Raw genomic sequence first — 144179 nt, 5'->3', positions numbered from 1 at the left:
GTCAGCTAACTATCTGCCGGTGCTTAGGGAGGGCGGGGAAGCAGGAGTCGCCGTGTCTTTCAGGGTTATGCAATGAATAAGCATTTGCCTTTCAAGATAAATAAAAATTTTATGGAAAGACTTGCTGGCTCCTGGAATAGGCTGTGAGTTTAATGGGATGGTCAGGTCTCAGGAAGGTCCCCTGTAAACAGGACTGTGTGTTCACTGCATAATGAGTGGGGTGGTGATGGGCCTCATTCAGCATTCTTTATTAGAGCTCTGGTTCGTATTGATGGAAAGGGAGGTTTTGTCCCAGGAAGAAGAGCAGATTGGGGACAATCTGGGAAAATGAAGAAATACAGAGATGACTAACAAGGGAAACACCGCAGCCGCACCCTGTAAAACTCAGCTCCTGTAAAATCATGCACTAAATGCAATCTTATGGTTTATAAAATGCGCCCTTTTTATCTGAATCCCTATAGAGGGTCCAAAGCCAAGAATGGACACTTACAAAAACACCCTGGTGGATAAAAAGTCATAGAAAATTTGTGAGAGCTTGTAGACATCACCGTGGTGGTGTTATAGGGCAGCGAGTCCTGCAGACCTAGTGCGCTTTATGGAGACCAACGCAAGAAAAATTACTTTGGGCTGGTCAACCACGGGTGAAGCTTGGAAACCACGTTGGGCGCCAGCTGTTATAGGGCAGCCCAGATATTGAACGGGTTGCCTGGCTGTGGGTCCTCACCCGCGCGCTTAAAAGGGACTTATGAACACTCCACTGCAGGCACACACAAAAGGTTCATAAAAGGTTTATTTACAAGGGAAAAGGAAATAAGGAAAGTGTACAACTCAGGGAGAAAATAGGGAAATAAAGTCTTTCATACGTCCTACCCGATCCGCCGACCTGGAAACACAAAGACACTCTCCTTGCTGGCCAGACGCTGCGAGCTGGCGGAGAGCCAAAATGGGGGACCCCTCCAAAGCCCACGTGTCTGGCCTTATACCAACCTGGCTGCTTAACCCCACCCTCAGGTCCCAGCCACCTTCCCTTGGGTGGGGATGGGATCTGGAGTTCCCAGTGTCTTTGGCTTTGGCCTGGGGTGGGGGTGGAGTCCACAAAGCCTGCATGGGATTAGCTTTAGGACAGCCTTTTCCCCCTAACAGTGGGGAAAGTTGTGTAAGATAACGCAACTTTACAGGAGTCCATCTCTAAACTAAGTCTGTTTTGACCCTTGCACTCAACCCCACTAATGTGATGTTGGAGTTTTTTTTACTAAAAGAATAAAAGAGGAAGCCGTTGAAACTATAATCGATTCAGCAGCTCAATGCCATTCAGTGGTTACCTCAAGCAGATTGGAAACAAATCCATCTCTTAGCTTCTGAGCTAAAAGAACTGGCAGTAAGTCTCTAATTGTTTTGGAACAGAAAATGACATACCGGAGGGTGTTTTCTTTTCTTTTCTCAGAAAACCTTTCTGCACGGTTTGCAATCATTTCTCTTAATGAGGAAAATGAAACAAAACCAAACCTTGGTTGCAAGGCAGGTTGACTGCAGCACCCAGAGCTCCTGACAGGTCTTACCTCCCACCAGGGGGCGCTAGACTCTGCTCCCTGCCATCTGGCTTCCCTGCTGCCAGGTGTGGAAGCTTATGATGTCACACTTGCTGATGCAAATACCTTCGTCTTGAATTTTATGGATGAGACGCAGAAGGACATGGGGATGCACACTTTACCTACAGAAATAACTGTATTGTAATGGTTGTTGCAGGGTCGAACATTCCTTAGATTCCAGTGCTGAATTCCTCCTGTCCAAGTCATTGGTTGTTTTTTTTAATTATTTATTTTTTACATCATTGTTCATTTTAAACAATATTTGCTTCCCCCCATCCCCTCAGGTGTAGTCCCCATAGAGTTTCCTTCACCAATGTACCTGTGCACCATCACCTCAGTCCCCTGGGCTCCTGCCTCCCTCCCCATGATTACTCTCCCCACCCCTCCCATGCAGGATGTCTCTGGTTTATAATTGTCTGTTTTTGTTTTTGCGTGTTTTGTATTGCTATTGTTGTTGGTTTTTTGTTTTTTTGTTTTTTGTTTTAAGCTGATGTCTTATTTGGTTCCCCAAGTGTAGGGTAAAGAAAATGTCAGGCTTTTCTGCCCTCCCGCCATCAGAATAGATGATGGATCCTTGTCCTGAATGCATGCCTGATGGCGGGCACCTGGAGTAGGGTGTGGGCATAGGTAGATGGGATCCACCTGGGCTAAGACTGTGCTTTTAAGGGTGGCATCACGGGGACGCCAGTAGAAGTTGAAAGAGAAGTTGAGAAAGAAGTAGCAGAAGCCGAGAGAGAAGCAGAGAAGGCCAGAGAGCCCAGATAGAGTGAAGACTTGCTGGTGGCTGGGAGGCCTGCCAGCCTCCCGGCCCCCAGCACTCCTGCCTGCCATGTACCCACTAAATCCCAATAAAAGACCTGCAAAAAACCACTGAGGGCTCTGACTCCTCCTTCACCCGGTCTGCATGGGATCCTAGAAAACCTGCACTGTGTCCATTCCTGCCTTTCCACCAAGTCACTAGTTTTTATCATTAGCCCTTAGAGTTAGGAAGCTTTTTTAAAGTTTAATTATGACTGGAAGTGAGAAGGTAGGGGCTACCATGCTTGCTTCACCTAGTTAACTTCTGCGGGCCTGTGAACTGGTCATCCGATCCTGGTTCAATAATCTCGTCAGCTGTCCGCTTGACAGGAAACAGAGACTGCTGTACCAGACTGTGAATTCATTGTGGATATTACTTTGTATTTGCAAATAACTGAAGGCAGCATATGACAATGTGAAATATGTTTCTGTAATTGAATATAAGGTTTGTCAAAGCTCCAGAATAGTGAGACAAAGGGGTTCAAAAGCACAGTAAGAGAAAACAAAAGCGACATGTGGAAGGATGGGCAAGTTGTATTATTTTATACATTACATAAAATTATAGAGGAGGGCCTCCCCGGTGGCATAGCGGGTTGAGCGCTGCGCTGTGAAGCTGTCCGCAGACTCGGGAGCATGGGTTCGATTCCTGGCCAGCCAGGGAGAAACCCACATGGCGTGGCAGACCTCTCCTGCCTCACCCGCTGCTCCCCTCAGCAGTGTCTTCAGTTGTTCTGCTCCCTGCTCTGTCTCTGGCGAATTTTCTCACCCACCCGCACCTCTGACTCTACCCCAGTTCTTGTATAAATAAATAAATCTTTAAAAAAAAAAAAAAGGAAAGAAAAGAAACACAGTCTGTTTGCCACCACTCACATCCTCTTCTTCAATAGAAATTATTGGACTCATGCATTTAAGGTAATGTGGCCTCATCATAGGTTATAAGTTAGAATTTTACCTGTGCTGTGCTTATCATTTACTTGTATCTCCAACACGTGTAGATTATCTACCAGTATTGTAATGTGGCTTGTGCTGGATACTAGTGATGTTGGCACCCGATGACATGAAGTGTCCCTTCGTGGTTGCCACAATGATGAAGTTTGTAGAGAGTGTGCGGAGTCCTTGGGTTCACTCTGGGAAAGGTGTCTCCAGAGCTCCCGCTTCAGCGGCACTGGGAGAGTTTCCCAGGTGCATTTCTCCACGAGACAGAGACATTAGTTATATATATATATTTTTTTTAAAGATGTATTTATTTATTTATACAAGCACTGGGTACAGTCAGAAGCGCGGGAGGGTGAGAGAATTCACCAGAACCAGAGAGGAGAGCAGAGCAGGCAGAAGGACCGAAGCACACTGCTGAGGGGAGCAGCGGGCGGCAGGAGAGGTCTGTGCGCCATGTGGGACCCTCGCTGGTGGCCGGGGATCGAGCAGTCGCTGCAGAAGCTGCGGGCAGCTTCGCAGCCCAGCACTCAACCGCTGCGCCACCCACCGGGGAGGCCCCAGACATTGGTTAGAGTTAAAAAGCAGGTTTATTAGGGAAAGCAAAAGGGACAGGTTTGCTGAGAGAGGATGCAGGTGGGCGGCCTTGCATGGATGCAGGTGGGCGGCCTTGAGGAGAGCGGCCTCTGCTGAGGGAGGTCAGTGAAGAGAAGTCCCAGCCAGTGCAGATCATGGGCAGCCAGAAAGCTGCTGTCCTGCAGAGGGAGAGAGTTGGTGAAAAGAGGCACCTGCAAAGTCACAGGTGGGCACTGGGAGTGCTGCCCCTGAGCCAGTGCAGAGACTGCCCTGATACAGTCCTTTTCTCTTCCAGAGGGGTCACTCCTCCATGGAGGGGCTGCTCGTTGCTGCTGTTGGGTAACAGGCAAAACTAGACAGAGACCAGAGATTCCAGGGTGGGCCCAATCTCCATATCTTTCCCCTCAGGCCCGTGCTCCACTTCCAATAGCATCTGATCCTGCTTGGGTCTCAGGATGCCTCCTGATAAGGCATTGGTGCCTAAGGGTCACGACCTCTACAGCTGGGTTAAAGGTCATGTTATTCCCCACGACCCCCACCTCCTTGTGTGAGTCAGGGTTTAGTCTTGTGAGGCCTCCTTTCCAGTTTTTCTATTCTTGTCCTCCATCACTAGCATCATAGCTCTGAACAAGACGTAACATTTTTGCTCTCAGAGTTGATGCTTCATCATTGCATGAAGAGATAGAAAATTCTGTATCACTTTTATACTCAAGTAAATGTTGATTGGGCAGCTCTTCTAATATCCGCACATTTTCTTTAAATGAATATCATCAAAAATAGAAAAATACCCTCCTTGTCAACATCCTTTCAGAGATCTGTAAATAACCTGTCTCATGGCAAATAATTTCAAAACCCCTCCCCATATTTCCGAAGCCCAATGACAACAAAATAGGTTGGTTTTAGTAACACTTTGAAGTGACTAATATAGTCCCTGGGAAAATTCAGAAGTTTTTCTATAAGCAGAGAAACAGGTACATCTCTAGGTGCGGTCCTCGGAGTGGAATTTCCTTCTGAAAAGGCAGCTATTGAGCTGTGCCCAGGAGTCAGTGAATTTCCTCAGAAAAATGCATCTAACTAGAATAGAAACACTTACAGTTTGATTGCTCTCTCCAAGAAGGACACAGCACCCTTTATGGAAGTGGGGGGTGCTTGCTGGCTACAGTCTCCACTGAAATAGAATAGGAGGTGGAGTCTAACAGGAAAGGCTTTCAAGCCAGGGTCCCACTGGATTTGGGACTTTTCACAATTCTCACTGGCCCAGGGAACAGACAGATACTTCACATCCTAATCACACAGTAATTTCGAGAAAGCCTGATTAGGAAGATAGCATGAACTCAGAGGGATTGGCCCAATTCCAGCCAATTCTATAGGCCCCCAAGGAAGGCACAAGAGCTAGTGCTATTTGGACAAAACTCTCAGGAGATATTTGTTTAGAAACAATTCATATTGACATTGTTTCATATTAATGGGAGAGGGTATAGTTAGAAGAAGTGGTTTTAAGTGTCCTGTAATACATCTTTGAAGTTAAGAATCAATTTTAGGAAACTGGGGGCAGAGTGATAGCTACACCAATTCCTAATATTTAGCATATGGAACCTGATCTTATTCTTTATTTCATTCTTCACTTTTTAGACACCCAGATTTTTCTCCGCTATAGTCTAACATGCATGTGTAAATTCACAAAAGTTAGAATAAATGTTCTTACAGAATTGCAATTGAAAACTAACTTTCTTTGTAGTATTTTGAGCTTTGGCTTTGACACATCTATAATTTCTGTCATAATTACACTGAAAAGCATCTATTATTTGATTATTTTAAAGATTAAGGAAAATATAATTTATGGAAAGTATCCCCAGAAAAAAATATCATAACCTCAAAAGGTAAAATATACCTTTCATTCTCTGGACAAAGGATTATTGAATACAGTCTATAAATAAAAATACAAAGGCTTAAAGAACATGGTGAAACCTTATTAATATTATGCATTTAAAGAGAGAGGCAATATGCTAATAACTAGCTGTGGTTTCAAATCAAATCAGAAATACAGAGAAGAAAAGGAGGGCTGGGGGGGATAGGGCATAAATAAAAGGGAAAGAGAGAAAGATCTCACACCTGCAACTTCTTACTCATAAACTCTTAGGGAAATAATCCGATTACAAAAAGGTGTGAATGCGAAACTATACTCAGGTGAGCATACAGGAGACACTTCAGGTGACTGTTGAGGCCAGTCTCTGGGTATCCTGTGTGCCTCCAGCAATGGGTGTGAGGACGGACACCCCTGAGTCTTCATCCCCTCATTTACATGATAAGAACATGTTTACACTCGTGCAATTAGATTACCCAAGGAATTAAAAATAATTTATATGCTATCAGACACAAAGGTGCTCTCTACTAATATTCTTATTATTAATATATAATTATACCCAAATTTTAAATTGAAGTCCCAGATTTCAAGTTTATGGCTCAATATAGTCGCATTGCTAAGCTCATACAAAAATCATTGCAAAATCACATTGCAAAGATTTGGAATGGAAAAATAAGCCTTTGCTCAGAAAAAAAATTTTGAAGTTGTGTGCACATAAAGAAAAGCAATTTATTTACTGAGGCTAAAACAGTGAGAAAGACAAATATTCATATTGAACTAAAATATAAAAAATTGTTTGATTTTGAGAGGACTGAGAAAGTGAGCTCTCTAGATATATGAGGCGAGTTCTAGGATCTGTGAATTAAAGTGCAGGTTAAATTCTGAAACTTATTTTTTATTGTTTTATTGCAAATCATCTTTGTTGAGGTAAGGTTGTTTTGTGTCTTTGTACCTGTGTTGGTGAGGCGGAGTGAGAGGATTCACTAAAGACATAGCGGGGAGCAGAACAGACAGACTGACTGAAATACACTGCTGAGGGGAGCAGCGGGCGAGTCAGGAGAGGTCTTCTGTGCCATGTGGGTAGCTCCCTGGCCGGGGAACAAACTCTTGCTGCTGAGGCTGCGGATTGCTTCATAGTGCTGTGCTTAACCCCTTGTTCCACCAGGGAGGCCCTGTATTACTTCTTTGGAGAAGTTGCTATTTAGCTTTTCTGCCCATTGTAAATTGGGTTAATTATTATCTTTATTGAGATCCATGAGTTCTTTATATTTTTTTAGTATCAGCCCTTAGTTGTGTTATGTGAAAATATTTCTCCCATTCAGTAGGTTAAGTATCTATTTTACTGTTAAGTGAAGCAATTCAAAAGGGGACAATTAATACCAGATGATTTCATTCATATGTGGAAGAAAGTAAATGATCAAAAATCAAAACAAAGCAGCAAACTTCAGATTCTTGACAATAAAAAGGTGGTTATCAGCGGGGCAGGGGGAAGGTGAGGGGAATGGGGAGACGGGGAGCAACTGGATGTACCTGATGAGGTGTTAGCAATTTGGTGGTGGACATGATATGGCAAATATTTGAAGAAGTGTGAATTTGTACTCTAAAGCTTACCCGATGTTGTAAACCAATGTGACCACATTTTTTTTTTTTTAAAGAGTGGTTTATTTCTTGCAAAATCCAGGGATAAAGTAGATGGTTGTCTAGTCAAAGTATGATTACTCAAAGTAAAAACCACATCTTGGGCTCAAGGAACTAGGAGTTCTTGTGAAATAACCAATGTAGAGTTGGCAACTTACTTTCAAAGGTGAGTTTGAGTATAAAATACTACGAACCACAATAGGAAGTCTCCTAAGTAACATATAAGGACAATCTCATGTGCAATTCTCACTGAAATTTGGATTCTATAATGCAAATCGCTTTCTTTGTTAGAACTTAGTAATTCATCTAAGTCATATAGACTAAAATTGAATCTTGGCACGTTGTCTAAGATATTTGAGCTCTGAGTAGGCAGGCCGTGCACAGTAACAAGCCCAACTTAGACATGGATGCTCTTTCTACCTATCAAGAAGATTACAGGAAATCTTACACAGATGTTGTTTGTCAGGTACATTCTTTAACTGTTCTGCTCCTATTGAGGTCATGATTATGAATTTTGCATGACAGGAAATGGGGTAGAATGTTCTCTTTCAACAAGAAAACAGTAAATCACCTAAGTTAATTTGAATTTATACAATTCATGATTTCAATATATAATTTCTTTTCAAGGCATGGGGTTTGAAGGAGAGGATGGGACAGGAATGAATAGAATCCTATGAAAGCAGAATCAAAGATGCAAAAGTACCCCATTGTGGATATAGTTTCTTTTATTGGGGAGTATAGACATCACTTGGACTCGAGGGCCATGTCCATGTCTGCTATTGCTCTTGGAACAGCGTCTGCCTAACATTTTTGATAACAAGTGAACAGAGAGGTGTGTATTGAGGCAGAAAGTGACAACACAGTCTATCTTGGAATTCTCCTCCTGGGTGCATTTTTGGTTCTAAATAATAATGAGAGTAGAGGTGTTGTGATATTTCCTTGTTCAAGTACTGAAGAAGACAGAAACCTGTGTGCAGAAAAAATAATATATAAAATTATAAAAATGGTTTTTGAAGCTGAGGGAGAGAAAAAGATGGTAACTAATAGAAAACACCATCTCTGGTCTACTTATAACTAGAGAAGTTTGTGAAACTCCTCCAAACCTATTTCCTTGAGAGCTCATTTGGAGGTTCAAGCAGGGAAGCGTGGCTACTCCAAATCCTTGTATTCCCTTAACTCAAGAATCGTCCATCTCTATTCCAGGAAGGTGCAGCTTCATGATGGAGGCACATGGAGCTGTGAGGGTGGAAGGGGACACTTCTAGCCAGCTAGATCAGCCAAATCAATGCTGATGATCAAGGAGGTGACAGATGTCACAGTCAGCTCACCCTCACATTCAGCCAAACCTACTGTCTTTGAACATATTCAATTCCTAAGCATGTCCATAAGAAACAATCTCTCAGCTTGTTTCAGACTGACAAGGCAATGTTTGCTTTGAGGTAACCCATGGGTTTGGAAATAGCTTCGTCAGCCAATAACTGGCCTAAATTGATAAATCTTAGACAGAAGTCAACAACTCAATGGAATAACAAAGAAGAGTCAGCTTGGGTGGTGATGAACAAAGGAAGGTTGGAAGAAGTCAAGCTCATCTGACTTCAAAAAACTTTGCAGATTTTTTTTTTCCATCTGGCCTGGTCAAATTTTTTTCAGTCTACCTCATTGTCAAAATATTTATGGGCCTAAGCCTACTCTAGCATCTCTAGTTGACTTAAAAAAATATAACACTTCCAAGCAGACACTTTTATGTCAGTGAAGGAAGAGTAATAAACTCAAGTCATACACTCAAGGCTGAGGGAGAGAAAAAGGCGGTAACTGATAGAAAATACCATCTCTGGTCTACTTATCACTAGAGAAATGCTTCACATCATGTGGATAAGAATAAGCTGATTATTGTGGCATGGGGTCTAGAAAGAAATTCCATCCTTCTATTTTCTTCATTGTTAATTCTTTCTAGACACTTGACAGCTTGGAGGGTGCCCAGTTATAGTGGAGACCATTTGCAAAAAAATAAATTTTAGCAGCAGGATCAATAACAAATTGAGGTGCAGAAACCTCACCACTCACATATACATGATAAACCCTGGAGCCAATTTGGGAGAGGGTTTTCATGTTAAATTGCTTCTTTCCACACTGCACAATATGATGCCTGCATGTTGAGTACCCAAACATCTAAGACCCTCAAAGTGACCCTTAAGTACCTCTCAAATTTTCCTTTTCCCATTTTCTTCTTCCTCCTTTTTAATAATGGCAGGTCTAGTGTCTAAGTTAAGTGGCATCAAGTGCACCCCAAAGCTAGTCCAGGTATTAAATGGTACTTGCTGGACCAGAGACCATCATATAACAAATAGGTATATTGTTTGAGAGAATTTGAGCATAAAAAATAAACAAAAAGAGGAAAAGACGCTCACTGTTCAACACAGTAGGACCTGACATTACTAATTTGAAACTGAAGATTGCTAAGAATATTCTTTTTACTCCAAGCAGGAAACTGGGTTGACAATTATTATGTCCTCAATTTGCAGTGGTGAAGGCATTGAGTGGAGCAGGCTTGGAGGTGATAATTACTGCCAAAACATTTTAAGTTACTCTGCATAGTTACTGCCAAAACATTTAAAGCTAAATTTTTTAGTTCATAATGTTTCTAATTTCATATAAGGACGCAGTGGCCTAGCAGGCAAAAGGAAGTGGTAAGGCTCCTTTCACTTTTGCAGAGTTGAGAAGAGTATGGAATCTGTAGTTATTTTATCTATTATCTTCATCCAACCAAGAACAAATTCTATTTGAGTTTGACCCATGTGGTAATTGTACAATGAATTTCAGTGTTGGCTTAACTATATTCTTCACAATGAACATGTTTAATGGCTTCTTTTTAAAAAAATGTTTGTCAAATATTAAAGTTCCCCTATTATAGTAATTATACTAAAATCTGAATATAGGTGGTCTTATAACTTAATGATAATCGAGATAGTTCATGGGGTTATATAATAACTAACGACATCTTGGTCTATTGAAATTTCTGCGTGGTTAGCATTTAACCAGAAATGGAGAGGAGAGAATGGAGATGGTTTTCCCATTTATAGCTTATTTTAAAATATTTACAATATATTAGCTCACTTACCTACTTTAGTATGTGGAGTAGACTAATTGAATCTTTCCTTAATAATTTCATAAAAGTGTATAATTCCTCATTTAACTGCATATTCCATTATTGAAGGTATGAGATTGAATTTTCCCTGACTCCAGAATTAGTTTGATTTGCTTTTCATTTTGTTGTTGCTGTTTTTATTTTTTTTTTCTTATCTTCTCTTTGTCTATTTAAATCCCTAAGGGCTTACACAGCAAGTTAAACCTGAGGTTGCATTCCAATTGGCAGCTAACCCACCCCCTTAAAAGACCTATTTGGAATGAGGTTGCATCTGAGAGGCAACAGAGATAGAAGAACTTTGGGGTAAGCTGATCTTTTAATTTGGTTCATCTTTTTGTTGTAGTGATGTGATTCCAGTGACCAAGAAGTAGTAGGATGTAGTCATAAACAATTATTTGACTACTTAGTATTGTGTTTGCTAATTTCCCTTTGGGGCTACCACACATTTGTGACTATTTGTCAAAGACTGAGTCTCTCACTTCACAAGGAATGTGAATTCATGCATATATGCGCCAGTTCTCATATGTCCCATCTATGTCATTATCATAAATGTCAAACACAGAAGCAAGACTGGCTTAGTGTGAGTTCCGGTCACTGCCTTCAATGCACCTAAATTTTCTGTATCCTTGCTCCTCAGCCCGAAAACCTTCAGTGGAGAGAAAAAAAAAAAAAATGCACTACTTCCATCTTGGAAGTCACTGAAATAAGTCAGCTAAATCTTTTATTTCTTGGGGTAATTCAAAGTATGCATGACTGTGTATGTGTGTGTGTGTTTGTGTGTGTCCAGGTGTTTGCAGGGGTCAAATGCTATGCATCAGTACTAAATTCTTATGAGACTGTGTGTATTTTTCTCATTTTATGTATTATCTTTGTAAATATACTTACATTTAATAAATAATAAGTTAATTCATATGCCAATGCTCAAATTCTCTGTTTATAGTACACTTTTCAGACTTATGTAACTGGAAAGTAAAAAATACTATCATGTACTTTTAATACACTTGAAGTGTTCCCGTGGTCAACTTTATAATTTATAACAGCTAGAGTTTATGAGAAGAATCTTCACCACATTATTTTTTTTAAACTTGAGAGCTGTGGAAGTGTAGTTCACATTCTACAGGAATGAATAGCCATTCAAGGAAGACTTGGGGTCTCTCTCCCACCCACCTGATTCCATCATGTAAATTCCACCAGGTGGCAAAAGGAGTGGGTTGGGTTGTGAATGACTTGTGCATGCATCTTGCTGCCACTTGGTATTCTTGATTGATTAAAAAAATGGCTCTGGTGTTTGTTTTCCTTTTAAGTGTTGGTGTTCGACAGAAAAAAATAATAGGGTAACTTCACCCCAATATAATCAACTTCAACTAAAAGGATCAACTTGCCTCAGGCTGTCAATTCTGATGATTGTCCAGTGACTCCTTCGCGAGAATGAGCACATAGAAAACTAGACTGAAATAGGAATGAGACATCTGATGACCTCAAGCACACTGTCGGAAAGAGGGCACTCTTGTATGTAATGTCTGAGACTCTGATCTCTCTCAACTTTCCCTCCCCAATCACCAACCACATCACCATTAGTTCCACCCTTTCCTCCTCATCCAGCTCGATTCACAAAATGCCATGCTTTTGTAGTTCTCAAACCCTCTACTCAGAATGCTCTGAAAATGTCTATTTGAACATGAAGTGGGATTTCATAGCACTAATCAAGCTCTACTGCCCCCAGTGGTGGAACTCAGTAATACAGCTGTTCCCCTAGGTTTTGGTGAGGACCTGTCGTAATAAATATTTACATAAGTGACAGGAATGTTCATGTTTACAAAGGCAAGTCATGCACCATGTACCACACAGGTCTGGAGCCTCTCTGTGAGGCAATGCCGTTAATTCAACTTTCGATTTTCTAGTTCCTCAACCAAATTTTCCTTTCCTAATGATTGCATTTGGCTGAAATTTGATAAACATTCCCTTAAATAATTTAATAAATAGTTATCTATTCCAGACTACACTTGGAAGACTATATGAGAGAAATTAAATGACATTACCCCTTCAGTGACTTGAAAAACCACATAGCATATGCTCCTTATTTTTAGGGAAAAAAAAAGAGGAAAAGGAAACATGGATATTTTAGTTCCTTTGAGCAAAGTGAAGAGGAAAATTAGCCAAGTAATGACAGTCACCAGGTACTTTCTGCTTACTTACGTTGAAGAACATAACCTGAGTGATTGCAATTGGCCTTCACCCACTGTACAGGAATTATTTATGATATAAAATGAATTAAAGAAAAAGATGTTAACACATTTTTTTTCATTTTAGAATAAACACAATAATAAACCAATTTCAAACAAAATATCAAAACACAAAACAGTTTGTGTTTTAAACCTTCTATTTCTGACCTCAGACTTATTAGTTATGGTTCACCATATCCATAATACTAAGTGCATAAAACCAGGAGACTAAAACTAGTAAAGGAAAAAGAATGCTACAGCTGATTACTGTATCCAAATCCTCAAAATAATAATGTCCATTTTAAACTTTATCAAAAACATCAAATCTAAAACATTATCTCAAATTTAGTATGATTTTCCTTTTTCACATAGTTCTAATACTAGAGTGATCAGTTAAAGTCAATGTAACACTAGTAAAAGCTTTAGAGGAAGAACTGCAAAAGATATAAATATTCAATTAATCACCACATTATAATATTATATGACTCTTACAATTATTTTTTTAAAAGATCCTTAGAGAAGAAATCAGAAGGAGAAGATAACTGAAAACTGAAAAGTAAAAATAAAATATGTAACTGAGGAGACACAGTCCTATAGTAGGCATGGTATGCGATTAAGAGCAAAATGAAAACATTGGTTTTAGGGGGGAAAAAGAGGTACTTCTTTGCTCTTACCAGAAAGACTGCTACAGAGCATGGGTATTTCAGAGCACTATGGAAAGAAACTAGTATATGATTTATCTAAAACACTTCATTAACCCACTGTCCAATGAAATTTGCTTTCCACTATTTCACCAGAAAATAATCTGGTAGTACCATAAATAGCCCCCAACATTTATAAGGTGAATTACTTACATTCAAAATAAATGTAAACTTAGAGGTGTTATGGAAAATAATTTTATAATTTAGATAATAAGTTTAATTGAACAGAGGAAAGACATTAAGAAAACTAGCACTTCTTTTATCCACTAAAGTTTACTCCATGATGTTTTAAAAACTGGCAAGATGGAAGCAACACAAAGCATATTTATGTAGAATTTCAAAGTTCACAAAATACACTTAAATAAGTCTCGGTTCACTCTTAAAACACTATTTCCATTTAAATTCCACTGTCCAGAAATGACACAGAACTGAGGCCACTAGAGAGGCCGGGAATAGGGACCAGTGGTCAGAGAGCCCAATGATAAAGGGGTGTGGGTGCTTCGGGGGGAGTTTGGTCTGACATCTGCCCTGCAGTGCATGGGCGCCAGGGGAGCGCACTAATAAAGGCCGCCTCCATGCTCCTGTATCACACACCAAGTGATCATTAGAATGAGTTAAAAACTGGTGGTGGCGGAGAAGCGAGACGAGATGTCATCCCAACTGCTCTCACAACACGTATATCCCTTCAGAGCTTGTCTATCTCTGACTCCAGAGAAAATAGTCCAAGGGTTAGGGGAGGCAGCAGTGGATGGAGGAGCCCAACACACAGTCACACCCACCTTTGCAGAGCACACTTACCTGGTGCAGAAGAGCTGGAGAGTCACAATGGAATGTGACACCTTAGTTCTCATAAAGATCCTCAGGGCTGGTGGGAGTGCAAACTGGTCCAACCACTATGGAAAGCTGTGTGGAGATTCTTCAACCGCTAAAGATGGAGCTTCCATGTGATCCAGCAATTCCACTCCTAGGTATTTACCCAAAGGACACAGAAACATTAATTCCAAAGAACACCTGCATCCCTATGTTTATAGCAGCACTATTTACAATAGCTAAACTATGAAAACAACCCAAATGCCCAAAAATAGATGACTGGATCAAGAAGATGTGGTCCATATACACCATGGAATATTACTCAGCATTCAAAAAAGATAAACTCATGCCATTTGCAGCAACATGGATGGAGCTGGAAGGGATCATGCTCAGAGAAATAAGCCAGAAAGAAAAAGAGAAACATCAGACGGTCTCACTCATAGCAGGAATTTAGAAAACCTAAATAAGGAACCAGGAAAAACACTAATTCTAATAAAGTAAAAATCAAAATCAACAAGCAACTATAAACCAGAGACACACTACAGGGGGATGGGGAGGGAGTAGGATCAAAACAAGGGGGGATGGGAATTGTATGGGGACTATAACCAAGATGAAAATGCATAATTGTGCAAAAATGAAAAATGATGTAAATATATATAAAGTAAAATAAAAGTTCTTATAATAAATAAATAAATAAATAAATAAATAAATAAATAAATAAATAAACCAGTGAGCAGATGTGACACTTCAGAGGTCATGTACTGAACTCCTGACCCCCAGTACTGCAAAACGGGGCTGTATTTGGTGTCAGGGTCTTTAGAGAGGTCATTCTTTGAAAATGAAGTCACCAGGCTGGACCCTTGCCCTATAGGATGACAACTTAGAATAATAGGAAATTAGGACAGAGCAAATTTCGGGAAAAAAAAAGACCATGTGAAGACTTAGGGAGAAGAGAGTCATCTACAAGCCAGGGAGAGAGTCCTCAGAAGAAACCCATTCTGCAGCCGCACTCCGACCTCTAGCCCTGGGGTCTGTGAGATGAATTTCTGTTGCTGTGGTGCTTTGTTCTACAGCCTTAACAAGTTGATCGGAGAAACAGGCTCTTCCCACACAGCACTGTGGTCAAGAACTACATGTGCTCCTCTTGGAGTCCTAAGGATGGTGTCTTTGAAGTCTCTTCCCACCTTTTGTGGTTTCTCTTGATGTATAAGCATGAGAATTGCATGGAATAAGAATTGAGTCATATCACTTAGCTGAGTGGCCAGACGTGGCAGCCTTGGGCTCCAGCACCTTCTCCTTTCTGCGGGACGTCATATCTGGTTAAGTGTTCAATGAAGCTGGCCTGTCTTATAGATGACACCAGATTCTAGTGTAGAAATATGGAGATGGGTGAACCCAACTACAGTCTCCAGCACCTATACTAGAACCCTAGTTAAGCAGAGAAATCCTTCACTGCAGTGATGGTCTAGAAATGATTTGGGGCAGCAAGGGGCACTAACACTGGCCAAGAACACTGTCCGTATAGTTTACTGGTCACCTTCTGAGCTCTTCAACCACGTGCACAATTGCAAGACCACTCAGGTTCAGAGAACAATAAAGGGATTTACTTAACAAACCAGGGAAAAACAGAGTCACTACGACCACAAATGGCCTTTAACCTCACCTGAAGCCATGTCCAGGCTTATAAAGTCCTAGACAATAGGACTCCAAGATGGCGTCTTCCTGCCATTGAAAGCACATGGCAGCCAGACTTCAGGCCAGATCCAATCCACGAAGACAGCAGGAGACCCAACAGGAGATTCTCATGGAGCTACCGAGATGCCCCAGCACAGCACCAGACAAGCAACACTCAAAACAGCAGCTGCAGTGGCCAAGCTGCTCTGCAAACGGCCATACTCACAGCTCAGCGAGGCACCTGCTCTGGGTCTTAGCCTTCCCTGCAGCAAAACAGGAACAGTTTCAGTCACTCAGCTGCTTGCAAAGTTCCAAAGTTTTCCTCTCTGAGGTGGGCTGCTGGAAGCCTCTCCATTTCCTTCAGAGGCCCGCAACAGCCTTCTGGAAGATCCACATGGTGGGGGCAGAAATCGCTGACCCCAGAATGACTGAAGACCCCAAAATGCTGAAATCCCGAAGCTGAACCTGAACACTGGATGTGGGAACAGTTTCTCCTAGCTCGTGTTTTCTTGTCTCATGTGGTCTGGCTCTCCTGTCCCCTCACACCTCTAGAAGCAGCACCGTCCAGCCTCTCTTCCTTCACATGCCTTGGGCGAGCCATCCTTTTTCTGCTGGAACATGTAATGGGCAAAGGGCTCATTTAAGTGTTTGATACATTTTTTCACTTTTTCCCCATAATTTTAAAGGCCCCACTAGCACTGTGCAAGAATTCAAATATCTTGGTAGCTTTCTTAACACTGGACATTGTTAGCTGTTAACGTGATAGGAAAATAGAACATAAGACATGACATTCTTGGATTACTAAGGAGGATAGGTGTTAAGTGTGTGTGTGTGTGTGTGCATGAGAGAGAGAGTGAGAGAGAGAATATGTGTGCATACACCTTTACAGATCAAATGGCTAGAGAGTAAAGTATCTAAAAAGCATGAGCCGGGGACTAGTGTTCGAATTTCAACAATGTGATGGAAGCAAGACCTTCTTCTTGTTTTCAAATACGCTTAGCCTTTTAGAAAATATCTCACGTGAGCTAGAGTTAATAATGCTTGAAGTGAGCTGATGGCCTTCGACCGCTGAGCCCCTTCTGAGTTCAGCCCGTGATGGTTGCTGTCCAGCCACTCCGCAGGACAGAGAGAAACCTGCACATTTCACAACATCTGACCTAGAAAGCAAACTCCTCCTTCTGTGTTGAGTTACTGGGGCATGTGTCTGGCAAGTTTTTTTCCATTTTACTTTCTTCACAGACTGATGAATATGAAGATCTATGTTATTTCTTGGGTATTATCCTCATCAGAGAGCGATTTTTACAATGCCAGATGAAGATTTAACATTTTCCTATGATAAAAGCCAATTCTGTTGGCCAAGAGCATCCTGACTAATAAGAGAAATGGAATCCCACGTCCACGTCTCAATCAATTCACATGCCCATATTTATCGCCTTTTCTGAACTCCCTTGTCAGCCAATTGCCTTTTGTTTTCCTTACGTCATCCGAAAGAACTGGAAACACCATCCGAAATTAAACATCTCCCTTAATATAATACCACTGAGCACATTATTTCTCTTAGCAGAGGAAACTTCATGGGAGTTTTAAAAGGCTAGGGGTCTGGAGGCACATAGAGGAAATGGAATATTTCGTGGAAGATGAGGTGCATGAGCCTCGGAAGTAGCTCATTTGTACCGCAGGTAATGGTGTGAGAGAAAGGTAATGCCAGCGCCTTTGAGGGGCTCAATGAAGTGGAAAAAGTGAAGAAGGAACTTGTGATATTTTCTGCAAATGTGTAAAATGTGCAATATAAGGACTGAGGCAGGGAACAGCCTGGAGGGTGGAAAGTGCTTGCTCGGCATGTGGATCTGGTGTTATTCACTCACCTTCCTGGCATCTGGGTCTCCCGATGAGTTGTTGGGTCGATGTGTGACCTGCCTCTCCTGCCCTCCTCCGGATCCCCAACCTGGGTTGCTGAGACATCTGTGGAGGTTAGAGGCACGACTGGGGTTTGTGGACAGAATGCAACAAACAAGCCTGTGCAGAAAGTTACCTGTAGGTGCCCCTGCCACATGGTTCTTCTGAAAGCTGGGCAGCCAGAGCTGAGGGAGCAAAGTCTTCAGTGAGATGATTTGGAGACTCATGAATATGGAATGGAGAGGAAATTCACAAATATTTCCATGCATTTGTTTGCAAGAAAGATAATGCACTGAAATACCATCGCACATTTGCCAAGGACGTGGAGATGTTTAAAAACACATCCGAGTTTCTATGTTTATTTGGTAAACTTGATTTTTAAATGCTTTGTCTAACACTTAAGAGACAATCTGTCACTAAAGCAAAGTATCGTTGAAACAACAAGAGCAGAAAATCCTTTTCCCCTCCCCCAAACAGTGGCAGGGCTGCCTCACAGAAGCCTCAGGCCAGTTCAGAGGAGGGCAGAAGGCCCTATGCTTGGTGACAGTCACCAGCGTGACGGGAACTGGCCACGGATACTCCGCCCTTGGGCTCCTTTGGGAGAGTGTCAAGTCCTGTCAGCTCATCATTCAGGTAATTAGCAAAAGATATTATTTCCCTGTTCCAGCTGCTTGCATTTTTGCTAATAACTGGAGCAGTGAATGATGTCCCTGAGTCCTTAATCTCTGGCTGCATAACTGGGCATGCCTCAGGGGAAAAGCAGGGGGTTAGATCATGGAGGCCTTGTCTACTTCTGGGTGAGGGGCCATGTGACTCTCAGAGACCACCCCCACCACCACCCAGCCCTGGGGCAGGACGGGGCTCGCTGGACCTGAGCTTCATGAAGCCAGAGTGGCTCAGACTCTGATCTGAAACCCACACCCTGAACCCAGTGCCCTCTGCAAGGGCCAGGCCCAGGAACCATGATGCTTTTCAAAGGGATACGTGTAGTCATTTGCTCAATAAAGCAACTTGAAGAAATTACCTTATTGTGGTGGGTTGGATGTTTAAAAAAAAAAAAAAAAACCCTTGCAGCCCTCTTATGAATATTAGATTATGGATTTCTCCAAACAGGGACCTTGTCTGCACCTTCGCTCTGCTACGCACGCTGTGCCACACTCCATTAAGTCCAGGTGGCAACTTGGAGCATCTCAAACCAGTGAAGAAAAGACTGAATCTGGAGGAGAGACATGCCTTTGCATTTTGAAATGAGTGTTAAATGATCTCCTCCACTCTAAAGCCTCCTCACTTTTTTTTTTTTTTTTTTTTTTGAGCCGGTGAGATGAATCTCAGTAGGAGAAAAAAAAAAAAAAAAAAAAAAAGGTTTGCATCTGCCTAAGTGTTCGTTCATTCATTTACACCCTGTGTGTTACTGGCTTTTATTAATGCCTGGTGGACACCAGCTCTGCGCGGCAACCAGTATATGTCTGTGGGGTCAAATGTTCTCATGTTTTCCCAATGCAGATACATTAATATAAGTTAGTGGTAATTAACATTTGCTGCTAGTTTCAGTGACATTTCAGAGATTTCATTATTAATAAATGATGAGAGGAAGTGGTTATTTAAGAAACCAAATTCATTCTACTGATGCTACATGTTTTTACTAAAAATTCATTTTGCTGAAGATCCATAGTCTTTGTTTTCTTCCAAGGCCTAATCAGTAATAGAACTGGGGCTACAACTTAGGTTTTTAGATATAGATTTTTTTTCCACTGTCCTTTCTATTTTTCATGACATGGGAATGGAACTACTATTAACATCCCCAAAAAAGCTATTTTAGTTTTCAGAAAAGATTCTCTTAAATGTGTCCATGTTGCGATTAAAATGTGGTAGGGATGGGCCTCTCTGGAGGCACAAGGGGTTGAGCACCGAACTATGAAGCAATCCACAGCCTCTGCAGCACAAGTTCGATCCCCGGCCAGCCAGGGAGAAACCCACATGGAGCAGCAGACCTCTCCTGTCTCCCCGATGCTCCCCTCAGCAGTGTATTTCAGTCAGTCTGCCTGTTCTGCTCCCCACTCTGTCTCTGGTGAATCCTCTCACACACCCCCTGCACCTCTGGCCTGTACCCCAACTCTCGTGTGCATAAATAAATAAGTAAATCTAAAATAAAATAAAATAAAATAAAATAAAATAAAATAAAATAAAATAAAATAAAATAAAATGTGGTAGGGTTTAGAAAACTCATGTGCCTATTACAAAGCAAAGCTGTTCAATGTCTGGAACAGAGAAATAAAGTCCAATGTGACAAATGCAATTCAAGGATTGCTTTAGATAATATAGTACTCATGCAATGTTTAATAAATTTAACTTACTTGAGGCATAAACCTCTATAGATTTTTATTTGCATTTCAACTTTTCTGAAAATTAAACTGTCCCAAAGTGACATTCTCTTCATCAGAGAACACAACTAATCCAATGGACAAAGTTCATGGTTACACGTTGTACAAAATATAATCTATTTACATATAGTATATTTATATAGGAAATTAGATAACATCTACTCTATGTGGATTTTCCTAAACTCCCCTTTCCAATAAAACATCTAATGAAGCTGACACATTGTTGACATCCACCGTATTAGACAAGCACCTTCTGTCTGGGTGCACGTGCTAAGTGGGCAACTTGGCTTATACTTCATGTCTGGTCTTTGGGCAGCCGAGCTGGATCAGCTTTGGAACTTGACATTTTTACAAAGATCAATGTTTTCATCACTTTATTCGGTAGATGAGGGTAAGGAGGTTTCCAGAGTTTAAGAATTGGCCAGAGTCACAGACTTGGCTGGCTCCTGGGTCTTGTGTATCAGTGCTCTGCCTCACCCCGATCAACGGTCTGTTTGCCCTCAGCACCTGGGAGAAAAAAGCCTGGAAATAGCAGATGCTGATTTCCATTATATGTAAGTGTATATATACTTGTGTGTGTGCATGTATGTGTGTGTGTGTGTTTGTGTATCTCCCACCAGGGTGGTGGACACTATTGTGAATAGAAATTCATAATTTAGAAATATATGAACTTTCTACCCCGTATACTTTAAAAATATATAAATGATAAACATAAATAACTTTGAATACATAGATAATAGTAAAACATCAAAGTTAGGAATCAGTATGTATGTTTTATTTATTTATTTTTTGCATAGGGGAACAGGGGTGCAGGCCAGTGGTGTTGAGTGGGGGTGAGAGGATTCACCAAAGACAATGGGGAGCAGAACAGGCAGACTGACTGGAATACACTGCTAAGGGGAGCAGCAGGTGAGACAGGAGAGGTCTGCTGTGCCACTGAGTATCTCCTTGGCCGAGGATCGAACTCAGGCTGCAGCAGTGATAGGGCTGAGACATAACCTCTAGGCCACCAGGAAGATTTTGAATTAAATACCATTTATTGTTAATTCATAAAATACCATATATATACATAACATTTTAATAATAAGGTAATCTAATTTAATATTGAAAATGACTTTCTTTAACAACAAGCTACTGAGTTACCAATTCTTTGCTGAATAACTCTTTTAGAGTTGGTACAAACCATTTACAGCAAACCAGTAGGTCACCAAAACATAGAAGTCAATTTGGCTGGTTGAAAATAAATTCACTGTGTCCCTCTACTTTTCGCTTTTTGCTGTGTGTGTGCATGTGGGTGCACGCGTGATGTGTGTGATAGTGACATGTCATTAAATGATTTAATACTCTATCAAAACTGATACAGAAATGACATAAACCCCAAGGATTTAAATATTTAAAATGTATGTCATTGCATAAAATTTCTGGCAGTCATTTTGTTGACATTTATTAACCTAGGCATTTAAAAAAAATCCATATATACTTATATATATTTCCATTCCATGATTCTCTCTCCTGGCTCTCTGGAGATTTCCCACCCTATTTAGTCCAGATTAACATTTGCTAGTATTCAGGCCCAGATTTTTCATGTGAAAGATGCCAGCCAGTTGAATATAATACTCACACCTTAGAATATTGCCTACGAGCATGTACAAGAGAACTTGATTATGTTGAACAGAAATGCCATTTCATTTTAAGAACTACATTATTTTTCCAGATTGCATTTTGGCGTCACTCTTTCATGCTGAGTGAAAATATTTATTATATGTGTTGATGTTTGATTTATATGGGTAAATATTTACACTAGGTAAGCTGATTTTGGTGTAAGGGATCAGATACACGTATGTAGTGCCAGAGCAGAAAAAAAAAAATTGCAGGAGATGAAAAAAGGCCCATAGAAGAATGAATTATGATAACCTGAAGTCACCCTCTAGTAACAGGCCTCAAATATAGGCAGAAAGAAGGGACTTCCATGCAAGTGTGGAAGGGTTGAGTTTCCATGCCTGCTGCTACTTGCAGGTAACAGGTGTATCAGGTGAAAGTGTCAAGGGGTCACTTAAGAAACATGCCCTATAAGCATGGATTGTGGACATAGCTGGTAATTTTGGGCAAAGTATAGCAGGCTTAGACATGGGGTGCTGAGTACACAAGTATATCAGATATCCTTGAGCCTCTGTAGCAGACACACCAAAGCTGTATACCCTGAGGCTCTAATTTCTCTGTGGATGCTGGGGTGATTCCTACCTGGAGGCAGTCTTCCATGCCAGGTGGTAGAATGAAACTCCATGGCCATGACTGATGTTGGGAAAAAGCAGGCTGGCAGCTCTCCTGAGATGTGACAGGTGCCCACGAGAACCCCAACAGGCTCTTTTTGGTCTGTCATCCTGCTGAAATGTCCAACATTAGAGATTTATTTCATCGGTTCTTGAAAGAGTACCCTGATAAAGGGACAATCTAGTGGACAATCTAGTGGAAGGAGGGGTAGAAAAGGAAAAGCTGAAACTCAATCGGAATTCTCAAATAATAGCAGGGTGGGGCTCGCTCTCCAAGCCAAGACAGAGAAAAGAGAGAAAAACTCATCCCCAACTCATGTGAGATGCCAGATAGAAAACTGGTGGGTGGCACAGGCTGGACAATACGTATTAAGTGACCCCATGGCTAGGTCATGGTCGTAAGGGGACGGGAGATGGGGTAGCAGCGTGAACTTTCACAAGGACTGACTTTGCAAGACTTGATCAGTTTGATCTCTCCAAAGAGATTTTATAACTTGCTTAGGAGGGTTTTCTTTTCACATCCTTGAAACTATTCAGATGGCAAAATACTGCTAGAAATGTCTTGGCTGCAGTATCAAGCAAGACATACAACACACTCTTTCATTTTCTGTAATGAAATAGAAGGGGGATTTAAAAGCATCCTCCAACATTTAATAGAGAGGAAAATGGCCAGCAATGCCCACTAGGTGGCGAGGGTGCCCTGTACTGTCCAGACCACCTAGTTAAGGTGGAGCCTCTAGCATCTTTCCATCAAGGATCCCATCGCATCGCTTTGTGGCCAGGCAGGTGTCTGAAATCATTTCTCAGACGCTGGAGAAGAGTTTGCAATTATTAGAGAGTAAGTCACTTTGCGGATTAGATGTCTGCCCCAAACACTAACCAGTAAGAAGGCTACTGATTAGATCGTATGTGTTTTAATACCTCCCTGCACTGTGACGTTGCTTTTCAGCTGAATTCTCTGCTGCAGTTGCTGTCCTGACTCCCAGCAATCTGGAATTAAGAGCTGCTTCAGGGGCTACGCTTTATTTTCTGTAAATTTCCTACCTATTGAGCACTGCTCATCAACCAAGCCCACCTGAGATCCTCTTCCCTTGGCACTTTACAAGCCTTTGTTCTCTTTACGGTCCTCTTATGTGTAGTAGCACGAGTTAAGCTCTGCACGAGGAGGATTAATAATTCCAGGGTTGAAAGAGCAGTTCAATGAGTGCAAGTATGTGGCTAATGTTCCCTAACACTGAGGTTTCTCCCTTAGAAAACCTCTCACTTATAACCCTTTTTCCCCCCAGGGGGGAAGGCGTGGGGAGGGTGTGCTCTCCATTAATTTGGTGTGAATTTTTAGTAGTGATGTGTAGATTTTATTTACAGAGCATTTTCTTCCTATTTGACGCACTTATAAGGAATGTTTTCTTCCCATCTTTAATGAACTCTAGTCCATAAATTTATATCTTCAATTCTTTGATGTATTTGATTTGTTAACATTTAATTATAGAAAATAATTACGAACGGGACATAATCCTTGTCTCCTGGGGCTGAGATATTTATAACCTTATGTCAGTCAATTATTAAATTAAAATATCTTCATATAAGTTTGCTGAACAACGTATAGACAGAAAAGAGAATTTTTAGTCTTAAAACAGTTCCCCTAAAATGCCAGCTTGTTCAGGTAAGTACTGTCACTGCCTTTCTATTTGACAAATCTTCACAAGGGGTCTTGACAGATTCTGTCAATTGCACAGTTATGTGATAACCCGCATTAATTTAACCATCAGCTTTTTTTTTTTCTTTCAGGATGGTGTTCTTAGGAATAACGTCAGACCATAAGCAGAGTCTTCTTTCCACGCCCCAGCCACCCATGTTGGCAAGCCCTGCAGACAGGGGTCAGAATCTTCTAGATGGTCTCTGCCTTCGAAGGCTCCCAGTGCCATGACGAATGTGGGACAGTTAGGATTCTTGCAACACCACTGAGAGCAGGGTGGTTTTGCACAGATTAAGTCTTCGGGTGCTGGTACGGGTGGGATAAAACTGGTGCAGTTTGATGAAGAACTAAATGAGATAATACAAGGTGGAAGAATTCCAAGGGACAAGGGTGGAGGACATGGGTGCCCTGGTGGTGGAGGTGTTGACATGCATCTGAAGAGGTGGGCCTCTAAATTTCTAGATCGTATACAGTGTTGTAAACCAATGTTACTTCAATAAAAATTTTTAAAAAGGAAAAAAAAACCTACAAAAATAAAATACATGCATTTAAGTTGTGCTTGGTAGAGAGCAACTTCTGGATCATAGTTGCATTATGAGATTTAGCTATGATGATGGAAAATTACTATAATAAATTACTAAGAGGCAGGCTTGTCACCGCTGCATTTTAAGTTTAGCAAAATTTTTAGGTGAAATGAATTTAAAACATTTTAGAAACTTATTTTGGATTTTTAATGGTAAAATCAATGTGGTATACACCCATATTATTACTCGATGATGCACCGGGAAGCTTATACAATATTATAATGCAATGTTACTTTGATAAATAAGAAAAACAGATTAAAAAATTAATTCATGTTGCAATATGCATAATTTCTGTGGTTTTTTTTTTAATTCCAAAGGAACAGAAAAAAGCCTTTTGATATATGAAGCATGTCCTTAAAATTCATAAGGGCATTATGATTTCCCCAATATTTCCCTACTTCAGTCTTTTAAAACTTCTCTCAACATATCAAAAATAGTACAAAGGGAAATTTTAAACATATATTTTTAACATCTTTCAAAAATATAGAATCTTTTAAATCTTTTCAAAGTTTTTTTTATAAGTAACTTTTTTTCATTTTTCTTTTTTTAAAAATATTTATTTATTTATTTAGAAACAATATTTGCTTCCCCCCAACCCCTCAGGTGCAGTCCCCATAGAATTTCCTTCCTCAAGGTACCTGTGCACCATCGCCACAGTCCCTTGTGCTCCTCCATTCCTCCCTCTGATCCCTCTCCCTCCTCATCCCCTGCTGGATTCTTTGGTTTATAATTTCCGTTTTTGCTTTGTTGTGCTTGGTATTGTTATTATTTTTTACACTGATGTTTTATTTGGTTCCCCTATATTCCTGCTATAAGGGAAATCATCCGATATTTTTCTTTTTCCTTCTGGCTTATTTCACTGAACCTAATTCCTTTTAGCTCCATCCATGTTGCTGCGATTGCATGAGTTTATCTTTTTGATTGCTGAATAATATTCCATTATATATATATATATATATATATATATATATATATATCACATCTTCTTGATTCAGTCATGTATTTCTGGGCATTTGGGTTATTTCCAGGTTTTACCCATTGCAAATAGTGCTGCAATAAACATAGGTGTACAGGTGCTCTTTTAAATCACTGTTTTTGTGTCCTTTGGGTAGATCACTAAGAGTGGAATTGCTGGGTCATATGGTAGCTCCATTTTTAGTCGACTGAGGAACCTCCAGACAGTGGTTGGACCAGCTTGCACTCCCACCAGCAATGCAGGAGAGTTCCTTTTTCACCACATCCTCACCAACATTTGTTGTTGCTTGTTTCTTTGTTTTTTTTTTTTTTCCTTAAAAATATGGAACGCTTGAAGAATTTGCGTGTCATCCTTGTGCAGGGGCCATGCTAATCTTCTCTGTATTGTTCCAATTGTAGTATATATGATGCCGAAGCAAACACTGTTGCTTCTTTTTTTGATATGTGCCAATCTTGATAAGTAACTTTTAAAGAAATTATGATTAAATAACACAAGATACGTTAAAAAAAGATATTAATAATAAAATAGATTTGATAAAACTTTATTATTACATAAATAAGGATTTATTAGAGGGTAAAACGCACATCTAGAATACACTCCAGAAACAAATTAGAATTCTGGTTTGTCAATAAAGACATCATTAAATTCATTACTTGGTATACATGCATTACATGATTATAGATTTTCTGATGCTGGAGATTTATTCAGATTTGCCTTCCTGGTCTCAGCAACCACTTACTGAATGCTATTTAAAATAAAACAAAGTGTTAGATTTTGTTTGTAGAGTTTTTCAATGATAATTTTTTCATAATTGTTTTAATTTCAATTAAAAAAGGTATGCATATTATGAAAACATGCTTAAAATATGTAGTTCAACTATACATATAATTTAACTTGACTTACTGAACTGTTTATTGTTGAATTTTTGTACTAAGTAGTTTATGATACTTAAAAAGAAATATTATCTGTTGTTCATGTTCAGAATTAAAAATAAAAAATGTTCGGGTCTCCCTGATGGCCTAAGAGTTAAGTCTCAGTGCAGTCACAGCTATGGCCTGAGTCTCAGTGCAGTCACAGCTATCCCAGGCCAGGGAGCTACCCACATGGCACAGCAGACCTCCCCTGCCTTGCCTGCTGCTCACCTCAGCAGTGTATTTCTGTCAATCTGCCTGTTCTGCTCCCCACTCAGAATGTGGTGAATCCACTCACTCCCCCAACACCTCTGGCCTGCACCCCAGTTCTTCTATGCATAAATAAATAAATAAATCTTTTACAAGTAAAATAAATAAAAAAAAATGTTGATTTGTATATCTGGTCCACTGACTTCTTTATCTATTCTGTTTTTCTGGGATCTATTGATATATAAACATTTGCTTGTCCCTCTATTTCTTCCTAGTTTTCTGAATAGCATTTATTTATCACATGATCTCCATGACAAATGGCATTCATAACTGTAATCTACAAGGATAGCCCATCAGATGTAATAAAATATAAGCCACATGCAATCCTGATATCTACAGTGAAAACGTTTAGCATTTATAGACAAGCTGACCCCCTAAATACACAAATCTGTACACTTGGATATTGTCTGGTATGATTCTTGGTATTGATGTCTAACTCTTACACAGAGAGAAGAAGTAAAAACTAGTGTGTTAAAAGAGTGAAAGAACATCAAGGGGTGCAGAAGAAAAATTTCCATTCCTGATAGTTTTTATGATTTTATTTCCAGGATCCTGAAGCGGGCTGTATTTCCCTTTCTCTTGGGTTCCATAAATACTCTCTATATCCATTGAGTAACAATATTTCTCTGTTTTTGCAAACTTATGTGTGTTTCTTATATATGTATATAGTCAAGTAATATTTCTTAGGAATATGCTGTGCTATTAGAAGCACATAGTATCCCTAAAATAAACCACGATAAAAGCACATATCACAAAGCTCATGAAATATCAATTTATTTTAATGATTATGTTGCAATCGGACTGAAAATAATTCAGGAATCAGAATTCAACTCTTCCTTCTCTTTCATGTAATTATGCACTACAAAAAATGTCACTGTTGAAAATATTATTTAACAAATAATAATCAAACTAACTTAAAGACATAAGTTACTTAGATCATTCTGTGGAATTAGGTATTTGTTTTTTATAGACAGATTTGATTCTATTAAATCCATATAAGGATAAATACTTATGAAGGATTAATGATTAATGCAACTTATTAAATAAAAGATAATTTTACTGATCACACTCAGTATTGATATCCATATATAAAATTTGTTGGCACAAATAATGCTTTTTACTTGCATCCTGGATAATAGAGATAAATTTCTTTTGACCCAGTGTGGGTAGGCAATAGCTTTTCCAAATCAAAGGGGATCTAAAAATCAAACAAGGAAGTCTAAATACCAACTACATTTTGATATCTTTTACAGGCAGAAACAACTTGTAGACTCTGAGGCTACTATGCACCTAAGAACACAATAATTCTGTGCATTTTTTTTTTCAGATTCTCATGTTTCCTAAGTCAAACTAGGTTTGGAAACTTTAAAGATTATTTTTATTTTTAAGACTCTTGAAGTAAACATTTCAACATTTATTAATCAAATTAATTACAGAGACAGTTTTCATTGGTGATTAAACTGTGGCTTCAGGAAAATATGCTGATATGCATGTAAATCTGAACAAACAGAGAATGTATTCATGGGGGTGGCAGAAGGTGGCTTAAGTCATGCACAGTTTCCATTTTTGTACATGAAAATGGCCAAGATATATGGTTCAACATAAGACTATATATTCTGATCTATGATTGTAACTTTGGATGTGAACAAGGCCTGGGGTCATCTGGACGAAGGAAAACCAGGTATGTTTACAGGAAGTATCAATGGTATAGGATACTTCTTTCAAGATTTCTTTTAACTTTACAGATGTGTTGTATATAGCTTTTAAACATTTATAGTTTAACGAAATTATTGATGACTTTCTAGTATTACTTGAATGCTATTCTTACAGCTTCTGATGTGCTATTGTAAGAGTGACTCAAAGTCCCCCAGTCAGAACAGGTAGTAACTGATCCACAGTAGACTTTGTGCTTGTACAAACTTTTTTTTTTAACATAATCTACATTATTTATAAAGAATAATTTAAAATTGCATCTAGGTAATTGTTAACCTCTATTCATTTAAACAATTTCATCTCTATCTGTACCTATATTGATACCTAGATATAGATATTTGAATTCCTGGCCAACAAACTACTTTAGAAGCTGCAAATATTCCAGCAGTTTGTTATTACAGAGAAGGTACAGTTGTTATAAATGATTGTTAGTGGTTGGCAGAAATGCATTATTAATTCAGTGGATCGTACTTTTCAATATTAATTATCCATGGCATGGTTTCTCAGATCCAGTCTCATTAATCTCAGGCCCTAGGCCAGTATGCTAATTTGAAGTCAATGTAAGAATTAGTAAATATTTGTTCCTTGGTAATACAGTGATGAAACTATGAACTACATTATATCATACCCAAAGATCATTATTATGTAAGGTATGAATTGGCTAAACTTAACCACCTCAAAGAGACTTTATTTTTCCATAGAACCTATGACACCCTAATAATTAAGAATATGCATTTGATTATTAAAATAAATCAGGAAGTGTTCTTCTGTTTCCTTGCTTCTTCCATGCTTTCCTCCTTGATCATTTGTGTTTTAATCCAGCAATGTTATTCCATTAATTCTCCATGACTGAACAATTTGCATTATGAAATACAATGAACAATGGATGGACCAGGATCTTTGTTAATGAAGAATCACACTATTTGTGGCAAGGAAATGAACAGGGAAAATCCCCTGCCTTTTTGGGTGGGATGTTTGTGGCAAGTTTCCCAGGAAGGATTGAAGTGTATATGTCATGACCTGGTTCTTGGGACTTAGGCAGAAAGGACAGTTATGTCAGTGATTCTTTGTGAATCCTTTTCCCACATAAATTTGAAAAAGTGTTTCTTGGAAACTGTTAGTTCTTCTGCATAGTACACATTACTTACCCTGCAATTTCAATCTTAGAGTTTCCTCCCCCGATTCTATTAGAGCTTCCTAGTTTGACAGACTCAACTCTGCTAAGGGTTAGGAGGATGTTAACACACCAGCCCTGGAAGATGATCTATTAACACTTCATATTAACCAGCTACAACTCTAGGGGAGTCTGTTGTAGAGAAGATTCTAAGTTGGGAGTTGGGTATATTTAGATGAGTGGGTCTATGGGGGTCCATCACTGATTTTTTTTAAGTACACACCTTTTCAAATAATAAAATCTTATTTCATTATAGAGTCATATCACTTCTTTGGCTTATGGTTTTATTTCTATATCTCTGAGCCCATCTCTCTTACTTTGTCTGTATAAGAAGCCATTGTTCCTTCTTTCTTGCTTGCTTTTATTTATCCCTCAACAGGAGTGACACGTTTCAGGAGCTGATTTCCTGGACTCCTTCTAGGATCTGCGGTTTCCTAACCCCCAAGAGTCCTCCTCAAGGGTTTATATATTGAGTTTCCCCTTTTTGATTTTTAATCTTAATTTTCCCAATGGTGATTCAAAATGATCAAATACTTTTGTCAAGTCTGTGTTACTGGATCACATTTCAACATTCCTTCTACTCTCTTTAATATTTTTCCTGTTACATGATGGAATCAGATTGGGAGTTGGAACTAAAAACTTTTGTTATATCCTGCGCTTTGGTGACTTGGGGAAGTTATTGAACCTGTGTGAGCTTTAGTGTCTTCATCTGTAAAATATGCATCCAATCTCAGTTCCTCAGTTTTGCTGTATCAAGTCAACCCATGAAAACACACTTCTTGTCCCACAGTGAACCAGGAATTTATTCCATTTTCCTTCCTTATGGAGGCTATTGGTGCTACTAACATTTGATAGACACACCTATTGAAAGGCACAGTCTACTTGTCATCCGTGTGCTTTCTCACCAAAACATGAGTTCAGCAAAGGTTATAGCTTTAGTTTAACTACTATCCTTAGTAATGATTCCAGTTCTTCCTCTATAAATGACCCCTCCCTTCTATTCATCTACATATGACACAACAACTCCCTGAGAATACTTTCAATTTTGCTTCTCCCTACTTGTATTCCCACATGATAGCTAGAATGATTATGTATGCAATATGATCTGATATCATATATTATTATAATTATAAAAATGTATTTATAGCTTAATAGAATTTATTATGCATACACGGTTTATCTATATATGCTACTTTGTGTGCATAATAAAAATTTATTAAGCCATAAATGTATTTCTATAGTTATAAAATTTCTACTCAACAACTTTGCTAATTACAAAATAAGAAAAGATATAACTGTGGGGAGAGACATCTCTTAAGAATAATTGATATTCCTTAATCTCTAGCTATTTCTTAAAAATCAGTAAGAAAACAATAATGATTGCAATAGCTAAATGGACACAGAACATGAACAAGCTGTTCTCAGCCAAAGACATCTAACAGCCAATGAAGCCATCCCATAATGCAGAATCAATTTGCAATTTAGTGAAATTGAAATTAAAAAATAAAAGAGTTTTTATTATACATATGGATTAGCAAAGAGGAAATGTTTAACAATGCCTGTAGCATGTTGAGGGTATGGAGTAGATAGCATAAGTCTCAAGTCTGTATATTTTTACTTGATTCATAAGGCCCTGACCTGGACTTTCCTGTTCTTCAGTCTGTGTCCAGCATCTTTCCACCTACTCCAGCCACGATGGTCATTACTGCATTTATCTAATAAGATATATCATTGTCAGTCTCCACACAGGCTTTTTCTCCTGCCAAACCATGTTTTCTCTTTCAATTCAATTTGTTAGAACATCCACCACTGACTTTTCCTTAATTGTAAATATTCCCTGGCATTGGCCCGTTGTCTTCAGTAGACCCGCCGGATGGACCTGGCACATATTCCCATAGTAGCTCTCACCTCTCACTTATATGACATGTGGTCAGTGAATATTGAATTTTAGCCACTCCTGCCAGATCATGAGTTTTGTTTTAGCTCACTTTTGTATCCCATCATCTAAGAAAGAAAGTCTAGGATATAGTGGTTAATACATAGCTGATTTGTTAACTATTAATATTTGAATATTTTAACAAATAATACTTGCTAATTCAGAGTCCAATGTCCCAAATATCCCAAATTGGGATTGTCTGAATATCAGATCATTTAGTTCTTCACCACTCATAGGCTGCTTTTTTTCTAATTGCAATAACCTTCTCAAATTGGTATTCTAAATATATAACTAGTCACCTTGTTTTGTTGGCAACAATACAAGGAGATTGGTAAGGCATAGCTTTGTAAATGCATGTGCAGGAATCAATCACTGGTTTTCAAAGTACCAATTATAAATTTAGGAGCCAGCTTAATTTTCATTTTCTAAGCCTATGAATTAGGTGTGCTGTGAGCATTGAGAACAGGAAGACACTGTATTAGTAAAGTTTTAATGGTTAAAGACAAGAGTGAGCAGATAGCAAAGGAAAGAGGAGGAGAGCATGGAGTCAGAGAACAGGGGGTGACTGCCGGGGACCAGCCTCTGGCAAAACGTCGTGTCAGGGGTTCCTGAAAGGATGAGACGGCGTCGGCGAAAACGAAAGAACTGAAACTTAAGGGCTGAGGGGGAGGGAAATGAGGAGACACCGACACTTGGTGAGGTGTTAGTATCTTCTGCCGAGAGACTCAGCAGGTCTTTCTTTATTCATTATTAGTAATAATAATAAGGAATACATTATCATGTGTAAAGCAAAAGCAATTAGTATATTATGTTTCCCATAGACTACTGGCCCCTACAGGTCTCAGCTAGACGGCAGCTTTCAAGGTTAACAGATAATAAACCAAACCTAACATTAAAGCTACTTATTTTTTCATTTAGACAATTATTTAAAACAGTGAATAACGGCCAGTGCATCCCTATCAGCTAAAGCCTAAGCATCAAAGGACTATTCTATTCACATGACCTTCAGCCGGAGACCAGCTGCTGTTCAGCTATCAGAACTTTTTCTACCTAGAAACTCCTTAACTCAAATAGCTTCATATTAAAAACTTTCCCAAGAAACTTCAAGAGAAAACAAAATAGAAGGACCTACTATAATTATTGTATTGTAATGCTTGTCAGGTATGCTCACTAAGTTGTCTTCCATTGTCAAGTAGGCCAAATCGTTTAATAATTAGTTTCTAATTTTCCATGCCGTTTATTTGCAATATACTGATGCATATAATATAGTGCCTAATGTACTTTTTTGGAAAAATTTTTCTTATTTATGACCAAGAACAAAAAGTGAAGGAATGTTAAATCTTCAACCCCACGGTGTGAGGCACAAGGAATCTTCAGCCCCACGGTGTGAGGCCCTTTGGCTTCGGCCCCACGGGTGTGAGGCCCTTTGGGCTTTGCTGCTTGCCAGTGTCTTATCTGGCCGGGGCATCAAGGCCTCCTGCAGCAGGTGACAATTAAGATTGTCTTTTATGAGGTCTCTTAGGCATGAGGAGGTTTGATTCAAGGGATGTCATTCTATTATGAGGATGTATCAAAATTGCAAAATGACTGGACCCAATTCTGTAACACTAACAAGAAGTAGTGCTCGTTAAGAATGAGAATTATCGGGCCTCCCCGGTTGGCGCAGCAGTTGAGCGCTGGGTTGCGAAGCTGCCCGCGGCCTCTGCGGCGCCGGTTCGATCCCCAGCTGCTCCCTGGCCACCGGAGGAGGGTCCCACATGGCGCACAGACCTCTCCTGCCGCCCGCTGCTCCCCTCAGCAGTGTCCTTCGGTCCTTCTGCCTGCTCTGCTCCCCGCTCTGGCTCTGGTGAATTCTCTCACCCTCCCGTGCTTCTGACTGTACCCAGTGCATGTATAAACAAAACAAACAAACAAATAAATAAATAAATAAAACATGCCTCTATAAAAAAAAAAAAAGAATGAGAATTATCCTCCAAAATAATAAATTTCTTTGGAAATTGGTTTTTCTGATATGGAAGTATTAAGTAGAAGTTGAGTGATATTTGCTTGGGTTATTCCAGAAAGGATTCTGTCTTTGGTGAGAGGTGGGACTCCATTCTTTCCACACTTGCCAATTTTGAGATTAATAAGTCCAGAGATATGTCAAGCCACTGGAATCCATTTGCTGTGATTAGAAAGGTTGTACAAGCAAAATTCCATCTCAGGGTCAGAAAAGCTTCCTTGTAATAAAGATCTAGTTGATAGGATTAACAGCGCTCTGTGCCAAAAATGACAACCAGTCTGAGGAGAACTTATTACAGACCAAAGTCTGTAAAATTTCAATAAAGGCACAAATTTTCAATAAAGACAAATCAGAATACATGATCATTCAATATCTGTGTTTGTAGCAACAGATGTTCTAAGTTGGTATGATTCCATTTCACAAGTCATCTTAATTGTAAAGTATGCTTATTTTCTGCCCCTTAATCTTATTTTAAAACCAAATAGCAAAGATACATATTTTCAAAATCTTTTGTAATTAGAAATGAAAACTTTATCAAACAATCAGCCATAATTAATATTTAAGGTGTCAGTGGAATTAGAATTGTTATCAGATATATGTAACATATTTTGTTCTGTTGGCTACTGTTATGCAAAGAATCTAGGTGGTTTTTTCACTAAACAGAGAGGACATGTATGTTTCCTATGAAACAGAGACTATGTGACCTGCCACATACACTTGGCGGGAACCTCGAGACAGTCTCTGCAACAGGTAAACAGAGAATACAGAAAACTGCTCCATTTGCCTGCTGCTCAGGAGAGCCAGCCCTTATATTAAGGGACTGGAGGAATAGCTACATGAGGGTTTTAAATTTTAAAATTGGTGGATGATTCTAAGTAACAATTCAGAGGTCAGTTAGCTGTGAGCTAATTGACTTCGCTTTTCTCGAAAACATTGAAGGTCAAAGATGTTTGGTGGCTAAAATATGGCAATATCCCTGCCATTTATACACTTGTTTACTATGTAGGGTATTTGGAATATACATCTGTTCACACTGAGCGACTGCCCTTTTGTTCCCATAGAAAGGTTAGTTCTTAAATCATCAACTGTGCTTTCTAAAAGTTATACCTTCAAGGGCTTAAACTCATACTGGAAGAACATGGCTTACATCAAGATATTAATTCTAAAAATCACAAAAGTAGGAAAAGACTCATATTTTAGCATATATAGGAGAAAGAACAGTATAATTAATTGTGTTTATTCAATATATTGAATATTTTGTGGGGGCTTCTTTTGTGTCTATTTACCTGACAATAAGTAAATAAGGCCACCATAATACCTTCCTGCCAATTTCCCTCTTGCACAATTTTCCCTCTTGTCTTTTCCTTCATTTCTATGACAGCACATGAGGTTACATCATCAGTTCAGATTCACAGGTTCCCGCTATCACTCTGCACCAATATTTACCAATAATTCAAAGGGCACCAGATGATGAAGAGATGAAACGATGTTTTACAGAATGAGCCTGAACCTACCAGACAACATCCCAAGTGTCTTTCTTATGTAGGACATCTTTGTTCACAGAGACCCACTTTAATTTTGGAGGCAAATATCTTTTGTAAACACAGGTAACTGCAATTTTTATCCAATATCTGAGGCAACCCTGTAGTGTAAATCAGTAATGCCAAGGTAATCGATAATGGTGCATTCTGGACTGTCTACTTAGATCCTACTAAAACCATTGCATTGATGGGGCCTTTGCTTTTCTATAGAAATTCCATATCATATTAATAAGGGAGACTGAGTCATAGTTAATACCATATTTGCAATGGAGATCTGGTTGAGGTTGTCCATTCCGCCGAATTTTCCAAATATAAAAGGAGCTGGTTACAAGTCCTATCCTGTGCAAGTTCCCACATAGTAAATTTATTGAATGTTGATGGATCCATTTTTCTATGCACTCCTACAGCTGAAGCAGCAGAATATCCTTTTTAGGCAATGCTGTTTTTATAGAATTTGATAAAAAACTTCATCAGAATTGTTGAAAATGCATCAAGCTGTAAATCCTTTAAAAAGACCGTAGAATGAACATATTATATTTCAGTTGATCTTGATTTGACTTTAAATTTCATAGGCTATTTGATTTATAGCAGAAGGCACATAGTTTGACTTTTCTGAGAAGTAGTTTCCTCATATGTCAGAAAACCAAAATGGTAACATAGTTTGGTGTTTATGTGTGTAGCATGAGACATAAGGAATGCAGAAAGTGCTAACTAAGTGCTCAGCTTGCAGCAGCTGCTAAACACTTATACCCTTTGTGTTTTGTGAAGTTCACAGATCTCAGATGTTTCCTCTCTGATCAATGATGATGCACATATTTTTGTTTGTTTTTAGCTCAACTATTTGCATGCTTCTTTCCTATCTACTTTGCTAAGGTTTTCATCCTTCACCATTAGTCTAAATCAGAATGCCTTACTCAAAGCACTTTATTTTGGAATGTAGAATTGTTTTCTTTTATTTTTAAATGCTCAATAATTTTATTAAATTAAATTGCATTACATTAAAATATCATATACATTTTCCTTTCCTTTTCTCATTCGACATTCCTGTTTTTAGACTCCTGCATATCAGCAAATTTCCTGCTGTGTCTTTTTGTGAGACACCAACCCCTGGTGGTCTAGTGGCTGGGGCTCAGCCCTGACCCCACAGCCTGGGATCAATTCCTGGCTGGGGAACTAGACCTGAAAACTTGAAATACAGTATCAATCCTGACACAAAACCCCATTATATTCCCAACAGTCTTGGGCCTTCCTAGGACTGCTGGGAATTAATTACAATTTTCTTTTTTTGAAGATAAATATTTGTAATCTTTTTACTCTAACAGGTCCCTAACTTAATGTTAAAAAAGATGCATCTTCTCCCTCTTGCAGGCAAAGATGTGTGTCCCACTCTGCCCTTTGTCACAGTTTGCTCCATTGGAGCTCCATTGCATCTTTACACTCCAGGCATGCTGGAAACCACAGATTTCTTTAACTGTTGCAAAGACAAAGTTTCCATGTTGAACAAAACATGGCAAGTAGCTGGAGCAGATCATCTTACTGGCTTAACAACCAGTGAACCAGCTTCACCCTTTCATCAAGGTTCTGTTGGAGTTACAGAAAGTCCTGAGACTTTTTCTCCTTTCTAAATTCTAATGATTTTACTTCCCAATACCATTCATTATTAATTTGACCTATTTCACTTTGTTTTGTCACGGTTATCTTCCTTCAAATCAGGAGTATTTCCTGCACTCTCAACAGAGTCAGGCTTCCGAGAAATGTCAATTTAGGATATTTAAGCTCATTATTGCTTTGTTTTCACTTTTCCCTTATCCTCCTAGTGTGTAAGGGATGTTGACATTTTCTTCTGCTGATTAACCTCTCATAGGTACAATTGCAAGGGAAATTTAAAAGTTAGAGTAAAAACAAGTATATGATGATGAGGACAAAAAAAAATCCCTTTGATTTACAAAAAGTGCAAGAAGGAATATTTTGTAAACTTCCTGTAATTTTTTATAATTTCTCAAATATGATCTATTTTTCTCATACTTTGACATACTTTGTGAAGCTAGATTAACTTCTACAAAAAATGGCGACATATCCAGTTAATGCTTTTTTTCTGACTGGTTTATCATTGATTGAAACTTACATAATTAATGACCAACTAATATGTGTTTAAAATCTATTCTCTTTCAGAACATGTGTTCTAGGCTGCAGAGCATGAGAAAATAAGTTGTGAAGAGTGTCCTTATCTCAAAGAACAATGGAACATAGTGTGGAAACAGGGTTAGGAAGATCAAAAAAAGAGAAATGACGAAGGCAACTGCAGAAGATATTCCAACCCATCAAATCATTTTCCTAAAAAATAAATACCATACTACACAAGGAAACAGAATAGAAGGGCATTTCACGCAAACCTAAAGTAACAAAATTAGGCTTAGAAATGTTATATCTTAAAAAGAGGGATCATGAGCTGCATTCAGCTGGAAAATTTCAAGGAAAAGGAAGCTTGTCATGTGTATTAATATTGTAATGGTCCTGATGGATGGAGATGTTTTATGTATTGACGTTTTAATGGCCCTGGCTTAATGGAAAGATGAGGGCAAGTGAGATACAGCTACTTAAATTACCAATTAAGAAGCAACCACTTGTTTAGAAAGACACTGATAAACAAATAGGCAGGGGCAGATGAATTCTGGCTTTGCTGAGTCAAAACTAACATAAAACTCCTCTGGAAAATGACAGCAATGTAGGCACCACATTTGAGGCTGTTTGAGATGCTTATGGAGCCCCATGCTCATGGCCCAGAGGTCTGCTGAGCGCCACCTTGGTCTGTCCACCTGGGAAGTAGCCGCTTCGCTCCCTACAGAGAAGGGCCACCAGAAGCTCTGGGGGCTAAGTCCGCAGACTTTGCTTTACCAGCCCCCCAAATTTTGCCCAAAGGGTTTACTACCTTCCACACTTTTTGCTGCCAGTTGACTTGTATGCTTATATTGTTGGGGGGGAAAGGATGTTCTGAACAAACTCCACAAATAGGTTTTATGGACCCCGCCCTCACCCCAGACCAGAGAAATCCAAGAAACCAAGGACTACAAATCCCATAATCCCATCACCACTGAAGGGAGGATGCTGGGAACTGAAGGTGGAGTTAAGCAGCCAGGTTTGGTGTATAACCAGACACAGAGGGCCTTGGTTTTTCACAAACTCTCAGCATGCTATTGAGGATCCAGATCAGTGGAACTGGTAGGTCGCATCCACCAATTTATCTCTCTCTCCCTCTTTTTGCCCCTGAGTCATTCATTTTTTCATTTCCCCTTTTTGTAAATAAGCCCTTTTGTGTGTGCCTGCTGTTGAACTTCATTGTAAGTCCCCTTTAAGCACGCGGTGAAGACCCACAGTCAGGCCAACACATTTCATGCCGGGGTTACCCTGTAACAGTTTGCCTCCCTTGGTGTTGCCCTGTAATGATATTATTATAATGTGCATTCCCCCCAATAAATTCATATTGTGTTTATGTGCATTTGATTCGGGTACTAAGTGACACCTTCCTTGGAAGTTAGCATAGCAGACATCTCAAACCTGGTAAAACAAGGATCCTGACATGTCACATCAGAGAAGTGCAGGCTTAAGGGCAGGGAAAAGAAAAATACAAATTTAGAATAATACAGGGAAGACAAATCCATAGACTATGACGAAAGCATTTTGGAGAAGCTCTAAAAAATGTGATTCTAAAGAATTAGAATTTATCCTTTGCCATATTTGCCAGTACGATTTTTTCTTTCCTACTATGGCCTGATTTCTTACCAGAAATTTCATTTCCTTAGGGATACATTATAGGCGACTCATGACTTTGAATAGTTTTAAAGGAAAATATCAGATTATATATAATTTAATATATAGGCGATGCTTTCATAGAACATTGTGAATAGAATCAATCTTTTTTTCTCCGCATATTGCTTTGAGTTTTATTTTGTATTAATAAATGGCAGTCTGACATAATGAGAAGCCTCAAATATTTGAAACTCTTTTTCTCATCATATATATACACACACACTACAATGTTAGCAACAGACTTCTATGGCTCAGGTAACTGTTCCTCATTGTAACATTTCATAATACAGCTTATCACGCTCTGTTGTCAGACACTTGGATGAATGATGCATTACATGACATTGGAAGAAAAACCTAGAATTTATAAGCCATTCAACTGTTATCTGTTCAGAGTTCCAATTTCTTTCAAACCTTTTAAGATCTGATTTCTCCTTTCTTTTTGTCAAAAGAGTAGAACTTACTCAAAACATATGCTTTGAAAAAATTAAAGTTCATAAAGATAGCTTTGATGAGATATCACTAAATGAACTTAAAACATTATATTAAAATATGGGCCAAATTAAAGTAAATAACACTAACATGGGCAACTTACAATCTACAGAGTTTTTCATGTGACTGCACAAAAAATATGCTGGAGACACAGCATTTATGGAAATTTATTTATAGTAAATTGATTTGATAAGCAGCTACCATACTCTTAACATATGTGTACAGTTGTATATTGTTGCTGTTTTAAAAAATGTTAGTTTGGCAATGATCCATGCATATTTTTGCGTGTTAAAAATTATTTGTTTCTTTCATAATATAGGCCTCTTCAGAGTTGAAAAGAATATATGTACTTCTGGTATTTCCACAGTACAATTTTTTTTTTTAAAGTAAGGACTGCCGTCCGCCACATAAACACAAACATACTTTTAGTGCAAGAGACCTTCAGTAGACGAGGATGTGGAGAAAAAGGAACTCTCCTGCATTGCTGGTGGGAGTACAAACTGGTCCAACCACTATGGAGAATGGTGTAAAGATTCCTCAACCTGCTGAAGATGGAGCTTCCGTATGATCTGGCAATTCCACTCCTAGGAATTTACCCAAAGGACACAGAATCATTAATTCCAAAGAGCACCTGCATCCCTATGTTTATAGCAGCACTATTTACAATAGCTAAGCTATGGAAACAACCCAAATGCCCAAAAATAGATGACTGGATCAAGAAGATGTGGTACATATACACAATGGAATATTACTCAGCAATCAAAAAAGATAAACTCATGCCATTTGCAGCAACATGGAGGGAGCTGGAAGGGATCATGCTCAGCGAAATAAGCCAGACAGAAAAAGAAAAATACCGGATGGTCTTACTCATAGCAGGAATTTAAAAAAAAAACTAAATAAGGGACTAGGAAAAAGGCTAATTCTAATAAAGTAAAAATCAAAATCAATAAGCAACTATAAACAAGAAACACACTACTTGGGGGTGGGGTGGGGAGGAGGGAGTTGGATTAAAACAAGGGGGTGGGTAATGTACGGGGACTATAACCAAGATGAAAACGCATACATTGTGCAAAAATGACAAATGATGTAAAAAATGTACAAAATAAAATTTAAAAAAATACAAAAAAGATGTAAATAAAAAAAAGACCTTCAGTAGAACATAACCTTACTAGAATAAGTATGCAACAGCAAGAAGGAAAGATAATAACAAACATGCAAAGTCAGCCATCTCTTGGTGAGTAGATGCCCAACCAAAAAGGGTTGGCCAAAAGAGTGGCCACTCAAGCCTATATGCCTGCTGCGATTCTAAGGAACCTTACAGTAGGGACCATAAGAAAATGGCAGAAGGGCCAAGCAAGTCTGGATGAAAACAGAAAAATCAAACCCAAGTCAAGATGCAGGCGGCCATTGTCTGCTTCCCCACAGGTCTGTCACCTACATATTGTTCAAATGTTTCCTTCCTTATTCCCCAAGTCCCTCATCCAAGTCCAAAACCAAGAAGCAAATGCGGTTTCTTCAAATCTCTCTGCTCCATGTGCCTCCTCTAAGTCTTCTTAGCCTTCCCTCTCAAGTCCTTTTTAGCTTCCCTGGTGGCTCAGCTTCTCCCTTCCTTAGGTGGGGCAGGGAACCTGGATCCTCTGCTTTCTCTGGGGGCCACATTGATACAGGGTGACCTATATTCTCACTGATTCTAAGCTGTATGTCCTGCCTCAGTCCCTGCCTACTGATATTGAGACTGGACGCTCCTGACCATTCTTTGTTTTGCAAGCTGTTCGGCAGCATCACCAGGATACATTGACAAACAGGCCGGTGACCTACAGGAGCCAGAAGCTGAGCAATACACTGGGCCAGTGGGGTTGCTGGGGTGGAGGATGAGAGAGAGAGAGAAAGTGAGGTCCTGCTTTTATTGGGGCACAGGTGGGGTCTTGGGGGTTTCCAGAACTTACTCTTGAACGGTGCTTTCAAAATATGAGAGCAGGAATTTAAAGCTCAGGGAGAGATAAAAGAAGGGGAAAGTCGAAGAGACACAAGTCAGACTCACCTGGCCAGATATGTCAATTAACCAGGATCTGGAAAACAAAGGAACTTGTGTGTCCGGATTGGCGCAGAGGAGCAAACAGACTTTTATCTAGTCCTGTGCTTGAGTTTGAGTTAGTCTGCTTTGAGGTGGATGCCCCTTTGATATGAATGCTCCAGGAGGCAGCAAGCTGGATTCAGGAGCTCCATGACAAAAAAGTCAACTCTCTGAATTTACAGTACAACGTATATTGCACCACTGTAACTGACCGATGTAACATATGGATCGACTTAGAATATTATCAATAACATCCTAATAAATGAAATAGATCTGAGCTAGGTAATCTCTGCAAGGAGTGCGAGTTTCAGTCCATGCATGAACCAAGAGCTTGATACCTCCTGTGTGTGGGGAGGAACCAGGATGACACATTATCCCACTGTTTCAGATGCCTCTTAAATGTGGTGTGTAGTGTTTCTCTTGTACATGTGAGACAGGTCTTGCTAGGTTTATGTCTAAGTGTTTTATTTTACTCCACTATCTCTGTACCGCTCCTTGGGGTGCCTGGGACTTCCTGGGATTCTGCTCCTTGGCTTCACTCTTATTCTTTATCCTGAGGCACTTTTGCAACTAGCTTTGGTGAAGAGGCTGTGAGTATTTTTGTTTGGTTGTTTCTTTTGGTTGCTTAGTCTTGTTCTCAGAAAGAAATTTGTAAACCTTCAAATCTTTGCTGAGATTATAATACTGCCCAGACCCTGGAGTCTGTTATTTATTTTTTTTTTTTGGAAGAGTTACCTGTACTTTAAATAAAAAAGGAAAATCAACATATATTTTCCAGTAATCTCATGTAACTGATGAGAAACAATATGGTCACTATATTGTTAATATTCAAATGATCAACTATTACTTTATTAGTTGAAAAGTAAAATACTCAGTGACGAAATTATAAAAGCATATATTTATTTGTAGTTAGACTATAAATACTTATATTTGTAAGTATTGTATAAGGACTTTAATTACTCATCGGTCAGGTATAGGACTCGCTTCCAAGAATCTATTTGAAAAAAATCAAGTACTAGGAATGGTGATGGCAATTTATGAACAGATTTACTTAGTATAACCTAATTAATAAGAGTAAAAAAAAATCACAAAGTGAAAGTCAAAAAGGAAATGATTAACTAAAGAGTAACATACCACAGAATAATAACAGGTGTCTTTTTTTAGGAAAGCGTTGAGATTCCAAAAGTCTGAGTGATTTCTTGGGGAAAAACCAAGCTGTAATTGCAATTAGTTTTGAGATATAATGGAGAAGTGTCTCATATTAGGAAAGATGGTGCAAAGGAAACCCAGAGCAACCGGAATTTTTGCTGAGAATCATTGAAAAAAAGTCATAAAGTAGGGATCAAAAGTAGGGATCACTCTTCCAAAAGTCAAAAGTAGGAATCACTCTTCCAAATCAGAGACCAGGACTTGAGAATCAGAGACATGAAACACACACAGTGGGTCCTCAACTTGTGCGATGCAGACATCCCGGCTGCAAGCCGCATCCTGGGGAAATGGTGCTGTGTTATTTAGGAAGCAGCTAGATGAATGGATACAGCTGACCATGGTCATTTGCATATATACATTTTTTTAAAAAGTTGATTAATCATGTGCCTTCCAGTTATGTTTAATTTAAATTCAGTTGCATGCATATTTAAAAATATTATATTAAGTAATATATTACGATGAAAAGATAATTTTCTACTGTCACATTTTATGAGTTAATTTTATTCAAGCTTTTCTCTTTAAATTTTGACATCAGTATTTTTGTCATAGTTACAGCCAACTTGGAGTCATCTATCACAGTTTTCAATAGCATGTTATCTTCAGTTCAAGTTGTTTTAAGTTGTGCGCTTTTCAATCTATGTAGGATACTGTCTCTGGAATTTTCTCCTAATTACCTAAATGACATGCAATGATTTTCATTCTACTTTAATTTTTCAAGAGTCTTGTTGATATAGATTCCTGATTTAAACAAGGTTATAAATGTAAGTGCATCATATTCATAGCGGTATCCAACGTTTGTTGATGCAAGTTTACATAACAAGAGCCAATAACAAATATCAATTAAATGATTTTTCCAACATTTTATCTCTAGTGTAATTGGGAGCTGAGGAATTTATGTAAATCCGAAGAAAGAAACTGAATGTATATTTCTGTCAATTGGAAGTAAATGCAAAGTGATCCTATTTTTCTGTGAGCTATAAAAAAGAATCAATTTGCCAAATTGTTATCAGGCAGGGTGAGGGGGCATCTCAGGACCCTCAAACCCGCCTGCTCTAAATAGGCTCCTTGGTCCAGCGCATCAAGAGAAAACATGCTCTAGTGTGCAAGACTTTAACGAAAAAGACCTTGAATACAATTAGTGTGCTATGGAGAGAATAGAAAGAATATAGTTTCCAAATCAAGCATCCAAGTCATCCATTCCCTCTTGGGCAAATATCCAGCCAGACAGGATTGGCCCAAAGTTGGGCCACTGAGGCCCAGAAGCTGCCACAAGTCTAAGGCACCTTCTAATGGGAAGCCACAGGAGAGGGGCAGAAGGGACCAGGAAGGTCCACAAGGAAAGTAACAAAATCAAAATATAAGTCAAGGCAAAGGCTGCCATTGTCGGCCTCCCTACAGGTCTCTCCCCCTGGTCTCTATTTATTTTAAGTGTCTCCTTCTGTGTCCCACAAGTCCTGGTACAAGTCCAAGGCTGAGGAGCAAGTGCAGCTTCTTCACATGTCTCTGCTCCAGGTTCCTCCTCCAGGTCTGCTTCTTGCTCTCCTTCCTTTCGTCCAGTCTCCTCTCCAGCTTCTCCTGCCTGCTGTGCCCCACCCGTCCTTGGGGGTTACCTGTTACACAGTGAAAAACGCAGTCTTTCTGGAGTTGGGTTTAACCGAAGCACATCAGAACTGAGAGTTGCTGAGTAGTCATTCTTATGTGGTTAGTGGATAAATAAGTAGCTGACTAGGTCGGCTGGTTGATCCCTCCCATTACAATGAATTGCAACTGCAAAGTGGTACACTTATAAATGACTTAGCATGGGCTGGGAGATAGGAGAAATAGACATTTTGCATTGCTAAGTTCACCAAAATGAATAGAATACATGTAACAGGTCATGGTTTTTTATTGTGTGACTGACCAAGCTATAGTTTATCGACAATTTATGATCATTGTCAATGCTGAGTTACAGGGTGACATTATATTTCTAATAATATGGAAGTAAAATATCTTGAGCGATGTTTAGAGCAGGTAATCAATCAGAATGCAATTGGGAAATGAAATCACTATAATTACTTGGGATATAGATAATTCACTCTAGGGACTTATTTACACAGGTGATGGGGATACTGGAAATCCAGAAGCAGGTGGGGAGTCCTTCCAGGGTTTGGCAACAACAGGAAGCTGCAGACCCCCCCCCCCCACCCCGTAAGCTGGAGGAAGCAAGGCAGAAGTGTCCAGGTCAGGGTTACCTGCTGGAACTAGGATGAGCTTCTCTGGCAATGAGGAGAGGTAGCCAATGCTGAAGGCTCCACAAAAGCAAACAGCTCGCAGAGAAACAGCCCAGCCACCCCATTTCAGTCTCTCAACCTCACAACATCCAATTTTCCACCAGTGTCTCCCAGGGGACAAAATAGCAAGACTCAGCAGACAGAGATGCCTAGAAATGCTGCATGTAGAACAGAGGAGGAAGAGGCAAAAATCAGAACCCAAGCAAGACCTGGCATGAGAAAGTGTAACAGAGGGGTCCCCAGGAAAGGGGGAGGTTCCAGGTTTCCTGCCCCACCCAAATGGAGGGTGGCGCTGAGTAGGGAAGAGAAGAAGTTGCAGAGGAGACTGAGGATGGAAGGAAGCAGGATGGAGCCAGAAGGAGACCTGGAGGAGGCACGTGGAGCCGAGAGACAAGTGAAGAATCTACGTTTGCTTCTTGGTCCTGGACTGGGTGACACAGATATGGGTGAGACCCGTGGGGAGGTGACAATGGTGGTTTTTGTCTTGATTTTGATTTTGCTCTTTCCCTTCAGACATGTCTGGTTATTTCTGATCCTATTCTGTGGGTCCCCACTGGAGATGCTTTAGACTTGGGACAGCTTTGGGGCCTTGTTCTGGGCGAATCCTGCTTGGGTGGACTTTTACCCACGAGGGGACAGGTAAATTTGGGAGCTTGATTTAGAAACTATATTATTTGCCTTTCCTGTATTGTTTACTAATTGTATTCAAGTTCCTTTTTAATTAAGTCTCATATGTTTTGTGTTGATGCAGCGGATGGCAGAACCCATTTAGAGCTGGCAGGTTTGAGGGGTCTGAGGTGCCCCTCTCCTTGCCCTGTAACTAATGTTAGATGTTCTGGTTAAAAGAAATACACACACACACACACACACACACATATGGTATATATACAGCATATAGTCTAAGTTATTTTTGTACAGCAACAAATAACAGATGGCGTAATTGAAGGGTCGGCTTCGCCTGGCTGAGAATTATGTAGTTATGTCAAAAACTGAAGGACTTTGTTTTCAGTGCTGCTCAAAAACACTGGGTATAAGGGCAGAGATTGACATGGGCATTAAGGGCTAGGAGCAAAGCTGTCACGGTCACGGAACACCCACAGGACGCTGCCAGCAAGGTCCATTTTTGTTGCACTAGTGGCTACTTGGGCCAAACATTCATGCCCTGGTGGATTCAAGATGCTGAGACCGAAAATGCTCCTTATGTCAGTTTCAAGTGAGTAGAAGTAGGAAGAGTTATAAATGAGATTTTCTTTAAGGGGAATGATCGCAGTCTAATAAGAGACATAATTTAATCCAAGCAAAAATTGTGTGTCCTTGAATATGACAACCTCTAGCGTCAGAAGCTAGCATTTTTAAAACCAAAATGATCAACATTTTACCAAGGGTTAAATTGTGCATGGGAATCAGAAAGTTATTTAGAGAGAGAAAATATATTCTTACAGTCTTCATTTTCAAAGCATACCATGGTATGAGGCTTAAAATTATTAGGAATTTTGGTAAATTATGTTACTGTCCCCCAAAATTTGCTGTCCCAGCCTAGAGAAAGGCTATTGGCCAGGGAGTATTTTTTGGCCAGAGGAGTGAATTTATTTACCATTCCTTTTTTTTTTTTCAAGATTTATTTATTTATGCACACAAGAAGTGGGGTATAGGTCAGAGGTGCAGGGACAGAATGGGGAGCAAAACAGGTGGATCTACTGAAATACACTGCTGAGGGGAGCAGCAGGGAAACAGGAGAGGTCTGTTGTGCCATTGGGCCAGTTCCCTGGGGGAGCAGGTGCAGACTGAACTCTTGCTGCAGTTGCAGTGGCTGCCTATATCTTCATAGTGCTGAGAATTAACACCTGATCTGCCCGGGGGTGGGGGGGCCTTATTTACTATTTCTATGCAGAGGATTTTGGAGACAATGTGTGGCTGGATTTGCCATTGTTTTATCCCCTCAGCCCTGAGGCCATCCTATCACAAATAAAGTAATTAATCTTATGGCACAAAAACTGGCCATCATAAGCCACTGTGGTTGTGCTGGTGTTTAGATGTTGATGATCTCAGCTGAGTGAAAACTGACTATTGAAAGCTGGATAGAACAGTGTCACACCATCAATGGATGATTTAGGTCACTGAATCCACCTATCCACCTTTAAGACGTCATTTAATTGAAATTTCCCAGTGCAAGATTTTCCTAACTCCTGTCCCAGATGAGGCTAGCTTTCTTTGTCTCGGCTACTGTAGAGAAAGATTTCTTTCTTTGAAGGCAACTATTATGTTTGCATTTCATCTCAAATTCATTCCAATGAATTAATTATTTTCATTATCCCTGAAAAACTGTACTTTCAGGTAATTATTTCCTCAATTATTGGCCATTCAATAAGCCCTTTATAGGTACTCCCGCTTTGAAAATGCCCCCATCTTAAACATGCATGTATTTTGAGCAATTAATCACATCACATCACATGACGTTCGGTCTTTCCTATACCACAGCTATTGCTCCACCCATTCGATGTCTTGTGCCTTTTTCAATGGATCGGTGCTTTTGCTAATTATGCTCTTAATCTTCTCCTTTCTTAAATAGTTGTTTTCAAATGTATGACTGCCTCTAATCCAAAGAAACAATCTGATAAGGAATAATAATTTTGTATTTCCTATTGAGATTACAAATAACCAATTCTAAAACCATTATTTGTTCAAAATTCAAGATTCTATCTATGGTGCTAAAGAATGCTGTGGAATGTTTGATTTGTACTACTTCATTCCAGCTGAACTAAGGGCCACAGAGTTGTACTTATTGATTTAATTTAGAAAGTGTCAGGTGTCTGGAGACCTCCAAATTTATCTCATGCCAATCTTGTGTCTTTTCCCTGTACTGTTGCCTCAGAATTTCATTTCTTGCAGATGATATATATTACAGGCTGATCAATTTATATTTAGAATAATTAGTAGTTTGTGTTAAAGCAAAGCTCTTCAATCATAAGTTAAGTGACATTAAAACAGTTTAAGTCCTCATGTGTTTCAGCTATTCAGCGAATAAAGGTAATATATTTTGGAACACGTGTTGTGGTTGAGACAATTTTTGGAATTTTATTTTCTTTCTCATTTGGAGTTGTGGAAGAGGAAGAGGCAGTGAAGAGTATGAATATTCTATGGGTTTAGATAGAAATCAAATTTTTAGAAAAAGATTTATTTATGCCCACAAGAACTGGGGTACAAGCCAGAGGGGTGGGAGGTAATAAGGTTCACCAGAGACCAAGTAGGGAGCAGAACAGGCAGACTGAGTGAAATACACTGCTGAGGGGAGCAGCGGGGGAGTCAGGAGAGGTCTGCTGTGCCATGTGGATCAGCTCCCTGGCCAGGGATTGAACTAGTGCTGCAGTGGCTGCTTGATAGCACTGTCTATAACCCCTGAGCCACCAGGGAGGCCCTGATAGAAATCAACTTAATGGGATTTTTCATATAAATACTAACCTTAACTCTCTTTCCCCATGAATACCACCACTTCTTAAACTATTTCATTACTCCTGATGATGAATGGCACATCAGCTAGAGTGAGTCTTAGGTAAATGAAAAAACAGTAGATGAAGAGGCAGGGACATGGGAACTTGTACTTCACTTACTCATAAAGTGTTGGACTGAGTGACATTAATTAAACCTAAATTGAGATTTACCCTCCCGATAGTGCCAAAACCTCCATTTCAAAATGTACTTTATCCACTATGTCCTATATACCAACAATGAAGAGTTAGTATTTAAAAATCTTATAAGGTCTGTGCCATTTGTATTAGCCCCAAGAATGATTATGCTGAGTTATCAATGTGATAACATTTGTGCATGATCTATGTGAAAATGGCAAACTTCAATGGAAAAAAATCAATAAACAAGGAAATAAATGGAGAGATACACACCTTATTCACAGATTGAAAAACTGAATGTTAAGATGTCAGTTTCCCCTGTTGAAATCTATAAATTCAATGCAATCCCAGTCAAGTAGATTCATAGGTAATCTGCTCATAGTTCATTCACTACAACAGGTTCATTCATTCACTACTAATACATTTTGCTGTCTTTATAAAAATATATAAAATTAAAGAAATAACATCTGTGTCACTAGATGAAATGTCCTGATGTGGGTGTAAATGGCAGTTTATTTTCAGGCTTCTGAATTCAATAGACTCTAAATGAGCAGAGGATCTTTTTGGAATTCCATTGACATAATTATGGATACCATGATTATTAGTGTACCCCTCTTTCTGTAGAGCCTGTTGGACACTTAGAAAAACTATGTGCAATCACTTGAGAGAAATGATTTAAAAAAACTGAATAATTCCAAAGTTAGTATTCAAGAAAAATTTAAATTAAGTATATGGAGACAATTATGCAAAGAAGGTAAGGAATCACACCACTACACAGTTTTGTTTTATACAAATAAAGTCATTTTCATAAGCGTATGGAAGCAGTGTAGGATATAAGTTTATAGTCACCAAATATGGCATATCAACATTTTCAGTGACTTATTTGTCAGTAAAATATGACATTTACCTAGGTGGCATAAATGAAAAGAATTTGCATATATATTCCCAGCTATTTCTAAATGAGAAGAGAAAAATACAGGATTCATTTCTATCCTATTTTACGGCTATTAATATACGTGTACCTTATTATTTTGAGAGCATAAAAATAAATGCATTTTAAACATATATTTTTACTTTATCCTTTTTAACATGGAAAGTACAAAGGATTCATATCATCACTGAGTGGTTCATACAGTAACACTATGAAGTGTTAATAAGTATTAATTATTTTGAACCAGGTACCTTTTCAAAATGTTATAAAGCATACTCGTGAAAGAAAGTGAAGCAAAATGTTATAATTTTATCCGAGACTTTGATAAAACAGATACTTAAAAGGTGAAAGAATGCACGTATATTGTCTAATGTCTAGAGACTGCAAAATTTGAGAATATACAAAAGAATTGGTGGTAATGGGGGAATGTTTCATCATCTACTCCTACATACCCCATTGGTGAAGAGGGTTCCCATCCTAAGGTTATGGGGGTGCTTGCAGTTTGCACCTAAAGATGAAATCAACATCAGTTTATCAGTCATGTTTACTCACTGGTTGAGGGATGGGAACCCCATGTGCCATGTGGGTCACACGGTGCTGTTGCGGGGAACAGAGTCCACACCCAGGCAAATGGAAGGCAGGTTTTATAGTGTGAAGAGCAGGCAGTGGCTCTTGGTTCCTGCAGGAAGATGTGATCTGCTTGGCTGAATGATGCCAGGTCAGCAGGGAGATGAAGCCACAGGTCAGAGATAATCAATTTTGGGAACTGTTTCCAGTCCCAAAATAAAGAGGGTGTTTGTTTAGTTAGGACTTTATCCATGGGGGCCCAGTGGGGAGAAAACTTGGGGCTCAATCATTTCAGGCTCTTCTGGATCTTCCCAGATGTTAAGGAACACGTAAGACTGGGGGTGAATATTACACTACAGGGGCCTCTAGTTCCCTAAATGTTGACATTAAAATGACAGAATCCCGAAGAGGCAAAAAGAGAGACATAACTCCATAGAACGTAAGCTGTAAGTGTACTTGCAATTTGAAAATGACTTACTGGAAACAGAACATGTATTATAGGATGAGTGATGCAGCAACAGCTAAGGACAAATACAGAAATGATGGCACAAACCTATAAGGACAATGATAGGGAAGGCCAAAGTGGTGGAGACAATAACACCAGATAAACACTTTAAGCGTGTATCCAATTCGGCTATGTTTGACAAAAATAAGAGGAGATCTACCCTTTGGGAATGCAGAAAAATGTAAGTGTAAACCAAGGATCTGAACCTTTTATGTGATGTGCTAGGAAGTAAATATGTAGGCTTTGTGGGTCAGAAGGTCAACAATTGGATCCAATCATAACATGAAAGAAACAATAAATACTACATATATTAATGGGGGTGGCTGTGTTCTGTGTTCTTGTTTTTAAATATTTATTTATTTATGTATGCATAGAAGAACAGGGGTGTAGGCCAGGATGTGAGGGTGGCCAGAGAGGATTCACCAGAGACAGAGTGGGGAACAGAACAGGCAGGCTGACTGAAATGCACTGCAGAGGGGAGCAGCAGGTGAGACAGGAGAGGTCTGTTGCACCATGTGGGTAGCTCCCTGGCCAGGGATCAAACTCAGGCCACAGCAGTGATAGCATGAAACTTAACCCTTAGGCCACGAGGGAGGACCAGATTTGCCCCCTGGGCAGTAGTTTGTCCATTTCTGCACCATATGCTAATGACACTGAATATATAATCAGAGAAATTCCGGCCTCAGTTTCACTGTACTTTACACCAGGAGGTAAAAGTGCAATATCAAAGCTTTTTCCTGAGAAAGGTTTTGTATTAATATACATTACAATATACATTAATATAATAATGTAATATTATATATTATATGCAGTAATATAATAGTGTAATATATATTGTATGCATTAATACACATAATATATTGATATGCAGAACATTAATATACATTGCTTATGGTAATAGAGTAAAATATTTTAGTAAAACTTAAAAGGGTTTAAAAGAATGTTTTTCTGTGCTCTTTATGTTTCATTAACTTTCTTTTTCTTGATTCTATTAATATGTCACATGTAATAGTTAAATATTTAATGGGTCTTTCTTTTTTTTTTTTCTTGTGCTTGAGGGCCTAAGCTATGGCTTCAAATTCAGGATTTTTGTTACCTACTTGTTCCGAAATGGTGTTCTATGTTTTTTGATAATTTTCTTCTTTCATTTCTATAAAATAGTTGGGGAGTACAAGATAGATATACTCTATGATTGAAGCCATTACCTTGGGATCCAAAAAGAAAAATGAAAATGAAGAATTAAACATATTTTAATGGGGAAGAAAAAAATCTAATTTAGTCTTTACACTAATACTATGATCTATAATAGAATATAATCTATTTTCCCTTTATAATAATAAATGGGATACTCATACTAAAATACCATTTATTTTAGATAATAAAATCGTGCAGTGTGAAGAAATTACCAATTTTTAGTCTTCTTTAATAATGACAAAGATAATTATGGTACAAACCTTTCAAATTTCAAGTCTACTAAGCAATAGAAAATATATATAAATTTGACATTTGTTCTTTATTAATTAAAGCTATTATTTCAGACTCAGTATTTCTACACTGTTTTTCCCAATCAATAATGGAAATTAAAGGTGATCTGCATTTCAGAGTCACATATATTTTCTTTTAATCCAATTCTTATGGACTGAATTGTGTTCCTCTCAATGGACATCTTTCCCCACGCTGCTATGGTATTTGGAGAGAGAACCTTTGGGAGATCATTAGGTTTTGATGCTGTGGTGAGGGTGAGACCCTTATGATGGGACAGTGTTCTGGAAGGAGACAACCTGTCATCTTTTTCCTTCTCCTCTCTCATTCTCTCCATGAGGGCACCGAGAAGACAGCCATCTGCCTGCCGGGAAGAGTCCTGCATGGCACCACCATCTTGGATTTCCCAGTGTCTCTACAACTGTGAGAGAATAAATGTCTGTGGTTTGAGCACCCAGTCTATGGTGTTTTATGATGGCAGCCTGAGCAGGCTAACACATCAATGACTTAGTTTCAATAAATAATTGCACAGAATATAAATGTGTTTTGCTTGTATCCTGGGCAAAATCTCAGTGCTGAAACAAACCTTCTAATGTTTTCCCTTAAGTAATTTATTTATGGAAAACTTTTGTTACCTTTTTGTTAATTCCTCTGTCAATTCCCTTTGTTCCCAGCAGTATTAACTAGAGTTAGAGTGGTCCTGCGTACTAATGTTTTGAAATAGCTAATATTTTACATTTTAATTCTGGAGTGCATTGAAAATTGAGACAGTACATTGAAAATTCAGGCTGAAAGCCTGAAGCAATTCTATTAGATTTTGGACACTGAAAATATCTAATAAGAGAGTAAGGCAAAGAAATACAAATAGATTTTTTTAGTAGCTTAACTATAGATATTTTTAGATGGGTGAATTTGCATCATTTCAAGAATTATATCTACGTGTACTGAAATGTTCAATATAGGTTAATGAAGCAATGACTATTAAAATTCACCTCTGAAATGAATCCTATTCAACTGTTAGGCATTGTTTTTGTATGCTCAAATATTGATAAATGGTTAATCTATTGATTGTGAATTGTGAGATTTCTGAATGTGAACTTTGCATTTTATTTATTTTGTATATTCTTATAAAGTTACAACTAGAAAACATAATACAAGCAGAAATGATGAAGGTAATAGCAGTGTGAAATTTGCTGATTATTTACTGATTATAAGACATAAAATTAACTTCATAAATTTAAAAACAGCAAATTTTGAAGGTTTTCCAGAATGGGCACATTTCTGTAAAAGTTCTTAAAAGTTTAAATACATGTTTAACGACATAACTTTGTAAAAAAAAAAAATCCCCCAAAAACCAAACAAGTGAAATTATTAATTCTTCACAAATTCTCTATCATATAATATATAATTTAAAAAATAAATGCCCACTAAATCTACACACATAGTAAAAAGGCAGGAAGAACAGACAATAGGCCTTATATACCAGCTATAAAAGTCTTACTACTGTGAATTTTTAAAAAATACAATAAAAATTCTCAGAAAATTTATAAGATGTGGTCCTGGCCTTAGTTACTTCTCTTCCATAAAAACTGAAAGTAAAACTCATATGCATTTTATTATTCATAAAACCGAGCCATTGTTGACTGCTTAGCAAATAGAGCATCCAAAGGGAAGAGCGAAAGGCTGGAGAAATGCAAGGTCGTTGAGTCAAGAAATAACCGAAGCAACTTTTCCTCACTCCCATGATTCTGAATCCTCACAGGAGCAACAAGATGAGTTTGTAGGCCATTCAGAAACAGGAACAATAAACTTAACACCTCGAGTTCAGGGTTCTTCACGCTAGTTACTTAACTTTGATGGAAGTAATGCTTGGCTCTACAAGGACAGGTTTCATTCTTTAAAGTGTCTATTTGGAAATAATTTTAAACTCCCAGAAAAGTTGCAAAAATAATAATTAGTACAAGGACTGTCCACATACTCTTTTGTAGATGCATCTACTTCGGTAACATTTTCGCTCATTATTTTATCACTCTCATTCTCTCGACATATACGCATTTTCTCCTGAATCAATTGAGGAATAGGTTTCCTATAACTTGCTTTCTAAATACTTCACTGCTTAGTATGTATTTCCGAACTCTAGCAATGTTCTCTTCTATAAACAAATCAGTCACGAATCCTTAAAATAAATACAGTATCAATAGGTAAAATCTTTTCATCTACTTTATTATTCAAAATTCAGTTTCATCAATGATTTACTGTGTCCTTTAGAGGAATTTCATTTTTTTTCTCCTTTCAGTACAGGACTGAGTCTAGGTTCGGGAATTGTCTTTGTTACATCTTTTTGGATTTCTTTATTCCAGAATATTCCTGCAACTTTTCTTTATCTTTTAGGATATTTAATTTTTTTTTTTTTTAGATTACAGCTTCCCCAACTTTAGAATTGAAAAGAAACGTCCTCACTTTGTGACCAGTGATTAAGTAAAATATTTCTATCCTTTTTTTTTAAAGATTTATTTTATTTATTTATGCATGCAAGAACTGGGCTACAGTCCAGAGATGTGGGGGTGAGAGGATTCACCAGAGACAGAGTGGGGGAACAGATCAGGCAGATCTACTGAAATCCACTGTTGAGGGGAGCAGCGGGGCGACAGGAGAGGTCTGCTGTGCCATGTGGGTCAGCTCCCTGGCCAGGGATTGAGCTCATGCCTCTGTGGCTGCTGATAGCTTCATAGTGCTGATGCTTAATCCCTTGTACCACCAGGGAGGCCCCAAGAGGTTTCTATTCTGAGTCAGATTATTGCACAGGTGATGTGTCTGCAAGTTATTATATCAGAGGACACGGGACCCTTCAGTCCCTGGTGAAACCCTTGTAGCTAATAAGCAGTGAGTGGGGAGAAACTATAAGACCATGTTCTCATCAAAATGGTCCCAACTCTAGTATTCACTGACGATTCTTGCTTATTCCCATGCCAACTAGCAGGACTGCCAGGTAATGATTTTACCTTCTTGACAAGTAAACTTTTTTTCAGGGGTCTTGCTCCTTCTGCTTAAGCAAAAGACCTCCCTTCTCTCTTATGTATGTGTGTATGCCTGCATTCATGAACATACTGACTCTTTTTTTTTTTTTACTTATCAATGTGGACTCATGAATTTATACTTTTTTAAAAAAGGTTTATTTATTTATTTATGCATACAAGAACTGGGGTACAGACCAGAGGTGCAGGGGTAGAGGATTCACCAGAGACAGAGTGGGGAACAGAACAGGCAGACTGACTGAAATACACTGCTAAGGGGAGCAGTGGGCGAGACAGGAGTCTGCTGCACCATGTGGGTAGCTCCCTGGCTGGGGATTGAACTCATGCTGCAGAGGCTGTGGGTAGCTTTACAGTACTGTGTTTAACCCCTTGTGCCACCAGGGAGACCCAGATTTATACTTTTTAATGATTTATACATCATGACTGTACTTAGTTGTAATTACCCCAGTTTTGTTTAATGGGGAGCTCTTTTTAGTTGGCTTTGGGGGCCCATATGTGTCGATACTGCCTGTGCACACACTTTCTTGAATAGTCAATACTCTAGGCTCACTTGCAACTACTCTTTTGTAACATGGAAGTCACCAAGTCCAGGGAGTCCAACTCAAAGATCTCCCTTAGAGATCAGTCAAGTAACTTGTCCAGAGCATTTAACCAATCATTGCATTATTGCTGGAGCCAATGCTGAATTTAGTTGTGTTAATCTGCAGATCAGGTTCTTATCCTCTTATACTCAGTTCTAGCTCTATAGCACGATAATCATTTTTTGAAGCAGAGGATAATCTCATAGCAAAATTTAAGATGATAAGATTCCCAGGTAGCCAGGGATTTTTGTGTTAGGCATTATCTTGAGTAGATGGATGGTGGGCTGGGGTGGATGTTTAATAAAATATTCACTAGAGTTGCAGTTTGAGTTTCTTTTTTCTTTAAGCATATAGAAAGCACACAGTATTTAAAAGAGCTATTTCTTGTTTCTTGACGTGGGCCTGGATTGCTATATATTTCCCTGTTAATACTGCTTTAAAAGTACTCTTTCAGTGATTCTTTCTTGAAAGAATGATGCCACATTAGAAAATTCCTATCCAGATGACGGTCAGATCAATCTTTCCAGACCCTTTGCTAAAATAGGGTTTGTACAAAATTCATTGGATATTTTCAACATGTTTTTCTAGTTTCATGGTTTCTTTCACTTATTGTGAGTAGATATAAAGAGGCTTTACTCCTATATTCTCTCCTGTATATCAGAATAGTCTCTTTTTCCTTCTTTTTATTAAAAATGTAGAATCAGATAGCTCCATCCCTAAAGCTGTGTTTGATGGAATACTAGCAAGCCAGGGTCCTAGCTAATAGTGACCCTGGTTTTCTATTCAGTTCAACCAGCCAACTTTGTTTTTATCTGATGCTTATGTTAGTAATTATTGGTAAGTTCTTTGGGAATGTGGACCCTGGCGTGGTGTAAGATGGCCTCTGTTTTCACCCATTTGTTACTATGAGACAAGCCTGCCACTGCAGGGGGTTTCAGCCTCCTGGGTGTACTGTGGGTACACCACAATTCACCCCGTCCACATCTCAGGGCCGTTGCTGTAGCGAAACAAGAAATTTTGTGTGAAAGAGTTTTGGAAATTGTGCAAATTTTTATGCAAAGGCAAAGTATTGGGTTGTTTCTTGGTTTTTTTTTTTTCTTTTTGCATAATCAATGTTATGAGTATCCAGAGCTGGAGAAAACACCTCATCAACTTAATACACAGAGAATTATTGCACAACATTTATTCATATTATCTGCATTCTGATGCTTTCCTACACTGCCACATGAAATCCTTTTATGTGTGTCCTCAAAGGCAACTGAAGACGACATTGCCAAAAATAATCAATAAATAAATTATAAGGGAATGATAATATTTTGTTCTTGCATCTGAAAATAAATTGTCTCAGATGCCAGCTGTTGGCAAGGAAGACGAGAAACAGGTTTCACATCTATTCTGCTTCTGAGGAGCCTCCTGCCGCATTGAACGATGATGAATTGCTCCCAACTGGGCAAATAAAAATGGTGATTGTGGACAATTTGATGGATAGAACCTTTGATGATCCCACATCTGCTGGCAGCTATTGCTGAAGTCGCACTTAACCCACTCAGTGGAAATCTACCTTTGTCACCACAGCAAACACACGCTTTATAAAGAAGCCCCTGACATTGGGAAGGCTGGGAGGCAAACAGCCTGCATCTCTACTGAACAGCTGGAGCTTAAGGTGTTAGCTGAAATGCAGTTTGTAACAAGACTCAGCAGGGCGGAGGTGGGGGAGGTCAAGGGTTAAGCCCAAGTGGAGCGGGGTGGTTCTTAGTGGCAACTAAGTGCTGAGGTCAATGTCCAGAGCAATCAAATGAGGTAGAATTGCTGTCCTTTCAGCCAAGAAGACTTAAAACTCAGACAAGGTCAAATGACTCCAGAGTCGAGAACTTCGAGGAAAAGAATCTTGGGGATATACAGACAAAAGTTATGGCAACAGTCTATCAAGACTTCTGGAACAAAAAGGCCAGGTCAAACCTCTCAGCCTAAAAAGCAGAACCCAACAGGCATTTTGTGTTGAAGCACAGGTCATTCACAGCAAATAAGAACTTTGATACTAAAATAACCATTTTCTGAGGCAGCTTCAAAATGAATTCACTCATTCCCATGATAACATCTTTTTTTTACAGAATATGATTCTTCTAGGATAGTGCTCCCCCAAATCATGTGTGTGCAAATTGCACTTGAGGAACTAATGAAAATGGAAGCTAGAGATTGGCCTGTGGACTGGGTGTAAGACTAAATATCGAAATTTTAGTGATTGTAGTGATGACTGCACCTTAATAGGGTTTCTAAATTTAATCCCTATAGAAAATCTCAGCATCAGTTTCTTCCAATATTATAACTGTTGGGTAAGTGAGATGCTCAGGCTTTTGAGCAGCTGACCTCTGTGGCTGTCACCTGCGGCCTTGAAAGCAGGAGGCACTTGGGAGCATGGGTGCAGGCCTGGTGTGGCTGATGGTAGACGCCTGGAGTGTGGTGTGGGTGTACGTGAGTGGGCACACCAGGGCCTGGAGGCTGAGGCCATGAGGGTGGCCTCACACAGAGAAGGCATGCGGTGGAACAGCTAGGAGAGAATGAGACAAGAGAACGCCAGAGAAAGCCCAGAGGAAAGAGACTATAGAGGGGCACCAAGTTGCTATCTCCCTGCTGGCTTGTTTCCCCGGTGCACTTTTTTTTTTTTAAAAAAAAGGAATCATTTTATTTATTTCTGCATACAGGAACTGGGGTCCAGCCCAGAGATGTGGGGTGAGAGGATTCACCAGAGACTGAGTGGGGAGCACAACAGGCAGATCTACTGAAATCCACTGCTGAGGGGAGCAGCGGGGAGACAGGAGAGGTCTGCTGCGCCACGTGGGTCAGCTCCCTGCCCCAGATTGAGCTCTGGCCACAAAGACTGGAGATAGCTTGGTGGTGCTGCTGAAACTTTAACCCCTGCACCAGCAGGGAGACCCCTCCCTTCATACTATTATAAAACCTGAGGGGATGTTGCCTTGGGCTCCAAAGCTCTCTTTTAAGATGCCTTAACCCCTAGTGAACCTACTCAACCTGGGATGGTCGCAAAACAATACCCCACAAAGAGATTCACCCTAAAATGGCAAAATGATGGCATTGGATTTGTAGAAGCCCCCAGTGACTGCTAACTGGGTTTGTCTCCTGGGTCATTTTATGTACTCACTTAAAATAGAGACATCATATTTTCTTACAATATGGCCAATGAGAAGTAAGCAATATACACATAAAAACTTTGCCTTGTGGCTCTGTGTCTTTTCCCACATTTGAAAGGCACCGTGTCTTCTGTATCACAAATCTTATAAATACATAATTAATATGCAGATTAATAAACGATTTCAGTAAAGTAATTTCTGGAGAGTTAAGCTTTGGCAGAAGGAGACTCCATGTTATGGGTTAACTGTATATGAATTGTGTCTGGTGGTTTATGAAAAAGGATTTCAGGATATCCAGAAACAAATCAACAGGAATCAGTGATAAGAGGGCACAGGTGTGAAATGTTTCAAGCTCCCCCCCACTCCCCCGCAGGTGATTGTGATCTGCTCCCCAGATCACATGATCACATGACAGATCACATGACATTGGGAGCACTAAGCTGTGGAACAACTTGCTCCCCAGATCACATGACAGTGGAGCGCAGGATACAAAGATTCAGGGAATAGGAAAGTTTAGAATCACAAAGGACTGGAAGGGATTTGGTGTGTTAATTCAGAGAAACTCAATGGTAAGGATAAAAATAACAGTGACCTACAGGTTTGAATATCAACTGAGGAGTGAGAAAGGTTGGCGGGAGATGGTGTAAACCCAGCAGGCAGGAGGCTGGATGGCTAGGATGGCTCTTAGGTTTTTGGTCTGAGAGTTGGGAATGTTGACCAGGGTAATTCAGGAAAATAGGAATGTGTGAGGAAGAGGGGACAGAGAGGATTGCTCAAGAAGAAAACACTGAACTTCTGGGCCCTCAGACCCGGTCTGTACACGCAGCCATTCCCTGTCTGTGTTCCAAAGGTAAGGCTGTATTTTTTTTGCACTTCACTCCAAGATATTGGCCCAAATATGTATTTATTGAGGCTGATGTGAGTATTTAGGAATTCATTCATTGTAGACAAGAAACTGATATTTTCAGAAAAACTTATCCCCTTTTATCAGTAAATGAATATTAAATACGCTCATTTTCTCTCTGGTTACTAAACTTTAAACTGCTAAACTCTAAGTTGTAGAAATAATTAGGTAGTTGGTACATAATTGTATATTTTAATATTTCATGGTTTTAATATATTGGTCAGCCTTTTTGTGCACTTCCAAGCTTTACTATGTGTGTTTTTTATAAATGTTACAAACTAACTTTTGAATTTCATGATTTTATTCAAAATGGAAAATCATCATAAAAAGCATCTACTTGCTGTTTATTTTGATCTTCCATTGTAATTATTTTATTTTTAACACATATGCCAATGATATAAATCTTTAGGTGACTGAAAATAGGTGGCCTCCACATCATTTGTGGCTTCATTTAAGTGTTGTAATTTTCGTCATCTTAGGAATGCACATTTATAAACATCAGAGCATAAAAATGTAAAATATTAGCTTGGGTAAAAGTAATCACTGGGTATAATTTGGAGTAAAAGTAAGTGCCTTCTATTGAGTAGACTGTCTAGTTGGAAATATAATGGACTCAATTAATGTTACAGGTAGAAGTAGCTTGAAAATTAGAAAGATCTGTGAAAGGATATGCTCTTTCTCATGAGGAATATTCATAGTGTCAGGACATCCTTTCCCCCAACAATAGTACAAAATAATTCCTCTTTTATCCATTCGTTTTAAGAAAAACAGCCTTTGCTAATTGCATGTGGTAGAGAGGTGGAGTCACCACCTACCGCAGAGGCCCCCAAGTTGCCTTGCAAGTAGCTATTTCATTGTAGCCATCTCATGAAATAAGCAATCATCCTTGATGTCTACACCAGCATATATTTAGCAACCATGACACCGAATCATTTCTCTATCATTACACAACCTGTACCTTACACTTTCCTTAATGACAGAAAAGCTCTACTCCAGACAAGCTTCAGCACGAAGGTTTCTGTGTATCCCAATCTTAGTGTCTTACAAAGTCCATTTAAGCCTGGCATAAGGACCTTCTGGTGGCTCAGGGGTTAAGTCTCAGCACTATCAAGCTACGGCCAGCTGCTGCAGCATGAGTTTGATTCCCGGTCAGCCAGGGAGCTGACCACATGGTGCAGCAGACCTCTCCTGTCTCCCCACTGCTCCCCTCAGCAGTGTATTTCAGTCAGTCTGCCTGTTCTGCTCCCTACTCTGTTTCTGGTGAATCCTCTCACCCCGCACCTCTGGTCTGGACCCCAGTTCTTGTATGCATAAATAAATAAAATAAATCTTAAAAAAAAATTAAACCTGATAGAAAACTGAGTCTGAAGATGCTTAGCAGAAACGAGTCTGATGGTCACACCCAATGTGACAATTTGGCCAAGCTAAAAATAGAAGTTTTCAGGAGAGCATGTTTAACATAATGTGTGCTGCAAATATTGTTATCAGCAAGCAGAGAATGAGGGTCAGAGACAGTTGTTCCAGAACTGATCCTGCAGGATGCACCTGTGTACGTCTCAGCCTGGTTCAAAGAGCAAGGATAGTCATAGTTTGGCCTTGATATTCTGAGCAGCACACAGAATTGCAAACCAAAATGTTCTGGAGAGAGAAGAGCACCCATTATTGGTCTTTGACCTTGTTTCACTGTCTGACATCTCTGCTGAAGAGAGCTACTGTTACTACGAAGAGAAGCTCGCTGGGACTTGTGCTGGCCTGCCCTCTGAGCGCGTTATAGAACGGCTCATAGAAACTGCACGTCATGGATGGTGGGAGGGAAAAGAGTAAGTAGGATCTTCCTCTGGTTGCCTTTAGTGCACAGGCATGAGCTGAGAGAGGCACAGAGCACCCACTGCCTTGGGTGATGGAGGCTGCACAGCAGTGAAGTTCAACTTGGTCCTTAAGGACAAATAGAGGTGGGCCTCACTGGTAGCACAAGGGGTTAAGATGCAACCTATGAAGCTATTTGCAGCCACTGCAGCACGAGTTCGATACCCACATGGTGCAGCAGACCTCTCCTGTCTCACCCACTGCTCCCCTCAGCAGTGTATTTCAGTAGATCTGCCTGTTCTGTTCCCCACTCTGTCTCTGGTGACTCCTCTCACCTTCCCACGCCTCTGGCCTGTGCCCTAGTTCTTGTATGCATAAATAAATAAATCTTAAAGAAAGTGCAAATAGAGGAACATGAAAGGGGGTTGGAGGAGATGGAGAAGAGGTTGCAACAGCACAGTGTCTCCTGCCTGATAAGACTCTTGTAAGAGGGCCTCCCCTGGAGGCGCAGCGGTTGAGCGCTGGGCTGCGAGGCTGCCTGCAGCCTCTGCAGAGCCAGTTCGTTCCCCGGCCGCCAGCGAGGGTCCCACAAAAAAAAAAGACTCTTGTAAGAAAATAGTTTTGAGATACCTAGTGGAGATGCCCATGTCTTTCTAGTCTTGTTCTATTTAATAATCAGTCATTTGTGAGTCCAGCATAAAGCGGGTACTTTCAGTTGGACAGAGATAAGTTAGAGGCACAGATTGGACATTTGATAACTTTGGGGATATGACCAAATTACCTCATCTTCATGAGATTTCATTTTCCAATAAATAAAATTGAAATAATGCTACTTTCTTTGCTAGCTTGGGATAGAATTATATGTAATATATCTAGTGTAATGTGATCATGTGTTTGGAGCATCGTAAATATCTCTCTTGTAATTTGGCGTATCATTAAACATATTTCTCTTAAATCATTCCATAATAATGGCAGCAGACTTTATATAGCTAAACAATTTATATAGCAAAAAATAGAGCAAAAGAATAGCAAAAGAATTTATATAGCAAAAAAAAAATATAGCAGAAGAATAGCAATTAGATAAAAATAGATAAAAATAGGATATCATCTGATTAAGATGATACAAATATGTGTGTACGGATGTATGTTTATGCTTTGAATATAAATTATGTTTAAACACCTTCACATTTCTTCCTTACTCAGTGGGAACTACTGTCGTCCTTTAAAAAATTATCTGTCTCCCTCCATCTTTGTGCTTCTACACCAAGTGACTGTACAATATTTAGTTTGGGATAGGTAAAGCGCACAGTGCTAATTTTTAAGTTGTAAGTCAGATATGGTTACTCTATTCATGCTCATATCTGTTGTTTCTATCCAGTGGCAGCTACATGAAAAATAAGCAAAGCAATCATGAAATCATGCTATAATTAACAATAATGAGAAACAATATTTCATAGGCAATAGCTAATTCCACATGAGATTATTGGTCTATAAAAAGATGCATTCATTTTTATATTCCACTTAAGAGATGCTATCTAGAAATTCTGGTCTTGCACCAATGCCATGATGTTTAGCTCCAGCATTCTCGTCTGATCACTCAACAAGGGTGGACCATCTGTCTTGGCTTGTTAATATGTGCTCATCACATTGATACTTCCCAGGCACACATGCTTTCAATTATAATTTATGTCCCAATTGCTAGGGTCTCATTATCTGGATTATTCAATCCCTCTATCAAAGTTGGCTCCCACCATTTTATGTTAGAATGGTCATTTTTGAAAAACCATCAAGGCAACAGTGCTTTTGAGTCTATAAGATATGTTAATATGCATCTCTGCATCTGATTATTAGCACCTGAATTATTTTTAAGTTTTATAAAATGATCATGGGTGTCTGTTGTGTTATACAAGCAGCAATTTACCTATGTCATTCTATTAACCCAGAGTCAGCTGTGTAGGGGTAAAAGCTAAGGTAGGTGTTCATCATTTTTTACACTGAAGAATAACTTATTTCTAAATGCTCTTCTGGGGGCCTTCCTGGTGGCGCAAGGGGTTAAGATGCAACCTATGAAGCTGTCCAAAGCCACTGCAGCACAAGCTCGATCCCCGGCCAGGGAGCTATCCACATGGCGCAGCAGACCTCTCCTGTCTCACCTGCTCCTCCCCTCAGCAGTGTACTTCAGTGGATGGGTATTTTAGTCAATTTTGGAAATAACTAAAATGCCTGAGAAACATTTCAATTCTTAATTCGATAACCTTGCTTTCCCCCACCATCATCCATGGGATCGCCTTTCACCCCTTCTCTCTCCCCCATCCCATTTAATCTCAGACAGTTTTGTTTATTAATGTTCTTTAGTTCTTGCAAGTTATTTACTTTGTGCAATTGTCCCCTGTTTAAACAGCCAGTGTTTGTCTTTGTCGCTCTGATTTGCCCTACTACACATACTTCTCTTTTCTTAAAATATTAGAGCAATCCTTTTTTTTTTAAGATTTATTTATTCATGCATACAAGAACTGGGGTACAGGCCAGATGCATGGGAGGGTGAGCGGATTCACCAGAGACAGAACAGGCAGACTGACGGAAATACACTGCTGAGGGGAGCAGCGGGGAGACAGGAGAGGTCTGCTGTGCCATGTGGGATTCTCCCCGGCTGGCCAGGATCGAACCCCCACTGCAGAGGCTGCGGACACCTTCACAGCTCTGCGCTCAATCACCTGCACCACCAGGGGAGGCCCCTGCACATACTTCTCTTAAGCTGTTTCAATCTTGCTATAAATGACATTTCATTTGGCTGTCCATACACTGGCTAGTACTCCCTTGCATAGACAGACCATATCGTCTTGGACCCGCCATATATTGAGGACGATTTAGGCTGCTTCTATGTCCTGGCTGTATAAATATTGCCACAAAATCACAGGCATATAGTTCAATAAGTTGATAGTTTCAAATTCTTTGGATAATTGCCCAGGAGTGGTATTATATGCCACATTTAGGTTGTCCAAGGTAAGTCTGGCTTATTTTCCAAAATTCTCACCCCCATTCACTTTCCCACCAACAAGGAGAATGTCTGCATCCTCCCACCGTATATATAATCTGAACAGAGCATTTGACCACACAGTTTCTTCCAAACTTTTCTTTGTGGATTAAAATTCACATTGTTTGTAAGAGTCCATATCTAATCACATTTTCAAATGAAAGAATGCCCTCTTTATGCTGGATTTTCTCTACTGTAGTTATTTTTGATGGCATTTTTCTTCCAAACTATTGTACTCCCCCTAAGGTAACAGCATCTCAAGGAGGCAAGTTGGACTGTAAAGACAGGAAGAGGGTGTGAGGAGTAGTTGCAAGAGTTTTGGCCCATAGGACTGACACTCTGCTGTGATGTAGGCCTGCTTCCCCATCCTGTGACAGAGGATGATTAATTTTTTCCAATCAAGGTTGTCTTTAATTTCAAAATCCATTAATGCTCTAATTAATCAAAGTGTTACTGTTTTGAATAATTTATGTAATAATGTCACGATGTGGGGAGAGTAAAATATAAAATTCCATGCATGCCAAGTAGATTGAAAGAGTCAAAAGGCCACATTTCATGAACTGAGTCATGTTGCAATTATTTTACAGCTAGTTACACACAGTCCCTGACTAAGAAGAATAAGCTCCAGTTGGTAAGACCTGATGGAGTCCCCGGAGGACCACTGAACCATTACTTGCTGGATGAGACAGAGGTCTGATTTACCCTGGAGTGGCAGGGCTTCCCCGTGGAGGGGGACTCTCTGGATCAGCATCTTAGTCAACTAATATGAGAGTATTTTGACATTTAAACAACTGCCTCACTGATGTGCATATGTTGCCAGGGTGTCAGCCCAGAGTTTGAGTTTAATGTCAAGATAGTGAGCTTGGTGATAGCCCTACACTCCCATCATGGTTCCGGAGCATTGCCAAAGAAAGAGTTGTCTTTGCAATATATTTAATTCTTTGCTGGGCTTTTGCATTCCTGAAATGTCATTGCACATTTTCCTGTAAGGGACAGAGCTATTTCCTGTAGAGCAGGAAATGTGAAATAGGATTTGGCCAAATTACCAAAGAACACAATTTCAAATAAAGACAGATCAGTGAGGAGATACAAAGGCATTAGAGGATGGAAGGAAAATAGATAAAGAAAGGTCAGTTAATTTTGACAGGACTAAGTATAACCTATGTTTTTGCTACTGCTATCAATTAAAAATATTGCAGCTCATTCAATGGAAAATAAGGTGTATCTCAGCAAAACATAAAAAAGTGGGTGTGATGCACTGTTCCCTGATTGAAAGGAAAATGTCCATCTCCACAGCTGCTGAGCGCTTCACCCTGTAAGCTGCTTTCTTCCATAGCCTGTCCAGTTAACTACCAGCTCCACTCCCTACCCATATGAAAGAATAGAACTATATCTAGAATATGCTATATATATATATATAGCATATTCTATATATATATATTTATATATGCTATATATAGCTAGTCCTGACTTAAGGCTTTGAGTGGTCTTTGGAAACTGTGACTTTAGGTGAAGAGATATAGAACTAGATCTTGAATAAAATTATTTCATTCAAGGTTGGCTGGCATTTTAATTCCTCTTCTTTATTATAACAAAGGGATAGTGAACAAAATGGCATCATTCCAGGGCCTGCTGTGTGAAGGTTGTATGTGTATGAGATATATATGAATGAATATAAAAGAAATGAAAGGAAATATGAGTAATTATGACTTTACTGAAGATAAGGGTACAGGGGCCTCCCTGGTGGTGCAAGGGGTTAAGTCGGAGCTATCCACAGCCATTGCAGCACAAATTCCATTCCCTGCCTGAGAGGGAGCTACCCACATGGCGCAGCAGACCTCTCCTGTCTCTCCCGCTGCCCCCCTAAGCAGTGTATTTCAGTACATTCACCTGTTCTGCTCCCCACTCTGTCTCTGGTGAATCCTCTCACCTCCCGCAACTCTGGCCTGCACCCCAGCTCTCGTATGCATAAATAAATAAATTTTTAAATAAATAAATAAAGATAAGGATACATCTTGGGGGTGGGGAGAAAGAGAGACTCCTGGGGAGAGCACACTGAGGGGAACAGACCTCAGAGATATTCACATGCAGAAGAAGGAGTGTCTACTGAACCCACTAAATCTTCCTTTGTGAGACAGACTACAAGCCTCTCTCCATACCCTTATGTGTGTATTTCCTAGCTGCACTTTCCTTTTAAAATTAATTATTTAGAGCTGTTTAATGTGCCAGAGTGTTCAGATCAGAAAAAAAGTAATCTTTAAGAATTAACTTCAGAGGTCAAGTTATAAAACAGTGCAGGTAGTCCAGGATGAAGCAAAGCTTCAGCTATAAAGCTATTATATACCTCCCTTTCCTAAGGTCTTCTGAGGGCCAAGCGCACAGAATGAAACACAGATGTTACAAGCAGTCTCTCCTCGAGAGAGGGGGCAGGTGATCAAACAATTAGAGAAAAAAAGTCAATAAAATATGAGAGGAGTTTCAGGGCAACCACTACTGCCTAAACTCTGATAGATTAAGAAAAAAACACATGGCACACATTCTGGGCTAGAAGTGTGTGAACGAGCATGTCAGTGATAGGATATATACCTTTATTTGTTCAAAACTTCTCTGTCTGCTTTTATGTCAAAAATATGGATCAAGTTTTAGATGCTCTTAAACAGTACTTTAGGCAACTACTCACTGTTAGCAAGACTTGGCATGGGAGTTGTGTGGGGAGAGACATACAGGTTAAGAGCAGCACATAGTAATAAAAGTACTAAAAGTAATAAAATCCTTGCCTCTTGTTTTAAATATGCATCATTTAAATTATTTACATATTCTACTAAGGCAAATATTTTAAAGAGGAATTACCTAGCCAAAGGAAATCTAAATTACATTGACTCTCCACATATACCACTATCTGAAATATATGCAACGTGATAGTTCTATCATGGAGAACGGGTCAGAAAGATTAAATGCATAATCATATATTTAACATCAGAAATTATTCTTATGCTATTGTGTATACTACTGTGGATAATTTGTGGAGTGTAATTTAAGGAAATCTTAGTATATTTTCTGAAATAATTAGCAATAAATATATTTTGATCACATGCATTGATCAATCCTCTAGAGTTGTTCAAAAGCCACTTCAGAAGACAATGCTTCTTAGGGAATCCCTAATTAGACAAAAGGGCACACACAGGAATAACTGTAACTTCCACATCATGCCTATTACTTATTAGTAATTCAAAACTATCGGAGTAGCAGAGAGCAGCAATCATACTACTTGTATAGTTGATCACGTCCTGGTCATTTACTGCAGGCCATTTATTTTAGTTTCAAAAAGCTTCTCATTCTTATATCAGTTATTGTCATAATTCTGGGTGTTCTTAATGAATATGGACTAAGAAATGCTGCTTTACATCAAGAAAATATGTAGCAACCTATTTTATGTTTTAGTATATTACTGGGATGGGTGATAAAAATTAGAGTTTAGGACCTCCTAGGAAGGCAAAGACTCATAAAATAGTCTCTAACTTTTAGTTATTTCCTAAAAGGAAAATATCCAAGGAACTAGAGTGAACCCAGCATGAAAGAGTGTTCATGATGAGTGAGTCCTTGAGTCCATCTGTCTGTCCTGGCAACTCAGAATTGGTTTATTAATGCTACTTTTCTTATTCTGTGACTTACCTGTTTGGTTTTGTTTTTGACTGTTCCATATACCCTAGAGTTAAAGGCAAAAATGTCAATTTCCTTTGTTTAGCTTGAACTGAAATGTTTCTAATAAAAATGGTATGATTACTCCTCATTAATTTTGGAAATGTAGTCAGTTAAGGAATTTTTTTTAAAGATTTGTTTATACATACAAGAGCTGGGGTACAGGCCAGAGTTGTGGGGGGTGAGAGGATTCAACAGGGACAGAGTGGGGAACAGAACAGGCAGATTGATCGAACTACACTGCTGAGGGGAGCAGTGGGCGAGTCAGGAGAGGTCTGCCACACCATATGGGTAGCTCCCTGGCCAGGGATCAAACTCTTGCTGCAGTGGCTGTGGCTGTGGCGAGCTTCATAGTTTGTGTCTTAACCCTTTGCGCCACCAAAGAGGCTAAGGAATTTATTTTTGCTTGAAAAATTCATTCATTCATTTTTCAACTCAATTCTTATTGATTACCAACTATGAGATGAATTGTTTTAGGTAATTTCAGGTACATAAATTAATAAATGCACAGAAACAAATCTTTGTTTTCATGTAGTTTTTAGACTCTAGGGGAAGGTGTGTTTGTAAATTTGAGTGTTTAGTGCTATGGATCTATGATGTGGCAATGGGATTAGATGTGGACTTATGATTTAATTAAGACAATCAGAGAAGGCCTCCCCTGAAGGCGCAGGTAGTTGAGTGTAACCCTGTGAAGCTGTCTGCAGCCTCTGAAGTGCCAGCTCCATCCTGGCTGGCCAGGGAGATTCCCACATGGCATGGCAGACCTCTCCTGTCTTGCCCACTGCTCCCCTCAGCAATGTCTTCGGTCCGTCTGCCTGTTCTGCTCCCCACTCTGTCTCTGGTGAATCCCATCCCACCGCTGCCCCACACATCTTGTCTATACCCTGGTTCTTGTATGAATGAATAAATAATCTTTTAAAGATTTTATTTATTTATTTATACAAGCACTGGGTACAGTCAGAAGCGCGGGAGGGTGAGAGAATTCACCAGAGCCAGAGCGGGGAGCAGAACAGGCAGAAGGACCGAAGTACACTGCTGAGGGGAGCAGCAGGTGGCAGGAGAGGTCTGTGTGCCATGTGGGGCCCTTGCACGGCAGCTGGGGATCGAACCAGCACTGCAGAGGCTGCGGGCAGCTTTGCAACCCAGCGCTCAACCGCTGCGCCACCGGGGAGGCCTTGAAAAAATAATCTTTTAAAAAAAGGACAAAGAAATCTGACTAAGAATGTGACATTTGTTAGAGACTTAAAGGAAAAGAGAGAATGGCTCTTAGAAATGAGTGGAGTGCAGGAGTGTCTGGTTCTAGGCAAAGGCTCCGAGGCAATTAAGTTCTTAACACTCCTTTACATCAGTGAGTGATGAGATGGAAGCTGAGATCTGAGAAGCAGTTGGGAGGGATGGCGTAATGTTTCATATTAAAGATATGACATTGCAAATATTCAGCGTTTACTTGAGGGAAGAGGGAGACTATTGTGAAGTCTTGAGTGAATAAGTGACTGCAGCAGACTTAACATTTAAAAACGATCAGTGTACTTGCTGTGTTAAGAATAAACTGAAGGGCCTCCCCTGGTGGCGCAGCAGTTGAGCACTGGGCTGTGAAGCTGCCCGCAGCCTCTGCAGCACCAGTTCGATCCCTGGCCCCAGGTGAGGGTCCCACATGGCGCGCAGACCTCTCCTGCCGCCCGCTGCTCCCCTCAGCAGTGTACTTCGGTCCTTCTGCCTGCTCTGCTCCCCGCTCTGGCTCTGGTGAATCCTCTCACCCTCTTGTGCTTCTGACTATGCCCAGTGCTTGTATAAATAAATAAATAAATCTTTAAAAAAAAAAAAGAATAAACTGAAGCAGTGAGATTTGGGATGAATGAATGACAGTAATTGGATAACAATAACAATATTTCACATGAGAGAGGATGGTGTCTTTAGGTAAGAAGAAGCTCTGAAAATGGGGATAAGTGGTAGGATTTGGAATATGTCTTGAAGGCAGGCTGGCAGGATTGGCTGGTGTACTGAAATCAAGGATGACTTCCAGGATTTTGGCCTCAGCACCCCCGCACCCCTGGAAAAATGAAGATGCTATCCATCCTCTGTTGGTGATGTTAGTAAGAGCAAGTCGGGGAGGACGTTTTTTAAAAGATTTATTTATTTATGTGTACAATAACTGGAGTACGGGCTAGAGATGTGGGGGGGCGAGAGGATCTACCAGAGACAGAGTGGGGAGCAGAACAGGAAGACTGACTGAAATACACTGCTGAGGGAGCAGCGGGGATACAGGAGAGGTCTGCTGTGCCATGTGGGTAGCTCCCTGGCCGGCTGGGGATCGAACTCATGCTGCAGAGGCTGTGGATTGCTTCATAGTGCGGAGCTTAACCCCCTGTGCCACCAGGGAGGTCCTGGGGAGGACATTTTTAATGAGTTCCATCATTATTTTCAAATTAAATGTTATTGTCTAAGTATTTGCTGGGTAAAATTTTCAGTGAATCTTGAGAATGATCAAATGGATTACTTAGAAGTGATTTATGCTTCTCATTCTTTTAAGAGTTTTTAAGCAAAATTTAAGAGCCAGCTAATCTCTTGAGCTACAGTTTTCTAATCTGTAGGAAATAGATGGCTATGTGAGAACAAAGTAAAACGTTCCATTTAAAACACCTGACACATAGTAGGTACCCTCTTACCCTCTTTCTTTATTCCTCTACAACATTTAAGGTCAGTACCTTTTATGGGCTATTGTTCAGGTCATCATGAAAAATGTTCTGGAGAAATAGTACCTGAAAAATGAAATGACTAACCTGAAAAATGAAATAAAAAAGAATAGAAAAAATATATGGTGTTCAGATAAATTCAAAATCCTCCCAGACGTTCCAAATCCAGGTGTGGTTATGAATGACAGGGAGCAGGCTTCCTGTAATTCCCTACAGTTCAGGGATTTAAAGTCATTTTGAGTGTATGGAATTGACTATTAAAACCTACTATATTGAAAACAGAGGCAAAAATTCCCCAAGAAAATTCAGAAAGTAAAAATTTAATAGTCACAACTAATCATGTCAGTGAAGAGCTTGCTTTTTTCTTTAATCTTTATGGACTTTTAATTGTTTCAATGAACCTTTTTTACTTTAATAACCAAAGAAAATATAAAAGTGAACTCTGCTAACCAAATATTACAATGAACTGTCTAGCCTTTTAATTTATTCATGGGGACCTTTGACAGCCCAGAGCATGATTATTTGGGCATGATCCACATAGAAGCACCAAATTCTTTTGGAATTTTTCATCTGTTTGTCAGCTGTTCAGATTCCTTTGATCCAGGTCTCGCCTTCTTCGATCTGCCCTGGCCCTTGAGTAACCTTTCTGACTCCTGTGACTGAGAGTATTTAGAAGCCCCTACCCCAACCCCTTTTTTTTCCTCCTTAAGGGGCTTTTCACCTTCCATGACTGCTCCCCTCAACTCTCACAGAACTATTATTCTTCTATGTGACTTTCACAGGACACTGCACCCCATCTTCACTTCCTCTCCTGGTTCTTTTTTAAAGATTTATTTGTTTATGCATAGAAGAGCTGGGGTGCAGGCCAGAGGTGTGGGGGGTGAGAGGGTTCACCAGAGACAGAGTGGGGAGCAGACCAGGCAGATAGACTGAAATATACTGCTGAGGGGAGCAGCCAGGAGACAAGAGAGGTCTGCTGCACCACGTGGGTAGCTCCCTGCCTGGGGATAGAACTCATGCTGCAGTGGCTGTAGATAGCTTCATAGTGCTGTGCTTAACCCTTTGTGCATCAGGGATGCCCCTCTGCTGGTTCTTTTTTCCATATTAGTGCTAATAGTCCTCATGGTCATGCTCTACATCCTATCTTCCCATTTAGCCACAGTAACATTTCCCCATGCTTACACATTTCCCTGAATTCCAGAAATGGTCTGCACAACTTACTTAATAAAATAAACTTGACTAAAGCGTTTTCTTGCTAGCTCTGCACGCGTTCTAGAACGTGGTTAGCCTAACAAATTGTGTCAGCAATATAAACGCTTTCAACAGGGTCACCCCACAAGTGGGGAGATTTCAAACTGAAATGCAAAACTCCTGTAATTATATTATTGTATGAAGTATTTTTCTGATTACACCTTTAGAAATTGGGGCACATCACTTGTTTGTGATGCAAATATATTATAAAATCTCAGCGGTGGAAGAATCCCTAAGTATCATTGCTTTGCATCCACTCAGTCATTTGGAGCTGGAGGCGCCAGTACCTTTCTCATTGAATGAACATCTGGCCAGCGCTGGAGTCTCAGTGAACATCAAAGAATGGCAGAAGTGGTTTACCAGATAGCTGTGCCCCTACGTTTTAGGGAAATCTGTTCCCTACGTTATAGGATACCTACAGATTTTAGTACACCTGCACCCTCTGTTCTTCTCCTTGATTTCAAACATGGTTTCATTTCTTACCCTGGACAGCTGTGTACAAGACAGCTGTGCTATTCTGTACTACTTCAATATCTGCCTGTATTTGCTCTACCTTTGAAGATATCTTTAAAATCAGCCAAAGGAAATTGTTACGTAAAAGCAACATGTGTCTGTGTCCTCTTCTAGCTTTGAGTCTACTGGAAGAGTGAATGCAAATTAAACAGAAGAGGCTTCATTCTTCTGCCCTCTCTTTCCTTAGAACCTCACTTTATAAAACTTGCAATTATTTTCTCTAGGTCTCTGAGATGCTGTGGATATCTTTTGAAAGGCTAAACAAGCATCCTAGCAATGTTTCCTAAAACAGCACCCCCATATTATGGGCTGTTTTCATCTGGAATATATGTGTCCACACAGGGTATGTCTGTCTGAGGAAAACGCTGAATAACATACAGCAATGTCTGGTGTAAACTTTGATAACACCTAGGATTATGTAAGATTGTACTGTTCCCATGGGGATCTGCAATGAGCCAGTAATTTAATGATGAAATATTTTGCATACCACTGGAAACTGTGGTTGCATAACACCATACTCAGTATTTTTTAGAGTTCCCGTGAATGCACTTCAGAGTGTAATCAAACCCTGGGATTTCATAATAATTGTATGTAAATTCATTTGTGTTAAGAAATGGTCCAGAGACTTAGTTATACTCTCAAAGGAGCATGACTCCCAAATCATCAAAGACCATATAATCTTTTGTTCTGATTATTTTTCCCCATGGACATAAACATGACTGGTAACAGAAAATCATTCTTGGAAGTTATCTTCTTTTCAAGGATAAAGTATTTATGTAAAATGAATGATCTAGAATCAGCATGGATTTATTTCAAAATTTCAGCAAGCATTCATTCTTTTTGATTGTATGACATGTTGTTCTTACTGATAGTGTAGATTTTTTTTTTATTACATTAAGGTTCAACAGTCATTCAACACATTTATAGAGCATGTTCTCTTTCAGGAATTGTTCTGTGATATAGCAATGAATAAGGCAATTTGAAAATCATCCTAGTCTTCCCAGAAGATTAAAAAAGACTTGGAATGATATATTTTCACCCAGACCTTTGTGGGTTCTGTAAGAGATCAGAAGTTATTGGATTGAATCATTGAAACCATTGCTACATTCTTATCCTTTAAATGCCTTCCATTGGAATGTTCCAGTGGCAAATTCTTCCACTTGATGAGCGTATGGGTGGATGAAAATATAACCTATGGAAGGAAAGGAGAGCGATAGTCATAATAATCCAGATAGGAGAAAAATGAATGTGCACCGAGTTTATGGAATAGAGTCATTCTGTAAGCACATTTTTTTCTAATATCTTAATAAAAACACTTGTATTAATAATAGCAAACACATGTACCATATAAGGTTAATGTGTGTGATGTCTTTTAATAATAAAATCTCACTTTTTTAGATCTCACTTTATTTTTTTGAAAGATTTATTTATTTATTTATACAAGCACCGGGTACAGTCAGAAGCGCGGGAGGGTGAGAGAATCCACCAGAGCCAGAGCGGGGAGCAGAGCAGGCAGAAGGACCGAAGCACACTGCTGAGGGGAGCAGCGGGCGGCAGGAGAGGTCTGCGCGCCATGTGGGACCCTTGCCCGGCAGCCGGGATGGAACTGGCGTTGCAGAGATTGCAGGCAGCTTCACAACCCATGGCACAACCACTGCAACACCCGGGAGGCCCTAGATCTCACTTTTACTGGGATTTTGTAGATGAGGAAAATGAGAATTAAGTTGTGTTAACTTGCCCATGTTCACTGAACTAAAGTGAAGTAAAGCTGGGATTTGAACACACAGTGTGTCTCTGACATCCTTGGTGCAATCATCAAACTCTAGCATCTCTTATCTACAAGGATTACATGCTTAGCCAGTATATGAACAGGGAAGAAAAGCATAACGAACATAAAGACATAATTTTTCAGAGTCATGTCTGTCTCAGGGAGGCTATATAGATTTAATTGTAAAGCTATCTGCAAACATAATCTAAGCATTTTGACATATAATTTAACTATGATAGTTTTTTTCTGTGGGTCTAAATACTTCAAACATGCAAAACAGAGTTTTTCTAAAATGATTTATAAAACAGCGACTATTCGGTTAAACCTCTTCACTCAACAGACAATGGGGAATTTCCCCTATTGAGCTGCTTGTGGTGAAGGTTGATCTGCCAGGTGTGGCTGCTGGAGCTGGCACTGCAGATCCATCTGGCCAAATCCTAATGGACAGATCAAAAATGATTCTGTCAGGGACTATTTTATGTGGTGAAAATCTCGTAAATTTAATGGAACAAGGACAATTTATTACTGAACAAGGGAGATACCAGATATATGTCCTGAAAGAGAAATCTGAAAAGAAAAGTTGTGGCAAGAGCAAGCTGGTGACAAAATGATGGATATTTTCAAGAGAACTGCTCTATCTGTTCTACTTCGATGTCTGCTGATTTGGTTGCTACGAATCCTGTCGGTAAATAAAAAGTTTCTTGATGTATTTTCCTATGCTGTTTTAAAAAATATTTTGCAGGGACAATGTGGTGAAAATTCAGAATTTTGATTGATTATTTTAAAAAATTCAATCATATTTTTATCGTGGTAACTTTGGTTTACAACCTTGTTATGATTGGGGTATGGGTTCACACCTCTTCAGATGGATGTGACCACACCAGACCTACTATGAAAGTGCCCTTAATCTCCCCTATAGTGCCCTGGGCTCCTACTTTACCTCTCTTGCCCTTGCCCCTAGTAAGCTCAGTTATGGAGTCAGATTGCAAGGGTTTATTTTATTCTTTTTTTAAAAAAAGATTTATTTATTAATTTATACAAGCACTGGGTACAGTCAGAACCAGGGGAGGGTGAGCGAATTCAACAGAGCCAGAGTGGGGGACAGAACAGGCAGACTGATGAAGTACACTGCTGAGGAGAGCGGGCACAGCAAGAGAGGTCTGTGCACCATATGGGACCCTTGTTGGCGGCCGGCGATCGAACTGGCGATGCAGAGGCTGTGGACAGCTTTGTAGCCCAGTGCTCAACCGCTGGACCACCTTGGGAGGCCCGGTTTATTTTATTCTTTTCCTCTGCTTTGTTTCTTTTTAGTCCTCATATGTGTGAAATCATACAGTATTTGTCTTTCTCCTTCTGACTTATTTCACTTAGCATAATTCCCTCCAGTTCTATTGATGTCATTGCAAAGTGCTAGTGTTGGTTATCACTGAGTAGTATCTTATCATGTATACACACCACATCTTCTTAATCCACGCATCTGTCATTAGGTACTTACATTGCTTCCATGACTTGGTTCTTGTAGAAAAGGTACAAGGAACATAGGGGTGTGTATAGTCCCTTGAATTAGTATTTTTGCATTCACTGGATAGATACTGAGGAGTGGATTTGCTGGATCATGCACTACTTCATTTTAAAAATATTTTGATAAATCTTTATGCTGTTTTCTATAGTTAGGACAAGTCTACTTTCCTTCAAATAGTGTAGGAAGGTTCCTTTTTCTCCACATCCTCACCAACAGTTGTTATTTCTGTTCTTTTTTATGTGGGCCATTCTCAAGGGTGTAAGAAGATATTTTGTTAAGGTTTTGATTTTCATTACTCTGATGATAAGTGATGATGAACATTTCTTCATGTGCCTGTTAAACATCAATTTGTCTTATTTTGACACATGCCTATCTATCTCTTCTGCCCACTTTTTGATTGGGTTGTTTTCTTCCTTTTTGTTGAGTTGTATGCATTCTTTGTAAATCTTGGATATTAGCCCCTTGTTGAATATATGATATACAAATGTTTTCTCCTATTCAGTAGAGTGTTTTTTTTTTTTCATTTTAATGATGTCCCTAAATGTAGAATTTGCTTTTTCCTTCATTGGGAAAGAGGTGTTCGTTATATCAAGATGTGTTTGAGGTATGCAGAATGACAGAAGATAGTGTATTTCTAAAGTAAGATATGTGTGTACTGTATTCTTAGAATATTAACTCATTTTAAGGCATAAATTGTCTAAACTATATTTATTCAAAACTTTATTTTAATCAGCCGATTTTGTGTTCTAAATCCATCTTTTTCATCTTTGTACTATTTGAATTAAGAACCTAATCTCAATGGGGTATATATACATGTTTAAAGCCTAACACTGTGTGTACTGATTTGTAGTGCTTACCACTTTCTGTGGTGTAAATACTCCCACCATGGTTAATTTCAAGCTACAATGTGTTACCAGCTGACTTGCAAAATTCCTGAGTAGCTATTGACCCTCTAGAATAGATGCCAGTTGGTTCTGGCATGCTGCTGTGAAACTCCAGGATTGCTGCTAATCATTAACAAGCTAGTTCTTGGATTTAAATATAAAGAATTACATATGGTAATAAAATTCTATTTTAAATTGTCACCTTCTCTCCTGACCATTCATATAATCAATGGAGAAGCTGATTTTAGATTAAAAAACTCTGATACTAGAATGGATCTTTCAATGTGGAGGGTTCATGGCAAGACTTAGTTTTTTAAGGTATTTTCTCATTCAGATACTGTGTTTTTAACTCCCAAATCAAAAAGATGAGGAAATTACTCTATTTCTAATATCATCTTTTCTAAAACACTGGCAATTTTGATGTCATAAAAATGTCCAAGTTTGTGGCATTTACATTTTATTCTATAATCGTAATTAGATTTTGTTTGCTTTGTCTCTGTGAGTATAAAAATGTAAACCCTGTTGTTAAGATAGCATGGCTATATGAGTATTATTTGTGGGTTAACCAAACATTTAACTGGACCCCCATAAATAAGGCATTTAATTTTCTTTAACAAAAGGAGTTAGTTAAAATCTTCTCATAAACACTGCTGATTCTAAAGTATTTGAATTATGCAGTTTAAAAACTTTCATTTTCAATCTCGGAGTTCCTTCAATATTTGAAATATGATAAATTTATTTAAAACAATAGGTGCTTAAAACCCTCTCTCTATTCATATATTTAATACTAAGTGATTTAATTAATTTTGTCGGTATGTTTGTTGTTTTGACTCAAGTACCATTCAATTTTTCCCAAAATAAATCTCTATAACTGTTTGATTTTTAAAACTTTGACATTTAATGCACATATATAGAAAGCATTTAAAAATAAATACTTGATATGCTGTGTTAATAGTTAATCCATACTTAAATGTCATTGCTTTCATGTACACAGAGTACAATTTTAACTAGCACAGAATTCTCAGCACATACCTTGCAACTATAACATGGAAATTGACATCTGACCATGTACATATGTTTCGCAAATGCATTTCATGCAAGTGTATGTTAAACAGTACTTAGTACCCACAATTTTGAGGGAAAGTATTACGAAAGCTCTTGAGTCCCAAATTCTCAAAATTAATATCAGTGTGGCAGAAAATAAAAGGTCTAGAAATACTGGAAATCATTCATCTATATATGATAAGTGTGTTTAGTTACTAAGAATTATGCTTATTATGAATCAGCTTAATAAACTATGTACTTTATAAGCTGTGATAGAAATAGAACCACTCAATTGGTTTACCAGAAATCCTTTATCCTCTTTAGTGGGAAGCATCTAGGTGCAGTAGAGAGCGGAGGAGGTAAAGATCACTAGGATGGACTCGAGATATTTGCATTTTTATAGTGATTCTACCAACTACTCGGTCTGTCCCCTTCTAAATCCTAGTTTCCTTATCCTTTGAAGGTAACATCATATTAAAAAAATCTTACTGATATTCTGCAAAGATGAGAGATAATGCACATCTAATGTCTATCTCACTCAATAATTAGCACCATATAATTTATTATAAAGCACATGTCTGTTGTAGACCATTGAGTCAAACAAGCAAGGAGTTTTTGATAGACTTTCATGCTAGCACACCCCTTGATCACAGATTTCTCTTCTTTAATATAGAATTACAATAATATCTATCCCCCAAGGTGGCCATGATCATTACATTAAAAAGAACATAAATTATGTGAAACAGTGCATAAACTATAAAAGCTCTACCAACATTAGCTATTGATACGAGTTATTAGGATAAGACAAAATATAGCAAAATTTAAACTGGCATTTGCAGACAAAGGTGATGAAGAATTCTAAAGCAGGATGCATCTTTTAAAGAAATAAACAAAACTATATGTTAAGGCTTAAAATATTTATTAGACTGTTTAGCCATGTTTACGGGCTCTATTAGTATTTGAAACAAAATCTCCTGAGATAACTATGAGTCACAGATTAGGAATGTGAGTCATCATGGGTTTAATCACTTGTTAGCAATCACTGTAAGTGTTGGTCCAGCATTCAACAGCAGAGGGTCTTCTCCAGAACAAGCTTCTTTGGAAAGGTGCTCACATGACAAATAAGTCAGAGGAGAAAGACCAATACTGTATGATTTCACTCACGTGTAGGGTATAGTGAAAACACAGACCAACCCTTAGACTCTGACAAGGGAATTGTTGTTAGTAGGCAGGTGGCAGGTGGGGAAGGCAGGGAAAAGGCAGAGCTGCTGGTTGATTGTTGGGAGGGGGTGACTGGACATTGGGTGGGGACTTTGGGGAGAAAATGTAATCTTGGACCCCTTCAGCCTTGTGAACTAACATCCCTTCAATTACAAAAAAAAAAAAAAAAAAGGGAAGAAATGAGAAAAAGTTCATTCAAAGATCACAGCTTAATGGAGCTTCTGGTGAGCTTTGTTTTTGCTGCCTCTTAAGCAATCCCAAAGCCATAGTTCCAATTTCATTTTTCAGATCTTCTATTATCCCATTTGCTTCTCTGTTGTGAACAGAATTGAGACATATCCAGGGTTGGGAAAGTCACTCTTTAAAGAATGACTATTTCCCTTTAGCAACAGTTTTACAACATGAAAGTTAGAATTTTGAGCACACTTGTATTTAGAAATGGTGTTTCTTAGAATCGACATTGAGGGGGGTTAATGCAGCCAGCAAAACAGACCAGGTCCAGGACAGATAATATTGGCAGGCACTTGGAGTAAATAGCAGCTACAGAACTGTCACGACTGTGTCTTGAGTAATGGGATTCATTCATTTTGGTGTTTTTAATGGAATTGTAAACTGCCATTTTCTTCACCGTTTAAAGCAGCTTTTTTGATGATATAGCTATAAATGTGAAAACCAAATTAACTTGTCACATTTGACTGGCTAACGTATTTTCCAGCCTCATTTTTGGGTTATTGATAAAACCTCAATAATCAGGGTTTAAATCAGGAAGAAGAATGACATTTTGCAGGATCTCAGAAATGTCCCAGAGATGAAAGATATAAAGAAAGTTGGTTAATATGCAGTTGTTTATAAAGCATAGATTCTTATATTAAAAATAAGAGTCTGGGATTAGTCTCAGCAAGTCCATATGCACTGTCTACAGTGGTGCCTGGTAGGGCACATTATTCTTTTATTAAATTAACTCTAATGTTAAAGGATTCCCTATTATGAATAAACTTCAATTTTCTCTTCAAATGAGTCCAGCTGGGGAATATTCAAGAAAAAAATCATCTTTAGAATTCTGTCATGTAAAAGTCCTTCCGTCTGCAGCATCACCTAAATGTGGTTACCTTAACCCTCTCGCCTGATGCTGGCTGAATAAATACCTTCAGGAAACAGGTAAAAGATCAGAGATTGGGTCCTGCTTAGCAAGTGCCATCCTGACCCTCTTTTTATAACATCATGCTCTATTAAATACAAAGAACCAAATTAAAACAAATCCAACTACCTCTTTATTGAAACTGGGGTTTGAAGGTAGAACTCTTTCAATCCTGTATCTTTGAAAGAAAACATGCTATTTACATCAAAACAGGTGAAGGATGTTGTCATTTATTTCCATTTCTATCAGAGAGAAGGTAAATTGAGCATATGATGGATGAGTTAGTTGTTTCCATGACCCATGCCATATTTCTATTCTTTGACTATTTCTAAGTTATAATTTTATATTATATATACATATATATAATGTGAATACTTTTATATTTTAAGTTTCCAATGTACCAAAAGCTACATCATATAATTTCAAAGTTATATGCAAAGACACAATGGCTATGGAGTTTTTCAGGAGAGATGTTGAAAATACTCTAAAATGTAATAATTTAAGCATGTCTTTGTCAAAGTGCTAGAAACTACTGAATCATCCACTTTAAATAGGATAATTTAGTGGTCTATAAAGAAAAAAATTACATAAATTTGACTATAGTCAAAGTGTTTTGATATATTTACTTATTATATTGAATATATTAATACTACTATTAGTCTTTTTGAAAGTTATATAAACACAGATATAATTTATTTAGGGATATTTTAGTTTAGTTACATAATTTAAAGAGAAAATTGCTAAAGGATTCAAGTGGTATTAATAAGGGCCAATACCTGTTTTACCTTTGGTCAAGTCTATTTAGCAGAAACCCCACTTTTACAATAATGTAAATTAATAGGAACAAGTAGGTTAAACTCTGCATTGTAAGTTCTTCCAGAAAATCAATATCATAGATGAAAATTTTGCTTAGAAATACACACCTACATATTTAGGGAACATTCACTATCCAAGAGGCCAGATATTAGGTGGTTTGACCTGCCTGATGATATCAGAAGCAAAGAACAACAGACTTTCAAGGTATTGAGACTTCTTTGCTTACTCTGGGTTTCTGGGACAAAATGTGGTCGTGTTTCACCCTCCTGCTCTTCTGGATGCTGCCTCTTTATCTTTTCTGACCCTTCTATCTGGCTGATTATCCCATTTGTTATTTAAGGGCTCAGTCCTCAGAGCTCTTCTTTGTTCTAGTTACACTCACCCCCTTGCGGTGGCTTAGAGCCCTAGATTGAAAATAACAACACACACGCATAAATAACAACATACATGCATACACACACATCACACACACACCTGAAGATCAAATTTAAATCTACAGTCCAATCCGATTTATTGTACTGTGCCAAACCATATTGGATCCTGAGGCAAAAGGAGAAATCAGTACTATTGATCCTGTCTGTGTTAGTTTTCCATTGCTACTGTAACAAATCACCACTAGCTCAGCATCTTAAAAACAAACAGTGCAGATCAAAACCCAAACAAACAAGTTTAGTATCTCTGGAGATCAGAGATCTGGTTTCTCCGCTCTTGGTGCCAAAAGGCTGAACTCAAGATGGCAGCTGAGATGACTGTTTTTTGGAGTTTCCAAGTGAGACCAAAATTGGCTTCTGGGATCCCTCAGGTGTTGACAGAATTCAGTTTGAAATTGTAGGGATGCTGTCCAGTTGCCTTGGTTGCTGTTGCCTAGGAGTTGTTCTTTAGGCTTCCAGAGCCCACCCCTAGCCATTCACTGAGCTGTGACTCATTGTAATGCCTCTTCAGCATAGCAGACACTATGGTATTTCCCATAATTTTATTCCCTCCTGCTTATTCTTCCACCATGTATCTCTGATTCTTTGATATCCTTTTCTATCCCTTAGGGTTCAAAAAGTTACAGTGGGTCCTTTCAAAATCCTGAATGATCTCCTCATTTTACAGGTAGCTAAATAGCAAACTTGATTCTGTGTGTGAAGTACAGTTTAAAATGTAGAATAACACGGGGGTTAAAAATCTGAGTGGTGTCTAAAGTGTGTGTTTTATTTTGAAGTCTTGCTATTTTGTATATGGATTCTTTGCACTAATTTTGACTCTTATAAAGTATCACATTAAAATAGTATTTATCTTGATTATAGTGTCTTGGTGCCTCATTAGATTTTGAATCTGAGGCAAGTGCCTCATTTATTTCACAATAACTTAGGCCTGGCAATATCACTATCCCCCTTCTGATAGCATCAGTAGGATTTCAGTGTGCATCTCAAATGCCTCCTGTCCAAAATCACACTCTTGATTTCCTCTCCAAAACATGTTCTCCTTCCCCCCCTTATTAAAATAAAGAACACATCCAGTGACCCAATTACTAAGGCCAACATAATTGAAATGCATCCTTGTTCTCAATTCAGTATCATCCAATTATTCTCAGAGTGAAATCTAAGTCCTCCTCATGGTGGAAATGCCCTCTATGATTTGGTCCCTGGCCATTTTATAGTCTCTCCATTGTTTGCATAGTTACCCGGGCTGTAACTATACTAACTGTCCTGTTGTTTTATCAATATTTCAACTAAGAACCCAACTAGAGTGATTTCTTCCACCTGTGTTTGTTCACTCATCTCCAGTTAAATACTTCCTTCTCAACCAATCTCCAGTCCTTGTCACTATTTTTCTCTATTTTCTTCATGGAACCTATCATTACCTGGAGATTTACCATGATCTTTTAAATGTGTTATTTGTCTTTTCCCCCATAAGTACTCCATTAACCAGCAATATTTGTTTTATTTTATTTTTTTATTTTTTTAAATATTTATTTTATTATTTTATTTATTTAGTATTTATTTATTTATTCATACAGCACTGGGTACAGTCAGAAGCGCGGGATGGTGAGAGAATTCACCAGAGCCAGAGCAGGGAGCAGAGCAGGCAGAAGGACCGAAGGACACTGCTGAGGGGAGCAGCGGGCGGCAAGAGAGGTCTGCGCGCCATGTGGGACCCTCCTTCGGTGGCTGGGGAGCAGCCGGGGATCGAACCGGCGCTGCAGAGGCTGTGGGAAGCTTCGCAACCCAGCGCTCACCCGCTGCACCACCGGGGAGGCCCAGCAATATTTGTTTTAAACACAAGTGTATCCCCAACACTTGAAACAAATCCTGGCTTGTAGTAAGTTCTCAGAATACTAAAGATGTGCTTGTTGATTGACTAACAGATGTATACAACCCAGCAACATGGACCAAAAGGTCATGTGTTTTTAATGGAACATAAAGTTGTGTTCATAAAAGCTAAAGTCTATGTGCTATTTGTAGAAAATCAGTGGCATCTGTAAAATAATGAGTCTATATCTAGTGGTTAGAGAACATCCCATCTGTGAGCAGAACTCACTTCAATCAGAAGTTGTCTGGCGGTCCAGAGATCAGATTTATGAATGTTCATATTAATAAATTCTGTGCATCAGATCAATGGTATTATAAACAATTTACAAGCAGGAAATTGATGACAGAATATTAATAATTTATCTCACTCTTACATAGCCCTACTCACTATACCAATATCATACGCTCCACAGATAAACAAAGTCATCAAGGGGTTACCTAGAACTGTATTAGATTATTAGTTTCACAGAGTTCAGGTGTGGTAGCAATTTGTGCTTCATGTTCCATTAAAGAAAATTAATTTAACCATTACTGTGCTTAGGAATAACCACATCCTCATTATCTCAGGAGAGGCTTATTATGTTCATATATGCATTAGTGAGTTGGGCACTATGTAATTACAAAGATATATAATAGATGTCTCTGGACGAAAATAAAATACAGTCTGGTTTGTGAGTTATTGCATACATGCACTAAAAACTAACCTACATAACAGGAATTAAAAAAACAGACAATAATTAAATCAGCCAATAGTTATTGAGTGCCCATTCTGTTCAAAGTAATTTTCCAGGAGCAGTGGAGATAGTTTAAGTACACTCATTATTCTTAGGTTGCTTAAAACTATTAGATTTTAATAAAAAAAGTCTCCGGATCAAATTTCAAAGGAGTCATTTAAGAAATATGAGTATTGTGGGACAAGACACCAATCCATGTGGTTGGGAAAATTTTTATGCAAGAAGTATCTGAACAGAGCACCATTTAAAGTTGCAAGAAGAGGAAAGACAGGTATTCTAGAGGAAGAAAAAAAATGACCTGCAGAGATACACTTACATTGTAGTTATTGTTAATAATATTAACCCACAGATACACCCTACTTCTATGTTTTATAGAGTCAAGGCTATTCTTGATTTAAAAGGAGATAGAATTTCTATACACTGACCTTAGAATTCTTTCTCTTGATTCAGAGAACAAATGAAATTTTAATAACTCTTTTGACTCCTATAAACACCCTGACCCCAAAGTCTTATTCCTTTCTGCAAACTTGTGTGTTAAAAATAAATTCCTTAGTTGAAAAATAAAATTTTAACTATCTGGAAGGTTTAGTGCCTTTAACAAAAAAAATGGATTATTGGGCAGTCAAATGAGAGCAAAGTAGGTTTATTAAAGAAGTAGGGGTGCTGGTTATAATATAGAGCCCTAGGCATTTCCTTCAACCCCTCTTCCTACTAGGTCCTAAAAGGGCTAAAGTGGGGATAGCTGAAATATACCAATCTTTCTTGTGGGTTTTTGCCAGAAACTAACTTTTCTTACGTATGAGAAGAAAATGATCCTGCTCGTAGTAATCTACGGAGAGTGATTCTTCTTACAAGTCATGATGCGGCTTGGAGGAGGGGATTGGTGATCTCTAACTTAAATGATTTCAGGGCGAAGAAGAAATCATCCTGCTAAAATGTGTTTGGTTTGCTCATTTACATATTTAGATTCTATCATAGGTTTTCTGTATTCCTCCCCTTAATCAGTTTTTGTAGATTTATATTGCACAGGCATCTAAGAGATGTCTGCAAATCCATGTGTGTGGTAATGAAGAACGGGGCCAAAGGGTAAAGAACCAGAGAAGGGGCGAGAGGGAAGCCAAGACGAGGCACCCCTGCATTGCTGTGCTTCTGCTCCAGGCTTCACTGGAGACGCTTCCTTGGTGCGAAGTCTTTTCCTTTGGTTAGCAAGTTTGGGGTGCTGTGCCCTGTGTCTGTTCCCTCAGGTTCAATTCCATGACCTGAATCATATAACTCTTGTGATGGTCCTTCAATCAGGTTCTAGTGGTAGAAGTCAAAGATAGAAAATTTGAAAAGAAGGAACCATAAGAACGGAATCTGGCTCACACAAGGTGAGGGTAGAAGTGACCACCATAGTCATTAACCCAGCCATGGAAATTAAATATCCTGGGGTCTCCCAGGTGACCCAGGGGTTAAAGTCTCAGTGCTAGCAAGCTATCAGAGTCCACTAGGGGATAATCTCGAGCCTGGGAGCTACCCACATGGCACAGCAGACCTCTCCTGTCTCCCCGCTGCTCCCCTCAGCAGTGGATTTCAGTCAGTCTGCCTGTTCTGTCCCCCACTCTCTCTGGTGAATCCGCTCACCATCCACACCTCTGGCCCCCAGTTTTTGTGTGCATAAGTAAATACAAATAAATCTGTAAAAAAAAAAAAAAAGAAAGAAAAAGAAATTAAAAATCCTTAGGCACCGACTTCTAGAGCAAGTATCAGATGCTATAGAGAGTATCAGAAGGCTCAGACCAGTGGGGAAATGGAGATTGAGGCCATTGTAGAGAATCACTGGTCCCTACAAATCAACCTAGTCACACCCTGGAAGGGAGAAATCCCTCCCAAAGGAAAGAGAGTGGGGAGATTCAGGGCCATTAGAGAATCCTGCCCTTTTCAAATTCTGCATAGTTACTCAAAATTAACAAAAATGAACCACTCCATAGAGATGAACCCCTTTCCACTGATAGATAAAACCTAAGGCTGCCTGCTCCAACAGGCAGTTCTTTCTGTCTGTTTGTGTCTTTATTTCTCGCTCCCTTTTCTTATAATAAACCTGTCCTTCTGGATGTAACTCACGCCAGTCTCATGGAGAAACTGGCTGCATGCCGCTGAAGGGGGAGCTCAGTGAAACTTTGCCAGAGTTAACCCAAGGACCCTGCTTTCCAAACCCAACACCTCTGCAAAATCAACTTCACTAGTATTTGTGTGAATAGAACCTGCTGACAAATGTGTTGAAAGAAAAAATTCCAAATAGACTGAACAAAAGCCAATACTGTGTCGAAATAGAATATTCTGAGTCTCTCCCTTTTCAAACAAAACAAAAACTGAGTTGACTCCTCAACAGGGAGTGCTGAAAATTTACTGTGTGCCAGGCCCTGCTCTAGGCACCTGGCTGTATCAGTGACTAGAAGAGATGGACACTTTGCTTTGTGAGCACAATTTCTAGAAGAGAGAAGACAACATAAAATTAACCTCATAAAAAGGGATTGTCTAGGATATATGCACTATGAAAAGAAGAAAAGTAGCCCCAGCTAGGAGGCCTGGGTGACAGGGGTGGGATGTTGCACAGATACCTAATGGTTACGTCATAATTATTAATCTGCAAATATATTTCTGCTATAAATGTATTCCCACAAATGTAAAGTCTTTTAAATTTGGTAACAAATACAGCTTTTTCAGGAAATTGTAAAAAGTAAGCTCAGTCAGGAGTGGCCATCTATGTTAAATCCCTGTGATTGTGTTTAGCCAATTTTTCAGCTGGGAGCAGTCTGTTCTGTGATCTATAAGGAAGGGCAGTGTGTACTATAGGGGGGGTTTGTAGAAAGGCATTCCAGGGCAGACCTGAAAATGGGACATTAAATATGAAGAGGAATATAATGAGATTATAAGGACGAGATCAAAGTCTCCCGGACAGTCTGCAGAGAGCCAATCGCAGAACCTGGGGAAGAGTCAGTCAGTCTTGAGTTCAGCGTGAAGGGTCACTTTAAATCTGAAGTTGTCTGAAATAGGAGAAGCAGAATAAAATTGAGAACTCCTTCAAGTCCTCTCCGTGCAGACAGCTACAAAGGACACCATCTTGACTTACAAAGGCATGAACTTGAAATGACAGCTAAGAACTAAAGGTGATATTTTGATCTCAGCAGAAGAGCTGTTTTAGTCCAAAGGTGATTGGCAGGATTTAGAGGGCTGATTAAATCATAGGCCAAAGAAAAACCTATTTTTAAAAATATCATTTGTCCTTTAAAAGAGACAGGTCCAGAGATTTTAATGTGGCAAAGGAATGAGGACAGCTATAATTTACTCAACACTGAAATGATAAAGAATAAAAAAGACCACATTTAGACATTAAATTGAATTTTCACCATAGAAATCGAATATCAAGAACATAAAATTTCTTAGTATATTTCCTATTATCAGAAAGACTGCAAGGGAAATCTGGTGAAAATGAATTATGGACAATGTAGAAACCTGTGTATGGAAAATCATAAATTACCAGCAAGTGCTCTGGAATGAAAAAAACAAATGAATGTGAATATTTTTATTTTGATTCTAGGCATCATTGTCAATGGTATAAAATATGAAAGAAATTTTTTAAATGTGAGTATCAGAAGAGGGGATAGGAAAGGAAGATAAATAAAATGTGCTGATGTATAATATGATGCAAAATGAATTGCTGAAGGGTTCCTAAGAAAATTCGTTGGGAATCCAGGGTTAAATTGTGGTGTGATATTTACACCCAGAGTGAAATAATGGCAAATCTGAGATTTATCCCCAAATATGACTGACTTAAGGACAGTGTTCTTTTCATACCACATTCTCTTCTTTGAAGAAAGGAGTAGTTTACTCAGGGTACAATAAGAGACAATTCATTACGATGCTACTTTATTGCACTAATATATTAATATTTTGAACAAAATATATTGCAGATATAAAATAGAAATCAGAAGAAGAATTTTACCACTTTCTTGAGATGTGTCATTGGTCTCTAGCTATCAAGCATCTATTTATACTAAATGCATAAGAATATTGTGAATTCATATATTTAAGCATTTTGGTCATTTTCAATACATTGCATATCTTATTCCAAGTGATCCTCAAATGTATCCATCATCAATTATTTATAGCAGGTGTTTCAGTTTCATCCCATAGTTTGTTCAGCATCATGTCTGTTAACTCTGAGATCTTTCTTTCTTCCTGAAATGACAAACTCATCTGGACTTACTTTGTAGATTTCCTCCCCTATTCTAGAACCAGATCTGTCTTTAAAGAGTTCTTATTCATTTATGGGCCTTTCTTGTGGTGCAAGGGGTTAAGTCTCAGCACTATGAAGCTATCTGCAGTCACTGCAGCATGAGTTCAATCCCAGGACAGGGAGCTGACCCACGTGGCACAGCAGACCTCTCCTGTCTCCCCACTGCTCCCCTCAGCAGTGTATTTCAGTTGATCCACTTGTTCTGCTCCTCACTCTGGTGAATCCTGTCACCCCTCTGCACCTCTGGTCTATACGCCAGTTCTTGTGTGCATAAATAAATGAATCTTAAAAAAAAAAGTGTCCTTATTCAGAATTAAAATATGGGTATTGTGTTCAATGGTCAAGGGTTTTGTGTGGACAGGGTTACAACCAATATGTTTTCTTTTTTTTAATAACACACTATGATTTCACCATGACCCATTCAATGCCAAACCATAGCATTTATAAATTTGTTTTTCTAAGGTAATTCCATCAGACTTACATTTTCATACTCCTAATCCCTATTCTCAGTGAAATAAACATATACTCATTAGCTTCTTGTCTATAACGCACACAAAAGAGTCTTGGGTAAAAGTTATCAATGTTATCAATCACAAGTTATTAGAAAACAGCAGGTGTTTTTGCTGTACTTTTTGTTTTTTTCTCAAGGCAAGATCTATTAACAGATAGACTGTAAAATGACTTGATATGAATATGAAATCGTCCAGCACAGTTCCTCCTTGTGTGGATCTGCTACTGACTAGATAAAGCAAGTTTACTTTTTATTATACTTTTTATTAATAGGGTTTGATCATTTTTTACTTAATGTTTGTAATTTATTTTACGTTTAAAGTCAAATCTATAAAGCAGGCTATATTAATATATTGTAGTTCCAGTTCTTGTTATTTCAATTTATTTTTCCTTTTAACAATGGAAATTTTTATTATTTTTAATATAAATATGTACCTTGGGCCTCCCCTGGTGGCGCAGCGGTTGAACGCTGGGCTGCGAGGCTGTCCGCAGCCTCTGCAGCGCCAGTTCATTCCCCGGCCGCCAGCGAGGGTCCCACCAAAATAAACCAAAAAACAAAAAACAACAAAAATGTGTCTTAACCCTTATTTTAAAATATATTTCTTAAATCACAGTGTGATTATAAGTTTTTTTCTATTGCTTTGGTTTTATTCTTTTCATCCTTTGTCTATAGAAACTTTTCTCTAATTTTCTCTAATCCGTGTGTCTTTATCAATATTGATCATGTTCCCTTTTTTATCTTAGATTTTTTATGGAATTATTTTGCTTTTTGAGTTTTCCATGCTTGTATTCCTTCTATTTTATGCTGTTACATTTAAGGCATTTAAATTCATTACATAGATTTTTCTTTTGAATTCACTCCCTGTGTTTTCTTAGCTCCTTTCAATTTTCCTTTTTGCCCAATAGTTGCTTTTCTCATTTTTTTTCCAAAAAGAAAATTTGCAGGGCTTTTATAGATTATCATTTTTGAAATAATTTTAACTATTTAAAAAATGTTAACTCCCAGCTTTCACTTATTTTGGGGAGATGATTCTCTGGCATTCTCTCATTTGTCTTTAAGCAAATTTCCTCTTCATTGTTTCATACAATAACTTGTCATGGGTTTGAAGGCAAATCTTTTCTATTGCATGTGGAAGGGGCATGGCTTCAACTCAGCCAACTCACGTGAGGAGAGCACATTTGCACTAAATCCTTTCAGAGCCTCTTTCTGTCCCTGCAGCCTCCGGGCACCAGTGGCATTTAGTTTTCACAGCCTGCACCTGCTCTCCTCAGCCGCTATTCCTTAACCCATGGTTTGTCCTATTGTGGATTTACACTGAGCCCTTGACTGTCAGGTGGAAGGAACCAGCTGACATACCCGATTCCAGATTATTCTATTCTACCATCCCAGGTGGAGGAAGGCAGAGAGATCTGAGAAGATTTTGATAGAGGACAGATGAGGCAAAAGAGTGATCATGTGTCCACCAACACATTCACATGTAGCATAAGTGTATACATGTATTTTTCTATATGTATGTATTTGAAAGAGCATGGCATTTCTGTTTTTCTCTTGCCTATCTTTGACACGTCCTTAATCAGCCAGGTAGAAACACTCAATAACCTCATGGGTGCTTGATTAGAAAAACACACACATCCTTACCAGAGAAAATAGTGACTTAATTAGGGATAATTGACCTTTTTATATACATTTTAGAGGATAAGTGAAATACACCAAAGGTTTATTTATTGATGCCATATGGTGCTTCCTCACAGTGATCCTCAAATTATGTAGAACAAGGCTAATCAAAACTAAATAGCTCATCAAAAGGTCTTCCATGCTAAGATGCTGCTTTTTTTTTTTTTTAATTCTGGGAGCTTTTCAGTACCTTTTTTGGACTGAAAAGTGCTTTATACATTCTTTTATTCAAAAGCATGCCAAGTTTTTAGTGAAGAAGTCTATAAAAGCCATTCATTATTTTTGAATCATAGGTATCATTTATTTATTTCAGTGCCACTCACTTCTTTATTAGAAATGTTTTCAAAAACAGTTGCCTGGTTACTGCCAGATTTAGGGCTAAGACTGCAAACAAAACAGAGGCTGCTTCTGCTCTTAGAAGTGACCCACCTTGCATTTGTGATCTGCTTTGCAAATGACAAAATGTGTGTTTGCAGGTTGTAAGCGGGAAGTAAATGTTTGGAAACAATTCAGGGCGGCTTATAAGAATCTCTGGAAGCCTGGACACTGAGATTGAGATTCCAGAAAAGGATACAGAGTAGAGGCCAAGTCAGCTCTGTGGTCAGGACCCAGCCCGCTGCGGTCCTTTTGCATCTGCTCCCCAGGAGACAACACCTGTTAGATAAAACAAACAACAAGGCAACAGTAAAACCCTCCTTTTTGTCCCCCTTTTTTTGCTCTGCCTTTTGATTCCTGACTCCCAAAGCAACTTTCTAGGCAGGTACCCAGTTCACGCTCACCTCCCAGCTGTTAGGAGACTTCACTTTGCTAGTGGCAGGCAAGCAAGATTTCCCAGTAGCTCATTTCCCACCCAGTAGATGGTCCACATAATGCGGAGAAATAAAATCAAACAGTATCCATATGTACTTTTAACATGCTGAGATATGCATCTGAAGACCTGGGAACTGATTTCCTTAAATCATATGCAGTGTTGTAGATCCATGTCACACAGTGAAGAAACTGTTACCAAAAGAAGTCTAGGTAATGTAGAAAAAATATATTGAAATGCTATCTGATCAGTAAAATTAGTCATTAAAATACCTCAGGTCCAATTTATTTTTTTAAAGTTTTGTTTTATCTATTTATGCATACAAGAGCTGGAGTGTAGGCCAGAGGTGTGGGGGTTGGTGAGTGGATTCACCAGATACACAGTGGGGAGCAGAACAGGCAGATCTACTGAAATCCACTGCTGAGGGGTGCAGCGGGGAGACAGAAGGGTCAACCATGTGGGTTAGCAACCTGGCCAGGGATTGAACTCAGGCCTTAGTGGTGGTAGTGCTGAGACTTGACCCCTAGGCCACTTGGGAGACCGCTCTTTATAGTTTTAAAAAAGTTTTATTGAAGTAACTTTGCTTTACACTCTTTGTAGGTTTCAGGTCGACAGCAATGTAGTTCAGTAACTGTCTTATGGGACATTAAGATCTCCACCAAAAATCCAGTTTCCATCAACCACCATGTAATTGGTCCCCTTCACATTATTTGCTCAGCCCAGTTCCCCCCCATTCTCCTATGATTACCATCAAACAACTGACCCCCCTTATCCGTTTTACTTGTTTCCCCATCTCCTCTTCTTTGGTGACCACCATTCTGTTGTCACAATCGAAGGGCTTGTTTCTGTGTTTATTCATTGGCTTTGTTTCTTTATTTTCCACATATGGCTGGAAGCATAAATATATTTGTCTTTCTGACAAATTAGTCATTTATTGACTCTAGCTATGCATATCCTACAGCTGTCTCACACCTCTAGTGTGTCACGTGAACCTTCCTTATTTTCATTCTGTGTCTACAGACATTGAATTATAGTCATATGGGAAGTAAAGGGAGTCATGCTTCGCTAGAAGAGCAGATTTCAGATGGGTTACTTTCTTAAAATAGACCAGTGTTTGTTGGCAAGCAAAGGAGAATTTTCTTCTTTCTTTTAGTGTTAGTTGTAGTGATCTTGCTTCTCTTTCCAAATACTTGCACAAACCCCCCAACCATCAGACTACTTGTGAATATCTGCCTGGAGGTGATGGCCTATGTTGGTTTCTAGCATCCAGCCAGGGGTAGTTGTAGTCGCTTTCAGTTAAAGGGGTAGCAATGGTCATTTATTTAGCAGCCTGAGATGAGACACCTGGATAAACACTTTGCATGGATTAACTATTTTAATTCTTGCAACAGTCTTAAAAAGGTACTGCTATGATATCCCTTGAGCCCAGGAGGAGACTGATGATTGGCGTGGTTATATGACAGACAGAATAAGGGTTCAGACCAGGTTTTTACCAAGTATGTACATCTCCAAAGACTTGTGCTTTCATTGCATTATTCATGGAAAATACAAAAAACTTTTCTTAATTCAAAACTTGTAAAAATTCTGATCCCTTTCTAAGTCCTCTCTGTTACTAAATATGATGTTTAACACATCTCTTTAAATTGTGCCTCCCTGTTGCCAGCTTGCATGCCACACCCATCCATTTAATAATCACTTCCATTTTTTAGAATGTTAAATGTCAAATGTCAATAGGTATCTCTAAGTTGATCATTCTAGGTAGGAGGTATGTTAGCAAGGAAAACCCAGTCTTTGTTTGCAAAAAAGATCGGTTTCATTAAGTTGTTGGAACAGAATAACTGATGAATTAGAGCAAGCGAAGGCTGGTTTCTGATCATGATATAATGGAATAGTTGGGCTCAGACATACCTCCCATAATGAGCAACTATGCAACTAGAAAAATTCGTGAAGAATCAATTATTATACAGCAGATAGTATGGGACTGCAAGTTAAAGAGAAATGAAATAAACTCCACATTTACTGCAGCTTTATGCCTGGGAGCATTTTCTGAATTATGATGTAGAAAAATAAAGTATAAGAACAAAAACCAATCTCACAAGATGGAGAAAAAAGAGAATGGAGAGTGGAATTGCTAAGGCAGCTGGAATTTGCAAGATATGATAGTGGAGAGGATTTCAAGATTTACTGTAACATTACTGTACTACTATAGCATAAGGCTACCATAATTAAGAAATGTGGTTATTGGCATGAAGATAGAAAAAGAGCTCAAACGAATAGACTAGAGAATCTGGAGATGACCTCATAAATATATGGCCAATTTTAATTTTAGGCAATCACATCAGAAACATGGCTAATTAATTTTAATTTTAGACTGTTATGCAAAAGAAATCAAAGAGGAAAGAAAATTCAACAAATGATATTGGGTACTCTATGGAAAGAATAAAGTTTAATTTCTAATAGGAAGCAAACAGAAAACTACTTGTGATAAATCATTGTCCTAAACATGAAAACTACAACTTTGAAGCTCTCAGAAGAAAGCATGAGGGAATATGTTTTCAAACTCTGGTAAGCAGAGATGTGTTATGGAACAACGTTACTGCTATGATTTTGAATTTTGTTCTTCTTCCCCAAATTCACATGCTGAAGTCCTTATCTCCAGTACCAGACTATGACTTTATTTTTTAAAGATTTATTTATTTATGCATACAAGAGCTGGGGTGCAGGTCAGGGGTGCAGGAGGTGAGAGGATTCACCAAAGGTATAGTGGACAGCAGAACTGGCAGATCTATTGAAGTAAACTGCTGAGGGGGGCAGGAGGTGAGTCAGGAGAGGTCTGCTGCACCATGTGGGTAGCTCCCTGGCCAGGGATTGAACTCATGCTGCAGTGGTTGCAGACAGCTTCATAGGTTGTGTCTTAACCCCTTGTGCCACCAGGGAGGCCCAGACTATGACTTTATTTGGAGCTAGAGTTGTTGGACATATAAATAGTTAAATAACTCAAATCCCATCCATAGGAAAATGGATGGACAAACTGTAGCCATATTTACACCATGGACTATTACTCCATGATAACAAGAATGATTTATAGATATATGCAAAAATGCAGATGATCTTAAAAGCATTATAAATTAAGAGAAACAGACACAAACGAATCTACAATATTGTCTCCACATGTGTCAAGTTCAAAATTAGGCGAATTTTATATAATGGGGACAGAAATTTGTATATATGTTTTCCCCGTAGTATTGCAACTATTGATTAGAAGGAGCATTGAGGTGTATTAAAAAATATCCACGCTAACACATAAAGATGCAATGTTAAAATTAAAATTAGTAAACTGAAAAATTGAAAAAGTTAGTATCAAGCTGAGGTTAGGTAGATGGAGTTTAACACTGCAAATGTAATCATGACTTACTCCCAGGGAATACTATTTGGATTTCTCAAATAGTTGCAACATGGCTTTTGTATCTTGATACTAAGCTGAACACTCTTGTCATGACCAAGGGTATCTCAAAATATTGAAATATTTATAGAGCATGGGAAAGCAAGCTATGGAAGAGTAATATATTTCAATAGCTGTATAAGGTGCATATATACACATTTTCCTATATGTTTATATTTAAGTTTGTATCTACAGAAGTTTACGTCTATATATATCTTAGATAAATGTAAGTCTGTATCTACAGTCTTAGATATATGTCCGTGTATGTTTATATGTTTATAACATCTATATGTTTATATCTATGTATCATGTCTTTACCTAGATATAACTTTCCACAATTTGAGAAACCTAGGGAAAGAAAAGAGTAGATCATAGATAAGAGTTTCTTGCTGGTTTGGCATTACACAAACTTATTTGTACCTATTAACACATTTTGGCTTTGAGCATGATAGTCAATGTATAGGAGTTCACTGATTATTTCTCAATCAATTTGATTTTCAGAATTGATGGACTACAAACAGATAGGTGGGTGATTGCTCAATGGTTTACAGTCCAGTGTGCATTTAAAAATGACTTATCCATGTTTTTGGGAAACCTGATTTATAGGCACTGAACAGAAGAGTATGCTTTCTACTTGCTGCATTAAATGATATTTAGTATTTTTTCTCACATACACCTGATGGAAATCTATAGAGTTAGATGAACTGGAACCTCCCAAATATAAACTAACTTTCTTGATAAGTTTTGGTAGCAAACCAAAGCTCAAGGATCACACAAGTTTCTACTTGGCAGGTGTTTGCAAAGGGTCATTTACATCGGCTAAGATACAAACACCTGTTTCCACTTAACTCACTTAAAAGAAGGGTGTAAGAAGGTGAATTCTGCCATCTTCCTGAAACTTCCTAATGACTTCCAGGTGTTAAAAAATAAATGGCATTGAATGTTATCAAAAATGGTGCTCTGCTGAATTTTTCCATTTTTAGAAGTCCAAGTCTCAGAAATTAGAATTAACTTTTTTCATATCTCTGTGGGGCAGGAAGCTTTAAAAGCATAGTTTTTGATGGTTTCAGAATCACCTCTGCATAAAATAGTTTTTAGAGTTACATGCTAATGTATTTTATGAGTGAAGCACAGCTATGGCTTTAATTTCAAAGATTCTTATATACAAACTTCAGACTGTATTCAGACCAACGGAAGGATGTTGGACTATGCAGTAAATAAGAAAACCCAAGTAAAGTTATGGAACATATTCACTGCTTTAATCTTTTCTTGTCTGCCTGCTCTAATAATTGTGGAAAGCGAATAAAAAAAAAAATAACCAAGTCACAAAGTCTGAATTTTGCATAATGCAAGTAAAATATGTAGGAAAGTCTGCAGAAGGACGGGGATACGCACTGGGGCCTTGGTTAAGCCCCATCCTTGTCTTTAACTCGCTGCCTCAGAGACACCCTTCGCTTCAGATGTGAGCACCTATTTGTGCACAATGTAGTTTGGCTTAGTCGTTGTCCTCATGCATTTCAGTGAGTATCTGATGTTTACTCTTGTAAAGAAGAAATACTGCTTTACCTAACTTTCACAAAATGTGCGTAGGGGAAGTGAATGAACAAAGATCCTCAAAAGAGTTTAATTTTGCTTCATGGCCTTTTAGTACCTCAGTTGATAGTTGTAATATCTGTTCTGGAATATATCCTGGATTAGTCCAGTGTGTGTGGGGGTGTATGTGTGGGGGTGATGTGGGGTATGGGGGTATGTGTGGGGTATGTGTGGCATGTGTATGGTGTATGTGTGTAGGACGGGGGGTATGTAGAGGGTGTGTGTGGTTGTAGTGCCAGCAAGCAGGCAAAAAGGGGTGCAGGGGGAGTTGAGGGGCAAGGAGGCTGGCAGGACTGACAGGCCTCCTACACCCCCCAGCAAATCTTTTCTCTTTCTCTTTGGGCTTTCTCTGGGGTTTACTCCTGGTCCTGCCTCTCTGTAGTCACTCCTCTTGCAGCCATGCACCACTACCCTCTCTGTGACGCCGCCCTTATAGCCTCAGCCTCCAGGCTCAGGTGTGCCCACTCATGCACACGCACACCACACTCCAGGCGTCCACCATCAGCCATGCGTGCCCCAAGCCCTCGCTCCCAAGTACCCCCCTGCATTCAAGGCCGCAGGTAACAGCCACAGAGGCCAGCAACCCAACAGCCTGAGCATCTCACTTACCCTACAGTGGTGTACGTGTGGGGGTATGGGTGGGGTCAGTGGTATACTTTTGTCGGGGGTGTGTGTGTAGGAGTGTTGCTGAAATTGATTAAATGTGTTTAAGACAAGAAACAACGACTTTAAGGAGAGAACAGACATAGAGAATAGTATTAAACGTAGTAAAGAGACAAAACCTTAATAATCAAACGAAGGCAGGAAGATAAAACAGTCACAACAATGAAGAGGAAAGAATCCGGTGCGCGGTAGAGCTGAGCCAGTCACCAGGGGCGGCCACCTGAGCTTTGGGTCCCTGGCACTGGCACACCAGCCCCCAGGCTTTCACACAGAGGCTGTTCTGTATGGGAGACCTAGGCAAGGAGAAGCTTCTAGACTCCTGGAAAGACTCAGCTGTGTTCTTAGTTGCAAGCGCACCACAGTGCCTGGGGATGTGTGCCCAGCCCCTCACTTGATCCACTTTCTTCAAAGGATGCGTTCTTGGGAAATCACCATGAGGGATGATGCAAATGGGTGAACTCAAGGTCCTGTGAAGTTCCTCCATCAGGTGCGCCCCTCCTTCCTGGGTCCAGGGGTAAGCCAGGGGTGATTCTTGCCTGATTTCTGAGTCTCCACTGAGACGAGTGTGTTTTAATTTCTTATGCCAGTGACTCCGTGTGGGGATCCCACTGCGGGCTGCCAGGTGCACCTCTCCCCGCCCTGCTTGGTGGGCATCACTGGCAATATGCTGCTAGCCTGGTCTGGCTCCGTGCTCAGCTCGGAGCTGTCAGCTTTATGAGCCACTCAGTAAATCGGTCAGGACGATTGTCTGAAGCGTGCGGGAGGCTTCTTCCAACACCTGCAGAAACTGAAAAAAAAATCTGGAGTGACATGAAGAGTCCTTATGAATGTGAAGTAGACCAAGTAGGTAACAGTTTAGAACTGAAATTGACTAATGAAAGTCATAAGGAATGTGATGATGGGAGTTAGATTTATAGGGAGCAGAGGAATGTGACATTGCTTAGAAGATGAATCTTCAATTGTTTTCTAAAATCTAAGCTATTGGGGCCTCCCTGGTGGCACAAGGGGTTGAGGTGTAGCACTGTGAAGCTGTTTGCAGCCACTGCAGCACAAGTTCTGATCCCCGGCCAGAGAGTTACCCACATGGCGCAGCAGACCTCTCCTGTCTCCCTGCTGCTCCCCTCAGCAGTGTATTTCAGTCGATCAGCCTGTTCTGCTCCCCACTCTGTCTCTGGTGAATCCTCTCACCCACCCACCCACATCTCTGGCCTGTACCCCAGTTCTTGTATGCATAAATAAATCTTTAAAAAATAAATAAAATCTAAGCTATTCATATTGAAGACTTGTAATATAATTTACATAATATTTACATATCCATAATATTTGAATGCATTTAAAAATCATTGCAAATTTAAATACTTAAATATATTTGAATATAACTAATATTTAAATATTATTGCAAATATCTAAAAAAAAAGAATGATGAAGCTGTGCTGAGACATGGGGAGACTAGTTTGGGGAGCCTCACATAAATATGATGATTCAGGAACAATACAAAAAGTGTGATTATATAATAATGGGCTTGGAAATGTTTCCTTAATAGGGATTATATATACAGACACCAGTGCTGATATACCCCTTGATCCTCAAGACATCTGCTACCATATCTTCCCTCATGCTTTCTAGACCATACTCTAGAAATTTGGATTTCCTGCTCTCTTTTATTATACATTTCCCAATCATTTCTTTACATATTCTAATCTCTCCACCCTAAATACCTCATGAAAATAGTTCTTGGAGTGGCATAAAAGTTCATTTTCAGTCTATATCTTAGCTGACCACTCAGAGGTATTCAACATTATTGACAAGTTGCTATTTCTTTAAGCAAAGTTCCTTTATTTATTGTGATATAAGATTATTCTTGTATCATGGGCACCTTACCTGATCACTCAGTAAAATAAAAAGTGTGACTGTACAACCATGGGCGTGTAAGTATTTCCTTACACAAGAATAGTGTAGCCCCTTCAGTACTGACATACCCCTCAACTCTCTAGCCAAGCATGATATAAAAAATGAAGATTACAAACCTGTGTTCCCCAGCTCTCTCACCTGTGGATAAGGGCTCCAGGAACACTAATACCAGAGAAGATTGAATATGATTTGATGAAGAAAAAAGAAAAACAGCAGTGAGAAATATCCACTTCTGTAAACTAATGCCACGTCAGTCTTTGACACTTCTTACCTTGCTGCTGGTGGTAAACTAAAATGAAGGCAGTTTGTCTTTCTCTCCAGTCCTTACACCTGGCAACCTGGGACAGGTTGGGTATAGCTGAATCCTACTTGGTGTGAGGAACTGTCATTCAATGATTTTGTGATTTATCTGTGTTTTAATAATTATAAAGCTCCTGCTACCTCTGAGGTTTATATAAAAAAAAAAAACAATTTTTGTTTTCTGCTGAGATCTGCCCTAACTGAATAGCAACCTCTCATCTTCACACTTGTGTTTTATTCCATGTGCACCAAAATGGGCCTGTTTCATGTCCCAACTCCCTTATGGTTCCTCTGTGTAGTCAATTACATTGATAAAGCTAATTTGTATTAAGTTTTTAATGGTCCATTTTACTGTCCTTCTGAGAAATTATGTTATTTACAATATAATCCTAGGTAATATGGTCAGCCTGAAAGAAATGCCATACTGTTGGAGGATAAGGCTAATCAAAGCATTGTACAAAAAGAACTATGCAATTTACCCTCTTAATCTCTCAAAATGGCAGAGAGAACAGACATTCATAGTGAGAGTTTCAGAAGAAAGTCATTGATTTGGTTGTTGCTCTTAGATCACTAAGATAATAATTGCTCAGAGAATTAACATTATAATTTGGTTCTTCTCTATTCCAGCATCATGCTATCAACTCACTCAATGCATCAAGTGCTTCCATTTCTAAGACAAGTCATAAAGGTATGATCCCTCTTCTTTCTCTTTCTTATGAAATTAATTTTAGCATTTGAATCAACAGTAAGTAAAACATACTGGTCTTTCCAATGAAGCTGGGTAAAGAAATTGTTGTGTAGGGCCTCCCCTGGTGGCGCAGTGGTTGAGCACCGGGTTGCGAAGCTGCCCGCAGCCTCTGCAGCACCGGTTTGATCCCTGGCCACCGGAGGAGGGTCCCACATGGCGCGCAGACCTCTCCTGCCCTGCCCACTGCTCCCCTCAGCAGTGTATTTCGTTAGTCTGCCTGTTCTGTTCCCCGCTCTGGCTCTGGTGAATTGTCTCACCCTCCTGCGCTTCTGACTGTACCCAGTGCTTGTATAAATAAATAAATTAAATCTTTAAAAAAAATTGTTGTGTAGCCAGCCTGTGCTATCCTATTATTTGATTACACTATCTCAGTTCTGTTTTTGTTTCTCATACCAAAAATAGGTATTCTGATTGCAGTTTTCAAGAAAGTTGGTGGCAATTTCATTTGTATAGACATTTATAGGAGTGATGAGTAAAGATAAAGCGGAATTTGCAAGGCTATTTACTATTAATTCATATCTTTTTAATAAATTTAGAGTTTTCATCAAAGTAACTTGATCACAAAACTATGCTTACGACTGAAAGTAATGAGTCAATAGTCTACGAGGTCGCATGGTAACTTCAGGATATATTTTGTCCCAAGTCAACTATATTATTCTATTTTTCTTTCATGCCCCTCCTTGGATCAAAAAATGCTATTATTCCTTTTTTTCCATTTATTTGAACATCTGCTGCTAAATTATTCCCATTTTTATTATTACTTTAGTTGCTTCAAGAGAAGTCTAGGTATTTTAATTGTAACTAGGGAGCAATCATTATCCACATGCAGGAATAAAAGATGATTATATTAAAATCTGGGAGCAATTTTAAAGGGAAGAAAGGATCTGTCATAAAATTTAAATTTTTTAAACTTGCTTAACCTATTAAGTTTAAATTATTGTCATTGATTAGACCATGGATGGCTTTGTGGGTGTAGTTCAGATTAAGAAGCAAAGCAAAAGCAAATATAAATCATTTATTCATATTGTATTCTCTATTTATTGAAAAACACATTTAAAAATCTGTGGAAATATCTGCATTTCTGGAAGTGAAACTCTTTCCTTCTCAGATGCATGATAGTTCATAAAACCCTCCTGAAGATGTTGTAGTCTAGAATACTGTTTCAATATAAGATATTTGAATAGAATCAGTATGGAAAATATACGAAATTTGTTTTCCAGTTTCAAAATTACTTTTATATTGTTTTCATCTATTTGTCTAAGCATGATCAAGAAGTGTACCTACAAATTTGTTCTTTTAAAAATTACATTAAATATTTTGTGTTATTTATAATTGTATATTGCAGCTCTCACTATATGTTAAGATTTCAGGTAAACTTATCACTCATCGGTCTTTCGGTTAAAATCAAGTGAAGAATTCAGAAAATGTATTTAAGGAATATGTTCAGCATCCAAATCAGTCAGCTATTACTTTCCCCCGAATGCAATTTCTCAAAAGGGGAGCTAGACATCTTGCTAATTATGCAGTTTATCTGCAGAATACAAATAGATGGCTTTTAGGATCATGGTGACCCACAGGAATGATATTCTTGATGATCACACACATGCTAGCAATTTCTCTCTTCTATCCTTTATCTGTCCATGAGTAAGCACAGCTGTGGCTATTAAAATATTGGGGGAAAATAATGCTCATACTATCCCTGTTGATCCCAGGAATTAAGTAGTACTCGCTCTGCAATAAAACCAGCTGTTAGGGAGTCACAAAACAGGAATTTACTTTCCATATTCCCTGTAAGTGACCTAGAGGCGGAAATAAGTTAATAGTTACATTTACCATTCTAATTTTCCAAACACAGGAAACATTTTCAACTTTTCTTCTATTCCGTGGAAGCAATACATTATTCCAAATTGGTTAACAGTTGTTTATGTTACTGACACATATGTGCAGTGCCATTATTTTCTTAATATGTGGTAACATAGATATCATATATCTATGGATGTGAAATGCTTAAGCAGCTACAACATCTTGGACATCTGCAGTTAGGGTCTGGATTGTTTGCTTAATGTTTGTGTTAGAGTATCATTCATCTGTTTGACCAGGTAATAAGAATTGAGAAACTCCTTTTTCCATAATGCTAACCAGAAATCACTGTAAATACAAAATGACATTCTATTCTTTAAATAAAAGTTGACCATTATCTCTCAATTTAAGTCAGATAGGCAAAATGATAGTGTAGCAATATTGGAGAAAGTGATTTGAGTTAAAAAATAGAAAGACAGGGCCTCCCTGGTGGCACAAGGGGTTAAGCACAGCACTATGAAGCTGTCTGCAGCCACTGCAGCATAAGTTCGATCTCCAGCCCACCAAGGAGCTATCCACTTGGTGCAGCAGACCTCTCCTGTCTGACCTGCTGCTCTCCTCAGCAGTGTATTTCAGTAGATCTGCCTGTTCTGTTCCCCAATCTGTCTCTGGTGAATCCTCTCACCCCCTGCACCTCTGGCCTGCACCCCAGTTCTTGTATGCATAAATAAATAAATCTTCAAAAATATATAGAAAGATAAGGAAGATGGACTAGGCAAGTATATCCCTAATCCTCCAAGTAAATTAAGTAACTATCCCTATGCATTTTCTATAAAGCAAATATTATAATACCATAAAAGTGGAAACCAAAAGCAAGTGTGGGTAGAGATTCAGGAGCCACATGACAGCATGGTGGTTAGTTCCTTAGGTTTTCCTTCGACCTCATACTTTATATACTTGACACTGAAAAAGCTAATAATTCAAAAACAAGCAAAAAAAAAAAAACCCCACAAAATGCAACAAAATAAAATGAAAAACAGCCCCAGAGAAATCTACTACTTCTAGCCCTATGACTAGGCACAAAGTACAGACATTCATTCTCACTGTCTGATACAATACAGTGCTGCAAGTTCTACTGATTACAACAAGGCAAGACTAGAAAATAAATAGGAAAGGAAGAAATAAAATTTTCCCTAACTTGTGTGTAATATGATTATCCATGCAGAAAGTCCAAAGGAAGCTGGGGAAATAAATCCTAGAACTGATAAATGAACTCATTACTGTTTCAAGATTCAAATCAAGTTTTTAAAATCCATTGTTTTTATATATTACCACTGAAAAGATGGACATATTTTGTTAGAAATGCAGTATCATTGACAATTACTCAGAAATAATAAATAGATAGATGTAAATCTAACAAAACATGTGCAGGTCCTACACACAAAAATTTTATAAAATTCTAAACTAAATAAATGGAGAACCATTGTTTTCATGGATTAGAAGACTCAACATAGTAAAGGTATTGTTAATGCTCCCAAATTTGTATGCAGATTTGACACAATTCTTGTCAAAATTCCGTCAAGGTTTTCTTGCAGATTTTGGCAAGATGATTCTAAAATTCATATGACAATATTAAAAAAACTGTAACTGCTAAAATGTCTTCAAAGAGAATGAAGTTGGAGTAACGAGTCTACTCAATTTCAAGAGCTTTTGATAACTACTCTAATCAAGAGAACAATTGGACAGAATAGAGAAACCCAAAATAGCCCCATGCAAATGTAGTCTACTTTTGACAAAGGTGGACAAAATTATTAAATGTAGGAAAGAGAGCATTTTTAACACGTGGTGTGAGAGTGATTGCCTATCCACAGGCAAAATATAAATAAATAAAAACTCAAAACACAAAACTTAGGACCTCAGTGTATGTCCCATACTGTCTATGGCAGCTAATTCAAAATGGATCAAGGTTTTAAAACAAAATGTAAATTTTGTTCATAAAATTTATAAAATTTGTAGGAAAAAAGTCCTGAATGAAAGCTAACTGAGTCTAGGGCAAAACAAATACTTGTCACTAAAAGCAGGGCCCATCATTTGGAAAATTGATAAATTAGAGTTTATCAATTGCAAAACTTTTTTGGTGAAATACTCTGTTGTTAGGAGAATGAGATGCAAGCTATACATGGGGAGAAAATATTTTCAAATACGTAAAAAATTCTCTCAACAGGAAAAAAAAACCTCACTTTCAAAATGGGCAAAATATTTAGATGGTATTTTTGGCAACAAAGATAAAAGGATATACATACAGCAAGTAAACACATGAAATCCTATATTTCCAAATATATAGTATTGTAAACCAGCATTTACCTCAAGAAAAAAAAAGTTCAACACATTAGCCAAACATAGATTAAAATCATAATGAAATAGTTACATATTTAGAGTGACTAAAATAACAAATAATAGGGTCACAATATGTCAGTAAGAACGTGGAGAAAATGGGTCACTAACATATTACTGGTAGGGATGTAAATGGTATATCCATTTTGTAAATCAGTTTGGGTTTTCTTAAAATGAAATATTCAACTACCCTATAACCAATCAGGTGCACTCAAGGCACTTATCCCAACAAAATTTAAACTTATATTAATCCCCAAACTTGTACATAAAGCTCCACAACATTTTTGCTCATACCAGCTAAATACTGGTACTAAGTTAGATGCCCTTAAGGATGGTTAGTGAGACTATAGTGTATCCATCTTCTAGGATGGCACTCAAACTTGATAAGGAACATCTGCAAAACACCTACAGCTAACACCTTATTTAATGGTGAAAACAGTGGAAGGTGTCCCACTGAGATCAGGTAGAAGGAAGGGTGATGCCTCTCTCCACGCCTTTGCAACATTTTCTACTACAAGTCCTGGCTAATGCAATGAAGCAAGAAAAAGACATAAAAGGTATACAAATGGGGAAGGGAGAAATAAAACTATTTTCCCTACAGAGAGATAAAACAAGACCACTTCATTGACACACTCATATCAGCCTTGGCTACTTGCTAGTTTGCTGTCTGAATTCATAGTGCCATTTGGGCTATAAAACTACAAGATGGAGGGGCCTCCTTGGTGGTCTAGGCATTAAATCTCAGTGTGATCACTGCTGTGACCTGAGTTTGATCCCTACCCAGGGAGTTGACCCACATGGCAGAGCAGACCTCTCATGTCTTGCCCGCTGCTCCCCTCAGCAGTGTATTTCAGTGGATCTGCCTGTTGTGCTCCCCACTCAGTCTCTGGACTGCACCCCAGTTTTTCTATGCAAAAAACAAAAAACAAACAAACAAAAAAAAAAAAAAACAACTGCAAGCTGGCAATACATTCTAAAGTGGTCCTGGTTTGGGTGCAGTCCTTAGGCCCAGGAAAGCACATCCAGATTTCTGAAGGAGTGCACATTCAATCTAAGCCCTAAAGATTTTTCACAGATCAAATTCCATGGAACAGGCTCAAAATTAAATATCTCAAAACCTATACATACAAAGGAATGGGCTTCGTGAGTGTACATCAACAAGAACAAAAAACCCTACCATGTCAAAAATCACATACACTGAAAATATTAAATTAACAAGAACATAGTGTAAATTGTCTGTTTAGTGATTTTTGAAAAAGAGAATTTCAGATGTGTGACTTCAGGATAAGAGAGTACAAAATATGGCCAGAACAATTTGAAAAGGATCCATTATGAGATTGCAGAAATGAAAAACAAATTAAATGATAAAATGGCAAGATAAAGAACACATTTGAAACAACTGACTAAAGAAAAGAAACTAATGAATGTCAATAGACACAGATCACCGAGGCATGCATATTGCTTTCTAACTTTGGAGTACAGAAATGAGAAAAACTAAAATGCTGAAAAGCTGTATCATAATTGTTGAGAAATATGATCTCATATTTGAGGACTCCTAGGACCTGCAGTGGTTGAGTGAAGGGGAAATATGTTATTAATTCTGAACATTATTAATTTGTGTATTAAACTGTGAATGCTAATGACCAAAGAAATAGATCTATAACTTGCAAAACACAAGGGATTTTTTATTTAATGGAAAACAGTGCAAACACATCAAAAGATAACACCACTGCACGATGATGCAAATGCACTAAGGTCTTCAGGTAAAAGTTTGACACACATAGAATTAGAAACAAACATAAAGCTATTGCTTGGCTTTTAAACAGAGTCAAAATGAAGTAATAAGTACACATAAAGTTTGAAATAAAAGGATAGAAAAAATGATATAGGCAGCAATCAGTGAGAAGTTGGATTATATTAAGAACAGCACAATGGCAGGTAAAATGTATTTCAAGAAAATTAAGAGGGTTTTACCTAACAAAAAACTGCAATTTATTAGGAATTTGCAAAAATTTAAAATAACAACCTCTGAGTATATGAACCAAATATTGATAGAATTATAAGATGAATTTAAAAATAGTCCATGGTATTGAGAGTTCAGTATCAGGTTCAGGAATAGAAGAAAGGAAAAGAAACAGTATGAACATAAAATATTAGAACAAGATAACTAATGACCTGATTTAATGGATATAATCTTTTATCATATTTGGTACCACAAATGGAAAATATGTCCAACACTATTGAACTATTGTGAATAAATTGGAACCTACACTTGACTAGAAAATAAGAGTCAAAAAATTCTATAGATTTTTATCGTTGATTGTATTAAAATGCACATTATCTGATCAACAATAGGATTAAATTAGAAAATATTACTAATTCCCCCCTTAAAAGTGTCATGTATTTGGACTATAAATCACAATATTAGCTATATGAAAAAAAGAGAAGTCATATGGAATTTAAAGCTACTAGGAAATGGAGAATAAGAAAAACACTATGTATGAAAGCAATGAGAGGAAGTTATCAAGGGAAAAAATCAGAGCATCCAATACTTAGAGTAGGAACAAAGAGTCTAACAAATATCAATGGTATTTAGATAGAAAAAGGAGAAAAATTGTAGGAGGAATTGAAACAGAGAAAAGCAGTAATCAACAGTGTAAATAAACAAGAGAACCAGGAGATTTGAAACACCCAAATTGGGCATGTGAAATTACTGTTTTTATAGAAAAAGGGAGAAACACAGAACAAAAGAGCAATATTAAATGTAAAATGGGATATTATTACAGCAGAGAGAAACAGCTCATGCAGAAGTGGGATGGTTAATACTTATTGAAGATGAGGATATTACCACAGGTTGGATGTTCTTATAAGTAATAAAGAGATATGGTGAAGATTGAAGGGTTATTATGAAAATCGTCAAGTAGGTATAGCTTGTTTTTATTTTATTTTATTTTTTAAAAATATTATTTATGCATACAAGAGTTGGAGTATAGGCCAGAGATGCAGGGGCCGTGGGGTGAGAGGACTCACCAGAGACAGAGCAGGGAACAGAACAGGCAGACTGACGAAATACACTGCTGAGGGGAGCAGTGGGCGAGCAGATATCTGCTGCGCCATGTGGGTTGCTCCCTGGCCAGCCAGGAATCGAACTCATGCTGCAGTGGCTGCAGTTAGCTTCTCAGATTGCGTCTTAACTCTTGTGCCACCAGGGAGGCCCGGTATAGCTTGTTTTTATGATGGGATAATTTCCAAGCAAAATAATTCTAGAGTGTGTACTATTTCACTAATCATAGGAAAGGTTATTTAACACAGATAACAGCAAGTGGGTCATTTTGGATTCCTATATAAATGATTAGGATGAATTTAATCTCCCTAATAACTTTTGAGAAAATAGGCTAAAATTGTTCAGAATGGTAAATTAAAACAGTTTTGTGAACGTTAAAAAGTGCAAGTAATTGGATCGCAGGTTATCTGCCAGTTTTATTTAGTGGTTATTATATTTTCACTATGCCTGACCTTCACTGGAGTCATTAATTTTATTTTTATATAAGGAATATGTCATTTTGTAAATATATGTTGATCTGGACAATATGCCTTCATGAACATATTGAAACAACTTATGTCTACATAGTGGAAGAAGATAATTTAGGGAAAGTAGAATTAAGATGTTAATGTTATTCAGGAGTTTGAAGTTGGATGAAGTACTCCTTGAAGAAAGTTTTAAAGTATATTTATGTGGTACTTCAAAATGTCGCAATTGCTAGTATACCTCTTGAGAGCTGAATAGTTGCAGTTTGTAAAAAGGCCTCAAATAACTACTGTTTTCTTTTTTGACTTTCTAGTTTATCATGCTTATTATGGGCCATCGTCAGCCTGGATATAGAAAACATGAGAGGAATAAATGAGAATAGTTGCTTGGGGGTATGAGCATTTATAGAAGAGAAATTGTAGTGATAGATTGGGAAAACGTTATTTGGGGAGAAATTGTATACTGACTCTAAAGTTAATTTTTCTTCTTTTTTCCTATTTACCTTCAAATAGCTTTCTCCAGTATTTCAATCTTGCAAATAGATTCCACCAAATTACAGATCTCCTTGACTTTAAGACATGGTTCTATCCCGATAAACCCCATCATAAGTTAGAAATACAAATCGAAAATGCATTTAATGCACCTATTGAACATCGCAGCTTAGCCAACCCACTTTAAATGTGCTCAAAATACTCACATTAGCCTATAGTTGAAGTCATTTTATACAAAACACTTTTTTATAATAAAATGTTGAGTGTCTCATGCGGTTTACCGAATAGTACAGTCTGTAGTTATTGATGGTTCCCCTCGATTTTTGCGTGACTGGCATTGTGCCAATGTCCAGCATTGTGAGAAGCTATCGAACCAAATGTCTCCAACCCTGGAAAAAATCAAAATTCAAAATTTGAAGAACAGTTTCTATTGAATGTGCACAGATTTGTGCCATCATAAAGTTGAAAGAACCTAAGTGGAACAATTGTAAGTCAGGGATGATCTATAATCCACAAAGCAATTCCATGGGGAGAGAATAAATTGAGTCATTTTGTAAAATGGCAAAACAAAACATCTGAAACCTTAAGGATCTTGAGATCACTTCACTTACCTGGAAATCATGTGTAGAGACCTCCCCAAAGGAAAGCAGAGACATTTTGTAAATATATGTTGCGGTGTGCCATTATCTTACTGGTGAGACTGAAAATCATTAGCTTCTCATTCCAAGACTACTTGTGTACAATTCTCATAAACTTGAATGTAAGGTTGTACATTGCTTTAACAAATTATAATGGATTTGAGAGAGAGTTAAGAGATTTAAAAAAAAAAAAACACAATAAGTGACGGCACAGATCCTGAAGATAAGGAGATTATAAACCATAAGCGTAGCCAATTAACTTTTAAAGTGTAGCTTTTCCAGAGTCAGAAGCAAGAATTGTCTCCAAATAGAATCTCAAACATATCGTTAAACTAGCTCAACCATTGCCATGATTGAAATTTATAAAGAAACTGGATCATCAATGTTAGAGTTAAATTATGTCTACTAAATATGTTGAGTTTGTTTAGAAAATCGAATGCTATCAGTGCCAAAATAGAACATTTTTCCTCCATAAGACAATATTGATGAATTTATCCATGTGTCTGTGTAAATGTATGTACGTGTGGGGATGTGTCTGTCTTTCTAGATTCTCAATACATTTGCATATTGATATCTAGATACCTGTTTTACTTCTCAAATTAACACCACCTGTAAGAGTCATTGATCTAATAATTACTTTATGTTCCAGCTAATAATAAATGCTGTTGAACAACACTGGACCTGGCATCGATCCATATATCTCATTAGAAATTTCCTTAGAACGCAGTGCGTTTCCTTTCATTAATTAATTTGCTTATGAAGCATCTTTTGGCTTTCATTTCATGCTTCAGTAATCAGTTTCAGACCAATCCTTGGACTAGATCTTTAGTTGTTTTGCACATAATTCTGGAACAGTCAGAGGATTAATCTTAACTCAGTTAACTTTTCAGTGAGCAAATCTGCTTCATATTCCAGGTTATACCTCTCTCTCCAGTTGCCAAAAATATATTCTCATGTGGACATATAAGCTCTGGGGAAAATTTACATATAGCATGTTCACCCCACACGTTCCAGTCACTTCTTAAAAATTAAAAACCTACATGCAGGAACACCAACTTTTTTTTTTCTTAAAGATTTATTTATTTATACAAGCACTGGGTACAGTCAGAAGTGTGGGAGGGTGAGAGAATTCACCAGAGCCAGAGTGGGGAGCAGAACAGACAGACTGAGAAATACACTGCTGAGGGGAGCAGCGGGCGCGGCAGGATAGGTCTGCGCCCCAAGTGGGACACTTGCCGGTGGCCGGGGATCGAACTGGTGCTGCAGAGGCTGCAGGCAGCTTCACATCCCAGTGCTGAACCACTGTGCCACCAGGGGAGGCCCAATATAATAATACATTTTAATGTACAAAAGATTTTTTTTAAGAAACCTCATGGAATTATGAATTTGATGTTTTTGCTATTATTGTTTAAGATCATTTGTTTATGGAGATAGAGAGATGAGTTATAAAATAGCATTGACATCACAGTTCTTAGTTACCATTCAGGAATGCCTACCATTTAATATTAATGGAAAACTCAAAAGATAGCATAAACAACATAGAATCTTCCTTGAGCACTGTGTTATACTACTTGGAATACCTATTAGTTCTATTTTTTCTTCAAAATGTAGAACATATTTCTTCTGAAGTGAATTTTAACGAGTTAATCATAACACTTCCCATTTTCATAATTTATTTTAATTAACAATAAACTGAAGTATTACATGCAACTATTTGAATACTACTACAAGGCAAGCATATGTCATATCTATTACATGGCAATTAAAGAGAAAACATGGCTCTAATGAAGAATGGTCATGGGGCTAGGAAGCATGACTTGTTCTAAGGTGTCTGACAATTCCTTATATTTAAAGGAAAAATTATAAGAACATTAATATGAATAGTACACATTTAGAGCAATGTTAATTTGTCACATTGCTAAGAAAAAAAGTTGAACTCAATTACAGCTAATTTACATAAACTACTGGTATATATTCAGCACATTTGTGTTGTGGATCAAACTGTTTTTAATTCCCGACTATATATATTCTGTGATGTAGTTTACGAAAGTTATATGAAAAAGTTTGATTGTGTATCTGTGAGAGAATAATTAACTCATATTGATAGAGGGGATTTCAAGGTTCATGTAATCTTAACTTCATATATTCTATAACCTCTGTTTCAGATATAGCAATGGGGGTCAGTGAAGGGGACAGAAATCACACAAAAAAATTGTATCAGGAAATTTTAAAATAAAGAATCGATAATGGAATTGGAATGAGAAGCTGGATAAGAAAGTTCAGGAATCACTGGAGAGAGTTCAGGAATCACAGATGTAAGAAACAGCCAACACCTTAAAAGCTGAGGTAGATTGCCTAAAAAAAGAGGTCCCCACAGGGTGGAGAGCTAAACCTCCTCTGAGGGGACACATTCATGGTTCACTGAATAGTGTTGATATCACTGAAGTATTGTACTAATGGAACCATCTTGGAATGTGTCCCTGAGGTGCTGAGGGAGAGTACTTTGCAGAACTCTCTGGAAAGTCACCCCCTGGAAAGCCACTCACCCATCAACTGTGGCATTCTAGTGGGGATATGGTGGGTATGTCTGGAGAAAATACAGGAACCAGATTTGGGAGAATTATTTTGCTTTAGGAAACAGATATTGGAGAAATTCTATTCTATCTATTTTTATTCCAAAACCATACAGTTTCATGCTGTTTCACCATACTAAAGATATTATATATCTTTAGATATTATATATTTTCTTTGTATAGTTTTAAATATGGGAGTGTGATACCTCATTTCTGATAAATTTTAGCAACTCTGCTAAAAATATTTCAGCTCTAAGATAAAGCAATCTCATTCCTAGTATATATATGAAATATGCAAATCACTAATTCAAAGGGATATATTCACTCCTATGTTCATTATAGCTCTTTATAATAGCCAAGTTATGTAAACAACCTAAGTTCCTCAACTGCACGAGTGGATCATACTCAGTGGTATACAATGGAATACTACTTAGCTATAAAAAAGATGTACGTTGCAGTTGTGGCAACATGAATAGAACTGAAGGGATTATGCTAAGCTAAAAAAGTCAGAGGGAGAAAGAAATACTGGAATATTTAACTTATACGTGAAATGTAAAGAAACAAGACAAAGGAGAAGACAAGACTAAACCAAGAAATCTCACTGCAGAATTGAGGCTATCAAAAGGAGAGAGTGGAAAGGTAAAGGGGCCCAATAAATTGTGGTGAAGGATTATGGGTGTTTTGGTGGTGAGTCTGGTGTGGTAACACCTGGAAAAGTGTGACTGCAACCCCTACATCACTTACAGCATTGTAAACCAATTTTACCCCCCAAAATGATACAGTTTATTTCCTGGTCCCTTATTTAGGTTTTCTAAATCCCTGCTATAAGTGAGACCATCCAGTATTTTTCTTTTTCTTTCTGGTTTATTTCACTGAGCATGATCCCTTCAAGCTCCATCCATGTTGCTGCAAATTGCATGTGTTTATCTTTTTTGATTGCTGAGTAATATTCCATTGTGTATTATAATAAAGTAAAATCAGAATCAATAAGCAACTATAAACCAGAGACACACTACAGTGGGGACAGGTGGGAATAGAATCAAAATCAGGGGGTGGGTGGGCATTGTATGGGGACTATAACCAAGATGAAGATGCATACATTGTGCAAAAATGAAAAATGATGTAAAATATATAAAATTAAAAATAATAATAATAAAGATACAGTTTAAAAAATCTTATGCCACTGGAGCTGAGAATCTAATATAGCTGTGTGTTACAGAAGCCATATATCAGAAAACCTATGAGTAACAGTTTAGCTCTCAAAATCTGTGTGATGAAGGAATCTGAAAGCATCTCAGTAAAAATAGGAAGCGATAACCTTCATTCTTCAGTGTCCCTTCAGTGCCCTATATTGATAACATTTAACATTTTATCTACTGGCAAAGGTGCAATCTTTAACGGGCCTCGATACACATTTGCAGAGCAAGCACTGAAGTATGGATCTGTAGTTGAGATGTCATATATTGATCCCCGAAACTGTCCATTACTTTGGCTGCACAGCTTTCAAATGTATGCTTCTATAACCATTTGAAATGCATGGCAATGAAATATTTGACAGTGTGTTTACCTTCATCTAAAAGGTATACAGGGTACAACTCTTCTTACAAGTGAAATAGATATCACATTTCAGGATTAGGAGAGGCACAGCCTGAGAGTTATTGTGTCCAAGTTGACATGAACTCTTCTTCAAATTCCATGACATTCCCATTGACTACTCACCACCCTCCTTCTAAACTTCCATAGTGGCCTTAATCTTCACAGTCCCTAATCTTCACATCCCTTAGGGATGTCATATTGCTTCTGGTTCATTATATTGCTATGGAGTTAATGTCCAGGGACCACCACTTGGTCTTTTCTGTAATGATCCTCTGCTCAAGGATGAGGGAGACAGGATGGAGCTGTTCCCAAGTATGTTTATTTCATTTATATTTCAGGCAACATAGAGTAGATCTGTGAACTGTTTATGTCCATTGAGATCAGACTATACCTATAGTCTGTTATAGATGTAGTTATATAACATAAAAATCAGTTGACCACTATAAAATACCACTTTGGAAATTATGAAATTTTGGGTCTCTAGAAATTAGCATCATTCAACATCAATATCTTAGAATCTTTAAGAAGTCTGGGTATTTCCCTTTTCTCTATGTCCAGTCCCTCTAGTAAAATGCTACAGGTTATTGAGGGGAGGTTTGAGGCATGTTTATGGCATTTACTTGCTGCAATAGTACAGGATATTTGCTCAAGAAATTCTACCCTTTTCCATCAAAGGACTCTAGATCTCTGTACTGACAAATGTCAATAGATATGTGACACCTCCAACCTCATTACCTTTAGGTCTGGAAACTGGAGAGAGGCTGTGACTCTCCATTTTAATCAAATAAATTCAAGATTTTGGACTAATCTAAATAGTTTGCTATTGTATAGCTCAAATGATGTTCATTACATTCCTCAGAACACTCTGATCAATTAGCCACTGCTAAGACCCCGGAGAGGCAAAACAGTCTGTTCATCAGTACAGTACTGTCTCCCCATATTGTGCATTTCTCCCCTGTCTTTTGTAGCTCTGCACTGCTATTTGTTCTCCACTGTGGCATCTCACCCTCCCCATTGAACCACTCCGCGCATCACAATACTGACATCACCTACAACTGGAGCAGGTCTAAAAAGGGAAACAGTCTCAGAGTCTTTCAAGGCTACAAAATGTTCTCATGAGTGAATTTCTCACTGCTTTCTTGAATGGTGCGTCTTTTGGTTCTCTTATGGGGTGTATGTGGGAGATGTTGTGCATGTCACACAAGGGTAAGTTCAGAATTAAAAAAAATGTTTTTTTGACAGCACCATTATACTATTACTTCAAATCATATATCTCAGTAGTTCCTTTTTTTGTGTAGGGATAGATTTCTATAACTGATATTATTGGGAAAGTTATTAACCATGCCAATTTAATTTTAACAGATGGGCTAATATTGAATTGACCATGTTGTCATCCATTTCTACCTTGACATCTGACATCACTTGTTAAGTGAGAGACAATTGATTTTTGCCTATTTTGTAACTAACTTGCTTACCAAAATTTTATATTACTGCTAGTCTTTCTACATTGTCTTTAAATTTTGCAAAGTACCATTATATTATCTGTTTATGTATTTTATATGAATTATTTTCTTGTTTCTTCAACTCTCCAATATTTTTTGTTTAAAATAATTCATCAAAATATTTTTGGCATGTAACAATGTATAAGTTTAAGGTATGTGATTTACTAATTTAAAATATTTTATAGTGTAATCTAATTGTCATTTTATGGCTAGTTTATCTATTCCTTACATCACAGTCATGCAATTTCTCTTCTGTAGTGGGAATGATGGTGATGCGTCCAAAATATACTGGAAAAAATGTAGCGCCAGTGGTGATTTCTGGGTCCATAATGTCAACAAAAATAGCTTTGACATTTTATCACTTAAGATAGTGCTTACTTTTCTTCTTTTGGCAAATATTTGGTAAATATTTTGTTTGATTTCGTTATTTGCTTATTTAATAGCTATCTCAAAAGCTGCATTTCACCTCCTCTCTCTCCCCACTTTTGGGGTTGAAATCATTAGTTCTTCATTTCCCTAAACTCTGTTGCATCTGGGCATGGCTTTGTGTAAATATCCTTAAGTTTTTGGAAAATATTTTCCAAGCTAAGTTGGTGAGTAGAATATAAAATCAATTTAATGAATGGCAACCAATTTTTTAAGCACTGAGTGAAATCAAAATGTCAGGATGCGATGCCATGTGTAGCTCTGATTCTTGAAACAATTTCTTCTATTATTATATATATATGTGTGTGTGTATTTGTTGATATATAAGCCAAAAAATGAATTTCTTTGTATTTTTTTGTTTAAAAATTGTGACATAATTAAGTCATAGTTATTTGAATTTGCTGCCACTTGTAACTAAAACATCTGAAATGATTCCAAAATATCCAAAGTGGATACAACATACAGTGTGTTTTAGGTAATAGTCTTGAAGATGGGGCCTTAGTTGTATACAGGAGCAAAGGTGATCAATGATCTATTTCAGCTGGAAAATCTGTAGCCCATGAATGGAAGTGGAGAAATAGTTTCTTTTTTAATCAAAATGATTTTTTTTCTTAGGGTGCATAATACAGATGGGATACTCAAACCAGGCAATTGAGGAACACTTTATGAATTAACTAGTTTACAAATATGTTATGAAAAACTAGCAGTGGAATATAAAGTATTCTGAGGATATCAGTAGCTCAAAGACATTAGCAATGCCACACCTGAAGATGTAAGGGTCTAAAGTGAGGCTTGTGGGTCCTCCCTGATGGTGCAGTGGGTTGAGTGCAGTGCTGCAAAAGCTATCCATAGCTATCCATAGCTTCTGCAGCGCAGGTTTGATTCCCAGCTGGCCAGGGAGATACCCACATGGCGTGGCAGACCTCTCCTGTCTTGCCTGCTGCTCCCCTCAGCAGTGTTTTTGGTCTGTCCGACTGTTCTTCTCCCCATTCTGTCTCTGGCAAATTCTCTCACCCTCCTGCGCCTCTGGCTTCTACCCCAGTTCTTGTATAAATAAATAAATCTTTAAAAAAATAAAGGGAGGCTTGGAGCTGTAGAAGAACGTTTTATATAGAGGTTGTAGATTCTGGCAGGGAACAGTTAGCCTGCCCTTATATCTATGTCTGATGCCTCCATTTATCTGGGTGCACACTGAAACTAAAGGCCAAAGAGCTTTAGCTTTATGTCTATAAAGATAAATCTCTACCTGAAAGCAAACAAAAAATTAGAGATCAAAAGATATCTCTATACTGATAAAAGTTCAATAAATAAAAATGCAAAACTTGTAAACTTATAGGCATGTATCATTAACCTCAAAATATTTAAAGGATTCGCAAAATTGCAGAGGAATAATGGACAGATGCACCTCTTGAATGGGAGATTTTTAATTCATTTCTTTCGGTAATGGATAAATGAAGCAGAAAACATCACTAAGGATACAAAAGATTTGAATAATGCAATTAACTAATTTGATCTAGCGTACAAGTGTACATTATACTTGATAACAGCAGAATACTTTTTAAGCTTCAGAGAGCACTTATGAAAATTGACCACATACTGGGGTATGAGGAAATCTCATCATATTTCAAAGCTTTGTTATCATGCAGAAAATATTCTCTCTGTACACAACAAAATGAATTAGTGATCAATTATCTCAAAAAGATAACCAGGTGTGTGTGTATGTGTGTGTGTGTGTGTGTGGGGGTGGTGTTGGAGAGAGATTCAATATTAAATTAGTTTGTGGTGTAAGATTCCTCATGAAAGTAATAATTGACCGAAGACTTGAATTTAATGAAGGAGCTAATGAAGTCGATTACCTTGCACAATTCTATTCAAGGCAGGCTGAAAAGCTGGAGCAGTGGCCTTAATAGTGAATAGCATGGAGGGAAAACATATACTTGCATTACATTAATATGTTGATATCGACAATTTATTACTGTTAACAGGAGTTGACCTTTATTTGCTTATTTATCTGAGGAACCGTCTTTTATTTATTTTCTATTTATGTAATATTGATTGACAAGACCATGTGTTTTAGGAGAACAACTTCACACCTCTAAAAATGTTTGATTTCACAACGTATCTGTCTGCCCCAAAGCTGTAACTCTCCACTCCTGTATATTGAACCCTCCCTCCTGATTCTACTCCAAACCATCCACTCGGTTAGCCACTATCTTGTCAAAGTCTAAGGGCTATTTTTATTGTTCTTATTGTTTTGATCATATACTTTGTTTTTAATTCCATATGTAAGTGAAATCACATTTGTCTTTCTCAGGCTTATTTCACTTAGCCAAATGGCCTCAAGTTTCATCCGTCACAAATGACAAGAATTCATCTCATTTTAGACAGCTGAGTAGTGTTCCTCTGGATATATATCTAGACATGGAAATTCTGGATCCCATGAAAGCTTTATTTTCAGTTTTGTGAGGCATCCCCATGCTGGTTTCCATAGAAGATGTACTTATTTACATTCCTACCAACAGTGAATGAGTTAGAGTTCCCTTTTCCATAGCATCATCAGTACTTGTTGCTTCTTGTCTTTTTGAATTAGCTTATTTTAAATAATAGTTCACAGTACTATGCTACTACAGCAAAAAAAAAAATACTAAATAATATCACAGTGAGTGGAAGATAAATGAGGAGGACATTGATTACAAATTGTCATTTTAGTGGTTCATGTTCTCATTTTGTAACAGCTCTGATAAAACCATCACTTGTGCTAATTTGGGTGGCAGATCATACTCATTCTGAGCTTGGAAATCTAGTAGAAAATATCAGAAAAACAGCCTCATCATTTATATTGATTATTTAACACTTGACACTAGGAGATGACCTCCAAAAAGTAATAATAGAATAGAAAACAAATAAAATTGAATAGAGCAGGTGTTAATTTGTTGGGCTCAGAGCCCCCTTCAGAGTCACAATTTTTTCATTGCCATTAGAGAAAGGTGTGACTACATGCCCTGCAAGTCATTGCTTGTAGGATGTGAACTGAAGTGGTCTTTGCTATAAAAGTTAAGGTTTGGCTCTTAAAGTTAAGGATTATGTGCATTGCTTCCTTTTTTTTTTCTCTCTTTCCTTTGATTGCAAGGGATGCTCTATGCTAAGTGCCACAGCAGCCATCTTGGAGTAGAAATTAGAAGCTGAAGATGAGATGGTAGAACTAGTAATAGAAGGATCTAGTCTCTTGTGGCTGTAGTGGCATCACTGATCTCAGAGGGTTGTCTGTCCATACTTTTTAGATAAAGGAGATATACATTTCTACCTTTTAAATTAACAAGTATTTTGAGTGTCTCTGTTATGCAGCTGAATTCATAACCACTAATTTAGCATCTACACACTAATTTAGCCTGCACTTTATGAAAACACTGAAAGATTATAAGGAATACTGATGCTAAACAGAATCAGGAGGTTTTCTATGTCAGAAATCAAATACTTCTTAATGAGTTATAACATTTTGCAAGCCAGAAATTTTACAATTTTTCTATTTATCAGCAGAGCATGTATGTTTTATAAATAATCATTTGGATCTGATAGTGAGTTTAAAAAATGTTGGGTATTCACAGATTGCTGATTTATTGCATTATGAATTAGGTGATTGGAGTCTGTGTATGGTTAAATATGCAGTAATTCCTTAGCTGTTTCACATGATTAATACTGAAACTGGCTCAACACTTTACTTCTTGCTATGTATACTTGTCTACCAGGATGATAAAGCACTAATAGAGTCTTATTGCTATCCAGGGGCAAAATGTGTTTCTCTTCAGCATTTTTGTGACTATCCTAACATTTTACAATGAATGCTCATAGCAAAATGAAAGAGTTGGAATATAATAGAGATGAAGCAAAAAGTAAATGACAAGGTAGGGCGCAGATAGATATTTTTCAGATAAAAATTATTCAATATAACCCTTTCTTCTTGATAATGACCTGTGAGAGAGAATATTTCAAATTACTATTTCATGGAATCATAGGTTGTAAAGCTGAAAGGCATATTGAATAATAATCTGTTGCAAACCCCAGTTCCTAGGCAGGTGAGGCATTAATATCCCTGTACATGCTGGTTAATAACATTTCCCAAGCTTACTGAGGAGAAAAGTCAGGATTAGATCCAGACTCCTAGACACCTGATGTGTGACTTTTTAGAACTTCTTGATAATGTAATGTAAAGTTAGATTTGGTGATTCATTTGTTTTTATTCACTTAGCTACACAATTCACTTACTTTTAAGTATATAGGGATATAGATGGGTGATGGATCAGTAGTCAGAGAAAAGAGGATACCATGTGGCCAGTGAAACTATGGATCATATTAAAGTGGTAAAAAAAAAATAGAGAAGCTGGTACAATTATATAAGATAATCAGTTAAGTTTATAGATGAAGGGATATATGAGCTTGTTAAGAATACTTACCCATGTTTTATATTGGAGGAAAAGGTCAGAAAAGGACATTTAAGCCTAAAGCAATATTGTGTGTAGGGTAAAAGCCATGCTAGACCATGGCTGATTAAAAACACAAGCTGTTGTCTGTAACTCAGAATTGCATGTATTGGTGGAGCTGTTCAAAGTGTTCATGGACAGAGTCTGCAAACTGATTGTGAATTGCTTTGTAAGTCAGCAAAGAAATTTGGATTTTCATCCTGTTGGGCAAAAAAAGATGAAATGATTTGTCTTCTTTTTTAAGATGAACCCTGTTATCTTCACACTAAAAGGTAATACAATGAATTGAGAGGTGATGAGAACATACTTGTCCATGCCAAATGCAAATTTCAAACAGTCTTTATCTTTCTGAGACTTGTTTTATTTTTTAAAGAAAATAGCAATAAATATCTATCTCAAACAATTATTAAACTCACAGGAAATGTAAATCAGATAATAAGTTTAAAAAATGCCAGCTAAGTGATAGATATTAACAAATAGTGTTGCTATTCATATTATCATTATTTCTTGTTTTTACACTGTTCTTTTTACTTAAATTTAGAAATGAGTATCCTATAAGAAAAAAAATTAAAAAATTGAACCTGAAAGGGAGTTTAGAATATAAATATTTATTTGGCAGTCATTACTGTAGAGGTGTAGTTAAACATGCAAGATGAGACATAATTCTAATAGAATTTTGTTCTGTAGTTGTTTATGTTGAACAGGAAATTGAGTTTTATGAAATTTGAACAATCTAAGTTAAATGAATAAGCACAAGAGCCTGTTAGCTATCAGCAATATGAGTCTACAGAACTGGTAGAGTCTATGCCTGAATAAATAACTTTCAGGCTTCAAAGCATCCTCTAAGTAGTAAAGTAGGCTGGCTTTAGGCCAAAATTAGAAATATGCAAAGTTTTTCTTCAGAGGCTGCCTTTTCAAATCCATTTCAGGGAGTGATGGGGGAGGGTTTATAGAATAAGACCTAAAAAAATTCCCTCTGGGTTTTTAAGCCTGGAGCAATCACAGCTTATTCTATTCTCTTCATCATATATTTTCATAAAAGTGAAATCAAGTTAAATGAATATTTGAAATGACTTGAAGAAGAATGAAATCACAAAAGGGAAACATAATATTTAGGAAGCCCAGGGAATTGTATAGAAGATTTGACTTTTATAGTCTTGGTTGGTATTAATTACAAGTATATAAAACTCAAGATATTTGTAGTGGCCACTGACAGAATTATACGGCAAAGATACTCATCACCAGCTTTCTAAGTCACTGGTAAAACCTGAGACTTTGGTGACCCCCAATACATGATCTCCAAAGACATAGTCCCCAGAATAGGTGAGATACTTATTTGGGAACTACAGGCAAACGAATCCTCCTTCTATCCTTTAAAAGGAAAAACCAACCCCATCATCATAATCAAAACCACAGATACCTATAAAACAGTTAGTGAATCCATGTCCTTTTAATAATTATTAAAAGGAGTTGATAACTTAATAATTAATTATTAAGTCAGTTAATCCAAGAGCAACCTTATGGGGTAGACACTATTGCTACCTCTATTTTACAAGACAGAGTTTACAAAACATCCCCAAGATCATATAAGAAAAGCCCTTTATTTATTTGGCATCATTTCTACAGACCAAGGAGTCTTATGCTCATTCTGACTATCCAGGGCAAGTCATCTTCTTGAGTCTTGAAGAATGGATAAAAATAGCAGCAGTTTAGATTGCATGTGTAAATGGATCCTGCTCTGACTAGCTCTCTGATGTTGAGTAGTATGTGTATCTCTTTTGAATTTCAATTTCTACATCTGTAAAATGAACACAAGGGTGAAGGAAAAAAATGAAGTGTGTTGGGTCATTATGAATGCCCTGATGCGGACCTTGCAGGAAACCCATTAATTGGAAGTGGAAGTCGAATAAGATGGCACCAGTGTTCTCATTTGTACCAAGAATTTCCAGACTCAGAAACCACATATGTGGATTTCGGTAGATCCACCTGTTCTGCTCTCCTATACCCCAGTTCTTGTATGCATTAATAAATTAAATAAATCATTTAAAAATAATCCCTGAGTAGCAGAACTATTTTTATAGATAGCTGTATACATTCTTTCTGAGTGCTGATATGAAGGGTGGGGGTGTAACTACTAAGAGCTCACAGTTCTATGATTCTCTTAACTTGTTGACATGTCACTCTATATGTTGCCAAAACCTCCAAACTTCAGATATCTTTTTTGAAATATGAGGCAGGCAATGGCAGGGGTACTCATTCACTTGCTACCATTATTATTTGTTTTATGACTTTTACTTTGTTTATGTGACGACTGCCAAAAATACAATGCTAAAATAATTTTGAAGGATGTCTAAGTCATCATTTCTTACCCACACTTAGATGTGAAATAGTCTATGTATGAAAAAGTCATGTAGCCTTGCTCAATGTCAAGTACTTAGGACTCTTTATTAGGACACGCCTAATAAATGGCTGTAATATTTTAAGACAGGGAGGGCTTTAAATGACATTTCAGAGCATATCATCTTTATAGCTGTCTAGTTATCATATAAATCAGGTGCCCCTACTTAGTAAGAGGGCTTCTATATATGGTAGCCAATAGTATCTGTGTTTACAGATGGAGCTTAAACTTTTCTTGGTTTGAAACTTTAAAATTAAGTAGCTTCAACTTTTGCAAAACTCCCCAGAATTCTAATTAGCGACTATAAATCATTACTATGCTATAAAACCCAATTGAATATGTCTTTCCTCCTCCTGTGGAATATCTTTTTATTTGCTTATTTGTCTTATATTTACTTGCTGGGCTTCTGCTAATTGAGACAGAGTGTGCTATGATTTTTTTTTTTATATTCCCATCTATAAAATGAGACTTTCAATTGACCACAAATTTGAAAGCTTATAAATATTTTTCTCATCATTTTGCATTTCCCCATAGACTCCCTGAAATTAATAAACATTTTAAGTCAGAGGAATTGAGAAACAGAAGTGAATTATTTGCAAAGACTACAAAGTAAATTAAAGAAACAATTCAAAATCAAGGTGAGGTAAACCAAATCAATCCTAAATGCATTGAAGTTCGTTTTTACAAATATTAGATTGTGATTCTAAACTCAACTGATATTCCATTAATTGATATATTACTTTTGGCAGTATTTCCACTAAATATTTTTGGCAGATTTAAATCTACTTAGTGGACTACTCTCATGTAAATTGCAAACCTGCCTGGGTTATAAACAAATTCGGTTTCTGGGTCTAATTTCAAACAAACTAAACTAGGTTTAAGACTGGTATAAAAAATATTGTACGTGATTTTTTTTTAATTCTGGAATAATCATACAGACTTTTCTATATGGACTGGAGCAATTTACAGTCCCATGAATGTTTTAAAATTTTTTAAGTAAAATTTTATTGATTTGCTGTTGGTTTAAAATACTGTATGTTGGGAATATTCTTGTCCTTTTGATGATAGCCATTCAAGCATGCAAGAAGTGACATTGTAGTTTTGATACACATTCCCTTTGTGGTTAGTAATATTGAACATGTTTTTATGTATCAATTGGCCATCCCTTTATATATTTAAAAAAAAATCTCCCAATGTCCATTTTAAGATTGGGTTACTTGTTTTGTTTGTATGTTTTTTTGTTTTGTTTTTTTGCCACTGAGTTTTATGGGTTCTTTGTATACTTTGATTATAAACCCCTTATCAGATATAAGGCTTGTGTGTATTTTTCAAAGTCTATTTTTTGTGTTTTTATTTCTTTTGCCATGCAGAAGTTCTCATTTTGATGTATCCCCATTTATTTTTTTTTAATTTGTTGTATGTGCTTTAATGTCATATCCAAAAAAATTATTGCCAAAACCCATTTCAAAGACTTTTCCTATGTTTACTTCTAAAATCCTATGGTTCCTGGCCTTAGTCTATCTCCAGCCATTTCACGGTATAAGATAGGAATCTAGTCTTGTCCTTTTACGTGAATACCAATTTTGTCAGTATCATTTATTGGAAATAGTCATTCCTCCATTGAGTTCTCTACCCCCTTGTCAAATATTAGTTGACCATGTATCAAAGGGTTTATGTTTAGGTTCTCAGTCCTAGTTTTATGCCAGTATCATATTCATTTAATTGCTATAACTTCATGATATAACTTGAAATGAGAAACTGTGTTGCTTCCTTCTTTAGTTTCTTTCTCAGGATTGTTTTGGGTATACAGGGTCTTTTCTTATTCCGTGTATATTTTAGGATTGTTTTTTCTACTTGTGTAGAAAAAGTACCACTGGAATCCTTCTAGGTGAATCTATCATTGAATCTATAAATGGCTTTGTATAATATAGATATTTTAACATTATTAATTATTCTAATTCATGCATTTTCAGTTTCTTTCATCAATATCTTACTTTTTAGTGATGGGATCATTCACCTCCTTGGTTACATTTATTTTTAAATATTCTATTGTTCTTGGTGTTATTATAAGATCTTTTTCATTGCTAGTGTATAGACACACTAGTGATTTTGTGACCATTAATTTTGCATCCTGTAACCTTACTAACATTATTGATTAGTTCTAACAAGTTATTGGTGAAGCCTTTTGGATTTTCTAGGCAAAGCTTCCTTGACTTACCTCAATAAACCCATCATAAGTTGCAAATATCAGAAGTTGAAAAATTCATTAATGCATCAAACCTATTGAACATCATAGCTTTGCCTAACCTACCTTAAATATGCTCAGAACATATATATTTGCGTAAAGCTGGGCAAAATCATGTAACACACACAAAAAATAAAATGTTGAGGCTGTTGGAAGGGGAGGGGAAAAGTGGAGAGTAAAGGTGAGTGGGGGCCCAATGAATGTCTTTTGGTGAAGGACCATGGATGCCTTGTTGGTGAGTGTGGCTTGGTAATGTACATATAAGGAGCTGTGATGCTGTATCTCTGAATCATAAACAGTGTTGCAAACCAATATTACCACAATAAATAAATAAGTAAATGAGATATAGGACATCTCATGCATTTACTCAATCCTTTACCAAGGGTGAAAACCAGAATATTTTATGGGTTCTCCCCATTAACATACACTTCTGAAAGTACAGTGGGTCTGAAGAATGTTTGAAGCACGGAACAAAAACATATTGCTAGATTATGAGGCAACTGCTGCTACAGGTTTATCAATTGTTAAAAATGTACTGCTATTTTTTCTTACTTGAGTCTTATAATTTTTTATTCTGTGCTAATCATCATGTACAAAATAATGATAAAAACTGAGGTATATGCTATTTATTCTTGCTTAGTAATGGACATTTCCTTTCTCTGAGACTGTGAAAATAATGACTTTATCTAATGCCGAGATTAGGGTATTTTGTTGTTGTTGTTACTATAGTTATCTGAAATGCTCTACAGTTTTCCAATTCCTCCAGCACAGGGCAATTATTCTTGTGTGTTTAGTCTGAGATCTGGAGAAACAAAGGCTTTTTCCTCAGTGTTTCTGCACCATCCTTAGTGTTTTTCAGACATTATAATCTCAATGTCCTGCTGTTCCCTTTTCTGATAAATAAGATCTGGCACATTCTGCGTGTAGTTGTTTTTTTTTTAATATTTTTGCTTTGAAATATGTATTTTATTTGTTATTGCATTTTTTCTATTAATTTTTCAGTGATACATTAAAATATTCCTGGTATTCCCTTGTTCTCTATGTTTTGCTTTCTAAAATGGCATGATACTTTAATAATGTCATCATCTACATATTTGAAAAATGGCGATACACAAACATAAAGACACTGTTGTCTTAAAAGCCATGAAGCAGCTGCACATATATTGATTATTGTGAAGTGAAAATAGCAGGTGGCAAAGCAGTGTATTTATTTCATTCTGTATGTATGAACAAAATTGATAGATGTGCTTATCTGTGCTTGATCTATCTCTGGAGTACAGAGGAAAGAGTTAAGAATGATTGGCTCTTGGAAGGGAAATCCAATAGTTATAGAAGTTATGAGTTACTTTTCACAGCATACACATTATTAGTTTAAATATTATCAGCCAAATTACCTAAGACAACAATGTAAGCAGTATAGTTTATGGCTTGAATCTTTTAATGTATTTATATATAATTGATGTGGAGAAATATTTCACTTCATTTGTAGAAAGTGTGTCTTAAATCATGGTCTTTCTGAAATAGTTCTAAAGCACACAGGGTTTTATGGGATAGCAAGAAACTGCTGACCTAGATCTGTAGATTTCAAATCTGGATACACACTAGGATAACTCAGATACTTTAAAAATACCAGGATCTTCATCAGAATCTTAATTAAGTTAGAATTACATGTGCATCATTCATTAATCTTTTACTTAATAGTCCTTATTATTTTCCATTGGGGGCAAGGAATAAATAAAAATAAGTATGCATAATTTAATAAATAATTATAAGAATGTGTATATATGCAAAACTCAAGTGAAAAAATAGAATGTTTTGAACTGTCCAATCACCCAATCACAGTTTCTGCCTCAGATAATTGTTTAGATTATATAGGTAATTGTCTGAGAACAAGGTCGTTTTTTTAGGTAACCCTCAGTACTTGAGATACGACAATATCTTTATGAGATTCTAATATCCTTTTTCTCTAGATTTTATTAGATTATTTATGAACTTTTTCTGGAGGAAAAACTCCTGTTGATTGCAATGATGTTTTATTCACTACTGTATTCAGACCCCTACTGATCGCTGTTCCTCTCCTATGTTCTTTCTTTGTCTTCAGAACTTTTTCAGATTCATGCAAAATAGGTTGGATTCATGTTCTCTCCATTTCTCTCTAAGCAGCAACTTCTCCTTTATTTACTATGTACATCATAAACATATAGAAATTGTTGTTTTATTCTTCCTGATAGTATATGTGCTTAAAATTATCTTCCTACACTGAAAGGTGGTCTCAGGAGGGAGGAGAGTTATTACATATATTTTTATAATCCAATCTGAAAGCCAATTTTATGTATTTAAGATGATGGTAAATAAAACCAGTTGGAGATATTTTTAAATTCTCCTACATTAATGAATATTTTACTGGAAAATTGCCTTTTGCCTATGCTTTCAATTTCATTGTGTTTTTCAATGCTGATCCTGTTAAAAGCCATGAGCTGCTAAAATGGGCTACATAAATTGTTATTTTCCTGCCTTTCTAGTTTCTGCCTCTTCAATTACATGATATAACTTAATGATCTCTGATGAAGCTGATGTAGACAAAGAACAGGAAGAAACTTGGTAAAGTTCCTACTATATGCTTGATTAAACATAAACCAAAAGCTTGTTATTAATATTGACTGGACTGTTGAAATAAGATCTGTTGGAAAGCATAGATTCAGCTGCAATGTCTGAAAATAAAGGCAAGACAAGCCTAAACTATGTAGCAAGGAATAATAGCAGCAATAACTAACAGTGGTTATATATATATATATATATATATATACAATACAATAAATGGTTATATATATATATATAACAATGATAGTTTTAAATCACTTATAGATTTCTGAGCTGATTTGCAAAATTGGAATCTTTAAATTGAGTAGTCGATGAAAGATCTGGAAATGGGAAACATTCAAAATATTCAAGTTTTAGCCACTGGAAAGAGGCAATAAAGCTGGGATGGATTTTGTTCAGTCTGATAATGGAGGAGCGTGAAGGAAAAATGGTAATATCTGGTTCAGTGTAGCCCTGTGATCCTCTAAGGCTCGTCCTCCATTCTAACCTCCAGGACAAGTCTACACATTGAGGGAGACTTTAGGGTCAAAACTGGGGGATGATAGTGACAAATATAGAACACAGAAAGAATGAACAGAAAGTGGAACAGATGCAGCCAATCTCAGAAAACATGAAAACAAGCCACTCTAGCAAATGAGAAAACTTAGCTGATCCGCAGGTCTGATTTGACTGAAACCTAAAGACTGTTCTTTCTACAAGTACATGAAAACAACACCCCCTAAAGAAAGTCATAAAAAATGCAATTAACACTCTCTAAAGTGATCATGAGTCAAATAAGAAGGAAAAAATAAAATCATATTCTTACAGATTCTACACTGAAGGCAGAAACATTCCTAGGAAACAGAACCAAACTGTAACCTATTGTTTCAGACTGACTTACACGAACAAAAGATCCAGTAAAGACTTTTACGACTTAGATTGCCTGACAATTTTCTCTGCTCATGTTGCTCTTCTTTGTCTTTTGTTTCTCTCTCAGATGATGATTGTTAGCATCAGTTATCTGAACTCGATGCTGGAAAACATTCTTTTCGCTTCATCTTTCACAAACCTCCTGTCTCTTATCTGCCACGAAGGTCTAGCAATGCTTTCTGCTAAAAAAACCTATTGAATCCTTTTCCTTCTCTCTACCCTCCCGGTCACTGAGTTTAAGAATCTGCCATCCCTCACATACATTTATTGAGTTATGCTCTTCATATGCTTCCCTATTTCCAATTATTATATATAAATGTGTGTGTGTCCACATTGCAAATCGATTCCATAGAGAAATGATATGAAATTCAAATAAGCTAATATTTATCAAAGCATGCCATTAATCACCTTTAATTTTCTTACTGCCTGCTTCTCCATCTTTCCTTCTACAATTTCTTCTTATGCAATTTTAGAATAATTATATTTATTTGCATAAATCATTATCTTTTATATCTTATCTTTTAGCTTTCACAGAGTTCTTTTTTCCCAGCATTATTGAGATAGAATTGACAAATATATCTCTACATAGGTTTAAACTGCACAATGAATTGATTTACATATATTGATACATATATTTTAATTTATTACAACAAGCATCTTAAATATCTTAATTAATTATCACAATAATCCATTATCTCATACATATACGAAAGAAAAAAAAATTCCCTTGTGATGCGAACTCTTAGGATCTACTCACAAAAATATCCAGGCACCCACACTGCAGTGTTAGCTACAGTCATCACACTATACATCATACCCCCAGTACTTATTTATCTTGTAACTGGAGTTTGTACCTTTGAACCCTTTTTATCTAATTTCCCCTCCCCACCCCCACCTCTAGTAACTATAAACCTGATCACCTTTGCTATGAGTTTGTTTTTCAGATTGCACATTATAAGTGAGATCATGTAGTATGTGTCCCTCCCTGACATATTTCACCTAGCATAATACCCTCAAATTTTATTCATATTGTTGCAAATGGTAGATTTCCTTCTTTTTTATGACTGAGTAATATTCCATTGGATACAGCGCATATACTACTATTTATTCATTTATCTGTTCATAAACTCTTATGGTGTTTTCAAGTCTTGGCTATTAAAATGAATGTGGTTATAATTATGGTGGTCCTATGTCATCTAAAGCTTTTACTATTTTTAAAAAATAAAAATTGTATATATTAATTTGTGCATGATGATTAGATGTGCATATCCATAGTTAAATGATTACTATAGTCAAGCTAATCAATATATCATCTCCTCATGTAATTGTCATTTTTAGTGTGTACGATGAAAGTGTCCAAAATCTACTCTGTTAGCAAATATATTTAACATAGAAGTATTAACTATTGTTAATAGCTAATAATGCATTAGAGCTCTAGAGTTATTTATCCTACATAACTGCCACTTTGTGTCCTTTGGTAAGAATCGACTCATTCTCTCACCTCCACCCTCCTGGTAACCACTGTACCTTGCTTATAGAATTGTCATTTTTTCTAGATTTCACATATAAGTATGATCATGCAGTTCTTTGCACTGTGTGTCTGTCTTATTTCCCTTAGCATAATGTCCTTCAGGCTCATCCATGTTGCAGCAGGTGGTAGGTTTCCTAGTTTTTGAAAGGAAATATATGCATAATACACACTATATGATGTATACAATATGTATTAATTTTATATGTAATACATATATCACCACAATTTCTATGCCTTTTTATGCCTGGATTGCCCAATCCCAATTGTTCAAACGTCCAACTCCAGGGTGTAACTTCAAACTCAATTGAAATTCCATCTCCTCTTGGGATATTTCCTTGACTTCATAGATAAAACTTGACATCCGTTTTCTATCCTATTTTATTGCTATTAGATTTTACATGAAAAGTTCTCTATGGTTAGATCAGTGGTCAGCACATTTTTCACAGTGAAGGCCCAGATAGTAAATATTTTAGACTTTGTGAGTCATATACTCTCTGTCATATTTATTCAATTATGCCATTGTATTGTGAAAATGACCGTAAGTAATATGTAAATGAATGTGTACAGATAAAACTTTATAAAACAAGCAGCCAGATGAATTTGGCCTCTGGACTGTAGTTTGCCAGCTTTTGATTTAGTTGACTAAATCAACTTGCTGTACAATGTAGATGATGAAATATTAGCATTTGTTTCATTTTGATAAATATAAAGGTTCGGCGTGCTTAACCAGACCTTTAGTTCCCAGTGGAAACGACTTGTATTAATTGGCCATTTCTCATCACCAACAACCAAGTCTTGTGCATAATAAAACTAAAACATAATGAATTCTATGAATAATTATGTAGATCATAACAAAAAAAATAGATGTTGCACATTTTGTTCTAATATTGTTCCAAAAATGGCTGTGAAAGGAATCGGTCAAGAAATGCATACCCCCATTATTTATGGACCTGCCTGTGTGAACACCATGACACACCAGATTGATGCCATACGGTGCTTAATTAGAGCACTGCCTTGTCCAATCTGTCTATGGGTCCCTCCAATGTCCTTCACTCTTGCACTGCCTTGTCCAATCTGTCCATGGGTCCCTCCGAGGTCCTTCACTCCAAAGGAAGAGTGTCACAGTTTGTTAAAACACAATCTAAGGCCAAAAATACAAGAAAAAAATTGCAATGGCTTTATTTTGATTGCAATTATTTTAGCTTGTAATGGAATATTGTTTAACTATGGATTGTTCATTTTATCCTAGTGATATCTGCACAGGATGATTTTTATGGCCACAGTAAGTTATTTTGGGTCTTACATCAACAATAATCTTTCCAGCCCTCAGGTCTCTATAATTCACTGTCTTTGACCTACAAAATCTAGAACAGGAGCATTACAGCAAACATTAATGCTTGCTTTATAGCATACCATAACAGATGGCTTTATTTCAAAGATTAAAAACCTTGAAAGCCAATGTTGGTCTCATTTAGGTACAAGAGATTGGCAGATATCTTGAGTGTGAATTCTATATTAACAGGATTTCACAAGCCCTTTGAAAATGAGCCAATGAAAGCAAAATTAATAAGGCATACTCTTGAAGTTTGCTATTAAAATGAAATGAATGAATATTAGTGTTTGCAATATTTCAATATCTATAAAACCCCAGTGGTATTTTTTAACCCTAAATTTAAATTACTTGTAATTCTATGGTCCTCATGAGGAACACAAGAAGTGGACAGTGTAAATCTATGTATTTCAAGTGCATTTGAGTGTTTGAGTGTGCATATATGTGTTTTTAGCACATGTATAACTTATTTGAAATATTAGGCATTTTTAACCCTTACCTTTACCATAACAAGGTGCAACAAGTGGGGTCATTTAACCAACACAAATTTACTATCTTACAGTTCTGATGGTCAGAAATTTGGGATGGATCCCAAGAAATGTCAACAAGCTTCTTTTCTAGACATTCTAGAGAAGAATTAATTTCTTTGCTCATTCATGTTAGTAGAATTCAGTCCTATGTAGCCATAGAAAATGGTCCCTGATTTCTTGCTATCAGCTGAGATCATACAAAGCTTATAGAATTTTCCATGTTCACTGGGTTTATATTCTCCTTATTCCCTTTCAAATCTAGAAAATGTAGATGGAGTCCATATGAAATTAGTCCCTATAAAGCTAGTTTACATCCATCCTACTACACCCAGTAATTCCAAGTAGCAAAGGAGTAATTGTCAACTGGTTACCAATCAGAATATAATAGTAATAATGGTCATGTTTTGTATTTTTGGATTATAATTTTTATAATAAATAGGGAACTAAAATGAAAGGTACCTAAAGAAGGTATTTGATATGAATACTGGTTATATGAGTTGTAGGCAAAAAAAAAAAATACTGCAATGATATTGATTGAGCAATAAATACCCTTTAATTTTTTAATTTTAAAGAATATTTATAGTTGTAATTTTTAGAACTGTGAAGCTTCTGAAAGTGACGAGAGCTTATGTTGTATTTTATGTTCTTCTGAGTAAAAGTTCTAGTTGTGTTATATATGTGGATCTTAAAGATTATTTCTTAATAAAAAGTGAAAAGCTTTAATATAACCACCCAAGAAGGCTAGCCTGAAAACTTGTTGCTCTGCAAAATAAATTCCAAATGGTGCTTGTCTAATTTACCATCCTACTGAATTTTAAAAGATATGGATTTGGTTTCAATTTTAGCTTTTGAGGCTTAGTTTTTCATCCCTAAAAGTATTTTATAAAAGTATTTCAGATAAACCAATATTTTTTATTGGCAATGTTCATTTAATTTTCCATTATAGGAATAATATTTGATATTTTCCAATATAATTTAAAATCAGTGTATTCAGTGTTTTCAGGGGATTAAATGGCATGTTGGAGACTTTCACCTGAGAAATGAAAAATATCAAAGATCAAATATTATTCCTATAGTGTGAAATTAAATGAACAGCTCCAAGATGGTTTTAATAGTTAAGATTAGGCAGTAAGAAGAGAAAGAGAAAACTGGAGAAAAGCTTAGAAGAAAATACCCAGATTTAAGCAAGAAAAGAAAAAAAATTATGGAAAGGGTGAGATGCATATGGAATATTAAATTGTATGTTTCTGGAGCCCTTAAAGAGGCAGAGAGAAAGAGGAGGGTGAATATTCAAAGATCTGAAGACCAACAATTTCCAAAATTCATGAAAAAAAAATTGTCTTTTCAGAAGCTTTATAAATCTCCAGACAGAATAATAACAAGAGAAACTATATCCAGACAGACATATCATAGTGAAAAAAAATGAAAAATTAAAAAAAAAAGAACATTGTTTCCTTAGGTATATTTGTGAAAACTCATTGAGCTTATGTATCTGCACTTCCTTTTTTAAAAGATTTATTTATTTATGCATGCAAGAGCTGGGGCACAGGCCAGAGCTGCGGGGGGTGAGAGGATCCACCAGAGACAGAGTGGGGAGCAGAACAGGCAGATTGACTGAAATACACTGCTGAGGGGAGCAGCGGGCGAGACAGGAGAGGTCTGCCTCGCCATGTGGGCTGCTCCCTAGCTGGCCAGGGATTGCATCATAGTGCTGTGCTTAACCCCTTGCGCCACCAGGGAGGCCCTGATATCTGCACTTTAAAACACACACACACACACACACAGAGTCCCGAGATAAAATGCAGACAGCTGATTTTCAAAGAACAAACAAGACAGATACTAATTTTTCAGAAGATATTTGGGAATGTCTCATCCCCATTTTTAAAGTGTTGAAAAATAACTTCTAGATTGGAATTCTGTGCACAGCGAGTGTGCTCTTTAAAGAGATGAAGGATTAAGAAATTTTTCAGGTAAACCATAAATGAAAGAATTCATCAGTTCCAAATTTACACTTAAGGAATTCCAAAGGAAAGAAAGAAATTCATCCCAAGTGGAAATACAGATGCTGATGAAGGGACAGAAGGAAAAGACAAATCATAAATATGTAGTAGGTATAAATTTACAGAACTGGAAAAGGTAATATCAACAGTAATGTCTTCTGAAATTCAAAATATATACAAAATTTAACTGCAGAAAAACAATGGTCTAACAGGCAGGAGGTGGTAAGTGGAGAGAATGTGCTGTAATATCATGAACAGTATGGGGGGGCAAAAGCCTCATTTATACGGATTTCATCAAAGCTGCTCATCGTCATCTAAACATCTATCTGTTCTTTGTAAGATTCAATGATCTCCCCAAATGTTGCTTATTTCTGGGAATTCCATTAGGGTGTCTTTTTGATATTAAAGTTACTGGCCTGAGTTTTGTTGTCAAGACTTTTAAAATGTGTTTTCATTTTGGATCTCATGTAAGGTGATAAGATATTGCCCTCTGGATTTAAAAAGTCATTTCTTGTGGCCACATAAACCTTAACAGGTGGGGTCCTATATGACTGAATCATATATTGTCTTGTAAACCAGTGTTCCCTTAATTTAAAAAAAAAAAATGAAACACCGCTTATTCTATTTTTGTCTAACAATTATACATGTTTTATAAAAATAACATTTTACCTATTAATATATTTTTTGGTCTGGCCTGTTAAAGTAATTGTGAAATGTTTTTACTATGATTAATCGCACAGGAGAGCATAAGGGTGCTGAGTTTTATTGCCTATCTCCCTCTTATGCATGGTTTTGTCTTCTAGGCTCTCTCCTTTCATCAAATATATAATTGGATCTACTTAGCTCCATAATAAGTCTCGCTGCCTGTTGCGGTCTACCCTCTTTATAATTTTACTTACTTACTTCATTTATATTTATTTGTTTATTTGGAGTGTGGCCACATTGTTTTACAATATGCAGGTCTTAGAAGTGCAGGCTCACACTTCTTCAAATGCATTTTACCACCACTCACACCCACTACCTCCGCTGTTCTTTCTTTCCTATCCATTTTATTTTTCCAAATAGTCATTACTTTTTTTTTACTCAGCCATTTGTTTCTAGAATGAGTTTGCCTTCTTCCATGAAATTCCCTTTTGAGGTTTTAATTAGAATTGCTCTGATTCATTGACCCTGGTGCACCAAGTTGAAAGCCCTGCAGTCCATCACTCCCAGCAGCCCTGATGTACTCAGGCGCCTTGGGCACCCGCTTCCTGTGGCTGGTAAACCACACTCCCCACCCCGAGTCTGAACACGGGTAATGCGGTTAGTACACACGTTCATGATACAGAGTGAGCGCCTGCAATCTCACACTGAGTGTGTGCACACATCTGCACACACAATTATAAACACACCTGATTTCAATCTGCTTATAGGTTTTTACGTTTTCTCTTGTGAAGGTTTTAATTCCACATGGCAGATGTGAATTTCCTTTCTTTTTCATTTTTTAAGACAGAGCTAAGCTTTCTGCAATATGTGCATCCTAGTGCCTGCTTCAATTTGGAAAATGGCCAGTAGGGTGTTCAAATGCAGCCTCCACTCTGGCTTCCTTCCCTTCCTTCTGAGATTGACATAAAAGGTGTCCTGTTCCCCTTCCTTGCTCCATATTTCTTAAGAACTCGTCTATTTTCCTCCTGATTGTCTTTATTGCTGCATTCCAGCTTACTTCTTCTGACCTACTTCCTAGTGTTCTTTTCCAAATTGTGCCTGCTTGACCATCAGAGCTCCACAGTAAATATTTAACTTTTGCTAATGTATCTTTCATTTCTAGGTGTCCCGCTGGGCGCTTTCTCCAGCCCTATGCCACTTGTCTTGCAGTGCTGTGTTGCTTGTAGACATTTTTAAATTTGACTTTCGTTTCAAAACACAGTACGCACCATTGATTTACAGTCTTAGGATCAGAAGTCTTCGTGGACTCTTTCTGTGTTGTTTGATATGTTACCTATTTTGTGTATCTTCTACCCTACAAGTGTTTAACTTTGGGCTGCCCCAAGTCTTTATTAACTGCCCAACTGGTTTCTTTCTTTATCCTCTGGAGAAGAGGTCTTGACATAAATGATCACAGTCACTTTAAATTTCATCTGAGAATTCCAGCATCTGTGTTATATCTGAGTCTAGTTCTGATGCTGACTTTTTTCTCTTCAGGATATGCTTTCTTGCCTTTTATCATGGTTTGAAATTTCTCCGGAAAGCTGACATTATGTACCAGGTAATAGTGACTGAGGTCAATTGCTCTTTAGTGAGAAATTTTATGTTAACCTGGGTGGTGTTTGGTGATTGCTGAAGCTGTAGCTGCTGGAGGCTTCAAATTACACCTGTCCCTTTGTTCTTTTCTTGGGCCTCCCTAAGTATTCCCCAGAGAACCTGAATCTTACCACTCTTCCAACAATCTCCACTATTACTATGTGTGGTGATAGGGGTAGCAGAACAGAAGCATCTGTGTTTTTTTTTTTTTTTTTTTTTTTTTTTTTTTTAAGATTTATTTATTTATTTATACAAGCACTGGGTACAGTCAGAAGCGCAGGAGGGTGAGAGAATTCACCAGAGCCAGAGCGGGGAGCAGAACAGGCAGAAGGACTGAAGTACACTGCTGAGGGGAGCAGCGGGCTGCAGGAGAGGTCTGCGCGCCATGTGGCACCCTCCTCCGGTGGCTGGGGAGCAGCCAGGGATCGAACCGGTGCTACATTGGCTGCAGGCAGCTTCGCAACCCAGCGCTCAACTGCTGTGCCACCAGAGGAGGCCCGAAGCATCTGTGTTTTAATTTAAAAATTAAATCTTTGTCTATTATTGGACCTGTGTTTCTGGGATATTCTCTATACAATATTTATTATTTACTATTATAGTGTTCTTTTGTTAAGATTTATTTTTATTTATGCATACAAGAGCTGGGGTGCAGGCCAGAATTTCAGGGGGTGAGAGGATTCACCAGAGACAGAGTGGGGAGCAGAACAGGCCGATCTACTGAAATACACTGCTGAGGGGAGCAGCGGGCGAGACAGGATAGATCTGTTGCTCCATCTGGGTCAGCTCCCTGGCCAGGGATCAAACTCATGCCAGTTTCTGGTGATAGCCTGATGGAGCTGAGACTTTAACCCCTGCACCACCAGGGAGGACCCTGCTGTGGGTTTTGGCTCTCTATTTGCTTAGCTTAAATAAGACAAGAATATTAGAGGAGGCTGGCATGGGAGAACTTTTCCTCATTTAGGTGCAATAAGTTTTGGTAAATGATTGTCTCCAGCTGAAATCCTTTGTTATAGAGAATGCTCTGGGAATCTTTCAAAATTATTATTTATCCCCAGCTACCCAAACCACAAAGAGTCTTTCTTGACTACTCACCATGAGAACATTCTAGGGGTCCCATAGATAAGTAAATACCAGGAAGGTTTGGGGGTATCTTAAACTTTAACCCCTAGGAGTTTCTTACTTTCATGAGACTCCAGTATATGAAAATGACCTTGGAGTGAGACACTCCACAGCCCTGTAGCTGCCACTCAAGGTAGGCAGATCTCTGTTGTCATTGGAGATTCCCCTGATGTTCCAAATTTCAGCTTCAGTTTGCCTTGTGACCTCAATTTTCTGAGGTTCTAAGAAAAGTCATTGATTATTCATATATTCATATTTTTCTTGCTGTAAGAATGGGAGTAATGATTTCTAACCAATCTTTGCACATTAGAGTTGTAGGAAGAAATTCCCACTACTAGATTTTCAGTGGTCCAGTTGTACATATATGTGTGTTTTTGATTAAATAAAACATTTATGTGGTTCAAACCATAGAACAAGTATAAAAACAGATACAATGAATCTGTTGTAAAGATGACTCCTTTCTTTTTTACTCATCTGGGAGGTTAAGTATATAGTTTGTGTAACTGGTAACTGATGTTATTTACCCTCCCAGATATCATTTTGCTACTACAGATTTGTATTATTTTACATTTTTTAAACAAATACTATAAACAATATTGATATCTTCCCTTTGATATTATGCTTCTTTCTAGTCCCAAGGAATTGGTCATTTTTACTTGAATAGCATGACCTTGTATGCCTTGATTTAATTAATTGATCAATTAATTGTTAGTATACATTCAAGTTGTTTTCAAGTTTTTGCTATTACAAAAGTTCTTTTTTTAAGATTTATTTATTTATTTATGCAAGCACTGGGTATAGTCAGAAGTGCGGGAGGGTGAGAGAATTCATCAGAGTCAGAGCGGGAACAGAACACACAGACTGACGAAATACACTGCTGAGGGGAGAGGCGGGTGTCAGGAGAGGTCTGTGTACCATGTGGGACCCTCACCAGCGGCCGGGGATCGAACAGCGCTGCAGAGGCTAGGGTCAGCTTCACAACCCAGCGCTCAACTGCTTTGCCACCAGGGGAGGCCCCACAAAAGTTCTTAATTGAATAATCTTGCCCCGGAACATTTTCTGTATGCATGATGATATCTGTGAGAGAAATCACTAGATTTTGACATAATGTATATTCACTTGCAATTTTGATTAATATTAGCATCATATCATTTCCATCAATGTATTGGGTCTACTTTTTTAACCGTCTCACTAATGTTAGGTATGATCAAAGTTTATGTTTGCCAGTATGATTGGTGAAAATTACATCTTAGTGCAGTTTGAATTTGCATTTACTTTTTAAAAAAGTCATTTAATATAGTTAAGAGCCACTTTTGTACCACTTGCCAAGTTTTTAATTAGACCATTTCTCTTTTACTCACTTATATTCAGGAAAATTGACATTTTCACTGAGATATGAATTGGAAGTATTATTGCCCAGTTTATCATCCGTTTCTCTTTAATCTTTTGACTTTCTGCGTGTGTATGTGTCAGAGTTCTTTTTTTTTTAATTTAAAACCTCTTTATTGAAGTAACACTGAGTTATGACATTATACAAATGTCAGGCATGCATTGCTGTACATCAATATCTGTTTATACTACATTAAGTTCCCTAGTGAAAGTCCAACTCCATCCTTCATCATACAGTTGATCCCTTTTATCCCATTAGCCCACCTCCCTTCCCAAACCACTAATTTGGTCTTATACTAGTAGTTTATTTTTGTTTTATTTAGTTAATTCATTTGTTGCTTTATTTTACTGCCTGTGAGTGAAATCATTTGGTGTTTGTCTTTCTCCAGCAGTCTTATTTTACTAAGCATAATAAACTCTAGGTGGATTTTATTTTTTGCAAATGGAAGAATTTCATCGTTTTATAGTTAAGTAGTATGCTTAGGTGTGTCTCACATCTTTAAAAATCATGTTTGTTTAAAAAATCACATAGATTGTTTCCAACTCTAAGAGAATTACTGTGAATAAATGCTGTCATGAGTATGGGGCCCATATATCTGTTCACCTCAGTGTTTTCTGATTCTTTGGGTAAATACCCAGAAGTTGGATGACTGGGTCTCCACATTATTTACTATAATGGCTGCAACATCTGACATTCCCAACAACAGTGCACAAGGATTTCCTTCCCTGCTTCCTTTCTTAGCCTTGTCCAAGTTCTGTTTCGGCTGTGTGATTGCAGATAATTTCTTTCAATTTGTGGCCAAGAGATTTGTTATCCCTCTGTTGCCCAACCCACAAGAGACTATTGTGATGGTTCACGGGTGACTTAGTGGTGGAAATTCTACAGGGATTACACCTCAGAGGAGAAATCAAACATTGTGCAAAAAATGAACAAGGAAAAAATAACAAATATTTTCAAAAAGCATCTGCTTTCAACTGGTAAAAACAAAGCAATTATTTAAGATGGTTCAGTTTTTCTCTCAGAAACCAAAGAATCAGGGGTTATGAGCAAATGTTTTATCAAGATTTTATTTTAAAATCATGTAATTCCATGGAACTCCACATTAAAAATATAAAATTGATGGGGCCTCCGTGGCAGCACAGGTGGTTGAGCACCGCACTGTGAACTGTCTGCAGCCTTTGCAGCATGGGTTTGATCCCAGCCGACAGGCGAGAATCCCACATGGCGCAGCAGACCTCTCCTGTCTCACCCGCTGCTCCCCTCCGCAGTGTATTTTGGTCCTTCTGCCTGTTCTGTTCCCCGCCCTGTCTCTGGTGAATCCCTCACACACATAACCCCCACACATCTGACCTGTATCCCAGTTCTTGTATAAAAATAATCTTTTATATATGTATATAAAATTAATGTGTCATATTGTCATATTTTACAGTGTTAGTCTTTGAAGCCAATTCAAACAGAAGATATTATGATATTTCCATTGTCATGCAAAGATAGGGAAGAAAATACTTTTGATATCTGCTGTTAATTAAATCAATATACATGAGATAATCTAGCAGAGGCGATTATTTAGATACTTGTTATTTGATTGAGGCCATTTAATTAGCAATTAAAATCAGTTTAGCTTACTCCTAGTAGTAAAAATGCACATTATGGTTCTATTAAGGTTGTTGTATTAGACATATAAAATATGTAAATTAAAGATTCAACATTTCTCCAGCAATGTTATTTTGGTCTGCTGTATTTGTTATGGTTAAATAATACATAGTTACTATCAAGTGATCTCATTGAAAGCCATTACTGAAAATTAGTATTCTATCTCATGGAAAACTTGATCAAGGTGTTTTAAGAATCCCCTTATTTCAATTGCCATGTGGTATCCTAATAACTGAAGGAAAGCCTTTATAACATTTGCTACTGCATCTTACAAAGTGTGAAAATAACTGAAAACAAGTAGAATTAATGGCTGGAACATTGTCCCTGACCTTGAGTCATTGCTCAATTCCAAATGGTGGATTCTTGTTGTGGCCAATCAAGAATCTCTCTTAATCTGTCTCAACACTCACTCACTTTTAGGATTCGAATCAGTAACACTTGTTTATACACAGACTTATGCAAAGACTTTCTGAATTTATCTAGAAATAAATTGTTCTCTTAAGTTCTTTTTTCATTTGATATCAACTGAATGAAGTTTCCTCTTCAGACAGTGAGTTTAACAGTGGACTGATATCAGTGTTTAATTTCAACAAAAAGCATGCCATCCAGGAAATTAAAGATTTTCTCTTCTCAAGCAGTAATAATTCGTTTAAAGAATAAAGTGAGTAATTCCCTTAAGGTCTCTTCAGTCTCTTAGTACATCCGAAACCACTGGTCTTCTATCAAGATTTATATTCACTTATTTACATAAAGACTGGAATTTCATGATTTTCTCAGTATCCGTCCTATTACCTAGCATTGTTAAATAGTTGAGCCCAGCCCCACTCACCATTTGTCTCCATTCTCTACTCTTAAATTTGATGTTTATATTTATTAACACATATAAAGTAACTATTTAAAAATTTTTGTTAATATAATAAAACTTCTATTTCTTGTGCTCCTCAATGCTTATTATCAGGGCAATGCAAATTAAAACCTGAATAAGATATCATTTCATACCCCTGAGATTGGCCCAAAAAAGACTAGAAACAACAAGTGTTGATGAGGGTGTAGAGAGAAGGGAGCTGGCACACTGTTGCTGGGAATGCAGACTGCTCCATCCTCAGTGCAAAGCTGTATGGAGGTTCCTCAACATATTAAAAAAATGTGTACCATATGACCCAGCAATTCCACTCCTAGGCTTCTACCCAAAGAATGCCCAAACACTGATCTTTCAGGATCTAAGTACCACTGTATTCATTGCAGACCTACTTACAATAGCCAAGTTATAGAAACAACATAAGTGTTCTGGGACAGATGAGTGGATTAAGAAGATGTCTCACAGACACACACAAGGGATACTACTTAGCTATAAAAAGACAAGGTCTTATAAAAAGACAAGATCTTATCATTCATAACAACATAGAATTGTAGGGTTATGGAAAGGTAAATAACCCAGAAAGAGAAGGACAAAGACAGGGAGATATTACACATACCTGAGGAATATGGAGAAAGGAAACAAAGGTTCAGAAAATCAAATAAAAATAAATAAATCTCTAAATGTGACTGTGAAATGCACATACCAGTGGGGGAGGGGAGGTAGAGCTGAACAGAGGAAGGGGACACAATGGATTGTGGTGAACGATTATGGTCCCTTGTGGTCATGGGTGGGTCTGGACCACACATTTGAAGAGGTGTGAACCTGAGTGTTGAATCATGTATAGTGCTGTAAACAAATGTTACCTCAATAACAATCAATCAGTCAATCAATGGGAGGTCCCACAGATTCAGAATTAGAAGTACTTTATTCTGGAGTAATAAGATACTTTTTAACAGGGTTAATTCTTTCTAAGGTGCTCATTTAATATTTCTGTAGATGGGCTCACAATGCCATCCAGTTCTGTCTCTTCTCTCTTTGCAACGTGCAGGCAGATGATGTTCCCATGTATTTCATTCCATTTTTCAGTCTTAATTATCATACTTTTTAATCACAAGTAGGATGGCTTTCTAGATGTCAGCTACACTGTTCAGACTCCCTTTTTTTATGCTATTCTTATCTACCATAATCTGGAATTTGGGAATTAGCTGCTCTTTAAATTTACAACTATGATCCCATCTGCTTTTACTTTTACAAATAAATACATAACAAATAAATATATACATATATACATATGCATATATTATTTTACAGATAACTATCTATAGTTTATATATATATATATATATCCAGCTCTCTCAATATGTTAATCCTCTCCCCATGCCATTCATTTTACATTATGAGTTTATTCTCATTTTATACCTAGAATTTCAGCAGTGTCTTTAGATCATAGGGGTTAAGGTAATACATTTTCTTGGTCTGCTATAATTCTTTGCCTCTATGCAGTGTACATTATTACCAATTCTAAATTGGTACAAAAGAGGAATTTAAAGTTATTTATCAAGATAATTAAAACTATAAATGTCTTCTGAATTTGCAATTTTATTTTATCAATTTATATTAGAGATTAACTTTTTGTTCAGATATACAGTTACAAAGATGATCAATGGCGGATTATTATGAAAGTTAAAATTAGAAAGCCTAATATTTAACAATGGAGATCAGCTTGATCAAATACCACACAAAATAATTTAAGCCATTATAGGCATAATCAATATTCTTGGAGTAATTCTGTTATTTCTACTTTATCATAATAATTTTATAACTTCATTTTATTACATTTACACTTATTATTCATTTCATTTATTCACATTTTATTTATTAACAGAAGACTTTGAGGAAGTGTAACATCAACTAAAATAAAAATGTGGCTAACAAATAAATCAAAAAACACAAAGCTTATCTTTTAGAGGAAAAGAGGATGAATATTTTTAGCAGGGATGTGAAATGCACCGATTTATAAAATTATGATCAGAATTTGATTCAACTATACGTGGAAGGTAAGACAAAACAAAGATGGATGTTTCACATGTTATTAAACTCAAGTAATAATTCATCTTCTGATTGATGTTCAGAAATGAGTCATTATACATATAGTCTTTTCTGACATGATGGTGGAAGTTTCTGGACAGTTACTTTAAAAGTAGTACTCTTTAAAAATGCTGTTCTGGGCCTCCCTGGTGGCGTAGGGGGTTGAGCGCAGTGCTGTGAAGCTATCTACAGTCTCTGCAGTGTGGGTTCAATTCCTGGCCTGCCAGGGAGATACCCATATGGCACAGCAGACCTCTCCTGTCTCACCCGCTGATCCCCTCAGCAGTGTTTTTAGTCGCCTGCCTGTTCTGCTCCCTGCTCTGTCTCTGGTGAATTCTCTCATCCTCCCAAGCCTCTGGCCTGTACCCTAGTTCTTGTATAAGTAATTAATTAAAATCTTTTAAAAAGATAAAAAAATGCTGTTCCCCTAAAGGCCCTTGTTGTGGCCCTATTTAAGGACAAAGTTCATCCTCCTAAGTCATAATTTATTGCTGGAAAATCTTCAGCACTACAACAGAGCCCTTTATGCTTTGTGTTTCAATAACTTTTTTGCTGCTTGAGTTGATTTTCACACATTTTGCTCTCATTATATTTTTTAATTGAAGTCACTTTGCTTTAGAATAGTATGTAAGTTTCAGAATCTCATTATTGAAACTCACCATGTATATATACTACATTGAGGTCATTGGATAAAGTCCAATTCTGTCCTCCACCAGGCTTGTATTTGCGTGTTTGTGGAAATTGATAAATCTCTTCTAAATTCTAGGTGGTAACGTAAATAACCAAAAACAGCAGAACTATCTTTAAGGTGGGAGGCATTGCTCTAATTATCACGAGACACCGATAGTTAAGATAATGTGGTAGTAGTGTCAGGAAAAACAAAAGGAATATAATAGAGAATCTACAAACAGAGCCTAATAAATAGGGACATTTGATTTAAATAAACATAACTATAGCTTCAGGCAAAGTTTTTGGGGAAAATTGAGACTTGTACCATATGTTAAACAACGGTAAACAATTTCAGGTCAAGTGTGCTATCTAGTTGAGAGACAAAACAATAAATAACCAGAAAATAATGTAGAACTTATATTTTTAGAGTAGGCAAAGTTTTATGAGCTTATTTTAACCAAATGTTTCCCAAACTTATTTAACTACAAAGTGTAGATGTGTGTTTACACATGTGCAATCTCTGTGTGTGTGTCTAATATGTGTGTAGCACATTGGGAAAATAACATTTCCCTGAAACTCTTTTGGAAAAGGTTACGTTGGGCTCTGTTTTCTTATCAAGTTAGTAAAGGACTATCACTGTAATTACAGATCAGTGCTTTATTTCTCTTAGCACACTCCCATGGAGCTCCATTCCAGTTGTTGCAAATAGCAACACTTCATCTTTTTTATAGCTGAATAATATTCCATTGTGTATATATGCCACATCTTCTTTATCCATGCATCCATGAATGGGAACTTTGATAGTTTCCATATCTTAGCTATTGCAAATAAAGCTGCAGAGACCATAAGGTGCATATCACTGTTCAAATTAATGC

The sequence above is a fragment of the Talpa europaea genome (genome assembly GCF_964194135.1).
Source record: "Talpa europaea genome assembly, chromosome: 3".
In the NCBI taxonomy this organism is placed as follows: Eukaryota; Metazoa; Chordata; class Mammalia; order Eulipotyphla; family Talpidae; genus Talpa; species Talpa europaea.
Note: the sequence above shows the minus strand (reverse complement) of the source record.